This window comes from Zalophus californianus, chromosome 3 (assembly GCF_009762305.2).
Source record: "Zalophus californianus isolate mZalCal1 chromosome 3, mZalCal1.pri.v2, whole genome shotgun sequence".
NCBI lineage: Eukaryota > Metazoa > Chordata > Mammalia > Carnivora > Otariidae > Zalophus > Zalophus californianus.
In genome coordinates, this window is record NC_045597.1 from 55,277,024 (window position 1) to 55,421,202 (window position 144,179).

General features: G+C 39.9%; 2 protein-coding genes across 3 annotated transcripts; one reads left to right on the plus strand and one right to left on the minus strand.

Annotated features, from left to right (window-relative positions):
• Window positions 1–5,912: 5,912 nt before the first annotated feature.
• NUFIP1 (nuclear FMR1 interacting protein 1) lies at window positions 5,913–53,883 on the minus strand. Its single transcript, XM_027590568.2, has 10 exons — window positions 53,349–53,883; window positions 51,380–51,462; window positions 49,422–49,520; window positions 48,617–48,679; window positions 47,747–47,823; window positions 34,216–34,308; window positions 25,170–25,363; window positions 15,393–15,509; window positions 7,964–8,181; window positions 5,913–6,553 (listed from the first exon to the last, which is right to left on the minus strand). The coding sequence occupies exons 1-10, from the start codon at window positions 53,752–53,754 to the stop codon at window positions 6,437–6,439; spliced, it is 1,467 nt and encodes a 488-aa protein (XP_027446369.1). The 5' UTR covers window positions 53,755–53,883; the 3' UTR covers window positions 5,913–6,436.
• GPALPP1 (GPALPP motifs containing 1) lies at window positions 53,869–90,711 on the plus strand. 2 transcript variants are annotated; one of them, XM_027590569.2, is made up of 9 exons: window positions 53,873–54,061; window positions 64,966–65,098; window positions 65,891–65,989; window positions 68,503–68,611; window positions 75,394–75,528; window positions 75,947–76,111; window positions 80,601–80,699; window positions 89,121–89,339; window positions 90,117–90,711. In XM_027590569.2, the coding sequence occupies exons 1-8, from the start codon at window positions 53,947–53,949 to the stop codon at window positions 89,337–89,339; spliced, it is 1,074 nt and encodes a 357-aa protein (XP_027446370.1). In that variant the 5' UTR covers window positions 53,873–53,946; the 3' UTR covers window positions 90,117–90,711. The 2 variants fall into 2 exon arrangements, with proteins under 2 accessions (XP_027446371.1, XP_027446370.1); XM_027590570.2 differs by lacking the exon at window positions 90,117–90,711 and having other exon boundaries at window positions 53,869–54,061; window positions 75,397–75,528; window positions 89,121–90,026.
• Window positions 90,712–144,179: the final 53,468 nt, after the last annotated feature.

Sequence of the window (144,179 nt, forward strand, 5' to 3'; positions counted from 1 at the left end):
ATGGTGGTATTGCCCTTAAATAGTCAGATAAAGACAGCCGGAAACCACAATATGGAAACCCTCACTCAACCTATGAAAAGTTCTGAAGTGAAGACATTATAGGTTGTCCTGGGGGTGCACAAAGACACATTCCAGTCAACTGGTACAAGAGATCAACAGAAGACCCTGAAAGGGTTGCAAACCGTAGCCACAGGGCTTCATAGGGTGCACTGCACTGCGGGACACAGTCGAAGGCAACAGTGATCAAGAACGGAAATTTCAACTCAGGTATGTTCTGAGTACCTGTCTTCTCTATTACTCCACGTACTCACATTTACTGGTTCCCTCCTCTCCCAATTCTGAAATAATCGTCGTTTCCTATGCCACTCCCAAGAAGTCCCCAGCTATGCTAACAGGAGACTGTTCTGGAACAAGTCTGCCCTCCGAAGCTCCTGTTTCCACCATAGTCGAAGTAGTTTCTCCTCTCCCAGAGTGACCATTCAGTCCTTTTCAGCCTTGGTTATCAGGCAAATCGTTACTGGGCAAGGGAAGTCAATTGGGCAACTTTCAAATGCTTATTAAATATGTGGCAAAACCCCTGGCCCTGGCCTATTCCTTCAGCAGAGCTTTCCTATCTTCCTCTCCCTCACAACAGTAGCAGCGGTGAGCTCTACTGTGCTTGACACTGCCATTTTCACATTTAAAATGAAGATATGTAGTCCATTTCAGAATTTAAATGTCTACTTTTTCATGGAAAAGAGGAAGGTGACAATAGTAGTAAATACAATAAGCAAATTGAGGAAATTTTAAATCTGTCCAAAATATATTTTTCCAATCTGGCACTTGTGATATATAAACAAAGTACAAAATGAAATACACAGAATGATCTCAACTATGTTATCTTAATAAGTGACAGAAACTTCATTTGTCTGATTGGACAGTAGATGATCTTAAGGAATTATTAATTTTAAAGATATGGTGGGGATTTTTTAAGTCCTTACCTTCTAGAGATATATAATGAAATATATAGGAATAAAATAATAGGATGCCTGAGGGGCGCCTGGGTGGCTCAGTCGTTAAGCGTCTGCCTTCGGCTCAGGTCATGATCCCAGGGTCCTGGGATCGAGCCCCGCATCGGGCTCCCTGCTCAGCGGGGGGCCTGCTTCTCCCTCTTCCGCTCCCCCTGCTTGTGTTCCCTCTCTCGCTGTCTGTCAATAAATAAATAAAATCTTGAAAAAAAAATAGGATGCCTGGGCATTTGCTTCAAAATAATCTCAGGTGGGGTGGGGAGGGATAGGTGAGGTGTGGATGAAAATAAGACTGGCCACAGATGATAAAGTATTGAAGCTGCATGGCAGTTGGGAAGACGGGTGTCACTGCACTACTCTCTATACTTTTACATAGAGTTGACATTTTCCAAAATGAAATGCTTTTTAAAAAGCCATAAAAAGGAAACGGGGTGCTTGGGTGTCTCAGTTGGTTAAGCGTCTGAGACCCACGTTGGGCTCTCTGCTCAGCAGGGAGTCTTCTTCTCCCTCTCCCCCTGCTCCTGCTCTCCCTTTCTCTCTCTCTCTCAAATAAATAAAATCTTTAAAAAAGGAAAAGCCATAAAAAGGAGAAATTTTTTTAGAGGCTTACTCTAAAACTGAGGAATACGACAAATGAAGAAATTAAAAGTCTAGATTAAAACAGTGGACTACCCCTCTCCTTATGCTCCAAATTCCTTGAAATGATTTTTTTTTTAAAAGAACTGGAGATTTACAACAGGGAAGGAGTACAAAATAAAGGGTAATATTGGGGTGCCAGTGGTTTTGAGAACTCTTAAGTTCCTCACAGTGGTTCTTAAAATGTGGTCCTCTAGACAAACCTCATCAGCATTACCTGTAAACTTGTTAAAAATGGAAATTCACAGGCCACAGCCCAATCTCCTTATTTATAATCTTTAGGGGTAGGGTCCTGCAATCTGGATTTAACAAGCCCTTCTGGTGATTTCAATGTCCACTGAAGTTGGGGAACCACTGCAAAGCTGATCAGACCGACAAAAAAACAGTGGAGAGCCTCAGCCCCAACCAGCCCAGGAGACAACAATCAAAAAGGTAAAAGCAAACCCAAGGATACTCTGAATCAACAAGTGACAGAAAGGTGGGGGCCTCCAGCTCCAACTATCAAGTCCTAACCTTGCCCACCTCCAAAACCAAGTGGTTGGTGGGAGTGGGAGAGTTCTGCCCTGGAGAGAAGAGCTCTATCCTCAGAATCAAGCCCTCTCTGTATTTTGGCTAAGAGAGACACGGTGACTCTCCAGTGATGGGGGTGAGGATGGGACAAGAGCCTGGATCTCCTGCCCACTCCCCATCCATGTATTCTAAAAAGAATGAGTGAACAACCCCCCTTTTCTCAGTCAAAGTAAAAGTCTTTTAGAGACAAGAAGGCTTATACCAATGTAGGGAAAATCCACATCCACAATACCAATACATTAATCAAGTGAATCTCTTTCATGTATAAGAATGATCTTTTAGGGGCACCTGGGTGGCTCAGTCGTTAAGCGTCTGCCTTCGGCTCAGGTCATGATCCCAGGGTCCTGGGATCGAGCCCCGCATCGGGCTCCCTGCTCTGTAGGGAGCCTGCTTCTCCTTCTCCCTCACTTGTGCTCTCTAGCTCTCTCTCTATCTCTCCAATAAATTAAAAAAAAAACTTTAAAAAAAAATGATCCTTTAAAGACAACAAATAGTGGTAAAGATAATTAGTAAATTGAACAAATTAAAACAGTTGGCAATAGAGAACACAAGTAATTGAAGGAATAGAAAATAATGTGAAAATTCCAATTGATATCCCCAGAAATGTAAGGGTACCACATCTATGAATAAAGCAACTAGACCAAGAAAGCAATCTTGAATATTTAAAAACAAATTACTAAACTTAAAATGAAATATAAAAGCTCAAATACTAATGTAATGGACATGCCTGAAGAGGGAATCAGTGATCTGGACAATAACATCTGAAGAAGTCTTCCAGAATAGAGCAAAAAGACCAAGAAAAAATATAAATGTCCAGTGACAGAGGATCAAGGCAGGAGGTCCTACACTCAGTAAGAGTTCCAGAAAAATGAAACCAATAAAATGGAAAGTCTTTAAAGAAATCATTTTAGAAACTGCTCTTCATCCAAGAATGGTACAATTCTTCAGAGTGAAAGGACCATGGGGTATGACAAATGTACCACATACCTACACACACAATGGTAAAACCTTTAGGACTCAAAGCATAAAAAGAAAACCCAGAAGTTTTTCAATAAACGTGAAAAAACGGGGTTCTATCAATAAATAAAAAGAGAAGGTGAGAGAATCAGATTGGTGTCTGGTTTTTAAATCAGCAATACTGGATGCTAGCAAACCATCATGTTAGGGCTTCAAAATTCTGAAGGGAAAGGATTTTGAACCTAACACCCTAAACTCAATTAAAAAAAAAATTCAAGTGTTGGATTCAACTTGATGATTGATGATATGCTGCAGGAAACCAAAAAACTAACCTTGTAAGAAAAAGCAGTGAGAAGGAAACAGTAAAACTTATAGTTGTCTAAATAACTATGCATACTGTTAAAACACACACAAACACATACACCAAGATAACAGAGATTAATCTGAAACAAATCCCACAGGATTACACTAGAAGGAGACGCCCGAGTGGGTAAGTGCAAGAACGCTAACGGAGAAGAGTGGAAGATACAGCCACTGTATCTGCAAACTCAGAGAAAAGAATAACCACTAAAGGAAGAGCAATAGGTTTAATTCTTTCCAAAGCACTAGAAAGAAAAACTAAGAGAAAAAACAATACTCAATCATGCTGCTGAAATGCTGAAGTAAGATACAAAATAAGATGGCAGGGATGGTCCAAACATTTCAACAATTCCAATTAATATAAATGGATTAAATTCCCCAGACACTATTACACTGAACTCCCAAAAAGCTATTCTGACTACATTAACTGGGGGAAATAGGTCAATGCAGAGAGTACTGAGGACAAATGAGTATTTCGCAGTTATAAAAGGCACAACTCACCAAGAGTCATCATATAATGCTTTCTTTCACATTCAGAAATCAATTCATTATATGAACAGTAAGACAGGAATGCAGACTGTATGAACAATAACAAGCTAAATCTAAAAAACTTTGTATCCAAGATTAGGCACCCCTCCCCCCCAAAACACTCACAGAGTATTTACAAATATTGACCATGTATTCCATAAAGTAGAAACCACATGGGCTGTATTCTAGGTGCTTAAAAATTTTAAACACACTTGAAAAATTCCTGGGTTAAATAAAAAGGCAAATGAATCTGAAATTATCCACTTAGAAATAAAAAAATACATAAAATAAAAAATATAAAAAATATATATTTATATATAATTTATATTATATAATAATTATATTATTATATATTATATAATTCTAAAATATAAAATATATATAAATATATTTAAAAATATAAAATAAATAAAATAAAAATAGTCACCAGAGCTCAAGGTGTACTGCCAGACACATAGCCAAGGCAGTACTCAGAAGAGCATTTTCAGTCTTAAATACATTTATTAGAAAGCAAGAGAAATTGAAAATAAAACTTTTTGCACAACGCACTTTAAAGCAGTGATTGTGAACATTCCTGAAGTTACAGGGGTCTGTGAAAGCAACCTAGGAGTCTGAATTCCGTATTTAAAGTCTATGGAATTTGCATGCCAACCTATGATAAAACTATAGACTAAATCATATGTTAGAGTATCATCCCAGTTTTGTAATACTGGTTACTTCATCCTGATGAGATGAATTGGTGTAAGAGTCACAGCTATGAATAATATAAAAATTAAACTGAGTTCCTTAAAGTCAGGCAAGGCCTCATTCATTTTTATATTCTCAAACCATGCTTACTGGCAGCACATAAGTAGGCACTCAACAGTGTTATATAAACTGAATTAAGTAAGGTACTGGACAGATAATTTTCTAAAACATGGGATTCACTGGAGGAGGAGAATGAAACAGAATAAGAAGGTCTGTATGGTGGTTACAAAGTTGGGAAACACTGACCTAAATATGAATTTTGATCGCAGGTCTGTAATATCATAGTGTTACATGCCAGGTGCTCTAGGATTCTGGATAGGATCTTACAAACATATAGGAGCAAGAGGTCTTTCCTCAGGGCCGCCATCAGCTTTCTTGCCTTTTTCTTGCAGGCAAGATTCATGGGCTTCAATAATCACAATGTCAGATAAAGTCAATTTTTCAACTCCAAGAGACTGATTTTTAAAAACCCCATCAAAAGGGGAGGGCTCCAGCTCTAGCTAGCACAAGTGACTAGAACATAAGATCAAAATCTCTGGTATTAAAGGACTCAAAAAGATCTATTTATTTAAAACATTTAAAAAGGGTTCAATTAATATGCTCATAGGATGAATTTTAATTAAATCTTAAAACTGGTTTTAAGGTTTTATATTATTTCACAAACTACTGTTTTGGCTATAAATTAGATGGACTTCATCAAGTCCAAGTAACATGCTTTATATAGTTTTCAACAGAGAAATTAAAAAGGTCCAACTGCGAACCATACCACAAAGAAGCACTTTCAGTGAATCTAAACATACACAAAGGCCTATCTATATTAATATTCCAAACATTCAATATTTGAAATACTTATTTAGTGCCAATAGGTGAATTTCAAAATGTCCTTTGAAATAAACAGGGAAATTTTAAAATATAAATTTTTTAAATTTCAAGACCTTCTGAGTATATTAATTTGATATGGTTTATTTTTAAAATAATCCCAGGGCACCTGGGTGGCTCAGTCAGTTAAGCGGTTGCCTTCGGCTCAGGTCATGATCCCAGGGTTCTGGGATCGAGCCCCGCATCAGGCTTCCTGCTCAGCGAAGAGCCTGCTTTTCCCTCTCCCTCTGCCTGCCGCTCTGCTTACTTATGCTTACTCTCTGTTAAATAAATAAAAATCTTTAAATTAAAAAAAATAATAATAATCCCCCTTGCTACAGTTAAAGAATGATTCTTGCTCTCCTGCATTAGAAACAAAATGACTGTACTTCTCTCCCTAACCTACAGTTTTGCTCAGCTGAATGTAACATTTTTTTAAAACTTTTTTCTTTACTACTAAACCAGAATCTTCAATTCTTAACTGTCCCCAGAGCAGATTTCCTTACCTGACAACAATACATACAAATAAATATAAATAAAAAATAGAATTCTGCCAACAAATACTATGCACAACCCCAACAATACAGACACAGTCTTAAAAAATCAGTTATGTATTTATTTGCATAGATTCAAAAGGAAGAATAAAAAATCCAACATAATATCCCATGAAGTCTACAATTTAATTACTAATCCAGTTTTTTGTTTTTTAAAAAGGTTTCCTCCACTAACATTAGGATGGGACTATTTCACATGAGTGCTGAAACATCAAATACTTATACATCTTTAGTTTTTGGAGAATTAGTATTAAGTCCAAAAAAGTCCTTTTTGATGATGTACCGAACACACTGCAAAATCACATTTCTTTCATGTCGAATGTCTGGAGCTAAAAGCTAAAAAATAATAAATAAAAGGATTAGCTGGTAAATAAAATATATCCAAGAAACAGAATCTAAAATATTATGTGTCTTCTCCATACAAAGAACACAGAACAATAAAGATATATATACTTATATACTTATAATAATTTATAATAAATTTGTAATATAATACCTATTTAAATAGATACTATATTTAAATTATTTTGTTAAAAAAATAATGTAAGAACATTTCCTTTTAACTTATACCAAGACTATCTAGCTTTTTAAACAACACAAATGTTCACATTTGGGGTCCTCTCTAGGAGTATCTAACAAAGGACAGGAAATACAGGTTTAAAAGTCTGCAATTCTTTAATCTACAAATCATGTCAAAGAGGACCCTCCTAAACCCAAACCTACAAACAGTAAAGAAATTGATAAGCAGATATAATAAATGTAGTAATGATGAAACCAGCAGTAAAAAAATCTCAACATTCCTGGACTTTCACAACTTTTCATTTTTGTGCTTATTGTAATTGAAGGAAATCTAAAAATCCCTGGTATTTATAAGAAATACACAACCAAGGAATCATATGTGATTTGCCGAGAAGGATAAGATCAATTTATTTTCTGATGTCATCAGTGTAGTTTAGAAACATTACAAAGGAATGAACGTTCAGTGAAGAGATAATTTAATTTACCACTTACAAGGTAAGTATTTTAAAAATGCAATTTACTTTATATAAGCACTGAAATTCACAAAATAGAGAGTCCATTTCAGATCAGTTTAAACAAGAAGCAACTGTGTCTGCATGTAAGACCTCAAAGGTATAACCACAGAATACTAGCTATAGCATAAACATTTAGCTGACAGGGCAAAAACAACTTTCACACACATTGTCAACAGTTCTACAACTCTAGTAAAAATTTTGGACTATTTTCTATTACTTTTAGCATGAAAGAACTGGATCTTTGAACAGCCTCATGTCCATTACTCAGAATCAAAAGATGTGCTGCTTCCTCTTTTAAAATGTGAAGAAATAGATTTTTTAGCACATCACACTAAGAATAAAGCCAATAATGCACAAAATAAACACATAAAAACCTCTTTCTCCCTTCAGTCGGCCTTTGTATTTAGTTGTGATTTCAATGGAAACTTTAAAAACGTCAGTACACCTCCATACATATTTCCTTACCAGTTAAATCTATAGATTCTTTTATTTTCAGCAGTTTTGAAAAGTGTCACTATTCCACATTTACTGAACATCAGCTGTATTCCAAATGCAGCTTCAATATTAAGATACACAAATGAGTCTTCAAGGAGCAAATGTCTTTGGTAAACTTTAAAAACATGCATGTATGAACCCATGCAGAAACCCAGTGGCTCTATCTTCACCATCTGAGAAGAATACAAAGATTAGAATGTAAAGAAAAATCATTTACCATTTCCAGGAGATATGGATGGTGTGTCCTTGGTTCAAACAACGTTTGATAGTTGTGATAATCTTTTTTTCTCTTAGGGTTTGTCTTTTTAAAACTTTTCTTTTGGTTCTCATACTTTCTAGCAGTCACTTTAGCATTGGGACTTGGTCTCTTAGGAGTATTGCTATGAAGAACCTCATCCTCCACCAGAATGTCTGCTTCAGTCTTAATGGGAGCTTCTAAATGTAATGAGAAACAAATACAAAGATAACAACAAACAGCAGGTAAACTTCCAAAAATAACCAAAAAAGCCATAATACTCCCCCAAGCAGCCATAATACTGGCTATTTATTAATAAAAACTAGGCATTTTCAACATAGTATGATATTTTTCAAAGCGGAAATATAACTGCCAAGAACTGAAGAGATTACCACAAACAGTTACAGAAAGTGATCTCTATGAAGGAAATAATACCAGATGGAAACTCACAAAGGAATGAAGAGTGTCAGAAATAGTCAATATGTGGATAAATACAAGACACTTTTTCTGATTTGAAAAAGGTTTTAAAGATAACTGACGAGTCTAAGCAAAAATAATAACAATGTATGTGGGATTCATAACATCTGTAGGAAAACCTGGTAACAATAGCACAAAGGGAAGAGGAGAGTGTAAGTATATTGCTGTAAAATTCTTCAATTCTATACAAAGTGGTATAATATCACTGAAAGTAGACTGTGAAAAGCTGAAGCTGCATACTATAAACTCCAGATAGACCAACTCCTAAAAAGTAAAACAAAGAGGTTAAATGAATAAACCCATATTTGTATTGCCCCAATAGTAAGGCAGCATACATCCAAAGGCAGGAAAAGAAGGAAAACAGAACAAAAAGGTGACACAAAAAGAAACAAGCCATATCAATAATTACAATACATATAAATAGTTTAAACATCCCACTTAAAAGGGTGAGTGGTCAGACTGGGGCGGGGTGGTGGAGAACAACAAGACAACTACATACCAATTACATACTGACTACAAGAAACCAACTTTAAATTGTAGGCAGTTCTTGCTTTCACAAACAGAACTGAGATTAAATCTCAGTTACCAAGGAAGTACAAAGCAAGGGCTGCCTGTGACCAGGCACAGGTTAAAAGTAAAAGGAGGAAAGAAAATACCATGCATACACCAATCATAAAAAAGCTGGATTGGCTATATCAATATCAGACAAAGGAGACTTCAGAACAAGGACTATCACCAGGGACAAAGAAGGACAGTTCGAAACGATAAAGAAATCAATTCATCAAGAAAGCAAAACAGTAACACCTAATAACAGAGTTCCACCATACATTTAGCAAAAGCTCACAGAGCTGAAACAAGAAACAGACAAATCCATTATTAAGGTGGGAGACTTTTAACACTCTGCTCTCAGTAACTGAAGAACAATTAAATAGAAAATGAGCAGGGAAGGGCGCCTGGGTGGCTCCGTCGTTAAGCGTCTGTCTTAGGCTCAGGTCATGGTCCTAGGGTCCTGCTCTGCGGGAAGCCTGCTTCTCCCTCTCCCACTCCCCCTGCTTGTGTTCCCTCTCTCGCTGTGTCTCTGTCAAATAAATGAATAAAATCTTAAAAAAAAAAAAAAAAGAAAGAAAGAAAGAAAGAAAGGAAAGAGAGAGAGAGAGAGAGAGAGAGAGAAAGAAAGAAAGAAAGAAAGAAAGAAAGAAAGAAAGAAAGAAAGAAAGAAAGAAAGAAAGAAAAAGAAAGAAAGACAGACAGACAGACAATGAGCAGGGATATAGAAGACCTGAGTACCACTTACAACTCCAACTGACACTCAACCCAGTACACATTTCTGTCAAGTTCACATGAACATTCACTTGTGTTAGGCTATAAAACAAGTTTCAATAAACTGGAAAAACAAAAAACAAAAAGACCCTGAAAAGTGTAAAAAGTATGCTCTCTGACCATAACAGAATTAAAGCAAAATCATTAACAGAAAACTATCTAGAAAACCTCCAAATCTCTGGAAACTACACAATATGCATCTAAATAAGCCATGTGTTAAAGAACAAATCACAAGAGACATTAGAAAATATTTTTAAAACAATAAAAATGAAAACATAACATAAATTTGTAGGCAGCTAAGGCAATGCATGGAGGCAAATTTATAGCTTTGATTGCTTTTATTAGAAATGAAGAAAAAAGAAAAAAGTTTAAAATTAAAAAAAAAAGAAATGAAGAGAAGCCTAAAATTAATTATCTGAACTTCCACTACAGGAGGCAGAGAGTGAGAAGGGAAGAAATAACAGAGTGAAAATCAACGATTTAGAAACGGCCAACAAAAAAAAAAAAATCAATAAAGCCAGAAGTTGGTACACTCTGAAAAGATTAACAAAATAAACAGCTAGCAAGACTGATCAAGAAAAAAAGAAAAAAATACCATTTAATAATATGAGGAATCAAAGGACATTACTATAGATCCTACAGATATCACAAGAAAATATTGTGAGCAACCTTATGCCAATAAATTTAATAACTTAAGCAGCAATGTCCACAATAGCCAAACCGTGGAAAGAGCCAAGATGTCCATCAACAGATGAATGGATAAAGAAGATGTGGTATATATACACAATGGAATATTATGCAGCCATAAAAAGGAATGAGATCTTGCCACTTGCAATGACATGGATGGAACTGGAGGGTGTTATGCTGAGTGAAATAAGTCAATCAGAGAAAGACATGTATCATATGACCTCGCTGATATGAGGAATTTTTAACCTCAGGAAACAAACTGAGGGTTGCTGGAGTGGTGGGGGGTGGGAGGGATGGGGTGGCTGGGTGACAGACATTGGGGAGGGTATGTGCTATGGTGAGCGCTGTGAATTGTGCAAGACTGTTGAATCACAGATCAGTACTTCTGAAACAAATAATGCAATATATGTTAAGAAAAAAAAAAGAAGATAGCAGGAGGGGAAGAATGAAGGGAAGTAAGTCGGAGGGGGAGATGAACCATGAGAGACGATGGACTCTGAAAAACAAACTGAGGTTTCTAGAGGGGAGGGGGTTGGGGGGATGGGTTAGCCTGGTGATGGGTAGTAAAGAGGGCACATTCTGCGTGGAGCACTGGGTGTTATGCACAAACAATGAATCATGGAACACTACATCAAAAACTAATGATGTATGGTGATTAACATAATAAAAAATTTAAAAAAAATTTCACAACTTAGATGAAACAGATTTTTTTGAAAAACAAATTACCAAAGCTGAACAAGAAAAAACAGAAAATCTGAACAGTCCTACACCTATTAAGGAAATTTAATTCATAATTTAAAATCTACCTCCCCCCAAATGGCAGGTACAGATGACTCCACTATTGAATTCTACAAACAAGAAAAAATAGTAGCAATCCTACACAAACCCTTAAAAAATAGGAAGAGCAAACAGATCCCAACTCATACCCAATCCAGACAAAGCCATTACAAGAAAAGAAAAACGCAGATCAATAATCCTTCATGAACATAGAGGTAAAAATCTTTAATAAATTATTAGCAAATCAAATCCAGCAATGTATTAAAAAGGTAATACACCATGACTAAGTAGATTTTATTCCAAGAATACAAGATTGGTTTGATACTTGAAAATCAATGTATTTCACCATATTAACAGAATAAAGAAGAAAAACTATGATTAATTAAAAACGCACAGGTTTTAAGGATCCCCTCCTATCACCCCTAAAATGGTTATTCTGTATTTTTGACAAGCTGATGTGATATAAAGAGTTCTATTCTAGAAGTCTGGAGACTGGGTTCAATTGCCTGGACAAGAGTGTAGGAGTCTAATCATACCCCTCAAAACCTTTATGAGTCTAATCATAACCCAGGTGTTACATAGGACCAATGTGTTAAGTTTGAAGGGAAGTATAGAGTAAGTGTTAGAAGCACAAACCCTGGTCCCAAACTGTTAAGTTCAAGTTCTAGTTCCATCACATACTACTTGTGATCTTGGAGCAACCTACTTATCTCTGCCTAAATATTCTCATAAATAATGGCACCTGCTTCATGAGGTTATTGCAATAATTAGATGAGTAAAGCACATAAAATAGGGCCTGACACTGAATAAGCACTATATAAGAATTTGCTATGATGGGGGCACCTGGGTGGCTCAGTTGGTTAAGCATCCCACTCTTGATTTCAGCTCACGTCATGATCTTGGGGTTGTAAGACTGAGTCCCCAGGCTGGCCTCTGTGCTAAGCATGGAGTCTGCTTGAGATCCTCTCTCCCCCTCCACCCCACTCGAGTGCACATGAGCGTGCATGCTATCTCAAAAAAAAAAAAAAAAATTTTCTGTGATGACAGTGGTTTTGATGTGCCTTCAAAGTGATGGAAAAAAGAAAAACAAAAAAAAAAAGAAAAAGAGAAATGTAACTGTGTGAGAATGGAGCAAAGAATTCAAAGTGGTTTTTAGAGTCCAAAACTATGGGAATAATAACAAAAGGCAAAAAGAAAAACCAGGGTACTATTTTCTATTATTTCCTTCCCCTTCAAGTGTTAATCCTCCGGGTACCTGGGTGGCTCAGTTGGTTAAGCTGCCTTCGGCCCAGGTAGCAATCCTGGAGTCCCGGGATACAGCCCTGCGATGGGCTCCCTGCTCAGTGGGGAGTCTGCTTCACCCTCTGCCCCTCCCCCTGTAAATAAAATCTTAAAAAAAAAAAAAAAGTATTGATGTTCTAATCCAGAAATACAAAAGTCAAATGAATCAGAGCTTACATTGTCTATTTTCTGCTAAGGAATGAGGAACTGGAACTTTTTATATTTTTCTTGAGGCTCACAATATTTCCCAGCTTAAGTATCATATTTTAATGCAATATTTATCAAACCACTGAATTTTTTCAAACCTATAAATCACACTTTTTGGTTTGTGGCCTTTTAAAATGAGTTTTCAATTTGGAGGACCCCCAGTCATAGCCCAAACCAGTTTGAAAAAAACAATTTTGGAGAGCTACAAAACTATGCTTAACTTCTAACATTGCAAAACAAAAACAGAAAACTAACATGCAAAATCCGGAACAGATATCAAACTAATATTTGGAAATATTACTCATTGAAATTTTCTTTCCTATGTATACCTTAATGATTCTGATGTCCGCAGAGCCAAGCATAGCCTCTTGTTTTGCTTCAGTGTTTCTTGAGGGACCCCTTCCTTGTTTAAAACTCTTTCTGGAAAAGCACTAGTCATGTTTAAGATCCTCTATACACTTTTGTATTAATTCCTAAGTTGAGACAGATCGTAACTATGATGATACAATTGTTAAAATCTGTGAGGAATCAAACTGCTCCTCTCTATTTAGAATCCACTTAAATAAGCAGTCTTCTAGATGCTATTCATGGTTCAGAGAAAGCCCACTTTATTTCTTTGGTTTATTTCTTCCAAAGTCCCTATGTGTCAACAGCCTACCCTATAACCAGAATTTACAATGGCAGTTGGAAACTTGCTTGAGACCTGGATGGCTTAATAAAGCTGAATTCAAACTGCATACAATAATTTTTAAGCCTTAGGAATGTAAAGCAAGGGCTTTTTCCTTCAGGCAGAGCATTTTAGACAATTAGTAAAAAATTCATATAAGATAAAATTTATCTTTTAATAGATAATATCTTCTCTTACCTACAAGAAAAAGCTATGCATTTCTGTGCAGGAAGACAGCAAATGTAACACAGAGAACGACTATAATGAAAGGCAGGCAATACAGTTGGCTTTTTTTAGATTTTTAAGTCCCTAAACCTAGGCTTTACATCAGCTCTCCCACATACTAGCTTTGTAAACTTGTCTTCTTTAAGCTTAAGTTTCTACAAATGAAGTAGTGGGACCTCAAAGATGCCTCCCAGTTTCCTTTCTTCCTTCTAATTTAAAAATGGTGGCAGCCTCAAAATGAAGACATGAGGGACACCTGGGTGGCTCAGTTGGTTAAGTGTCTGCCTTTAGCTCAGGTCATGATCCCAGTGTCCTGGGATCAAGTCCCTCATGTGCTCCTTGCTCAGCAGGGAACCTGCTTTTCTGCCCGCCTGCCGCTCCCCCCCCCCCGCTTGTGTGCACGCAAATAAAGACATGAGAATGAAAGTATTAAATGTTTTATCTTAAGAGAGAGAAGAGAGCATTAGTATAGCTTGTTTTTATAAGATTCAGTACTAATCTGGTAATAGCTTTCATTGCTATCACCTGTCATAAATACAAGTGATAAGCAGGAAATGTAATATGTGTTTAAAGAATAACTCCATCTTCATATCAGTGTACTGGAAACAAGAGTAAAGAAATAAATACTGTTTTTCTTAAAATCAAAATAAAAACAAGAGGCAACCATCTGTTAAGAAATACTCCAATAAAACCAAAGTAGTTTATATTTCAAAATTCAAGTAGCTTTTAACCAGCTACCACAGTAAACCATGGTCCATTAAAAAAGAAGAAAAAAATCCCTATGTTACCGATACATCTAAACATTATCCTTCATATTAAATCCCAACTCTTTCTCCTTCGTACATCTTCCAACTATACAAACAGTGATTATCTCTAGCTTAATCAACATTAAAAGTGCCGCCATCTTCATCCAATTACACTCAAATCTTCCCTTCGTTCTACACACTCACTTGTAGGCCCTGTATTCTTACCTTCAATACAGCTCTTATTGTGATTACACATCTTGTCCAGAGACATAGACACATGAATTCTCTCCTGGCTGGTAAAGCCCAAATAAATTGACCGTGCAGAGCCAGGTTTCCACAACAGAAGAGCAAAGACTTATTCACTAAACGTATGCTGATTATCTCTATGAACCTTGGGTTTACAATTGCCACACTACAACGGATCAGTAACATACTCACAACTTTTAGGTGACCCTAAAAAAAGATTCTAGATTAAGCTGGTTTGTTGTCATCTTTAAAGGTTAGACACATATCCTGAACTGTACATCACTGGCTACTCAGAAAGAACCTTGAAAGGATTCCATTTCATCCAGTCTTTAAAACACACAGGCTGATTCGACACACGTAGAGGGTTACTGTGTTCTCCAAATGAGGTAATTTACGTAAATGTGTTCCATTAAAAAAAAACAACACTCTATAAACATGTAAGGAATTCTGTCATCCACTTTGTCACAAAGGACCTCTCTTCACCTGCCAAAGGTGCTATAAACATGTGAGACAAGGGCTCTTGAGAGTAGAAAAAAGACATTCACTTTCTTTTCTGTATCTTTTAGAATTTTGATTCCATTAATGGAATATTAGCTCTTCCCCTTCCTATTCTGTCATTATATTATTTATATTATTTTGCCTTTTTCTCCCACAACTGAGCAATACATTTCCTCATTTCTTAAGTTTTCCTTTATCCCATGCTAACATCAAATGAAAAATGTGAAGATTAAAGAATGTGCTTGACATATCTTGTCTAACGATTGAGGCTATGACTCACCTTCTGGCTCACTCTCTGACCCTGAGAGATTGCCATAGCTGCTCATTAGTGAGCACAGGGCTGGTGTCACTTCTTTGGGTATAACAGTACGTGGTGGTTTCTCCTCTTTATCAGACTCTGAAACAGAACAGGAAAGTAAAACAGTATACCAAACATATCCACCACCATAAAAAAGAAAGCTGTCAGCCCCCCCAACTCCTTCATATGTTAGTGAAAAGTCACTTTGGATCATTTCCTTAATCTTCCCCAAAAACAAAATTCAGGAAACCTGAACATTTTCCCTTGGTTTAAACCACCGTGGTCAGAGAAGCTACTTGCCCCAAAGAGAAGACAGAAGGCCAATGGAAGCTATAACACAGCTCAGTTACTTACCATGCTTCACAGGTTATGGAATTTGGGCCTTCTCTAAATTAATTATACAGTCTTAACTACTAATTAATTTATTCTACTTTATTTAGGCTATTATGCTATTAATTAATTTTATTAAGGTAGTAGAAAGGCCAGGGCCAGAAATTCATTTAACTTCACTGGATTAGGATGATTGACTATAAAAATTAGATTTAGGAATAAATAATATAAAAATATCTACCTTTTTTGTTTTTATTTTTTTTTATTTGAGAGAGAGAGAAAAAGAGAGAGATTAGGAGAACAAATGGGAGGAGGGGCAGAGGGAGGAGTAGACTCCCTGCGGAGCAGGGAACCTGACGTGGGGCTCCATCCCAGGGCCCTGGGACCATGACCTGAGCCGAAGGCAGACACTTAACTGACTGAGCCACCTAGGCGCCCTGCCTTTTTTTTTTTTTTTTTTTGGTTTTCAGTTTTATTTTCAGTAGGCAAAAAGGACAGGAGCTCTTACTGTTCTTGGGCAATTAATTTCACATTTCACTCATTTTGAATTAGTTTTAGAATACTTTGAAGACTACTACCATCATACAATTGTTGCTGTTGGATTTTTCTAAGGGTAACAGAAGGTATCAGCTATAAAATGCTGTCAACACTGCCTCTAATCAAGGACTTAAAGCTGTGCCTGAGAAAGAGACTTCACACATATATACACATACACACACACACACACACACACACACACACACACACACACACTTTTTTTAGAGAGAGACAGCACAAGCAACTGGGGGGTGGGGCACAGGGAGAGGGAGAGAATCTTAAGAAGGCTCCACGCTCAGCACGGAGCCTGACGCAGGGCTCGATCTGATGACCGAGATCATGACCTGAGCTGAAATCAAGTGTGGGACGCTTAACCAACTGAGCCACGCAGGTACCCTGAGACTTTATATTTTTAAGACAGCAAGTTGGCAGACTAGGAACCCCAAGAGGGAGAATCCAACCCTTTATGTAAGTAGAGAACATATGTAGCCTAATAGCAATGTTTAATGAACTCTGTGCTCCAAGGAGAGCAGGTCCTTAGAAGAACAAAATGAAATTATTTTAACTGCTAACTATACCTAGAATCTCAATTACTACAGTGACTTCATGTGGATTACCTTAAAGTCAGCAGTGTTTGATCAAATATATCACAAATACGTTTGTGAAAAATTAACCCAGTTAAGTGTGATTATGGCGTGCAGAAACATTTCATGATTAAAAAAAAATTGGGAGTATACAGCACTACAATTTTCAGAATATATGATGATTAGGTGTTTTGTTATTTATATGGTCTTTAAGAAATTTGATACATTTACCAATTAATTATCTTAATTTTATTTTGTGCAGATACAAAATACAGTTGAGGGCACAAATAATATTTAAACCATTCCATATATAAAGGTTTAGTCAAAGAGTTATGCTGAAATGAATTCACCCAAAGTTTTTATCATTTAGAACTTCTAAGAACTTAAGTAAACAAGCCAAGCCAGAGAATTTGGCAAGAATCAAAGAGCCTGCCAAAGGTAGTGTTTGATCAGAGCCCAGTTAGCCTGGTTGTAGCCTCAGGATACCACCTATTACATTTGTTTTTGGCAGCTCTAAAAATGTATTAAATCTAGTCTAAACAACCAATAAAAAATAAAACCTCACTGAAGAATGAAGACAGGAAGTAACCGGTCTATGTAATGTACCAGCTCAACCCACAACCAATATGAAACGTTTCAAGACAGCATTTAACATTCACCAAGTCAGTCCAGGGGAAAACAAAACAGGCCAGTAGGAATGGGGGTACTTCCATGTGAATATAGACCTACCACCTGCTGGTGGATGAAGTGAAATCCCCCCTCCTCCACCCATCCACGCTACCCAGCACCACGCCCTCTGAAAACTGCTCCTTGTCGATTTTAAGCTAACTTACTATCTTTTCTCATGAACTAAGGGGAAAGAAAAATAATGCAGTTCTACATAAAAATTACTAGTGGACTAAACAGAAATCTACAACAGTATTAATATGGAGACTGTTCATCTCACTGAACAATGATAAGCCAAACTATTATTTCCTTCGAAGACCCAAAGAGAGGTATTAAAAAGCATAATACAGTTGACTACAATGCTCTTTAAAAGTACAATCTTATTTAATCCTTTGGAGGCATCATTTTCACTATTCATTACAGATGATGAAACCAAAATTCAGAGAATCTGAGTTAACTTTAACTTCAGGCAACAAAATTATACAACAGTTGGACAAAGTTAATTCTGGGCTATCTGACTCCAAATCCCAATTCTTAACTAATGGGCTACAATCTCTCCTACAGATACATAAAGTCCTCATATTAAAATGAAGCCATCCTACCAAAATGTCTCTATGGTCAATAATAATGCCAATAAATGTCTTCTTCCAGTTATAGTTCCGTTTCTCTGTTGCCTGTTACAGCAAAACTCTGACTCCAAATCCCAATTCTTAACTAATGGGCTAGAATCTGTCCTACAGATACATAAAGTCCTTTTATTAAGATGAAGCCATCCTACCAAAATGTCTCTATGGTCAGTAATAATGATAATAAATGTCTTCTTCCAGCTATGGTTCCATTTCTCTGTTCCCTTTTATAGCCGAACTCTAAACAACTATCTGATGTACTGAGACGTAAACAAGTACAAGCTACAGGAGGGAAAGGGTTTGGCTTTGTTCAGTACTGTACCCTCCGAGCCTAGAACAGTACGTAAGTGCCGAACAAATATTTGAAGAACAAACCTTTGCATGAATGGGTAAAGACGAGTTCAAAAAGGCTAACTGGTACAGAACGATAGGACTAGGAAAAGATGAAGCCACAACACAAACCTAGTTCTGTCTGGATTTAAAGCTCATTTTTTTCTTTCTTTCTTTCCTTTAATAACATGATTCCATTTTTATTTTTAAAAATCCTACACATGTGATACGAAAAATATTAAAAGGATATACAACAAAATGTGAGCAGTGGCTATCTCTGTAATTTAAGTTTTTTAAATGATCTTCAGTTTTTTCTGTTTTTATAATCGGAACAAAATAGAAAAACATAGGAAAATAAACCCTGGAGGAAAGTATTTCCTCACAATTCAATTCAAGAAGTGGAGGGCAAGGCTTTCATAGACCTACATATCACCCCTTTTCCTGCCTTCCCTTTTTTAAAAACTTTATATTTGAAACAATTTTAGATTTATACAAATGTTGCAAAGATAGTACAGAGAACTTCCATATACCCTACCATCTAGCTTCCCCCTTACATAACCAGGACACATTAACATAGCTACCAAATTAACATTGGTATAATACTACTGAAACTACAGACTATATTGTGATTTCACTAGTTTTTCAACTAACACCCTTTTCTTGCTTCAGGATCCAATCCATCATATCACATTATACATTTACTCATCATGGTGCCTTATCTGTGTCTTCTCTAAATCTGTGACAATCTGTCAGTATGTCCTTGTCTTTAATGAATTTGACACTTTTGAAGACTACTGGTCAGTTATTGTAGAATGGCTCTTAGGCTAGTGTCTACCTGATATTTTTTGATGATTACACGGAAGCTATGGATTTAAGGTAGTGCCCTTCTCATCGCATCATACCAGGAGTCCATGACATCAACATGACTTATTACTAGTGATGTTAACCTTGAGCTCTTGGTAGTCGGCCTGGTTTCTTTGCTATAAAGTTACGGTTTTTCTCTTTCATTGTTTTTTTTTTTTAAATGATTCATTAAGTCTAGCCCACATTCAAGGGGAAGGGAATTAAGTTCCCCCCTCTTAGAGTAAGGAATATAAAAGAAATTTAGACATGTTAAAACTACCACAGTAACTAATTATTTAGGGGGAGATATTTTGAAACTACATAATACCCTGTTTTAAAGTTTTGTCACTAATTTTACCATTCATCAGTGGGTCTTACCTGAAACAATTATTACTGTGGTATTTTAATGGCGACTTTTTATTTCCTTCATGTCTTCTACATTTATTAATTAGAATTTTTCAAAAGATTTGTCCCTCCTTCCCCATTTCTTATTTATATCAGTATGGACTCATGGATATTTATTTTATTCTTTGGGTTATAATCTATTATTATTTATTTTGTGGCTCGAATTGTTCCAACTTTGGCTATTCGGGGCATTTTCCAGTTGGTCCCTATAACCTTCTGACATGCCCACAATCCTGATTGTTTTCTGAGCACTTTCTAACCTTCTGGCACTATTAAGATGCTCTAGGTTCACTTTGTATTTTCTCTGTCCCAGCTCTATAATCAATCATTTCTCCAAAAGGCCCTGGTCTCTTCAACTGGAGAATGGTAAAACCACAATCTGGATGCTTGGTGTACTCATTACCAGAACTGTCACAAAGTTCACTATCCTTGAATGTCTCCCCATGGGTAAGAGGAGTTCACACAAATGAACAATTGCTCCCATAGGTCGTTCTCCCTCAGTTACGTTTCAGGAATCTATGACATGTAATAACACTTTGAAAAGAGGTATCGTCCTTTTGGCCCTGTTAAAACACCCTCTACAGTGACTTTTCATCTGAAAAAAGGGGGGGGGGGGAGCCTGTTCCCAAAGTCCCTTGGATTTACTAGCAGTTTGAATATAGGCATTTTCAGCAGTTGGAAAGATTATGTTGAAGGCACTGTACTGGCTGACAAAGTAATACTGAACAAAATTCACTCACCTTTTAACAAAAACAGCCAAAACACCTCTCTAAACTAAAAATGCCAGTATAAAGATAGGAGCAATGAAGATGATAAAATCAAACTTTAAAATGATTATAAAATACCAGCTCAAATAATTTCTCTTACTGTTAAAACCCTAGCAATACTTCTCTTAGAGTAAATCTCACTTCTCTCTCTCATACATACACACCATGTGCCCTCTGAATATATATATATATATATACATAAAAATATATAAATCTAAAATTTATCACTGGATTATGAATTTCTTGAAGTCAGGGAGAAACATCTCTGAATTACAATGATGGACAAAGAGAATAAAGGACCTCAAGTAAATCCCTACTGGAATGAAAAAAGAAAAAAACCCTGCCCTTTGTAAGTCTTGCATAAGTATAAACACTAGTTGTAAAAGCTTCCCGTCTGGATTCTTTCTACAACTTACTTCTTTACTTGTCTCTCCCTCTTCATCCCCCTACTATTTCTTATTGCCTTTATGAAGTGAAACACAATTACATGCTCTAGCCCCAAAAAGATCTACAGGTAGATTAAGTACCCTAAAGAAAATGCAGTATGTTGAAAAAGTCACCCTAAAAAATGGAAACCTTGCTTTATGGTATCCAACTCTCAAAAACAAACATTAACAACGAGCACTCATGACAGCTGATGTGCTAGTTTATATTCTTATTTTAACATCTACCTTTTAAACACCAGAAGCCCACCTAGCTCAATGTCAGCGCATACATGATGTTCCCCCAGTGTTCTATGACAAGAGCTGTATTTATACTATAACAAATGACTAACAGATTGGATCTTTTTCATTTTGTGGATGCTGAGGCACTTCAGTCAGTGATGCTTGATGCACATTACTGACCAGCACCTCTTTCTAGCTCAGACAACACTTATTAAAACCACAGGTCAGGAAAGTCATAAAATATGTTGCAGATACATTTAAACAACAGCCACAAAATAAATATGGTGCTAACTAATGAAATACCAAAAAAAGATTTAAAACAACAACAACATCCTGAGGACACTAGTTAGCAGAACACAGAAGGAACTAAAAAAAAAAAAATACGGCGCCATTAAGGACATCTAGTGAAAATAGACCATATTCAAAACTGATAAATTGGGAGACTCCAAATGACAGGCTTTCCCTTTGAAACAATACTAATCCCCAGTTTAAAGCACCTATACAATTACTGAGCGTTCACACAGTACCAACTATCACAAAAAATACTGATTTTCTAAGGATGATCTGAAGTCTGTAAAGATCCTCAAGAACTGTTGTCTTGTTTAAAATGTGAATGCTGTTATCTAGATAAGGCTCCAAGCCAAAAAGAAAAAAAAGGGGGGAGGGGTAGAAAATGTAAGGCATCAGGAGATCTTCATTTTAAAAGTGAAATTAGTGATGAAAAGTATTAACTGCCACCTGAGAGCACGAACAGGGTCACATCACTGCAGTGCTGCCCCACCAATGACAAGCTGAATAATGAGCACAACTGATCTTAAGGTTGGCTCGCTCTGGCCCAGGGAGAAGGAAGCTGCCTCCAAACAAGTGTAAGACGGACAGATTAGAGAGTAGACATGCTGAGAATATTTGAGCGTGTGAAAAAATGGTCCACATAGTTTTTTGTAGCTATACCTGGAGTGAAAAGTTGAAGAACCAATGGTCTAAACATTGATTTGGAAAATGTAAATGTCCAGAAGAAATCCCAGGTAAAGGATAGCATAAATTTAAGTGAAATCTTTCCTACAAAATTTAGTTACCCTAACTTGATCATTGGTTGACTTTCTTAAAGAATAATATTATAAATTTATAACTTACTTGTAAGATTTTTATATTCAAGACTTACATAATCATCTTTGACCCTCAATATAGGTACATTCCTATCTTTGACCCTCAGTATAGGTAAAGGTTTCCACATTTATACCAAAACAAAATTACTTGAGGTCTCTCATACAATTGCACCTAGGAATCTGACTAAACGCTTTCCACCATGAGGATGAAAGATACTACTGTTTCTCACATCTAAAGCATCTCCTGAAGAACTAGATACAGACTTAAATAGAGCAAAATATATAATCATCTTTTTGTTGGTATTTCACCAGATTACCACATACTGAAATACTTCTTTAAAAATGAGAAAACAGGGGCGCCTGGGCAGCTCAGTCCTTAAGCGACTGCCTTCAGCTCAGGTCATGATCTCAGGGTCCTGGGATTGAGTCCCACATCGGGCTCCCTGCTCAGCGGGAAGCCTGTTTCTCCCTCTCCCACTCCCCCTGCTTGTGTTCCCTCTCTCACTGTGTCTCTCTCTGTCAAATAAATAGATAAAATCTTAAAAAATAAATAAATAAAAATAAAATAAAAATGAGAAAACAGGGGCGCCTGGGTGGTTCAGTCAATCATCTGCCTTCGGCTCAGGTCATGATCTCAGGGTCCTGGGATCGAATCCTGCAACAGACTCCCTGCTCAGCAGGGAGCCTGCGTCTCCCTCTCCCTCTGTGCTCTCCCTCTCTCCCCACCCCCTTCTCTCTCTAAGTAAATAAAATCTTAACAAAATAAAAATAAAAATGAGAAAACAGAGGGGGTCCTGGCTGGCTCAGCCCATAGAGCATGCAACTCTCAATCTCAGGTTCACGAGTTCAAGTCCCATGTTGGATGTAGAGATTACTTAAAAAGAAAAAAGAAAGAAAGAGAGAAAGAAAACAGAATTACCCATCTACCAAAGGCACTGACCTCTCAAGCTAACAGAATGAGACTATTCAACATTAGAGTCGCTTGAATGCTCATTCAGAGAATGGCATGAAGTGAAGAATTACATAATTTTCAGATTAGTAACTTACTAATTATAATAGTAGTCTTTGTATTTGTGTTTCAAGTATTTTAATGACATGAAAGTTTATATTTGGATACAGTTTTTATCATCAAGGTCACACATTGTAAATCTGAAGAAATGTGTGGGCTCTAACATCTTTTGAAGGAAAAAAATCAGTGCCCAAGAGTAAACTCAGCACTGGCCCCAAATGTCATCTGCCTTTTCCTTGCTATCAGCAAGGATAAAAAGATGCCTTTTCTAAACTCTCTTCCACATCTCAACTATCCTAGGCTCATACACTATTTTTTTTAGATAAATTCAGACTTCACATTTAGAAGAAGCAGAGTCTAGGGGTGCGGGTGCCTGGGTGGCTCAGCCGTTAAGCGTCTGCCTTCGGCTCAGGTCATGATCCCAGGGTCCTGGGATTGAGCCCCACATTGGGATCCCTGCTCCACGGGAAGCCTGCTTCTCCCTCTCCCACTCCCCCTGCTTGTGTTCCCTCTCTCGCAGTGTCTCTCTCTGTCAAATACATAAATAAAATCTTAAAAAAAAAAAAAAGAAGAAGAAGCCTTGTCTAGTGGAATTCGACTCTTAAATTCAAACTCTGGTACCGCTGCCAACTAACAGCTGGGCTAAGGTAAATTACTTACCCTGTGTTCCCCAGTTCTAAAATGCAAGTAGCAACAGCACATTTGCATTGTAAAAGGAAAAGAGTTAACATGTATAAAGCAGGTAGAGCACCTTAAGTACCTTACTCAATTAAGTGTCAGCTGGTGTTAAAATAATTACTATTATTCTAACTAAATTATATCTTATTATTCTTAGCCCAACACTCCCTATGCCAAGATCTTTTCCATCCTAATTCAGTCATTGAATTAGTTATCCCATTTCTTGCCACCCATAAGTTTAATTATTTGCCATGTGCTTATCACAGAAGTCATTGTCTTCCAAGCTAAACAGAGCCTACTAGCATCAGTTCACCACTAAAACTACTCCTTTGCAGAAGAGAAAACACATACAATAAGATAAAGATGGTAGAAATATTTACATCCACATTTTCATTTTTCAGAAGGGCAAATGGAGTCTCAGAGGCTGGATGGTATCTCTGTGTGGTTAGCAGCATTCTGGTCCTTTAGGTTTTCAACTTATTAAGCAAGAGTAAGGGAATTCAAAGCTAATATAAATATATTCTATGTGCTGAGGAAGAACAGTATCAAATACAATGAAATATTATTATTTACCTGAAGAGATCATATTTATGCTTAGCAGCATAAATAATACTGGCTTTCACTGAAATTACCCACCTCGTAGGTGGGGAAAAATTAACATAATTGAGCAAATTTGAATCTACAGCACCAATACATTCAAAACAATCTTTTTTTTTTTTTTTTAAGATTTATTTTAGAGAGAGAGTGAGAGCATGGGTTGAGGGGGAGTGGCAGAGGGAGAGAGAGAGAGAATCCCAAGCAGACTCCCCTCTGAATGCAGAGCCCAACACGGGGCCCCATCTCATGACCCTGAGATCATGACCTGAGCCAAAAATCAAGAGTCAGAGGTTTAACCAACTAAGTCACCCAGGGGCCCCCGTACAAAACAATCTTAACATTTCCAAGATTACACCATACTATGAAAATTACCCAATATCATCTTTCTTCCATATCCTGCCTGCCTCATGCACCCACTCCCCAAGATTCAGAAAAGATGTCCTGAAATGAGGGTTTTGACAAGACACTCCTACTAGGAATAAAAACAAAAGCATTGTTCTTTTTTTTCCTTTTTAACATATTTGCCATTAAATTCTCCACAAACAAAGCTGTGAAGAATCAACTTCAGCATCATGATCTATACACTTATAAACATGCTACTTTCCTTTTAACTTACCAGAATCAGTGTTTACCAAAACACCCAGAGGGTCTGCATTTGCCTCAGGTGGATCTTCAGGCTTCGAATCACGCAAGCAATTGCCAGATCTAATGGCTGCTTTCTGTCCAACACAGTCATTTTTCCACTTGTGATGCCTGCCAGGACTTCTGATCTTTGCCATCTGTGAATGTCTGGACATCCCCTTCATCTTGCTGGAGTGAGAAAAATGCAATTCTATATATAAAAGGCACTGACCTCTCAAGAAAAATCTAAAGAAGAGTACTGAATGCAAAAGAAACTTAGCTGCCATATCAATTATTTGTAGCCTAGTATATTAAAGAAATCAAAATAAATAAACTCAATGGCTTCCAAAGACAGGGAACTTTATGGTAGATCTTTAAAAGAATAATATACCACAATATACTATATCAATTCTGAGATGCATATTTCCTCCCATATTTTAACCCCTCTGAAAATGGTCTATGTTGTATGATCAACAGCAGGTCAATTTAACTGGCAGAATTCTTTTATTCTGATTTTAAAGTGTGTTAACTGTTATCTATTCATTCTCCAGGAGTCTTCAAGTTTCTGACGCATTTACAAATATATTGCCTTGTTTGATCTTCACGATAACTCTTTGAAAGTAGATTAGACAGGTACTATTCTCTTCACTTTACAGGATAAACTTAAAGATCATAAACAGCACAATTTCACAGCTACCTCAAATCAAGTGCCCTCTCAACAACTATAATTACTCCTCTTAGAAGGAAAACAAATGCTTGTATGAGCATATTCTAAGGTAAACTGTGTAGGAACAAATTTTCAAAAAAAGGTTCATTATAGATTCTCAATACACAACAATACAAGGCATCCTTTAGTAGGGCTGAGTTTTCACAAAAATACATGTTTTTCCTAACTTGTCATTTATTGGCAGAATTCTTTTTTTTTTCATTAATACTGGAGGCTACAGTTAGGAATACAGAAATTAGGAATCTGGGTTCAAATCCCAATTTTGCACTTACTAGCTGTGCCTCTTGGACAATATTGATATCCCTCCATCTGTTTTCTCCCTCATTTGTAGAAAGGGAATCATAGAGACATAGAGTTAATATAAAGTACCACAGTGAGCCCTTAATAAATGGTAGTTATTATCATAACACTTTCTAAATAATTTTCTAAACCAACATATTCGGTTAATATTTCTGCAATCCAAAGGTTCTTAATCCTTTTAGGGTCGCCATGATCCTTACAGAGTCTCGTTCCAAAAAATCATATATATACTACAATTTTTGCAGAAAACCATGGACCAATTTCCAATATGCAACCACAGAAGTCAGGCTTCGACAGTGTCATCACAGGCAAAACAGGTAGTTTCTGCCTCTGGCCCACCGGCCCCATGAGGATAATGAAGAGATGCCATGTTCCTTAGGCTCCCATTCACAGATGCCTTCTGGGTATCCTGCTCCTATAGCACCTGACCACAGATGGCTTTTAAATGATCATTTTAAGGTATTCACATTAGTGGGGTTAGAATGACTTTTTTTTTTAAGATTTTATTTCTTTTAAAGATTTAATTTTTTTATGAGAGAGAGAGAGACGGAACAAATGGGGGAGAGGTGAAGAGGGAGAGGAAGAAGTAGACTCCCTGCTGAGCAGGGAGTCCGATGTGGGACTCAATCCCAGAACCCTGGGATCATGACCTGAGCCAAAGGCGTATGCTTAACCGACTGAGCCACCCAGGTGCCCTAAGCTTTTATTTTTTCTAAGTAATCTCTACACTCAACATGGGGCTAGATACTCAAAAACCCAAGATCAAGTCTCATGCTCTACCAACTAAGCCAGCCAGATGCCCCTAGAATGACATTTACCTGCTCAGATCAATAAGACTTCCTAGAAAGTGGTATATCTGGTATTTGTACTACCCCTACCTTTGAGGAAGTAGTTCCTTTACACTGTTGATTGACAATCATTTAAAAGGAAAAGCTTATTTAATCAACATTTAAAAATACTTAGACAAGGTATAATGTAAGTAAAGATATACCTACACATGAAATAGAGAGATTAAGGAATAATTATAACTAAAAAGTTAATAGAGGAGAAGTAGAATATTAAAAATTATTCAATTAATCCAGGGCGCCTGGGTGGCTCAGTTGGTTAAAAATTATTCAATTAATCCAAAAGAAGGAAGTGGGGGGTGCCTGAGTGGCTCAGTCAGTTAAGTGTCCAACTCTTGATCTCCACTCAGGTCTTGATCTTAGGGTCGTGAGTTCAAGCCCCTTCTTGGGGCTGGGCATGGAGTCTACAACAACAAAAAACAAACAAACAAAAGGCAAGGAACAAACAATGAAGAACAAAAGGACATATTTAAAAAAAGCAAACAGGACAATGATAGACTGAAACCCAACTATATTAGTAATTACTTTAAATGTATTTAAAAGATAAAGATTGTTGGCCTAGATAATAAAAAATAAGATCAAATTATATATTCTTTAAGAAATAGACTTTTAAATATATGGATACAAAAATTTAAAAGGAAAGGCTTGAAAATGCTTTCCTTTCCCCACTGCACCATACTGCCACCAGCCGTAAGTCAGGAGACTGTTTACCAGAGGATCTTTTGTGGACTATATTCTTGGACAATGCTACACTACCTTCATCTCCTTCTTAGCTGTCTAGATCCTTTGGGTTTTCATATAAATTTTAAAGCTTATCAATACTAACTGCTTCCACCACCCTACAAAACAAAACTTGCTGGCATTTTGATTGGGATAAATTTGGAGAGAAAATCATACAGTGTCTTCTAGTCCATGAACATTATATATATCCTTCCATTTATTTAGGCCTTTATTTTTGAGCAACATTTTACAATTTTTAGTATAGAGGTCTTACAAGTCTTTCATTAGATGTATTCCTAGGTATTTGGTATTCTGATGCTATCATAAATAGTATCTCCTAAATTTTCACTTCCTAATTACTGTTAGCATGTAAAAATACAACTGATTTTTTAAAATATTGATTTTATATGTATTCAGCACCCTCGCTAAATTCACTTTATTAACTCTCATTATAGATTTGTTTGGATATTTTTTTACATATACAATCATGTCAACTTTTAACAACTGATATTACTTCTTCCTTTTCAAATTTTATATGTCCTATTTTCTTTTTTTTGGCTTTATTATACTGTCCCAGACCTCCATTATAATGTTGAATAAAAGTGGTAATAGTGGCCATCTCTGTCTTATTCTCAATCTCAGGGGGAAAACAATCAATATTTCACTACTAAGAATAATCTAGCTATAGGTTGTTTGTAGATATCTTTTATTAAATTAAGGGAATTATCTTTTATTCTTAGTATGTACAAAGTTTTTTTTCATAACTGGATATTGAATTTTATCAAAAAATTTGTTATTTATTAAGATAATCATATCATTTTACTCTATTTTGTTCATGTGATGAATAACATTTGATTTTCAAATACCAAACTAACCTTGCTCCTGAAATAAATTCCACTTGGTAATGATGTATATCCTTTTTTCCTACTTCCAGATTGATTTGCTAACATTTTAGCACTTTTGTGTCTCTGTTCAACAGGTATTTGCTTCTGATTTTCCTTTATTGTAATGTCAAGTTTTGTTATCTAGACTATACTGGACTCTTAAAATGAGGTGGAGGGGCGCCTGGGTGGCTCAGTCGGTCAAGCTCCCAAATCTTGATTTCAGCTCAGGTCACGATCTTGGGGTTGTGAGATTGAGCTCCGAGTCGGGCTCTGCACTGGGTGTGGAGCCTGCTTGAGATTCTCTCTCTCCCTCTGTCCCACCCCTCCCCCCTCTCGCTCTTTCTCCCTCAAAAGAAAAAATTTTAAAAATTTAAAATGAGTTGGAAAGTGTTCCCTTATTTTCTATTGGCTTTGGAAAAATTTTTGTAAGATTGACATTTGTTCTACAAATGTACAGAATTTTTTGTAAAAAGGTTTTCAATTACGGATTTAGTTTTGCTAGCAATATAAAACTATTCTGATTTTTGGAGTCAATTTTAGTAATTTGCATTTTAAATGTACTGCTTAAAATAAATTGTAAATAAATGCCTAATTTCTAAGCACTGGAGTTTTTTTAGCTATCTTTTTGTTATTGATTTTTAGTTATTTTATGTTGGTCAAAATAAAATTGTTTTCTATTGTTTCAATCCTTTGGAATTTATTGATAGTTGTTTTGTGATCTGCTTGATACAATGTATATTCTTTGTGTAAATAAAAAGTTGTTGGGAATATAAATATTCTAGATTAGACTGGTTGTATTCAAATCTTCTAAAATCCTATAGATCACTTTCTAATAAATACAGGGAAAGGTGTGTTAAAAATCTTCAACTCTGTGAATTTATCTAGTTCTCCTTTGAGGCAGTCAATAATTTTTGCTTTATGTATTTTAAAGTTATGTTATTAGCTGCATATAGATTTACAGCTTATTCTGTCTTTCTGTTGCTTCCTGTTCCTTTTAATATTATAAAATACCCATATGGGGGCGCCTGGGTGGCTCAGTCATTAAGCACCTGCCTTCGGCTCAAGTCATAATCCCAGGGTCCTGGAATAGAGCCCCGTGTCAGGCTTCCTGCTCAACAGGAAGCCTGCTTCTCCCTCTCCCACTCCCCCTGCTTGTGTTCCCTCTCTCGTTGTCTCTCTCTCTGTGAAATAAATAAATAAAATCTTAAATAAAATAAAAATCCATATGTATCGCCAGTAACACTTCTTTCTTTAACAGCTACTTTGTGTGATATTAATACCATTGTATCAGGTTACTTTTGGTTGGTGTTTGCGTGGTGTAGCAAAATTGGTGCTGGATTAACTACAATTCATATGGGGAGAGGAGAAGAACCTTAATCCCTATGCTGTATATAAAAATTAATTCAAGACACAAATGTGAATAGTAAAGAAATAAATCTAAAAGAAAACAGAAGAATAGCTTCACGACCTTGCTGTAAGCAAAGATTTCTTAAGCAGAACATAAACAGCACTGGTTATGAATTGGACTTCATGAAAACTAAGAACTTCTTTATCAAAAGACACCATCAGGGACCTCTGTTTATGGCCAAAATAAAGTAACAGGGACTAGATTTATTCTCCCACCTCAAACAACCAAAAATCTAGGCAAAACACAGAAACAACAGTTTTTAAGACGCTGGACATCAGATAATAAGAGCAGTGAATATGGGAAAATAAGAAATAAATGAGCAGTGAGCCCTATGACTACCCTATCTTACTGCCTTAGAAGGTTTCAGATCGCAGTGCAGCGAGAGAACCTGGCATCTGGCAGACTCCCTGAATTGAGAAAACAGAGTTAAGATCCTAGAGAAACCAAGATACCTAAAGGATCAAACTGTTTTTAAGTAATTTAGCTGTGTTCCTAGGAAAAAGTTCAAGAATATTTATTGACATATGAAAATACCCAACAAGATAAAGTTCCTAATGTCTAGTACCCAATAACAAATTACCAGGCATGCAAAAAAGGCAGGAAAATATGACCCATGGTAAAGAGAAAAATCAATCAAAATGAATCTAGAACTGAATATTAGCAAAAAAAGAGATTAAAAGCTATTATAACTATACTCCAAAATGGGGGCGCCTGGGTGGCTCAGTCGTTAAGTGTCTGCCTTCGGCTCAGGTCATGGTCCCAGGATCCTGGGATCGAGCCCCACATCGGGCTCCCTGCTCAGCTGGGAGCCTGCTTCTCCCTCTCCCTCTCCCACTCCCACTCCCCCTGCTTCTGTTCCCTCTCTCGTCTCGCTGTGTTTCTCTCTCTGTCAAATAATAAATAAAATCTTTAAAAAAAAAAAAACTATATTCCAAAATGTTCAAAAAATTCAAAGTAGAGACATGGAAGATATTTTTAAAAGATCCAAGCCAAACTTAAGATGAAAACCACAATGTCTGTGGTAAAAGATGCAAAATATACACCAAGAGATTAATGGAAGATTAGATACTGCCTAAGGAAAGATTAATGAACATAAAGGCATAGGAACAGAAACTATCCAAAATGAGACAAAGAGAAAAAAGAATTTTTAAAAGTGAAAAGAGCACCAGCAAGCTAAGGAACAACTTCAAGCAGCCTAATATGCATTTAAATGGAGTATCTGAAGGACAGAGATAGAAAAAAATATTTGAAGAAATAATGGTCAAAATTTTTCCAAAATTGATAAACTATAAACCCATAAACCAAGAATTTCAACAAATCCCAAGCACAAGAAACATGAAGAAAATAATACAAAGCCACATTATCAAATTGTTTAAACCAGCAATAAAGAAATATTAAAAGCAGCTAGCAAAAAAAAGCATTTTATATATAGGAACAAAATAATGATAACAGCAGATTTCTTTGGAAACAATGCAAGTGAAAAGACAACGGAGAAAATCCTTAAATTAAAAAAAAACAAAAAAACTAAAACTAAACAAAACAACCTGTTAAAGTAGAATTGCATATCCAGCAAAAATATCTTTCAAAAAGAAAGACAAAGACCTTTTTAGACCTCCAGCAGATCCTCAGTACAAGAAATGCCAAAGAAAAACTTTCCTTTTAGGCAAAAGGAAAATGCTATCAGATGGTGGATCAACACTAAAGAATGAAGTGTACCAGAAATGGTAACTGTAGGCATCTCAGCCTTCAGCCAGGCTAGATCAGCCATCAGCTAACCAACCCCCAGCTGTGACTGAGCCTTGTCAAGATCAGCAGATATGTCTAACTGAACCCCACATGACCCCAGATGTCTGAACAATTAGTACTTACTACTATATGGGGGGAAAAAAGGACACCCATTAAGAGAGTAAAAAGGCAAGTCAGAAACTGTGAGGATATATTTGCAATATATCTATCTACTCAAGAAAGGATTTGTGTCTAAGTAAATCACTCCTACAAATCAAGAAAAGCAACCCAATTAAAAACTGGTCAAAACTTGAACTGGCACTTCACAAGGAAATATCAAAATGGCTGATAAGCATATAAAAAGGTGTCCAACAGGGTGCCTGGGTGGCCCAGTTGGTTGAGCAACTGCCTTCGGCTCAGGTCATGATCCTGGAGTCCCGAGATCGAGTCCCGCATCGGGCTCCCTGCTCAGCAGGGAGTCTGCTTCTCCCTCTGACCCTCCCTCCTCTCATGCTCTATCTCATTCTCTCTCTCAAATAAATTAAAAAAATCTTTAAAAAAATTAAAAAATAAAAAGGTGTCCAACAGCATTAGTCAAGAGGGAAATGGGAGGACATGAGGAAAAGGTGTAACCAAGCATGAACCAAAGACAGAGCAATTATATGCACAATCAGTAGGAGCATAAACTGGTACAACCTTTATGGAAAATTGTTTGGCTTTATCTATTAGAACTAAATATATAGATGCCCAATGATTCAGCATATATATATGACCAGTGAAAACGAGTACTTATGTCCCCAAAAGACATGTAAAACAATGTCCAATGCAGCTTTATTCATAATAACCCAAACTGGAAACAACCCAAATGTCCAACAGTAGAATGGATATTCTCACAAACAAGTTCTACACAACAATAAGAATGAACAGTTTAGAGCTACACACAATATGGGTAAATACCACAAAACAATTCCAAATCATAGAAATCACACACCAAAGAATACATATAATTCTACTTATATATGGTTCCAAGAGCACGAAAGATAAATCTATTACAGAAATCAGAAAAGAGGTCATCTTTGTGGGGAGGCAATGAACTACGGAGAGCTTAAGAAAAATTTATGAGGTGAAGATGTTTTCAATATTATTACTCTGTGTGGAGGTTACATGGGTGTGTAGGTGTGTGTATGTGTATGAATTTGAATTGCACATTTGCGATTTGTATCTTTCATTTATATTAAAAATAAACTTCAGTAAAAAAATGGAAAAAATTCTGAAAAAAATTCTATGAAGGTGAGGGATTGGAGAAAATAGGGTGTCTCACACAATGCTGGTTGGAGAGTTAACTATGACAGACATTTGGCAATTAGCCATTAATATTACAAATACAAATATATATGGGGCACCGGATGGCTCAGTCAGTTAAGCTTCCGACTCTTGACTGCAGCTCAGGTCATGGTCTCAGGGTCGTGGGATCGAGCCTCAAGTCAGACTCCATGCTCAGTGGGGAGTGTGCTTGGGATTCTCTTCCTCTCCCCCTCCCTTTGCCCCTCCCCGCCATGCTCTCTCTCCCTAATAAATAAATAAATCTTAAAAAAAAAACAAAAAACAGGGGCGCCTGGGTGGCTCAGTCATTAAGTATCTGCCTTCGGCTCAGGGTCAAGCCCCGCATCGGGCTCCCTGCTCTGCGGGAAGCCTGCTTCTCCCTCTCCCACTCCCCCTGCTTGTGTTCCCTCTCTCGCTGTGTCTCTCTCTGTCAAATAAATAAATTAAAAAATCTTTATTTGAAAAAAATATATATATACATATTATCTTTTGACTCAGCAAATCCACTTCTCAGAATCCATCCTCAGGAATACTTGCATATGTGTAAAATGCATGTACAGGGCAATAATGGCAAATTTTTATTAGTAAAAGACTGGTAAATAAGTATCTGTCAATAGGAAATTGGGTTAAAAAAAAAAACAACAACAAACCAACCTTGTGGGACACCCTTAGGGTTCTACACATCCTTGAAGAATGAGAAGGCTAGTTATGCATTAATATCTCCAAGTATATCATTTGGCTAAAAAAAGCAAAATGCATTATAGTGTCAAAAAGGAAAAAAAAAGACTATTATCTTATGTGCTATATACAAATGAAGTATCTTTGGAAGGATAAAATGGATTGTCTCTGGGAAGGATAACTGTTTAGTTAGGAGACAAAGACAACAGATTTATTGTATCTTTTTGAAAACCACATGAATATAAGGTACTACTTATTTAAAAATATAATTTAAAGAAATTTTGAAGTAAAAAACATTATAAAAGCAAAGATTTCAGAATTAGGAGTGTAGAAATTTTAAGATTTTGTTTGGTACATGTTCTTGTTTATTATCTGTAAGAACACTCATTTGAAATAAGCACGGAGAATGCAAGCAATTTTAAGGAACTTACCCATACTGTGTCGTTGTCAAAACTGCTCCTCTCTTTTCCTTTTCAAGTTTTAACTTTTTCTTTCTTTCGATATTGGCCAGAGTTGGGTAGTTCCTAGGAAACAATATAAGTCAATTATAAAAGGGCTTTTAGAATACAAATTTAATTATGCAATCAAGCAATTACTGCATTTAGCAACTTTTGTTTAATTAATGACTAATACAATAAATCATTTTAAACCTTTAATACTTTCTAGAATTTTTTTAAGGGAAAACAAGTTGACTGTGCCAATACTATTCAAAATGTAGACCAGCTGTCAGTCCACAAACTTTGCTACCAGTCTATGAGTACGTAAGGAGTTTATAGAATTTGAATCAAATATCCTAAAATGTGCTCAAACTGAGATAGTTCATTTATTTGCCATATACCTGTAAATACTATTAAAAAAAAGTAAGTCTATGTAAATACTTCTGCAAATACATACTAGGTATACCTAAAGTTACCAAAATGAGGAAGAAAAAGTTCTCAAAAAAGGTAGTCTGGTAGAAGGATGAGAAAAGCACACAAATAACTATAACAAAGATCAAAACATAGTAAAAGTGCCCCAAAGAGTATAAAGATGAGGTGGGAAGAAAAGATCGTATCTAGCTGGAGAAATCCAGAAATCCAAAAAGAAAGATGAAAGAAGTTGATCTTACATGGTGTTAATAAACAGAAATTAGATGGAAAACCTTCAGGGTTCTAAGTAGAGCAAACAATGCAAACAAACCAAGGCCTCAGAAGGTGCGCAAGATATCCAGGGAATGTCAACTGGTTCGTTTTGTATCGTTACAAGCAATCAGACAGAAAGGGAGGCTAAGGCCGTTAAATAATGTGCCTTGAATACCAGATTAGAAATTTTATAGGGGTGCCTGGGTAGCTCAGTCATTAAGCATCTGCCTTCGGCTCAGGTCATGATCCCAGGGTCCTGGGATCGAGCCCCGCATAGGGCTCCCGGCTCAGTGGGAAGCCTGCTTCTCACTCTCCCTCTCCCCCTGCTTGTGTTCCCTCTCTCGCTGTGTCTGTCAAATAAATAAATAAAATCTTTAAAAAAAAAAAAAGAAATTTTATATTTAATTCAGTGACACTTGGGAGCCACTGAAAGTTATAAACAGGGAGAGATGTGTACAAGGCAGTGATTAAGATTAAATCTGACAACAGTGTGCAAGGTGAATTGCTCTGACAAAGCTTTCTTTGTTCCTTGGCACAGTTGTATGGAGATGCGAGCACCAAACTGGTGGTAAGGGGAAGAGATCCTAGGAATATGAAAGTACAAATGGAGGGGAAACACAGACAGCCCTCTACCACTCAGCTTGGCTAGTCATCAGAGTAAGTTTTAAGAAATACCAATAAATTGTGTTCTGCCATTGTTTCAAGACATTGTTTCCCCCCTCCCTTCTTTTTTTTTTTTCTTTTTTTAACATCTGCATCAATGACTTGAATAGCACAGACAATATGAAGCCTTTGGGTTGGCCACACTGGAAAATAAGCATGGAAACGACACTGAGTAAGTGGTGAAGTCATTAGAAAAAAAGGCAATGAATTTCAATGAGGACAGTGCAAAGCAATCTAGCCAAGATCTATCCAGCCAAGAAAAGTAAACTCCATAAATAAAAGATGATGAATGTACAAGCTATAAATAAACATAAGAGGAAAAGATCAAGGTCATAGGAGATAAAAATCTGACAGCCAGTCAGCACCATATGACTGGACTTTTGGAAAGCAAACATCATCTAAGGTTATGTGAATTGGAGTTTGGCCCATGTACAAGTGTGAAGTCTTCCTCTGGTAGTACTCGAAAGGGGTCAGAAACTCTCAGGGCACTGTGTTCAGTTTTGTGCTTCTAAACTGAAAAGGAATGTTAAGGAAAAATAAAACTTGGATGGGATTCAGAAGAGACTCAAAGATGATTAACAGGCTGAAAACTAAAACCTCTGAGGAAAGATGAAAGGAACTGGAACAATTTGTAGCCTCTAAAAGAGGAAGAGAAGTGACAGTAACTGCTCTAACAGAAAGGATGGTAGCCAGCTGGTCTCAATCTGAAGACAGAAATATGCAGAAGCAGAAATGGTGAGAAAATCAGTGATGACTTTCACAGGCCCCACGCTGTCTAGGCATATAACTCACAGCTACTCAATACCCTTCACATCTCTGAAATGCACTTATTCTTACTACTGGGGTCTCTTCAAAATTTTTCTTGAGTATTGCAGACCCTTAACATGTTGAGCCATATGCTGAATAGTAAAGATGTGGTACTACAGTGTACCACGTACAAGCGAGCAGATGCTACCTAAGTGCTTCCCAAAGGTAAAAAATGTCAATGTTTGTTATAGCAAGTGGATTTTACATGAGATCTGAGAAAGAATTCCTTAAATAAGATATCAAAGATGTTGTGCAATCTCCTTTGGTGGAAGTCTTTTAAAACAGCTCACTTTCTCTTTCTGGCAGATCAAAGTAACACTTCCTGAAAGGTAAGGGATCTTTCAATATCCCTTGCAAAGCTAGAAGATGGCATTTTTCAGGGCTTAAAATAAAACCCTCTTCCAAAATGTATACCATTCTTATTAACACAGAACCCAGAGACTAAAAACTAGGAAAAACAAAGGCACTAGAAAGCAAATGATCCAAAAAAAAAAAAAAAAAGGAAACCAGAAACACAAAACCTTGTTACACATAAAAAAAAAAAAATCAGAAAGCCCCCTCCAGCAACGATACTGAAATACAAAAATAAGGGAAAGTCTGGAGCTTTGATAAACAAAAAAATGAAATGCAGTTAAAGTTCCTAAAGTACACTTGAAATAAATCCAAAGACTGTTGAGAAAAAAATCACAAACTGTCTTACATTACACAATTACATACAGACGAAACTTAGTCCAGTGTCTCCTGTTAGAGAATGGGTATTATGAACTTATAAAGCCTGTGACAAGTGCTATTTCCACAGTTGGTTTCGCTGCTTTTACCTGCTAAAATCACTTTCTCCCTGTACTTCCATCTTTCCCCAATACTCCACGAGGAACTGGCCCTGAAACTGTATTATGTCTCTTCTTCTCCTCCTTCTTTCATGTCTTCCCTACTCTTTGCCCTCCCCTTGCCTAAGCCTTAAGTCTGCAGTGACAATCCTTAAGCACTACCATCAATAAATGGGCAAAACTGTGCCAACTCTGACCCGAGCACATATCATTTGGTTACATTATACTCTGACTCTCCCTCTCAAATCACCACCCACTTATTGACTTTTCCCCTAAGCCTATTCTCTATAAAAACACAATCCCTTGGGCGCCTGGGTGGCTCAGTTGGTTAAGCGACTGCCTTCGGCTCAGGTCATGATCCTGGAGTCCCAGGATCGAGTCCTACATGGGGCTCCCTGCTCAGCAGGGAGTCTGCTTCTCCCTCTGACCCTCTTCCCTCTTGTGCTATCTCTCATCCTCTCTCTCTCAAATAAATCTTTAAAAAAAATAAATAAAATAAAATAAAATCTTTAAAAAAAAAAGAATAAAAACACAATCCCTCTTTACTGGCATTGACCCACAACTGCTTCAAAACAAGCCATACCACTGTATTTTTATTTCAAACTCTTTCTGAACTTCAAAAAGACATAGCATTTTTTAGAAGCCAACCCCCTCTGTTGGAATTCTGAAAGAAATGGAGATACAGTTTAGAAGGATTTCCTCAGCACCACAGTAACCATTTAAATATAGATCACAAAACTACTCCACCTAGTGGACTCACAATCTATGTAAAGTATGTTTCGATGTTTCTAGCAAACTTCTACCAGTGTTTTCTATAATGCCCAATCATACAGCATTTGTACCTCACAGATCAGGAATTAAGAAAGAATCACTTCTGACAGGGTGAGGTGGGGTGAGGGGTGAGGGGTGGGTTGAAAGTTCTTATTAGAAAGCCTTAAAGTTTTTAATTAAACACAGTGGGCATCTCTGGGTTTGGCTAGATAAAGGAATAAGCAAAGATGTGCCTTCCTTAAAGGACAATATACCAAGTAAATCTTTGGCATTTTCTTCCAACTCTAAAATTCTTGCTATATTAAAGTCTTTTACAAGGTTTTCTAACATAACAATTACATAAAGATCTTATCTTTCCTGCATATTAAAGAATACAGTGCCTTCCTCAGGAAGAATGTGGCCCTCAAAAGAAAATTCAAGACATAACGACTATTCTGCCACATCAACATTAAATTTATTCTTTTCAGGCCTTCAAAGAACATTTTTTTAAATTCAGAACGATAGAAATTTAGAAAGTAAATATATTTTTATAATAAGTTTTTTTAAAAACTGCTAGTGGAGAGAATGTTAATGTATTCTTGAGAAATGTATCAAATGTGCCAAAAGAGAAATGTCTCCCATACTTTTATTAATAAAGTACATTTATAGAAATAATGTATGAGCATGTTACAGCAAAAGAACTTCAGAAACAAGATATGGAATAACCTCAGATGAATCAGCAAGTGCCAAGCGATAATTTCAGAACACTGTATTAACAAGTCCATATCACAGGTACCAATAAACTTCATCCCAGTCATCCTCACCCAATTTCCTCATTCTCTCTAAACATCTCTAAATTTCACAAATCCGTAATTTCATTTATTCACTTCAAAGGTTTTGCCCACTCCTCTTCCGAGACATTTCTGTCCACTATCACAGTGTACCTTCAGTCTACATTCTAGAAACTTGAACTACACTCTATCCTAGCCCCTGTGCCCTCACCTATCTTACATAAAAATCATCACCAATAAGCATATTAAACACTTGCCCAAGTTTATTCCTTATTCAAGACAGACCTGCTTCCAAATACCACTTAAGAGTTTTGAAAAACAGGGGCGCCTGGGGGGTTCAGTCGTTAAGCGTCTGCCTTCAGCCCAGGTCATGATCCCAGGTTCCTGGGATCGAGCCCGGCATCGGGCTCCCTGCTCCGCGGGAAGCCTGCTTCTCCCTCTCCCACTCCCCCTGCTTGTGTTCCCTCTCTCGCTGTGTCTCTCTCTGTCAAATATATAAATAAAATCTTTAAAAATAAATCTTCTAAAAGAGTTTTGAAATACAATGAGCTTTAAACTCTGCCGCCAAGCACTGAGGCAAACACTACTAACTGCCTGTTATCCCCCTTTTCCTTAACAATTTTGTTTGCGGATATTCCATCAACTCTGTTGTCACTAAAGGTGGTCAAGCAACCCCCTTGTAGCCAATGAGAGCTACGTGGAAGTCTCCTGGTTGGTTCTGAAAAATAAAGCTATTGTTGTCCCAATGAAAAGAGACAAATTCAGCTCTGTGTGCCTTTTGACTTTTTCTCATCAGCCTGCCTAGAATGAGGGCTTAATATTTGGATATGCAGGAACCTCCTGGTGGACATGAAGATGAAAGCCACCTACTAAGGAGCAACAAGCAAGAAAATGTGCCTGATACAGTAGCCCAAGACTTTTTTCTACCTGGGAAAAACAGCGCTCTTTGTGCTAAGCTAAGGTAGTAAGGTCGCTGTTCCATTTACTGAAACAGGACCCTGACTGACGCAAGCAGCACTGCACCCTAGCCGTCCTCTTTCATCAGAACGCTGATCACGCCCTACTAGGCATATCTTCATTTAAAAACTTGCCTCCTCAAAGCAGTTTCTTATGAAGTTAACCATATGCTTCTTATAAAGTTATACTTATTATATGACAAACAATCCCAGTCCCAGCTATTTACCCAAGTCAAAAAAAAGAAAGTATAAACAAAACAAAAACCTGTATATAATGTTTACAAAGGCTTCACTCATATTCGCCAAATACGGGTAACATCCCAAATGTCCCTCAACTGGGAAATAAATGAACAAACTGTGGTATATCCATACAAGGGAACAGGATAGGAACAGACTACTGCTACACGCAACAACATAAATGAATCTCGAATGCACTACAGCTAAGTCAAAGAGTCGGACTCAAAAAGCCACACACTATGATTCCATTTATATCGTGTTCTGCAAAGATACAAATATAGGAGCAGGAAAAATATCAGTGGTTATCAGGGGCTAGAGCTGGGGGTAGAAGTTGACCACAAAGGGCATGAGGGAATTTTGGGGGCTTAAAGGAACAGTCCTATGCCTTGATTGTGGCCGTGATTACACGACGATATACATCTGTCAGAACTACGTATTAAAAAAGATGAACTTCACTCTATGTATAACATACCTTAAAATAAACGGGGAGGATGGGTGGGCAGGCACTATACCTCCTACAAGAAGTCTTGCAAAACAAATTAGTAGCCCTGCCTTCCAAAGATTTCAAGTACCCCTCGACCAGACATTATTATCCCTACACGGTTAAAATTATTGCTTCAGTTGCCTGTGGTCTCATGACCATCTCACATATATTTATCTTATATCTCATATTAGGGTAAGAGTCTTAAAGGTAAGGCAATGTCTACTCCTATATGTTTTTGGTGACCTCAGCCATATATAATAAAATCCTTGCCTTTTCAAATACTCAATGTTTACCTCTAATTTTTAAGCTAAACGACTGTCAAGAAGTTAGCCAAAGGTATCCTAACATACATTAACATAAAGTATCCTAACAAACATATCATAATTTACATTAACATAATATAAATTCAAAGGTTACTAAGATTTCTCACTAACATTAGAAAATCAAACTAGCCTTCTACCAGAGCCTTTACACTTGCTACCTAAGCTGGTTTTTGTCTTCAAATATTAATATACCTTAAGTTTCTTTAGCCTGTGTAATTTTTTTCCTTTAAAGCACTTTTTATACAAAACCACAAGGGGGCATAGTTCATATTCACAGAGGGAAAGCTACTCTAGAAAACAATGCATTCAAACACAGATCAATTTGGTTTGTCTAGTGATGGTCTGTCCTATGTGGTGACAATTTAACGTTCAAAACCACAGCAGTTTAAGTATCATTAGCTATTATTACTAATTTCCAACCACAATTATTAATCGGATCAACACACTTTTACCCAATTTCTTTAAAAACAACAAAGGTAGGACGCCTGGGCGGCTCAGTCAGTTAAGCATCTGCCCTCGGCTCAGGTCATGATCCCAGGGTCCTGGGATCGAGTCCCGCATCAGGCTCCTTGCTCAGCAGGGAGCCTGCTTCTCCTTCTGCCTGCCGTTCCCCCTGCTTGGGCACACGCACGCTTGCTCTCTCTGACAAATAAATAAATAAATAAAATCTTAAAAAAGTAAAAACTAAAAACAACAAAGGTAAAAAAATTAAAAATTAAAATGACAAAGGTACAGTTTGAAACATGAATTAAAAACATAAGTCTTAGCAAGATATCTACAACCACTTACTTGGGTATACCAAAATAGAATTACACCCATAATAAAAACATTATCAAGCCACATTTACATATACCAACATTTACAACCATCCTTTAGATCTATGGCACCAGGGAATATAAACAGTCATATAAAAAATAATTCTTATATTTCTAAAGACTATAATTTAGTTTTCTTTTAAAGACACATATGCAAAGAAGTTCATTAACAGGATCATAAAGGACATCTATACCAAAGTGGCAGATGGAAAAGAACGACAAGATATTCCTCTAGCCAGATTGGGGGGAAAAAAAAAAACCCTCAAGCATCAGGATTTCAGCTGGTCTAAGGGGAAAACTCAAAGATGGAGAAGGTAAGACACTCTAGAAGCAAGAGCATGAGCAAAACTGAGGCTGAAAGGTCAAAACCCCTGTTTGGGATATGCTAAATAACGAGTCTGGCTAGGAGAAAGAGCTCTTATGAGCAAGTAATGTAGGAATAATCAGAAAAGACATGTTAAGCCCACATTACAGAATCCTGACTGCCAGTTTCAAGGAGCTTTGTCTTCACTGGCATTTTAGTTGGCGAAAACAAATACAATTAGTTTAACGACTTTATTTTTCTATTTTATTCTACAGTGACCTATATAACTAAGAAATACATGCCTGTTGAACATACAATTTTACACAAGTACAAAGAAAATAACATAACCTTCTCATCCGTCAAGTCAGCTCCTTAAGCGTGATAGCACTGCTGAGTATTCGCCTGCAGAGAACACTTCAACTGTGTGATTTTCTTGAACAGCACTTAGCAACTGAGCCAGAGCTGAGACTTTGCCAGGTAGGTGCAATGAAGGATAAAGGAATAAGGGAGCTGGGATACTGACCAGAGTAGCTGAAGTGAGTTAAACTGGGTAAGGAGAGGTGCCTGTGTGGCACAGTCGGTTGAGTGTCAGACTCTTGGTTTCGGCTCAGGTCATGAGCTTATGGGTCGTGAGATCAAGCCCCAACTGTGGCTCCACACTCAGTGGGGAGTCTGCTTGAATATTCTCTCCCTCTGCCCCTCCCCCAACCTGTGCACGCATGCACGTGTTTTCTCTAAAATAAATGAATCTTTTTTAAAAATAAATAAAGGGACGCCTGGGTGGCTCAGTCGGTTAAGCATCTGCCTTTGGCTCAGATCATACCCCAGTGCCCTGGGATCGGTTCCCGAATCAGGCTCCATGCCCAGCAGGAAGTCTGCTTATCCCTCTGCCTACCACTCCCCCTCCTTGTGCTCACTCTCTCTGTCTGATAAATAAATAAACAAACAAACAAACAAACTGGGTAGGGAGGTGAAGACAGAGGGGATGACAGAAGAAAGTAAAGGGGGTAAGGGATGGGAAGTCTCGACTAGTGCAAGACCACGTAGAGGTGACAGTGAGAACTGGATAGAATGGAAGTTATGATCAAAAAGGAGTATGCCCAAGGGCACCTGGCTGGCTCAGTCAGTAGAGCACATGACTCTTGATCAAGGTTGTGAGCTCAAGCCCCACAATGGGTGTAGAAATTACTTAAAAACAAAACAAAACAAAATTTTTTTTTAATTTATAGAAAGACGAGTATGCCTAGCTTTAGAATTTCCAGGGCAAAAATCCAGAGCATAAAATCCAGACTGTGATCATGAAAGTGAGTGGCTAAAATTGCATGGAGGTGAAGGAAATCTGAATATAAAAAGGCCCTAATGAACTATTTATTATAAGCTATGAGTCTCAAAAAGTCAGAGGAATTCAAAGTATACACGCTTCTGTTGGAGCATCTAGTATGCCAACAGCAGGTAGCAAAGGTAACTGCAACCCACTGCAACCCATCTTGTTACGAGTCACTGGGGAGGGTGTTAGAACTGCAGAGAGCTGTGTAGACAGATGGCAGGAAATTCAAAGAAGGGTGAAGGAGCAATCATCTGCGTCCACATCAAGTAGGCCCTACCTGTCACAAAATCAGTCACTTTTTTTGTTTTATTTCACCTTTCCACAGCAAACTACACTGCTACTACTAATCACATCTTCCTTCTTGAAATCCTCCCCTCTACTGGCTTTCATGACATGTCATATTCCTAGTTTTCTTCTACCTCTCCAGCTCTCACTTGGCAGTCTTACTGATTTTTACTCTGTTAGGCTGTCTTCTTTCACTCTATCCTCTCTTTCTGGGGGGAATGTCTTTATATTTATAACCTTATTATTTAAAAATATATATCTCCAGCCCAGTCTGGTCCAAGACTCAACGCCTATGCAACATCTTCAAATAAATATCTCAGAATCTCCTCATACTCAACAATGTCCAAAATCAATACATCCAAACCCTCTTCCAGGATTCACTATATAGAGGGGCTCACATCAGGAACCTGTAAGTTTCCTCAAAACCTTTCCTCCTCAACCTCTTAACATTCAATCTCCGAAGAGTGCCCATTTACCTCCCAGATGTTCTATATCCACCTAGTTCTTTCTGTCCGTATCCCTGCCATCTTCCAAGAACTTCTATCCTCTCTTACCCATACTCAAGTTCCTTGAACACGCCCATCCATCTAGATACCATCCCTGCCTCCCCTCATCTTTTCCTAGTAAGATCTGAGTTCAGCTCAACCTCCCTTTGCCAAGAAACACCGTACTCCTCCAGACTACATGCTGAGAAGCAGGGAAGGATTGTGAGAAAGTGAAATAGCTAGACTTGTAGAACAGAGTCATTGAAAGTGGTGACCATTGGGACACCCGGGTGGCTCAGTCAGTTAAGCGTCTGCCTTCAGCTTAGGTCATGATCCCAGGGTCCTGGGATTGAGTCCTGCATTGGGCTCCTTGCTCAACAGGGAGTCTGCTTCTCCCTCTGCCTGCCACTCCCCCTGCCTGTGCTCTCTCTCTCTCTGACAAATAAGTAAATAAAATCTTTAAAAAAAAAAAAAAGGAAGAAAGTGGTGACCATTATTAATAGTGGTCTAATTTTCTCAGAGTTCATGATTCAATTTATACAGCCACTAGAGATAAGAGAACCAAAGCTGGCAAATTAGAAACTCATCTCAGACCTTTCCTACTGACTTAAGTGAACTCAAAACTTGCAAGATTCAACAACTTAGTTAACTTCCTAACTGCTTTATAATCTATGCTGACTAGGAGCCATTGTCATCCTCTTCAAAAGAATTAAACATTTATAAAAAGGCCTGGCACCAATGAGCTGCACTAACTTCCAACTGATCAAAGTCAGGGCTAAGTAGCAAGGGGAACAGCCTACTGTTTTAGCACTTAGGTCACTTCCACCCCATCTAGCAGGATAAAATCTTCAACACCGTCAGCATCTGCTCTTCAAAAACTAAGTATCAAACAGGAAATGGAGTTAATTCTTCTTGTTTTATTATTTTTCTGTGTAAAATGATAAAAAGATATAACCTATTGATAAAAACAAACAAGCAAAGCAAAAAACAAAACAAAATAACCATATACTTAGGGAGTTGTGAGGAGAAAAAAATTGTATATATAAAGAAGCCAGCTAAATGGAGCAGGATGCTGCAATATGCCATGCTTCAGAATTCTTCACTAAGTCAAACCATGTCATGGTCCTAACTACTCTGACTTCTAAGTTTGACTATGCAATTGGCTAGGCTCCCTTCATGCTGAGACTGGGTCTTCCTACCCTGCACCATTTAACAGAAAGTCAATCCACAAATATTTATTCTCCACATACTAAATTCCAGGAACAGCCCAAAGTGCAGCAGAACCAAAGATGTCCAAGACTAGGGATAACTGATATAATGCAACAGATGCTACTGTGGTTGTATTCATAAACTACTTAGTCACAGATGATGTAGTAAATAGTGCCTTAGGGTAGGGTGGTCTGTGGACTGGCAGCCAATCCACATGCTGATGCCAGAATATAAACCAACTATGGTTACGAAGTAAAATATTTAATCAGCTGACATCTTTTCCTACCAAGATTTTCTCTCAGTAAAAAATGTATCAATTTACATTCTGATACAAGTTTCTCATCTTATTACAGACTAGCACCCTGGCAGCACTGAGATAAAATGAAGATTAAGAAGAGAGTGATAAATCAGGGGACATCTGAAACAGGTCTTTCAAGATAGTAAGATTCTGCCAAGGAGATAAAGAGAAAAAGGCATTCTAGTGTACTCTACCCCTGGTGGCCTAAACGCCTTCATTTGTTAGTCAAAGATGTGACTAAAATTCTATTAAATCCACCACGTCCATGCTGACTGGCTAGACTCCACTTGCTTAAAAATTAAATTCTTCTAATTGTCCCTTCACCCTCATCCATCTCTGCATTTTACAATATTCATAACTGATACTTATACACACATTGACTAAATTCTATTTGTTCTCAGTTGGTTCTAAATCTTTATGTTTATGCTGGCTTCCCATAGAATTACCTCTATAGTTTTAAAGGGCAGTCACTAACTTTTTCACCTAACAGTATAATACCTGCCACGACACTACATATGTAAATGGATCTAAACTAAAAATTTAAGATACCATGGATGGACCTAGAGGGAATGATGGTAAGTGGAATAAGTCAGAAAGAGAAAGACAAACACCACATGACCTCATTTATATGTGGAATCTGAAAAATAAAACAAATTAAATAATAAACGAAAAGCAGAGTCAAGCCTATAGATACAGAGAACAAACTCATGGTGGCTGGAGGGGCGGTGGGGGGGAGGGAGGGGCACAATGGGTGAAGGGGAGTGGGAGACACAGGCTTCCAGTTATGGAATGAGTGAGTCACTGGGGTAAAAGGTGCAGCATAGGAATGTAGTCAATGGTATTATAATAGTGTTGTATGGTGACAGACGGTAGCTACATTTGTGAGCACAGCATAACGCACAGACTTGTTGAATTACTACACTTTATACCTGAAATCAATATGACATTATGTGCCAACTATACTCAAATATTAAAAAAAAAACCAAAAACATGTATTTTAAGAGGTTTAAAAGTGAGACAGTGAGTGCTATATAAAAGCATTAAGATGCCCTGGGGTGTATTTCATTTATACATTTACTCACCTCACATTGTACCCACAGCACATATTAACAAACTAATAAAACATGCTATGTCACGTTTTATTGTTTGCTGGGCATCTGATCAAGCTTACCTTACTCACATACCCAAGACTTTGAGGATGATGACAGTGGTAATAATACCCATAATTTTACTAACATCCTCTTTTCATAACATCAACACGGTCTCAAATTATTCATTATAAATAAAAATGTTGAATTTAAAAATAAACTAAAAAATTAAGTTCAACAAAGCAAAAATTTGACCTGCCGGTCCAAAGAGTTTTAAGTATTTTTCTTGACCTCAGAAGATAACTATCCCCTTTCTCATCTCAGGCTCTCCTCATTTTTTAATTCCAGAAAAACATCTGACTTAAAAATGCATCTAACCATTCTAATAATTCTACCTAGTTTTGGCTTTAGGGTGAGCTGTCATATTCCTTTCTGAGAAGACAGTAAAAGAGTGTCCTCCTGGGAGTTTTCATGAGAATATTCTAGCTAGACCTCTATGAAACTTTCTTCCCTGATAAGCATAAAGCCACAAGTCACACTGTGGCTCAATTTTCTTAGCCATTACTCATAGGAAAGAATTCCTGGTCTTTTTTTAATTAAGGATAAACCCATGTATCATTGCTATACTTCCTCTACCTAGCATACTGCAGTCATTACAAACTTTTGTTGGGGGAAAAAAAAATCAAAAGAAAAACATAGCAAAGTATTATGTATTTTTTTAATAAGAGCACCCACTCATGATTACCTGAGCACTGAACATCTAACATAGCTGGCATGTAGTAGCTCCCCTCAAAGAGTAGAGTACGGTCCCATTATGACACCAGTTATTTACAAAGAGTTTGTATTAGGTCCTCTCAAAACTTATTCAATAATAACTTCATATAACATAGCTCACAGCCACATTCCCTAGTACCAACACTGTAAGGGAATTCAATGAATCAAAACTACCCTAGTAAAAATTGTATGCTTATTTTTAAAACATCAAATAACAATCTCAAATTCACTATATACCAACTCTGAAGAACAGCAAAATTAGTACTAGCCATTTTCAGAGGAATATTTGCAATGTTAAAAAACACCATATTTCCTTTTTCAAATTACTCATTAGGGCCAGAACAGGCATTATTTGGAAGTACTCAGCCTTGCCACAGTACAAGAAAGTTATTTCACTAGTTCTGAACTCTTGACTCACTTCCTTCTTTCTTCCCTCCATCTTGCAATCTCCTCTGGAGTGTCTAACTTGATCTTCTTCATACCAGGAGCATGCATCTAGGGAGAAAAAGCCTGCTGAACATCAGGAAGCATATTGTATGTGTTGGTCGTTTTGTTGTTGTTGTTGTTTTTTAACTTTTTGTTTTTTAAAGTAGGCTCCATGTCCACATGGGGCTTGAACTCACAACCCTGAGATCAAGTCACATGCTACACCAACTGAACCAGCCAGGCACCCTCATATTGTATGTTTCTGACTAAATTTCCAGTATCATGGGGGATAATGGAGACTCTGTACTCAACATTAAATTTACTAGCAGAGACAATTTTAAAACAAAGTAAGCAGGTTTTATCTATCCATTATTATGACTTCTCCTTTAAAGGAAAAAGAGTAATTTCTTGTTTGGATTAGTGCTGATAAAGAAAAAAGGAGTAACATAACTCTGGTTACAAAGTAGGTATGTCACCATTTCTCAACTGACATCAAATACCCAAATGAATGACCTACCAACCAAAACTGATTGAGGTAGCTAAAGAAATAATGAATACACAGAACGATTTGAAGCAGCACAGTGTAGTAAAACACATATAGAATGTGTGGTCAAGAAACTCAAGTGCAAGAGTCAGCACTAAGGCCCTGAGCAGTCATTTTTTTTTTTTAATCTATTAACTCTGGCCAGTATCTATCTACTTCACATAGTGGTTTGTGAGGATAAAATTGAATAATACAAAGTACAAAGTACTCCTTGAATGTTACTTATTATTAGGCTATGTAAATGAAGAGCTGTGAAGATAGCAAATCAATGAAATAAAAAGAGCATGAATTAAAAAAAAAACCCACACAAGAACTTACATTTCTCCAATGGAATTGGACAATTTTCTCATGGGCACTAAAAGAACAATCTACTTCAGGACACTGCAAGAGTTTAGAAAAAAAGACCATTCAATGTTTTCCATATTAAATTTACCCAACTACCACATATTCAGACATAATCTGGTTCAATTACATAGTTATCCAATCTACGTCGTGTTATCATCCCATACTTACGTCCATAGCAAAACAAACAGCACTCCAAAACAGGATTGTATTTAAAAAGGAATGACACCCTCAAAGCATATAGAACAGTAATATATATCAATTACTTCTCTACTTAGTAAATGCATGACATCAGCAACATTATAAAATTTTCCTAATTCCTAAAGTTGAAGGGGCATTCCTATTAATTGAAAAGAACCTTTCCAAATTAAGAACATTCTGATTAAAAATTTCTTAAAAGTACTTAATAAGGTCCAGACCATCCTTAGAGAGTGATGGGCCATGGCAAATTACGGTGTGGTTAAACGGTCAAGGGTAGCCTTGAAGGGGAAAAAACACACAAAGGGGCACAGAGGAGCTGGAGGCGAGGCCCAACACTTACAAAACAGAGGAGGTGCACACACACAGCTGTCAGACCCCCCTTCTTTGCTGCCATCTTGCCTCTTCCTGAAGCAGTGGGCTCCCCACCCTCAAACCGCACATCCCAGGGTCTCGGTCTCAATTTGTCAAGTAATCAAACAACTTTTCTATGAAAACTATAAACTTTTAAGGAAAAATGCTCAAATTTCTACCAAATATACCCATTTTTCTATAAATTTCAGGGCAACCAAGAAAAACCTACTTTCATATGTTCAGACATGTGTTTATCATACTTTTCTTGATTTTTAAAACCACGATCACAGGTATCACAAAAACAATGAAAAACTGGTTCCTTTCTTTTCTGCAAATAAAAACAGAAAGGCATTAGGCTTTTGATAAAAAATGTTTAATCAATAATAAAAATATTAACTATCCTTCCGGTGGTATGTACTTTGATTTTTCACATAACCCCTGTATGTGGGAGAAACTTCTGAATACATTTCTAATGAAGGGATAATTCTGTTTCTTTTATTTTATTTTTAGGAAATACATTAGGAAAAGCCAGGCATGATAAAGAAATTTTAAATCTGAGTAGAGCTAATATAATCTGTGAGTAGATTTCAAATTGGTAATCTAATTAAAAGTACAGCATATGTCAAAATGATCTAATAGTTAATATTCATGGTAAAAACAGCATTTCAACTTTTAGGAAAAACAAATATATCACATTTTTTTAAACCCCAAAAAGGAAAAAAAGAATCATTTAGTAAAGGTCAGTTATTTGTTCCAAATTTGCTATTTTTATGCTTAAACATAAAACAAAAAAAAATTACTACAATGATAAGAGTATATAGGAAATGGTCTCCCATTGTTTAATGTTGGGATTATGTTAACACATTATACATGCACAATATTTTCTTAGTATTAGCTACATAGTTGCCATGCCAAAATGAACGATACTAATTTCATGCTGTAGACTTTATTCAACTCATTCTAAAATAATGACATTACTTTTTTTTTAAGATTTTAAGTAATCTCTACACCCAGTGTGGGTCTCAAACTTACAACCCCAAGATCAAGAGTCACATGCTCTACCAACAGAGCCAGCCAGGCACCCTGACATTTATACACCTTAAAACAGACCAGATTGATAAGCTTCATCAGAATAAAAGAAGCCTGGGACGCCTGGGTGGCTCAGTGTCCAGGACTCTTGATCTCAGCTCAGGTCATGATCTCGGGGTCTTGAGATCACGCCCCGGTCTGCTCAATGCTCAGTGGGGAGTCGGCTTGAGATTCTCTCTCCCTCTGCCCCTTCCCCCTGTGCACACATGTGCGCAAGCTCTCTCTCTCTCTCTCTCTCTCTCTTTCTTTCTCCCTCTCTAAAGTAAATAAATAAATCTTTAAAAAAAAAAGAATAAAAGAAGCCTATTTTTAAGATTTGGTCTCTGAAGCATAACCAAGAGTTGATCCTGATTTAAAAAAAATAACTTTTTTCATAAAAATGATAAATATCCACTACTGAAAAGAAATGAAGCATTACAGTGAGTTAAGATAAATAATAAATAACAGTAATAATACAAACCCTGTCTGAACAATTTCAGACATTACTTCAGGCATAGAAGATAAACTAATTATAAACTATTTTAAATTAACATTAAATTTAATTTTAATTGAATTTAACACGAGAAAAACTACTGCAAATGCTTTTTTTAATCACAGAAATATCTGTCCCTAAAAAATCCATGTCATGAAGAAAAATTGTAAAAAAAAAAAAAAGGTTTGTGTCATTGTAATTTGTTCTTAACTCCATACTTTCAATTTTACAAGAGAAGAGTTTGGATTTCCATTCTTCTCCCTAAATTCCACCCTTCCTATCCCAATTCACTAATGTACATGTATATATATACATTTTTTTTTTTAGTTCACTAAGGTTTAATAACATTTACATTTACTAGTAATCGTAGTTCTCAATTATATTTATTCATGAAAATATACTGAAATGGATTGTTTTCTTTTTCTACAATTTCTCCATTTATTTCTCAAAAAGATTTTGCTTAAAGTTTTTACTTAAAGCTAAGATCCTTAAAGATCCTACTATAGCAAGGCCTCACTGTGTCAAAAATGGGTGCAAAACACTGAGACCATTGTAATAGAAACAAAAGGCATGAAACAGTGACATAGGGACCCAAGTGTCACATTCAAGAATATCTTTAAAAATACCTTTTTTTTCTGTTTTCTACTGGGAGGGAAGTTGACATCAGTGAACTTTGGATCATATTTTCGTGGAAAATAAGGATGTTTAACTAAAAAACAAAAAGAAATCCATAAATATTTCCAACTACACAATTTTTAAATTTTTATTTACCCTAGCATGTCACAAATACTTGAGTAAAAACTACCTCTTCTAAGAAGAAAAGTAGTTCAAACAAATTAACAAAGATTAAGACTATCTACCAAATGAATATATAATTGGTAAGATTACATGCCCATACATGCTTTAGGTGTCAAAGAAAGGAATGGCCACTCTAACCTGATGAAATTTCTTGTAGTTATTTCAAACATTAGAAATGTAAACAATAAAATCCCAATATAGTGCTTTCAGCATCAATTTTATCCCAGGAAAACAGAGCCTTGTGAAATATTACTGCCAGGACCCAACTCTGAAACCCTTATCTTTCACCTCGATTACTCTGACAGCCTCCCCCATTGTCTTCCAGTTCCTAAGCCCTCTCTTCCAACAGACCCTGCACACTGACACCACAAAAATAATCCTCCACTGGTCACAACCCTGCTGGAAAATCTACGAATGACTTCCCAGAGTCCTTTAATGAGAACCCGTTTTATTTTCTCATCCTACACTTCCCCCCATACCTCCACTTTACTTTGCTTCAGTCACACCAGAACAGTGCAATTCTCAGAACTCACCTTGTACTCACACCTCTTTGCCCTGTCTAAAAAGTATCTCTTCCTAAATCCTAAACATCTCCCAAGACACTTCTTCCAAAAGCTTTCCCCAACTTCCTCTAAACTCTGAAATCACCTTTCATATGCCTCCATCACCAGTCACGCTGCACTGATTTACACTTATGAGCCCATCTCATCTGACTTAGAACTGTCTTAGGCACATTCCTATTCCCAGCGTTTGGCACACAGTAAACACTGATTTGGATTAAAGTTAATGTAAATTAAATCTTATGCAGTTAGATAACGGTTTTAAGTTAACAATCTCGTGGCTTTAAATATGATCTGTATGCTGATGACACCCAAATTCACAGCTCCAGCCACAAATCTCCCCTGGAAAGTACAAACTAACAGCCTATTATTCAATATCTCTATTTCACACAAACTCAACTCCTGGTCTTCCTTCCAAATCTGTTCCACTCCCATCCTTTCTGCTTGTTTGGCAAAAAAATTTAAGTTATTCTTGTCTCACTTTTACCTCACACCTTATATCTGATCCTTCAGCAAATCGTGTTGGCCCTACCCTACCTTCAAAACAGATCTAGAATCCAACACTTCTCATCACCTCCTGAGCTCCATCTGGTCCAAGCCCCCAGTATCTCTCACTTGGATAACCTGCAAAAGCTTCTCAATTCGTTGCCCTTTAAGTCAATTCCCATCAGTAGCCACATTAATCCTTCTAAAATATAAATCAAATCATGTCACTCCCCCGCACTACACCTATCACAGCTGTAAAAAGTCAAAGTCCCATCATCTACAAGGCCCTAGCAGGTCTGCCCTCTTCCCCAATCTACAATTCAATTCCAGGCTCCTTCCTCTCTAGCCACACGGGCTTTGGTTCTGATCCATAGCTCCTGCCTCAAGGTCTTTGCACTTTCAGTTCATCCTGCTTGCATCCCTATTCACCACAGCTCTGATCCCTCACCTCCCTGAAGTCTTTGCTCGAATGTCACCTTGTTTATGACCACACTGACATTTAAAACTGCACTACCTATCATTCTTCTTTGCTTTGTTTCTCTCCGTGGCACTCATTGCCTTCTAATACACACTGCTTTATCCTAACTGCTGAACCGACTGAATAGGCGGGGAAAACACTACTGTGGGACAAATTGTGGACATTAATGAACAGACTCCAAGAGTGCAGGGCAGAATCAGAAGTAGAGAGAGGAAAAGGGGGAAGGTGGGAGAGGGAAAGTAAAGGGGTGGTAAGGAGAGGATAACAGCCTACCCGGAGCGTTCTGATGCCCAGGAAAAACACCAGGAGACTGTCTCCAGTACCATGATGTCGAAGCCTGGAAATTCCAGGAAGGCTGGCCGTTGAGGTGAGGCTGAGAATCAAGGGGGGACTGGGCGTCGAAGGGAGGCTGTGCCCCGGGAAGAATCTGGGCGTCGAAGGGAGGAGGCGCCTCGGGGAGAGCCTGGGCCTCCTGGGGGGGCTGCTCCTCTGAGGAAGGCTGTGACCCTGCTACGGGAGGCGACGACGAAGGCGGTGGTGGTGGCGGCGGCAGCATTGCCCAGAGCATCCAGTTGTCCCGCGGTGCGGCAGTGTCGCTCAGAGGCCCCAACGTGGGGGTCCCTTCGGATGCTGGAAACCACGCCGCAGAAGTCACGAAACCACCAGCCGGCTCAGCCATGCCTCCCGCCAGGTAGGGAACCTAGCATGCGAATGTGGAACAAACCTTAGGCGTCACTTCCGTTCTCGCGATTACACGACTCTGCCAACCACGGGCTTCTACGTCATTGGTAGGCGCCGGAAAAACTTCCTGCGTTTGCGACGGATCCCGGGCTGCCTTTTGGGGTAGACTTGACTGCGTGGTTAGAGTTGTATGCTTGACCCGTGTCCGCTACCGCGGATGGCGAGGGATCTGATCGGGCCGGCGCTGCCGCCCGGCTTCAAGGCCCGCGGGACAGCAGAGGACGAGGAGCGAGACCCCAGCCCTGGTAAGCGGCGGCGTGCACGCTGCCCGCCAGGCCCGGCCGCCCTTTCTCTGGCCCGGCCCCACTCTCTGAATAGAGGTCTAAGGCCTGAAAGGGCGGAGCAGTGGCAAGTGGGCGCGGCCGGCCCGAGCTAACTTTGCTTCTTTAGCTGTCACGGGGAGGTGAGGGGGCTGGTAATCATACAACGATGATGTATTCTCATTTAGCGCTGAATGGGCTGGACTCTGTGCTAAACGATCTAGCAACTGTATAAGGTAAAGATTATTTCCATGTTACAAACGCGAATACTGAGGCCCAGGCTGTTGCCCATATCACACAGCGGGTAAACGGTGGAGCCCGATTTAGAACACAGCCAAGTGCTCCTATCTCTGTGCCATATTGCTTTCTGACGTGTGATGCTCTTGGCTCTTGCAGAAGATGCTTTGCTCCCTAGCCCCCGACCTGCCTTCCTAGCCCCTCTTTCTCTCATTGTATACGACACACACAGCCCAGCTGCGCCATTCAATTCTCTAGGGTCTTTCTGGCCTCACTCCACTTCTTGACATACCCGACAAGCTCCTACTCCATTCTCCAAGGCCCAACTTAAATGTCAGTGAAGCGTTTCCAAACTCTCCCAAGAATTGTTACGCCTTCCTTTTTCCCCCACGGGGTTTTCTTCTACTTAATTACATATTTAATACATTTTTTTAAAAAAATAACCTGTGACATATCTGCCTCACCGTGACAGTATGATCTCCCCTTAACAGAGTGGGCACTTACCAAATAAATGCTTCCTATCTATCTCCCTCAATGTTTGCTCTAATTTGTAGACAGATTGACACCAAAGTTGAAAAGATTAAAGCTGGAAAACTAACCCTCCCATTTCTTTTTTTTTTTTTAAGATTTTATGTATTTATTTGAGAAAGAGTAGAGAGTGAGTGAGAGGGAGAGAGAGCACAAGCCCGGAGGAGAGGCAGAGGCAGAGGGAGAGGGAGAAGCAGACGCCCCGCTGAGCAGGGAGCCCGATGTAGGGCTGGATCCCAGGACCCTGAGATCACGACCCCAGCGGAAGGCAGACGCTTAAGGAACCGAGCCACCCAGGCGCCCCTAACCCTCCGATTTCTTAATCTAATTTTCATTCTTTAACTGGGGGGAAAGGGTGGCATGTTTCCACCTAGAGATTTTCTTCCAGATTTCCTTTCTGTTATAACGGCTAACAAGTCATATTTTTATTTTTAGCAAGGAAGGACCCGTTCAACTACAGTTGAAGAAAAGTGGGGTTAACCAGGTTTATTAGTTGGGTTTCTACGTGTATGTTGTTTTTTGGTTCACCATATTCCCTGATTTTAAACCAAGGCAGGATTTGCAGGTAAATAACCACTATCTCCCAAACAGGTACTTTTATTATGATTTACTTCCATCATTCTGCAGCATTTATTTCAGGTACTCCTTTCTCTGACCACTCTCTTATGTTTGTTTCTTTTGTGTATTCCTTCTCTACTCACCCCCACTCTCAGCACTTAACACTGTGTTAAGTATCCCCCCCCCCCCCCCCCCCCCCCCCCCCGTCTTGACCAAGTTTTCCTTCTTCCTGGAGCATAGAAGATCCATGATAGATATTTGTTGGCCACTTCTTCACCACGGACAACCTCTTGCACACATCATGTCATTTTTAACACATAAAATCCCCCCACTGTAATTCTGTTCCCCTCATAACCTCCTAGATGGCTGATCCTAAAACTGTTGCCAAAACATCTTGAGATACTTTTTATCTCATTCTTCTTCTGTCTGGTTTCTTAAAAAGTTTATCAGTACCAGTATCCTTGAAATACACTCGGTCGCACCTTAGACCTTCCCTTGATGCCATCTTCCAGTCACTACCTGCCTCCCCATCCCTCTTTCAGCCAAAGGGGAACTACTGTCTTGACTTATCATAGATTGGTTTTGTGTGCTGTATGTAAATGGAAAAATACAATATGAACTTTTTTGTAACTGGCTTTATATTTTGGCATAACATTATTTTGTGAGATTCATCATGTCGATGAATTATTGTGGGTGTTACTACAGATTGTTTATTGTCACTGCTGTTTAGCAGTCTATTATGTGAATGTTCTGCAGTTTCCTTACCCATTTTACTCTTGATGGACATTTGAGTAGTTCCCCTTTTTTGGCAGTTAATAAAGTCCTGCTGTGCATTATAGTACATGTCTTTTAGTGAACACATGTTGCATTCCTTTTGAAATTTTTGGATCATTGGATATGCATCTATTCAGCTTTAGTGGATACTGCCAAACAGATTCCAATGTAGTACCAGTTTACACGCCCACCAGCCTGGATGAGAATTCTCATGATTCTATGCTCTCACTTAGTTGTTTCTGTCTTTTTTAATCTGATGGGTTTAGCAGTATCTCATGGTAGTTTTAATTTGCAGTTCTCTGATAACAAATGAAGTTCACTACCTTTTCATATTTTTCTTGGAAATGCGGATGTGTGTCAGTCTTTTGTTCATTTTTCCACTGATTTGTCTGCCTTTCCTTAACTGAGCTATTGAGTTCTTTACATAGTTTTGACAAGGCATTTATCAGTTATGTGTGTTGCAGATATCTTCTCTAATTCTCTGGCTCCCCTTTTCATTCTCTCATCAGTATGTTTCGATGAACAGAAGGTTTTAATTTTAACATATTCTGATTTTTAAGATTTTTTTTTTCTTTTATGGTTAGAGCTTTTTGTACCCTAGTTAAGTAGTCTTTTCCTCCTCTAAGGTTACAGAGTTGTTCTTCATTTATCCTACAAGCGTTATTGTTTTAGCTTTCACATTTATATTTGCAGTTCATCTGGAATTGGTATTTGTGTATGGTGTGAGATAGGGGTGAAGATTTATTTTTTTCTTCACAGATATCCAATTGACCCATCACCCTCCCTTCTCCATGATACTGTAATGTCATCTTTATATATCATGTGGCCATATATGTGCATCTAGTTTTTTTCTTTTTCATTCTGATAAAATATACATAACATTTACCATGCTAACCATTTTTTTTTAAGATTTTATTTATTTGACAGAGAGAGACACAGTGAGAGAGGGAACACAAGCAGGGGGGTGGGAGAGGGAGAAACAGGCTTCCCACTGAGCAGGGAACCCGATGCAGGGCTCGATCCCAGGACCCTGGGACCATGATCTGAGCTGAAGGCAGATGCTTAACAACTGAGCCACCCAGGCGCCCCATGCTAACCATTTTTAAATGTATCATTCATCATTAAGTGCATTCACATTGTGCAACCATCACCACTATCCATTTCCAGAACACTTTCCCTCTTGCAAAACTGAAACTCTGTACCCATTAAACAGTGAGTCCCCGTTCCCACTTCCCCCAGCCCCCGGCAAACACCATTTTACTTTCTGTCTCCATGAATTTAACTACTCTAGGTCTCTCATACAAGTGGAATCATACAGGGGCACCTGGATGGCTCAGTCAGTTAAAAGTCTGCTTCGGCTCAGGTTATGATCCCTGGGGTCCTGGGATCGAGCCCCGCGTCGGGCTCCCTGCTCAGCTTGCCTTTACTCTCTGTCTCTCTCTCTCTCTCTCGTAAATAAATAAATAAAAATCTTAAAAAAAAAAATAAGTGGCATCATACAGTATCTGTCTTTTTGTGACTGGTTTATTTCACTTACCATAATGTCTTCGGGTTCATCAATGTTGTAGCATGCGCCAGAAACCCAGTCGGATATCTGCCCTGTGTCCCTCATACTCAGCTACGTCCCTGAAAGAGATCACTGATAGAATTCGGAGGAGGGAGTGAGCACACAGGTCTGAGATGGAACAAATTAACTTTATTCAAATACTCTAGAATACTGAATGCTGGGAAATGTCCCCTCAGATCATGTCATTAGAAAAACTGTAGGGGGAAATGTTTTCTCAAGACCAGGCCATATCCTCCAGATGCTGCTTTGTGGAAGCTACGTGGAGCCTTGGCTATTTTGACCCCAACTCCAGATTCCTCATGTGCAATGACCTTCACCTCCACTAATTTCAGCTATATTTGTAATCACACACTGGACTCCTCCATCTCTGAAGACTTAAATTCATATTTCATTCAGAGCAAGAATCCCTTACTCAGCCATCATTCTCATTCAGTTATTCCTGTTATACTTGTTTTTTTATTTTTGTTTTAAAACATCACTAAGCTATGCAGTCTCTCTCTGCCCTCTGTCCTTTTTGGGCTCTTCCATTTAATCACTTCTGCCCCTGCTTGACCTAGACTTCACGATCCATCACTTCATCCCGTCTCTTGTAGTATTTTCAACTGTCTTACCCATTCAGGATTCCGTTAAACCCATCTGGCAAAAACCCAGCTCTGGATGAATCCAAATATTGACATCTCATGAGCCTACCTCCAGCCTTCCAAATGCTGCTAGAAAAAGCCTCAGATCTCCACAGGCTAATGTTACTAAAAATTACAGTCCCCTCTCCAGTTGGGTTCTCAGCTCTGCCCAGCAATCCTCAGAGGCTTCCCCATGCAGCTCTTTCCTATTATCAACCATGGTTTTTTAAAAGCCTCTTTTCCTTTCTGAGACTGTCTCTCCCTCTACTTTGCTTAGGAATAAATGCCATCTTAAAAGATCTTCCTCAGTTTTCTGTCACTATGCCTAAAACTTTCCTGAATGTATGCCCTGCATTTTTGTCTTCCCTTTGATTACAGTAGAAAAGGTACACTACCTTCTTTTAAAGCTAAGCCTTCCATTTTTACTCTGAATCCCTTCCCTTATTTGTTCTCAGGGTTCTTTGCCTGTAGCATTTGACCAAAGCATTCCAGTCTTTCCCATCTTTATGAAAATTCTACTCTACATTCCCCTGTAGCTAGTACTCTTTCTCTCTGAATCCTCTCCATTTTCTCCTTACCCTCTGCATTGTAGCTTCTTAACCCACTACATTCTGGCTTCTGTTCTTGGCAGTCTGCTGAGGATGCTGTCACTAAATCCACTGTGAAAATAAATAAGGACCACCCACCACTTGTTTTTCAGCACGTTTTGCTAAAATCCAAAGCACTCTTTTTTAGTCCTGACCTTGCTTGACCCCACAGTAACATTTAACCCCATGGATCCCTCCTTTCTGTCCATTCTTGGTTCCAGCCCCCTGATCACATTTCAGTTTTTCTAAATGTGGTAGGCCTTATGCTTCCAGTTCTTTGGAGATGCTTTTGCCTCTGCCTGGACTGCCCTTCCTCCAGTCCTCACCAGCTAAGTCACTTGAATCCTTCAGCCCTACCCCAACCATCACTTTCTCTAGGAAACATTCTGTGACGTAACTGTCTATTCCCTACAAAAGACGGAGTTGGGTTCTCCTTACTGATATTTCCGTGCTTTTTTTTTTAAAGATTTTATTTATTTGACAGAGAAAGACACAGCAAGAGAGGGAACACAAGCAGGGGGAGTGGAAGAGGGAGAAGCAGGCTTCGCGCCAAGCAAGGAGCCCGATGCAGGGCCCGATCCCAGGATCCTGGGATCATGACCTGAGCCGAAGGCAGACGCTTAACGACTGAGCCACCCAGGCGCCCCTGATATTTCCGTGCTTAATCTTGTCACAGGATCAGCATTCTTTTCCTATAAAGGACCAGATAGTAAACATTTTAGGCTTTGCAGGTTAACAGGCAAAATCAAGATTAGCGTGAAAGTATGTATACAATAAGAGAGAAAACAAATTTTCATAAATTTTTGTTGAAATTCAAAACATAAAAAGGAGTACAATTTTATTGTATATAAGTCTACTAACGAGAAGAATGGGATTGCTTTTGGTGGGAATAACATTTCATTTAACTGGGGTTCTAAGTTAGTGTTCCCTATAATCAGAATCCATAGCTGATCTGTAATGAAGGTTGTTTCTTCAAGAGAAAGAACGTGTGTGTACATGGGGGTTGGGGTGGGGGAGCAGATGGAGAGGGAGAGAGAGAATCCCAAGCAGGCTTCAAGCCCGGTGCAGGCCCAACGCAGGGCTCAGTCTCATGACCCTACAATCGTGACCCAAGCAGAAATCAAGAGTTGGATGTTTAGTCAACTGAGCCACCCAGGTGCCCCTATAATGAGGTCTTATTTACCATACCGAATATATTTTTTTCTGTGCGTAATTTCGTGTTATAGATGTTACAAGGGGAAAATAATGAAATAAAAGGCGTAACCCCTATTCTCATGGAATTGATTACCTATTTGTAAAATTACCATTGCAGTGGGAGAGCTACCCTAATAATTATAATATAACATTATTGTTTTAGGACAGAGATGAACTAGTTCATTACAAGTGCCTAAAACAATTTTGAGACAATTTATAGGGTTCTAAAGAAGGATAACTATAAAAAAGTGAAGCCAGGTGTGTCCTTAATTTTATTAGAAAGTCTATAGTGTGGCTTATACCAACTTATTTTTCAATATTCTTTTTCCTTTTTAGGTCACTGTCTCTTAATATTCTGTTACTTCATTATGTAATAGTTATTTCCTTTGATACAACCCAAGTGGAATCTCACTCTTTTACATTATTTTTCCTGAGATCATTTTTAAGAAATAAGGCTTTGCATTCTTCTCGGATGAGTTTTTCTCTTCACCTATTTAACTATTTTCTTTTTTATATGACACACTGGTTTCTTTAAAAATTTAAGGCAGAAAACAAAACAAAACATAAAAATTTAAGGCAAATTTATCTGTTAGTTATAAAACCAAGGATAGCACATATTTAGACCATTTAGTCTTTTAATCATTTGAACTATATAAAAGAATAGTAAAATCTCTTTTTTTCTTTTTAAGATTTCATTTTTAAATAATCTCTACACCCAGTGTGGAGCTTGAACCTACAACCCTGAGATCAAGAGAGATGCTCTACGGACTGAGTCAGTCAGGCGCCCCATAAAATCTCTTCTTGATCCAAACCAATCCAAAATTAGCCAGTTAATGTCAAATTGACAAATTACATTGGTAACACTCTCATAAAAGAAAAGATGGAAGCAAAAGAAAAAAAAATCTTCTCTTTAACATGCAGAATGAAGAGGAAGACGTAAGAGACAATCACTATGAAAGGGAAATGTAATCCTCTAGTCTTCGTGGTCAAGCTGTGACGTCTAGAGTTTTGAAGAAGTGTATTTATGGAAGGTGGTAGCCTCCCCTTCTCGCTATAGTCTAAAAGGTATTTTCTCTAGGAATTAATATACATAAAGAGATAATTAGAAATTAGCGAACACATTATTCATTAAGGTTGCAAGTCAGATATGATCTCCATGTATAGTTGGGGAACACTCACATGCTAACTTCACTCATTCTTGAACAGGGGTTGGAAACACGATCTTATCCCTGAATTCTTAATATTTTCCCCTTTTTGCTGCTTGACTGTTATTTTCTAGGCATGCTATATTACTAGTTTAGTGTGTTCTAAAATTCCTACCTTTATTTAATGACATATAGAAGAATATTGGGAAAAAATGCATCAAATTTTTTAAGATAAAAGTTTGGATTAAGTCAATTTACTGTATATTGAGTATTTGTTCTATAAAAATACATCAAGAGGGGATAGGAAAAGAAGGTTCAGAAATTGACCAAATGTTCCAAAACTGGCCCTAACTTTTCCCCTGAGCTTTATACCAGTATACCCAAGTACCACTGGAAGTGCCACTGACATGTTTAGTGGTCATGTTAAACTTACAGTGTGAAAAGCAAACTCTCGGGGCACCTGACTGGCTCAGTCAGAAGAGTTGTGACTCTCGATGTTGCGGTCATGAGTTCAAATCCCATGTTGAGTGCAGAGATTACTTAAATAAATAATCTTAATAAAAAAAAAAGGCTTAAAAAAAAAAAAAGATGTGGAAAACAAACTCTTGACTCTTCCCCCAAACCTGCTTCCCTCTTAGTCTTCCCCATATTAGAGAATAGAGTTACCATCCTCCTAGCTAGCCAGTCAGGCCATAAACCTAAGACTCATCCTCAAGTTCTTCCCCCCGCCGCCCGTCACTTCTCTCATCCAGACCATTAGCAAATCCTCTTTGCCTTTCCTTCAAATTATGCTGGAAATCAAACCATTTCTTGCCAGCTTTCTAACTTGTCTCCCTTGCTCCCGATCTCCCAGTCTATTGTCCATAAGCAGACATGTTAAAAAAAAAAAAAGGTAATTCAGATTATCTCTCCAGACTTAAAACCTCTCAGTGACTGCCTGTTATTAAAATCCAAACTCCTTACCACATCTTATATTAGTATGTATCGAGTGCTTACTGTATGCCAGCTACTGTGTTAGATGCTTTGCATGTGTTAACTGACATGATCTTCACAACAGCCTAGTGAGATTGGAAATATTATTAACCTCATTTTACAGATCAAGAGTATAACACAGGATGGTTAAATAACATCCAGGGGCACCTCGGTGACTCAGTCGGTTGAGCAACTGGCTCTTGGTCAGCTCAGGTCATGATCTCAGGGTTGTGAGATCAAGTCCTGTGTCAGACTCCCACGTGGGTGGGGGGGGTGTCTGCTTGAGAGTCTCCCTCTCCCTGCTTGCACATGCTCTCGCTCTCAAATAAATAAATAAATCTTTAATAAATAAATAACATCCAAATCACACAGCTAGTTAGCAGCTAAGCTGGAATTCAAAGCCAAAGAGTGACTCCAGAGAATACAGTCTGGCCCCTTTAAACTATCCCAGCCTCATCTTGTCCTTTTACTGACTTGGCTTTAGCTACACAAGTCTTTTTGTCCTTCAAGCATATCAAGCTTGTTTTCTCCATAGGACTTTTGCACTCGCTATTTCTCCATCTAGAATGTTCTCTCCTCAGACAAGTTGGATGGCCACTGTCATCTCATCATTTAAGTCTCCATTCAGATGTTTTCTCTGAGAGGCCTTCCCTGACCTCTTTAAAATTACTTTCCCACATATTCACAGTCACTCTTTATATTTGTTTCCTTTTTATGTTGTTTTTGTAGAAGAGAAGTATTTACTCAGTAAGTATTTGTTGGATGGATGGATGTTGACTCTTTGTTGAATGTTGTCCAGTAATAGTGATTAAGGGTATAGGCTCTGAAATCAGACTCCTGGGTTCATATCCCAACTCCCTTGTTGAATTGTGTGAAGTTGGGAAAGTTGTTATCTGCCTCAGTTTCCTCATCTGAAAAATAAAAATACTACTACTTACCTTAGAATTAAATAAGTTAACGGTTAATGCATGGAGCCCAGAGCAGGGCTTTAATTCATGACCCTGAGATCAAGACCTGAGCTGAGATCAAGAATCAGACACTTAGGGACGCCTGGGCGGCTCAATCAGTTAAGCGTCTGCCTTCAGCTCAGGTCATGAGCTGCAAGGAGCCTGCTTCTCCCTCTGCCACTCCCCCTGTTTGTGTTCTCTCTCTCTCTCTCTGAAAAATAAATAAAATCTTAAAAAAAAAAAAAAAGAATCAGACACTTAACCAGCTGAGCCACCCAAGCACCCCTGCATGTGACTATCTTAAAACAGGATGTAGAAGGGGTGCCTGGCTGGCTCAGTCAGTGTAGCATATAACTCGTGATCTCAGGGTTGTGGGTTCAAGCCCTATGTTGGGTGTAGAGATTACTTTTTTTTAAAAGTGCATAGCATGTCACAACTCAAGACATGTTATTTCTCTTATACTTATTATTTTCAGGTTTTTGCTGTTATTAATAGCATATCAAGGAAGCTCTTTGGAAAATCATATTTTCATGCCCTACTCCAGCTGAATCAGAATCTCTGTGGAAAGGGCCCAGGAATCTTTTTTTTTTTAAAGATTTTGGCAATTGTGATAAACACCCAAGCTTGGGAACTGTGGCAGTAGAGTTTGAGCATCACTACTCAGGTTCTACATAGACATGTGTGACATCATGACATCATGCATTGGCATCATGCAGTAATTTATAATTTTGCTAAGTTGTAAAGTGAGAGTAAGTCATTGTGGTGAGTGGGTCCAGAAGACTCCCACCCCCCCCTCCCTGGCATCCCCATCCTGGTGTAGCTTCATTTTCTTCTCTGTGTCTCTACTAGTAAGCAGTAAAGCTTAGAGTGACTCTAATTTTTATTTCTGCTTGAAAAATCATCTCAAAAAGAAAACTGAGGGGCCCCCCGGGTGGCTCAGTCAGTTAAGCGTCTGCCTTCAGCTCAGGTCATGATTCCGTGGTTCTGGGATCAAGCCCCAAGTCAGGCTCCCTGTTCAGCAGGGGAATCTGCTTCTCCCTCTCCCGCTCCCTCTGCCCCTGCTTGTGCATGCTCTCTCTCTCTCACTCTCACTCTCTCTCACTCACTCTCAGACAAATAAACAAAATCTTAAAAAAAAAAATTATGGAGAGATTTTTATGGAGAGAAATTATGGAGAGAAATTGGAATTATGGAGAGAAAATTATGGAGAATTATGGTGATGCCAGGAAAGATACTTTTTAAAGTGGTGGTTCTTAATCAGAAACCAGAATGGATAGTTTTGATGATTGATACATTAGAGTATGGAATGGCAAATTTGTTGCTTGGTTAGCACCTAGCACATTAGAGTATGGAATGGCAAATTTGTTGCTTGGTTAGCACCCTGCCTTAAATATTGTCTAGCAAATGCTGTCTGTAAGAACAAAAACTCGTGAAACTATTTTGGCAGTTGCACCAACCAAAATGGCAACCAATGCAAAAATTGTAAGATGTCAGGGAAGTTATATGCCATTGTTATAGTTACAAGTTTGGGTATTAATTTTTTTGTGAATCTCATACTACATAAGACACGATTTCTGCCCTCCTGGAGTTGGAAAGACAAAACCAGCGCACACAAAACAGGAACAAATGAAATTCAAGTTCGTAATAAGTGATAGCCAGCGAGTGCTGTGAATTTCAGAAAAGAAAATATAAGATGTCAGCTAGGGGGTTCATTGAAACAGTTGTGGCTGGTTAGGACTTACACATGAAATTTTCTTTAGTTGCAGGACCAGCTCTGCCCCCTAATTATAAAAGCAGTAGCTCAGAGTCCTCAGACAGCGATGAGGACAGTAGTTCATTATACGAAGAAGAAAATCAAGAATCTGAAGAAGATGACACCGGTCCAGCGGCAAGGTCAGTCACTTAAATTAAATGATGAACCAAGCTTCAAACCTAGTATACATTGGCTGGAACAGAAGCTAGTCAGAGAACACCGTATCTGTATTTTTACAGCACAAAAAGAAATCCTTTCATATGGTATTGCCTCATGAACTATATTTTGAGAAAGAAATGTATTCTAGTAGCAGATAGCTGTGGAGATACCTAGGATTTCAATTAAATTCTTATAGAAAGGATTTTTCCCCAAGGGACTACTGAAGTGACTAAATATTCTAAATAAGCCATAGCATTTCTTTTAAAAATTATTTATGCAGTGGATGGTTTTTGCTTAAGTAAATGAATGATTTCCCTCTAACAATCTTATTTACTCTAGGTCCATGAAAATAAGAAGTAGAATCTTTGTTTAGTATTGGGGGACAAGATTTTTTTTGATGTATTTTAAAGATTATGAGACAGAAATAGCAACTTAAAACCCTTCCTGAATGAGATTAAAATCGAGAGTCATGAACTTTTTGCTCAAAAACTTTTCAGCATGTAGACTGAGGTTCAAAACCTCAGCAAGTGGAATCTTTAACACTGTAGAAGATATAGAAAACTGATAAAGTATTCCTCCTGTAGAGAATTAACCAAAAAATAAATTCCAGGAAAAGGTTAGTATAAGATCTACTGTGGTATCCATTTGTTCTTACTGGGCAAGATTAATTTATTGTTTCAGTATTTATACAACTAGTTGAAGTTAGTGCTTCCTTTAAAACTTAAAATTTCTCTATGAAAAAATTGCATAAAGTTGCGCTACTCTGTTTTTAGAAAACAGAGGAGAAATCAAGATGATGACGATGATGATGAAGGGTTTTTTGGACCAGCTCTTCCTCCTGGATTTAAAAAGCAGGATGATTCTCCTCCAAGGTAATAATGTGTGATAGTTTAAGCCTGTCTTTTTAAATATTTCGGTTAGTGTTTGTTAATTCACTGAAGAGTTGTCCGAAATTGTTGTTTAACTTAGAGATTTATATAACATTTGAAATGCATAGGGAAAAGTAGTTGTTTCCTATAACAAAAAATGATTATTTAATTGTAGTTTATAAAAAAACTTCCACATCTCTTAGTTGGTGCTCACAAGAGTGTGTTTTTTAAATTTTTTTATTATGTTAATCACCATACATTACATCATTAGTTCTTGATGTAGTGTTCCATGGTTCATTGTTTGTGCATAACACCCAGTGCTCCACGCAGAACGTGCCCTCTTTAATACCCATCACCAGGCTAACCCATGCCCCCACCCCCTCCCCTCTAGAACCCTCCGTTTGTTTTTCAGAGTCCATCATCTCTCATGGTTCGTCTCCCCCTCCGACTTACTCCCCCTCGTTCTTCCCCTCCTGCTATCTTCTTCTTTTTCTTTTTTCTTAACATATCTTGCATTATTTGTTTCAGAAGTACAGATCTGTGGTTCCACAGTCTTGCACAATTCACAGCGCTCAAAGAGCGTTTTATAGTAGACTGGAACATTATCCTTCTTCCGCCCCTTTTTTAAATACATAAGGTTGCACACATAGTGAATATCCTATCTGGCCTGGGACTGGAATCCTGGTATTTGACTTTAAAATCAGACGCTTTCTTAGTTATTTGGTGACAGAAGAAACAATTCCTGTATGCCACGTTAAACAATTTGACTAACTTCTCTGTACCTCAAATTTGCCATCTGAAAAATAGGATAACAACAAGTACCTTTCAAAACTGTTGTGATGATTGAGATTTCATATTTACATATACACGTGTGTGTGTGTGTCTCTTACGTGATGCCTGGCCCCAAGTAAGTATATAGTAAGTATTGATTCCTATCTTCTTCTCAGAATTATAAAATTTTTAAATGCTGGATATGAAGTTGCGCACCAAATTGTTTATACCAGAACACTATTACTAATACGCAAGAGCAAATAGAAAAGTACATTGTACTTTTTACATTCAAACTTTGTAATCACATTCGTCAGCTCCAATTTTCATATTACCTTGGTCCTTTTAGATTAATAGAGATAGACTCTCCACTGATTTTATATGGCCCCCAAGCCAAGCATAATCTTTAAAGGATCGTTTAAAGAACAAAGACAGTCATGCCTAAGAGCCCTATAGATGGCCCTCAAAGCCTAAAATGTCCTATTTGGCCTTTTACAGAAAATTTGCTGACCACTGGGGCATAACATTCCTTTCAAGAAAACACACTATTAGATGTACAGCAAATTCTTTCTTGAGAGTTATATTTTGGCTATAAAATGGCCAGGATCTGAACCCAGACCTGCTGATTCTGGGTAGTGTTTTTCTCTCTGCCAAGAAGCTTGTGTCTGAGGCTCTCGTTGAACACAGTGCAACCTGGAAAATTCAGCTTAGGACTTCAGTGCCATGCTGGTTGGTAATCCTGGCACAGTGACATCTCGGAAAAACACTGGTATGAAAGAAAGGATGGAGAAACTAAAAAGCACAAAAGAAAGGAGAAAATATCTTGTCTCTGTTATTTTTTTCCCCTGACGTAAGGCTTTCTCTTTTTAAGACCCAGATTTTAGGCACTTCTCCCATTTGGACTGATCTGTTTCCGCAGAAATATGGCAGTGGGGCAGCTTGAAAGAAAATGAACTTTGGCATCAAGGAGACCAGGGTTCATACTCTAGCTCAGCCACTTACTAGTTTGTGATGTCCTTGGGCGTGATTTTGCTCACCTAGAAGATGGAGTGACTTATACCAACCAGCGTTGTTTGAAGGAAACAGAAAGGTGCTCTGGTTGATATGTGGTTAGCACAGCACCTTTTCCCTTGTCTGGAGGTCTTGCGTGACTTACGTTCATTCTTGTAGACCTCCACATATTTATTAGATCATTAGCGAGGATGGTGTTTAGATTTTTATACTACCTTGGCACACGTAACCTATAAGTTGCCAACATCTGTTGTATGCATGTGCTGTTTACATTCTTAGAACTCAATTTCTACTTAAGGAGTTCTGACTATAATTAGATTGCCCCTGAAGAATGCGTCAATGGACAGTGACGATCAAAAGTGAAGGCCAAAGCACAAAATAGAAAAAGATCTTCACAGGCTTTAATTCTTAATAAGGACTTTTAAAAAATTGTTATTTTTCTTTAATGTAGTTATTTTAGGAAGTGGGTATACACCACTGCCACAGAGATTTGAGAATTACTGGTTTAGTTTCTTAGCATTGACTAACAAATAGAAAATAAAAATGAGAAAATTAGATTTTTTTTAAAGATACTACTAAGTGGGAAAATACTAGGTTATAAAATAAAAATAGTATGTTAAATAAAATTCTCATTTTCAACATTTGCTATTATTTGGCTTTATATTTGTGATCTTTTATTCTAAAAACTGCTTTTTTTAAAGTCAGGGAGAATGTTAAAGGTACATTTTATTTTTCAGGCCTATAATAGGTCCTGCACTACCACCTGGTTTTATTAAATCTACACAGAAAAGTGACAAAGGCAGAGATGATCCAGGACCACAAGTATCATCATATTTCAACTCTGAGGTTTGGAAATTTTTTGATTAAAGAATAAGATGTAGCAAACTCAAGATTTTACAGAGCAATAATTGTAACCATTTGGCTCAAATGTAACAAATATGCAATCCTATTCCCATTAATCTAGGATTGTAAAGGTAGATAGATGAAATCAAAAGCTTGTCCCAGAACCAAGGTGTTAGAAAAATAATAAGGCAGTTACATGGTGACAAAGGTGTTACCTAAAGGCCTTACCTTTAAAGGGAAGCTTTAAAGTGCTAGGAAATAGAACATGATGAAAAGTTTAAAGAATCATTGTGATTTGACCTGAAAAAGAGAAAGCCGAGGAATTTGTTGACAATGATCTTTGCCTTGAAATCAGCTCGTACCTATACAGCTCTGGTGTCTGTATATAACGAAGCTGGGAGTTAAGTGATTTTATGAAAAGACAGGTCAAATGATATGAGAGTCAAGTATAAAAGCTGTTTTCTTGTTAGAGGCCTAGTCCTTTTCCTTTTTTTTTTTTTAAGATTTTTATTTATTGAGAGAGAGAATGAGATAGAGAGAGCATGAGAGGGAGGAGGGCCAGAGGGAGAAGCAGACTCCCCACTGAGCTGGGAGCCCGATGCGGGACTCGATCCTAGGACTCCGGGATCATGACCTGAGCCAAAGGCCGTCGCTTAACCAACTGAGCCACCCAGGCGCCCCTAGAGGCCTAGTCCTTAACAATAGCTGAGAATTATAGAGTCGTTTATAACTTGTAATGCTTTTTCCCTGTCTATGGTTGGATATTATTTTTATCTTCTCTTCAACCGTATGCAATGGATATGATCTGCCACCTTACAGATGCTAAAAAAAAAAAAGAAAAAAAAAAACAAATTAGGTAACTTACCCAAGATCCTAAGATTGCAGTTTATACTTATCAAAGCCAAGGCTTAAACCCAGTTTTTTTTTTTTTTTTTTTTAAGATTTATCTTTAAGTAATCTCTACACTCAACTCAGGCTTGAATCCACAACCCCAAAATCAAGAGGCACTCGCTCTACCAACTGAACTAGCCAGGCACCCCTTAAATTCAGTTCTTAAGACTTTGGATCACCTGTTCAATCTATTATTCTACAGTAGCTTCCTGTACATTCATCTCTACTGAGAATTCAGCAGTTACACTGAGGTTGTTACTAAGGAAAATGTAACACAGTGGTTAAGATCATGAACTTCAGAGTCATTTATTCATTCCTTCAACAGATACTTATAGAGTACCTACAATGTATCAGGCACATAGTTACAGAAATGAGTCTGTCAGCAAATCCTGTTGTTCCTACCTTCAAAAGATATCCACAATCCAGCCATTTTTGCGACCACCCTGATCTAAATCAATATCATATTTCACCTGTTTTATTGGTCTTGATACTTTAGCCCTTGTTTTTCTGCTACCCCTTCTCAACACAGCGGCTAGAGTGGCCCGGATAAAATGAAGTCAGATCGTGTCACCCACACTCAGAGCCGTCGACTTGCTCCTCCTGTCTCTGCGTAAAAGCCGAAGCCCAGGGCGCCTGGCTGTCTCAGTCAGTAGAGCATGCAGTTCTTTATCTCAGGGCCATAAGTTTGAGCCCCACCTCGGGTGTAGGGATTACTTAAAAAAAAAAAAAAATGAAGGGCGCCTGGGTGGCTCAGTTGGTTAAGCGACTGCCTTCGGCTCAGGTCATGATCCTGGAGTCCTGGGATCGAGTCCCTCATCGGGCTCCCTGCTCAGCAGGGAGTCTTCTTCTCCCTCTGACCCTCCCCCCTCTCATGCTCTATCTCATTCTCTCTCTCAAATAAATAAATAAATAAATAATTTTTTTAAATGAAAAATAAAAAAAGCCCTTACAGGAGCCTCTACAATCTGGTCTCCTTTTAGCTCCCTGCTTTTCTCTCTTACTTTAATCTGACCACACTGTGCTCCTTGCTGTACCTCCTCACATATGCTGGGCAGGCTCCTACCCCTGAGTATTGATGCCTGTAATTCTCTCCAGAATGGTCTTCCCCTAGATATCTGTGTGGCTTGCCTCCCAGAACTTCCGTTTTGGCTGGAATGTCACCTTAATGAGGTCGTTTCTGACCTCCTAATTCAAAATTGCTAACTCCTCTTCCCCTCCTATCTCCTTCCCTCCTTTAATTTTCTCCAGAGCATCTATCACCACCTCAGATACCATTTATTTTACTGCTTCTTTTTGTTTATTGTTGACCTCTCCCCCTAGAATGTGAGTCCATTGAGGACAGAGATTTTTGTCTTCTCTCTATATTCAGAAGTGTTTGTTGAATGAATGAATAAGTTAGACATAGTCCCAGCTAATCACACCTGCAGTGTAGTGGAGAATACAGACATTAAACAAACATCCAACATTATGAGTGGTTCCAAAGGCAAGACAAAATATAGTGGAAGCATGACAGACAACTTTAAACTAATCTGAAGAAATGAGACAAAGTCTTTGAGAAAATGTCTAAAGATTGATGAGTTGGAGATATCTCAGCAAAGACGGCAGGAAAGATTGTTCCAGAAAGTACAGATAGCTTCTTTGAAGGCAAAAGAGTATGGGGAGGGAGAGTTGGGGTTTAAGAAGTCCAGTGTGGTTAGCGTGGAAAGAAGGAGAAGGCAAGAGCCACTGGAGCTTCGAATCCTGGGTGAGTTTAGTTTCATGTCAGTATCATGCCGGTTGTTATCCTTATCTTAGAGGGTTGTTGCAAGGATTAAGTCAGAACAGTAGGTCTTCAACTTATAGTAGCTCTTGTCATTATTCTTACCATCTTCACTACTGATGCCATGAGAGTATCTTTGAAAAATTTAGTCTAAGTATAAGGAATCCTGCTAGCAAGGTTGCTAAATACAAGAATAAATTCCCAGAGGAAGTACCCCCAGGCACATGGAAGACTGAGCTGGCAGGTCATGCTTGGGTCTCCCTGCCACAAACCCAAAGAAATGCTGGGGGGAAATAGCAACAAAGTTAATACGCAGCGAAGCTCAAAAGAAAGGGAAGTCTACAGGTGCTAGTGACATTGAGAGAATTCAAAGCTAGGGCAGGAAACACAGCAGAGGACTAGGGTGGTTTTAGGGAAGCCAGCCATAGCCCTAGAGTTGGGCTTGGGGAACAGAGCTGCAGCTTCGGCTGTGCAGGCAGAGGAGGGGGAATTGAGTCTCTGAATAAAACCCACAGCCTCAGAGTTCCACTCTGTCTGCAAGAAGAGTCCTGGAGAAATATAACCGCGGCCCATTGAAAGTGGGAAGGAAGTTTCATGCTCTCCATAACCTACTTTCAGATGATTCCCAATATGTCTGTCTGTCTGCCTCACACACAGAGGGGCAGGGGAATGGGGAAAGAAAGATAAATATGGTAAAATGTTAGCAGCTGATGAATTTGGGTGAGGATACATGGGTGTTAGTTGGGAACTACATTTTCCAAAAAGTTTGTTAAAAGTGTAGCATAATTCAGCATTATTCATGCTTGGAATTTTGTCCTAATTCACCTAGACAACAGATGGATAGTTTATATAATTCCCTGGTGGTATCTGTTCTGTATTTTCTACTTCTCTTGGCAGAAGGTGAGGGTAAGGGTGGACCAGGGCTCACCCCACTGTGTATCTGTTGTGCTTGGTAGTACTTTCGGTTTCGAATAATTGCTTTATCCTTTCCCTCTAACGAAACCTTTTTCAAAAAATACTTCTTTTTGTTGCATATTTTCCTTTTTCAAAGAGGGACTTCTCTTAGTCTCTCATTCACAACATATACCCCTAAATTAAGACATACACAATAATACTAATTGTTAGCATTTGTTGAGCAATTGCCATAAGCCTGACACTGCAAAGCACAACATAAACATGTATTTGCATGACTTAATTATATTCCCAGGCCACATAAACTGAATTTAATCGAAACAGCAATCCTGGGAAATGGTGTGTCAGTCAAAAAGCTTTTAGCAGCAAACAACAGAAAATCCCACTCAAAATGGAACTTTGTCTTAACCTACTTAGTTAGCAAATGGCCTGTTTATGTAATTGCCCGGGTGATATATAATCTATATTCCCAAAATAAGGAAAATGTCTTTCTTATGTAATAAAAGGTATAGAACTAGGGTCATGCTACATTGGTTGATTGAACAGCCTAAATGATATCCAGGCCTGCAGCTTTTTCGTCTTTTCTGTCATCTACAGTATGTTAATTCCTCTTAGGGTGACCCTTCGTTATAGCAGGAAGCCTGTCAAAGTTCTAAGATTCCCACGCACATGCCAATGTCCAGACAGAGGAGGGAATGATCCTACCCTGTGCCCCTTTTGTAGAGGAAGGAACACCTTTCCAGGTTTCCTGTAGGCCTCTCCTCGGGTTTCCTCCGCCAGAATTGGATCACATGCCCACGCCTTGGCTAGTCAGTTGGGCAAGAGGAATTCAACCAAATTGATTGGCTAAGAATTACCAACATTTTTCCCCAGGAGTTAAGAGAAGTCCCAGTTTCCTGAGAAAGGCATGGCTCCAAAGAGGATGAACAAAACATGGGTTCTCTTAAAAATAGAGTAGTTACTGTTTGGAGCTGTTATAATCCCGATCTAAAAAACAAAAAACCAGAACTCCTGGGTGGCTCAGTCAGTGAAGCAGCCAGCTCTTGATTTCAGCTCAGGCCATGATCTCAGGGTCCTGGAATCAAGCCCCGTGTAAGGCTCCATGCTCAGCGGGGAGTCTGCTTGAGGATTCTCTCTCTCCCTCTCCCTCTGCTCCCCCCCGTCTCTCTCTCTCTCTAAAATAAATAAATCTTAAAATATATAAATAAAAGACAAAAAACTAAGGCCTAAAAAGGCTAAATAGCACGTCCGAAGTCACATGCTAATACGAAAGCAAATTGAGGCCTTGAAACTAGTTCTAACTGCGGTCCACAGTATAAATCAGTAAGATATGTAATTTCTACTGTACTTCTGGATAAAATAGCTCACCTTTAAAAAAATTTTTAATTCGGGGCACCTGGGTGGCTCGGTCGTTAAGCGTCTGCCTTTGGCTCAGGTCATGATCTCAGAGTCCTGGGATCGAGTCCCCCATCGGACTCCCTGCTCAGTGGGGAGCCTGCCTCTGCCTCTCCCACTCCCCCTGCTTGTGTTTCCTCTCTTGCTGTTTCTCTTTCTGTCAAATGAATAAATAAAATCTTTAAAAAAAAAATTTAACTCAACCAGGACACCAAAATGATTAGATAGCTAGATTGGATTTGGATTGTGATCCCAGTTTTTCTTTTTCAGTTTAGTGTGTTGGGCCTGATTTTCATTTTGCTCCCTTAGTTTATAACTCCCAACACTCTACTTGATCTCTGTTTCTAAAAATTCCACTCATCATCCTACCAAGATGTGCAAGATATGCCGAATTCTATTTTTATAAAATCATCTCTTGTTAGATGGAAGTAAAAACAACATTTGCTTATCCCATCATCTTACACTTTAATACTATATTAATGTCATGCCTCTTATACTTGTAAAAGTTCATTGTATCTTTTATATTTCTTCATTTTATGTCACCAAGTATTATTTTGTAAGGGGTATGAATATGTTTAAGATAGTATCTTTGACATCAAAGAGCTTACCTTTGTAGAGGTGAGCTATAAACACTTAAGGTTAAACATTAACAGTTGAAATAAAAAAAAAAATAGGGGATTCTCTAGTGTAAGTAGAAAACATACTCTTAATCTTAGAATATTTTCATCTTAAATACCAGTTTTATAACCTTGAACAAGTTGTTTAACCTTTCTAAATATACTTCTCCAAACCTAGGTTTCCTAGAAAAGAAAATAGGAATAATTATGCCTTTTCACAGTTGTTATAAGGATCAAATGATGCATTGTATACCAAAGTCCATAGTTAAAGTGGGTGTATGTGTGTGTGTGAGTGATTTAGAGTAAGCCAAGAGATAACATGTAATTATCTAATTATTTGTACCAATAGCAATTGGGTTAAGGGTGCAGAGAAGAAACCACAGATAGTTACCACTGAGTAGCTTGTGGGGAAAATGTAAACAACACAAATGAACTTGATCCTGATAGTTTGAAAAAAGACGAGCAAGAAGCTGCTCGTCAGAGCTGGAGGACAGATGTCTTATTGTTGTTTATCTTAACCTGTCTCCTCCTTGAGAACAAGGACTGCTTGAAGCCCTAGAGTATATAGCATTTAACAGAGTCTTACATTTAAACCCTTTATTCAAATGATTGCTTGAGAACAAATTCAATTCACTTATTACAATACTGTTAGGTCTTTAGGATAAAGGGGGTGCTTTGGGAACGAAGTTAACTCATTTGGGCCAGTATTTGTGGACTGTTGCAAGCATTTGTATCTCCGTGCACTGTGCTGAGTCATGAAGGCTCATAGAGCTTCCAAGAACATCTTACTTGTGTATGTCTTATTCCAAAGAGCTTTTTCTGTACCAGGAATGAAAATGGTTTCAACTTTTGTCATCTCCAACCAACTAGTAATAATTACCTGGACTATTACATTGAGAGGAATTGTGAGGCCACATCTGTGTCCATCGGGAAGAAAACTGAAATAATTTAATGAGGTCTGCCATGGAAATGGGAGGGTGGAGACAATCCACATTACGTGTATTTGTCATAGGAAGTACGAGGAAGTACTGTGTACTTAAGGAAGGCGAAGAAAAAGTCCTCATTGCTCAGTGATTAGCCAGCAGTGCATTGTTTGCTTTTTTGTTTTAGTGTCTCTAGGTATTCAGCTTCAGAGAAATTTTAAGTAATTTAGTATCATTTTCTATAAGCTGTGGCTCTGTTCCTGGTTTAAAGGTAATGTCTTATTTCAGAAGGAAACCGACAGCAGTGAAGATGAGGACATTGTTGGACCAATGCCTGCAAAAGGACCAGTTAACTATAGCGTCACAACAGAGTTTGAAAAAAGGGCCCAGCGAATGAAAGAAAAACTGACCAAAGGAGACAATGTAAGTTTTAAAGAGACTATACTCTGAGAGCTAAGCTAAATGGATTAAAAATCTAAATTTTAAAAATAGACATGAAAGAAAATACATGCACGAATGTATATAAAGAAAATTTAGGAGCAAAGTAACCCAGAAGCTGGAAAAGGAAAAGACTGGCAGATTTGCCTATCTAAAAATTTCTGTATGGCAAAACATAACAGAGTGGAAAAAATAATAAATTAGATGAAGGTATTTGTAACATATATGACAAAGTATCAATCCTTTATATTGAATTCTTTCTCTTAAAGTGTATTTTTTAACCTTAAAGCCTCAACTGAGAAACATGGCCACTTACAGAGTATTTTACATACACACACACACACACACACTGTCCAGTCTACCTTTTTTCTTTTTTTTTTTTGGCTTTTTATTTCTCCTAAAGGATTCATCTAAACCAATGACAAGAGAATCATGGATGACTGAGCTTCCTCCAGAAATGAAAGACTTTGGTCTTGGGCCCAGAACTTTTAAGAGAAGAGCCGATGACAGATCTGGAGATCGATCAGTCTGGACAGACACCCCAGCGGACAGGGAGAGGCAAGCCAAGGTGAGAGGGTTTGTTTGTTCATGTATTTCTGCCCATGTCTGCTCTATTTTGAAAAGGGATAAAGCATAATTATTTCAGGGTACTACTTTTAAAATTATGATTCCAAAGGGAAAATACAGATTTCCCCCTGAAAGAAAATAATGAAAGTGACACCAATTGCTTAATATGTCCCAGTGAACTGTCTCATTTAAATCTCAAGAAAACCCAGAGACATGGACTTATTGACTTCATTTTCTAGAGGGAGAAACTAACTTTTATGAGGTCAACTTTTCTGGAATTAGAGGACTGGTAAGTAATGAACAATAATTCTATTCTAGACCTTTCTATAACAGCAGAGGAGGCCACAAAAGAGGAGATGTGGAAGTGAGCTGCACACTTTGGATGACTGGTGCTGGAGTGCCTGTCTACTCTTTCTTAACTGGTGTTTTATAAAAATAACGTATTGGCATTTTTATAATTAGCCTTTAAGATTGTTTCAAAAAAGACATTCCCTTGTTTACATGGATTTAATCATGCCTACATTTAGTTGTGCTTTTCTCTGTCCTTCTGTTCCTCATTATCGGTAAATAGATGTCTAGCCTACAGCCAGATATGCAGGGAGTCTTCTTCAGAGGACAATATCACAGAAAATGGAGCAAATGGAAATTAGACAACACAGTGATTTTAGGCCCTGTGTTTGAGTTCTTTAGATCCTTTTCAGTACAGAAAGTGTTTTGCTCAGTTTTATCGTGAACTCATAAAGGGATTATTAATACTCCTTAAACTTTATGCTATACTATATTAAGTATATAGTACCACAGACTTTATTTATGGCATAAACTATATAGTATCGGTATCAGCTATTCATTTTTGAGGTAGTCCCAGTAGTTTATTTTTTATTTTGTTTCCCTTACCTCAGGAGACATATCTAGAAGAAGTTGCTAAGGCCAATGTCAAAGAAGTTACTGCTTGTGTTCTCTTCTAGGATTTTTAGAGTTTCAGGCCTCACATTTAGGTCTTGAATCCAATTTTATTTTATTTTTGTGTGTGGTGTGAGAAAGTGGTCCAGTTTCATTCTTTTGCATGTTGTCCAGTTTTCCCAACACCATTTGTTGAAGAAACGTCCTTTTTCCCAGTGGGTATTCTTTTCCTGCTTTGTTGAAGATTAATTGACCATATACTTGTGGGTTCACTTCTAGGCTCTCTATTCTGTTCCATTGATTTATGTGTCTATTTTTGTGCCAGTACTGTACTGTTTTGATCATGACAGCTTTGTAATAGAGCTTCAAGTCCGGAATTGTGATGCCGCCAGCTTTTTCTGTTTGGAGGTTGCTTTGGCTATTTGGGGTCTTTTGTGGTTCCATGCAAATTTTAGGATTACTGGCTCTAGCTCTGAAAAATGCTGTTGGTATTTTGATGGGGTTGCATTAAATGTGTAGATTGCTTTGGGTAGTATGAACATTTTAACAATATTTGTTATTCCAGTCCATGAGCCTGGAATGTCTGTTTCTCTGTGTCATCTTGAATTTCTTTCATCAACCTTTTATAGTTTCCAGAGTACTTTAGTTAGGTTTATTACTAGGTATCTTACTGGTCTTGGTACATTTGTAAATGGGATTGATTCCTTAATTTCTCTTTCTCTTGCTTCATTATTGGTGTATACAAATGCAACAGATTCCTGTACATTGATTTTTGTTCTGTGTGACTTTACTGAATTCATTTATCAGTTCAGCAGTGTTTTGGTGAAGTCTTTTGGGTTTGCTATATAGAGTATCATGTCGTCTGCAAATAGTGGAAGTTTCACTTCTTCCTTGCCAATTTGGATGCCTTTTATTTCTTTTTGTTGTCTGGTTCCTATGGCTGGGACTTCCAGTACTATGTTAAATAAAAGTGGTGAGAGTAGACATCCCTGTAGTGTTCCTGACTTCAGAGGAAAAGCTCTCAGTTTTTCCCCATTTAGGATGATCTTAGCTATGGTTTTTTTCATATACGGCCTTTATTATGTTGAGGTTATGTTCCCTTTAAACCTACTTTTTTGAGGATTTTTACCATGAATGGATGTTGTACCTTGTCAAATGCTTTTTCTGCATCTATTGAAATGATCATATGGTTCTTATCCTTTCTTTTATTAATGTGATGTCTCACATTGATTAATTTGCAAATATTGAACCACCCTTGCAACCCAGGAATAAATCCCACTTGATCATAGTGAATGATTTTTTTAATGTATTGTTTGATTTGGTTTGCTAGTATTTTATTGAGAATTTCTACATCTATGTTCACCAGGGATATTGGCCTGTAGTTCTCACCTTTTTTTATTTTTTAACTTATTTTAAGTAGGCTTCATGCCCAGCGCAGAGCCCGGCGCAGGGCTTTGAACTCACAACCCTGATATCAAGACCTGAGCTGAGATCAAGTGTTGGATGTTTAACTGACTGAGCCACCCAGGCACCCCTGTAGTTCTCTTTTTTAGGGGTATCTTTATCTGGTTTTAGTATTAGGGTAATGCCGGCCTCATAGAATGAATTTGAAAGGTTTTTTTTTTCTATTTTTTTGAGAATAGGTCTTAACTCTTCTTTAAATGTTTGGTAGAATTCTCTGTGAAGCCATCTACCTGGTCCTGAACTTTTGTTTGTTGGGAGTTTCTGATTACTGATCGAATTTCTTTGCTGGTTATCAGTCTGTTCATCTTTTCTATTTCTTCCTGCTTCGGTTTTAGTATTTTATATGTTTCTAGGCATTTATCCATTTCTTCTAGATTGTCTAATTTGTTGGCATATAGTTTTTCATAATATTCTCTTATGATTGTATTTCTGGGGTGTTGGTTGTTATTTCTCCTCTCTCATGATTTTGTTTATTTGGGTCCTTTCTGTGTTCTTTTGTAAGTGTGGCTAGAGGTTTATTAATTTTATTAAATTTTTTTTTTTCTGAAGAACTAGCTCCTGGTTTCATCGATCTGTTCTACTATTTTTTAGTTTCTGTCATTTATTTCTACTCTAATCTTTACTATTCCTGCTAGCTTTAGGCTTCATTTTTTTGTTCTTTTTCTATCTCCTTTAGTTGTAAGATTAGGTTGTTTATTTGAGATTTTTCTTGCTTCTTGAGGTAGACCTGTATTGCTAGACACTTCCCTATGAGGACTGCTTTTGCTTCATTCCAAAGGTTTTGGACCATTGTGTTTTCATTTTCATTTATTTCCATGTATTTTTTTCCTTCTACTCATCTTTCTTTTTTAATATTTGACTTCCCAGCATAATCTCCCATGCTACTAAGTTCTCACATTCACTTAGCCAAAATGGCCTAAAAGAAGTAAGATTGCTCTTTAGAAAAAAATGGAAGTGTTCAATATAAATTGACTGACATCTATCATATCCTCACCTCCCAGTCTTGACTAGATTAACTCTTAATATAGGTTTTTATCTCTCTCTTACCATAACATCATTTTTTCCTTAAGATTTATAAATGAAAGCATCTGTTTTCTAGGAAAATTTTTATGAGAAAATAAGAGCTGAGCTATTCCTGTGTTTTTAACAGTACTTTATTAAATACAGCATTGTTTTGTACAATTTTTTTTTAAGTAGGCTCCACGCCCAATGTGGGGTTTGAACTCAACAACCCTGAGATTGAGAGTCACATGCTCTACCAGCTGAGCAAGCCAGGTGCCCGTTTTGTACATTATTAAGATAAAAATTGTAGATGACCTCCTTGGTTTTCTTAAGCAGATAACAACAGTTTAAAAATACGCTTTGAGATTTGTTGGAAATCTACCTCAGCACTTCATCTTGTGTATGCACTATTGTTAATTTTTTTTTTTAAGTTCAAATTCCAGTTGTTCATTGCGGGTATATTTTGTATATTAACCTTGTATCCTGCAGCCTTGCTATGGTGTACTTGCTTATTAGTTCCAGGAGTATTTTTGTAGATGCTTTGGAGTTTTCTATATAAACAATCATGTCATCTGTGAATAAAGATAGTTTTATTATTTCTTTTCCAGACTTTTTAAACCTTTTCTCTTTATTTTTTCCCTTAAAAGTGGTTTTACTAGTTTTAAAAACAGATAATGTAAGATTTCTTTTTTTTTTTATTTAAGATTTTGTTTTTAAGTAATCTCTGTACCCACTGTGGGGCTCGAACTTAAAACCCCAAAATCAAGAGTCACATGCTCTACTGACTGAACCAGCTAGCCGCCCCTGTAAGATTTCTTTTAAAGCCTAATTTTCTCTCCTACATTTCATCATTGTTTGTCAAACTCCTTTGTGAGTTCGATAAATAAGTGATTTCTTCCAGTTAGTTGATTGTATAGGTTTTTTTCTTGTTTTCAAGAAAATCATGAAGTAGAACACGAACTGATCCCTTATCATCTATATGTATATATATTCCTAGTGGGAAAAGATTCAACAATCTTAGTTTAGTCTTTTATTACTCAATATGAGTAGAAATAATAGTATTTCTTTTTTAGTTTTTCTTAACTATATGGTTCAGTAATGTGTTACCTATGTTCATTCTTCAGGAAACACAAGAAGCAAGAAAGTCATTCAATAAGAAGGATGAAGAACATATATTGTCAGGAAGGGAAAAGAGATTGGCTGAGCAGGTATCCTCATACAATGTAAGTAAGAATAAAATATATAAGCTTTTCTTTTTTTTTAACAGAGTGGTCATAAGTTTTGTTGTTGTTTTTTAAAAGATTTATTTATTTGAGGGCGCCTGGGTGGCTCAGTCGTTAAGCATCTGCCTTCGGCTCAGGTCATGATCCCAGGGTCCTGGGATCGGGTCCCACATCGGGCTCCCTCCTCGGCGGGAAGCCTGTTCTCCCTCTCCCACTCCCGCTGCTTGTGTTCCTGCTCTCGCTGTCTCTGTCTCTATCAAATAAATAAATAAAATCTTTAAAAAAAAATAAAAATAAAAGATTTATTTATCTGAGAGAGAGCATGCATGATGGGAGGGGCAGAGAGAGAGGGAGAGAGAGAATCCCAAGCAGACCCCGCACTGAGCGCGGAGCCCAACTTGGGGCTTGATCCCACAACCCTGAGATCACAACCTGAGCCAAAACCAAGAGTCAGATGCTTAACCGACTGTGCCACCCAGGGGCCCCTACGCTTTTTTTTTTTCCCTACAGTGTTCTTCCCATATTTTTTCTCTTTCTTTTATATGTCTTCCTTTTTACCTCAGTCTTTCTCTGTACATCTGCCCTGAGAAATAGTCCACTCTGTTGTGTTATATATATTTATATAAAATCCTTATTATAGGATTTTTTAATGTATTCATGTAATCTTTTCAGTTTTTATTTTATTTACTTCAGTCATATATTAGAAATTTAATTTTTTTTAAAGATTTGATTTATTTATCTGACAGAGAGATAGAGAGAACAAGTAGGCAGGCAGAGGGAGAACGAGAAGCAGGCTCCCTGCTGAGCAGGGAGCCCGATGCGGGACTCGATCCCAGGACCCTGGGATCATGACCCCAGCCGAAGGCAGCCGCTTAACCGACTGAGCCACCCAGACGCCCCTAGAAATTTAACTTGTAGAGATTAGTAACAGATGATCAGAAAGCAAGAGCCCTGGTCTTGCAGCCATGTGCCCCCCCCACCTCCGCCAAGCTGCCTGCACCACCCAGCCATGGTCAGTCCCACCGCATTCTCTGAAGTTGTGGTGGACGGGGAGCCCTCAGGCCGCATCACCTTCAAGCTGTTTGCAGATCAAGTTCCAAAGAGACTGCAGAGAACTTTCGTGCTCTGAGCGCTGGGGAGAAAGGATTTGGTGATAAAGGTGCCCGCTTTTGCAGGATCATTCCGGCACTTACGTGCCAGGCTGGGGACTTCACACACCGTACTGGCACTGGCGGCCGGTCCATCCATGAGAAATTTACGATGAGAATTTCGTCCTGAAGAACACGGGTCCTGGCATCTTGTCCATGGCAGAGGCTGGACCCCACACAAACACTTCCCAGGTTTTCATCGGCACTGCCCACGCTGAGTGGTTGGATGGCAGGCCAATGGTCTCAGGCAAGGTGAGAGAGGGCAGGAATTCTGTGCAAGCCGTGGAGCAGTTTGGGGCCAGGAACGGCAAGACCAGCAAGATCACTAAGATCCCTATTGCTGACTGTAGACAAATCTGATAAATTTGACTTATATTTTACCTTAACTACCAGACCATTCCTTCTGTAGCTCAGGAGAGCCCCCTTTCACTCAATCTGCTCGAAATATCCAACAATCTTTGTGCTCTCGCTGCAGTGCTATGGGTTCCATGTTTTCCTCTCTCCCCTTCCAAGTCCAGCTGGATTGCAGAGTTAAGTTTATGATTATGGCATAAAAACTAAACAAAAACAACAAAAGAAAGCAAGAGCCCCACTAACTCCTAGAGATCCTCAGTTCATATTTTAAATTATAAGCAGATTTGGAATGTTCAATATGAGGATTTAAATATGGGAGAAAAATGGTTTTTAAGATACAGTTTGATCTAAATTTATAAACAGTATTCATTTGACATTTTATTTCATTATATTCTCTTGCATTAAAAAAACAAAAACTGGTGAGTGGTCCAGCTAAATGTAAATCACTAAACCCTTTGGCCCCTGCAGTGTTCAAGTGTTTAAGGAAAATTACCTCTGTTCCCAGTGTATTAGTTAATGAAAAGTTCCATAAGCATTAAAAATATTTTTAGCATGATTATTTGGACATATGTAGACCAGTACACAAACAGTGAAGCATACATGAAACATTTTTTGAAACTGACCAAAACTCAACCCACAATGGAACATTTATGAAAACTGACCAGCTTTAGAGTCAAATCTCAACACAACTGAAAGAATTACTGTCATTAAAACCATGTTCCCTGACTATAAGGAATTTAAGTTAAATTCAGAATAATTTAAAAGCCTTGTACAACTGGAAGTTAGAAAAATTCAGAATTTAAATTTTGCATGAAAGACAACATGATAATGGACGTTAGAAAATACGTAGATGTGAATAACACAAAAATACCACATGTCAAAAATATGTGCAGTGCACTATCAGGTGATACTTAGAGGCAAAATTAGAGCCCTAGTGAGTTCTGTTAGAAAAGAATAGCTAAAGATCAATAAGCTGGGCCTTTTTCCAAATAGGCATTTCCTATAGTAAACATATATCTACCCCGTGACCCTAGAGTTTCATCCTTGGGCATCTATCTACTCAAGGCAAATGAAAACTTGTCCACACAAAGACTTGAATATGCTTTATTTTTAATGTTCTCAAAAAGACTTCTACAAGAAACTCTACCTCGGGATGCCTGGGTGGCTCAGTCAGTTGAGCGTCTGCCTTCAGCTCAGGTCATGATCCCGGGGTCCTGGGATCGAGTCCCACATCAGGCTCCCTGCTCTGCAGGAAGCCTGCTTCTCCCTCTCCCTCTGCCTGCCACTCCCCCTGCTTGTACTCTCTCTCTGTGTCTCTGACAAATAAATAAATAAAATCTTAAAAAAAAAAAAAAAGAAACTCTATCTGTGAAACTAATAATATACTATATGTTAATTAACTGAATTTAAATTAACAAAAAAGATTTGCACATTGAAAAAAAAAAGACTTCTGGGCGCCTGGGTGGCTCAGTTGGTTAAGCGACTGCCTTCAGCTCAGGTCATGATCCTGGAGTCCTGAGATCGAGTCCTGCATCGGGCTCCCTGCTCAGCGGGGAGCCTGCTTCTCCCTCTGGCCCTCCCCCCCTCATGTACTCTCTCTCTCATTCTCACTCTCGCAAAATAAATGGATAAATCTTTAAAAAAAAAGAAAAAGAAAAAAGACTTCTACAAGAATGTTCATAGAAGCTTTATTCATATTAGCAACATTCTGTGGACAGCTCAGATGTTAATCAATAAGAGAAAGAAAAACTGAATACAGTGAAATACTACTCACCAATAAAAAGGAACCAATTACAAATAAATGGAACAACTTGGATGAGTCTCGAAGTCATTACACTGAGTACAAGGAAGTATGTACAAGGAAATACTGCACCATTCCGTTTATGTGATGCTCTACATTAAGCAGAATGAGTCTGTGGTTGAAAAAAATCAGAATACTGGCTGTTGGAGGGGGGTGTGGGCATTGACCAGGAAGGGGCAAAGTGTTCTCAGTGATAGAAATGTTCCAGATTTTGATAAGATTTTGTATTGTAAAACTCAGTGAATGTAACACTTAAGATTTGTGCATTTCATTGTATGTTAATTTACCTTGAAGGAAAAAATTGTGAATAAATATTGAATTCGAGCTAATGAAATGAATGCTGAAGTACTTAGGGATATCTGTAATGATGTCTGCAGTTTACTTTAAGATGCATCAAAGGGCGCCTGGGTAGCGCAGTCGGTTAGGCATCCAACTCTTGATTTTGGCTCATGTCTGATCTCAGGGTCCTGAGATCTAGCCCCAAGTTGGGTTCTGTGCTGGGCTTAGAGCCTGTTTAAGATTCTCTCTCTGCCCCTCCCCCAGCTCCCTTTGCACACTCTGTCTCGCCCTCTCTATCTAAAATAAAATAAAATAAATTTTAAAAATATGCCGAAAAGATTAGAGTTATAATCTTGTGCTGAAATTTTATTCACAAGATTTACTTTTCAAAACAGTAATGGTCTTAAAAACCACCCTCTAACTCTTGGTTTGGATTAATCAAACACTCTTTAATTAAGACATTAAGACATGAAGACAAAAAAAACCCAAAGAACTAGACTCTTAGCATGAATTTTCAAAAGCAGCTAAAAAATTATCTCATTCTAAACAAATTGCCCTGGCTTTTATAAATTGTTATAAAACACACATTTTGTTAAATGATTAAATTTGGTAAATCAGAAATTGGTCATTTAGCAAATTGCTCTGTACATGAATTGTCCTCAGGGTGATTTTTAGTGAACTGTTTCTGGTTGTTTTCGTTATTTTTTTTATAGCTCCAGCATTGGTTTGGTCATGGGTGTCACAATGTGCAAGTTATGCTGAAACAGTATCCCTGAAGGTGCAGATAAAACAGTTCATTTATCATAACAAATTTGAGCACTTGAATTGTTTGAATTGATTGTAGTAGTCCAGTGGTTTAATGTATTCCTCTTTTTATTGATATTTAATTTACTAATATAGGGGATCAGTAAATTGAAACCTGCTATCTTTATTTCTCCATTTTTGTTTGCTTTTGTTACCTTTTGTACAGTACATTTGTTTGTAAGAGAGGGATGGGGGAGCAGAGGGAGAGGAAGAGCAAGTTGACTGGGGTCTTGATCTCACAACGCTGAAATCATGACCTGAGCTGAAATCAAGAGTCAGACACTTAACTGACTACACCACCCAGGCGCCCCCATCCTTTTGTGTAGTTTTGATCATCAGTATCAATCCTGTTCCTCAGTAGTAGCTCTAGGTGAAGTAGGGCCTCTACGGCTTCATTCTTTTTCACATCTTCATGCATCTCCTCTGTTCTCTGTTTTCTCTAGCACCTTCTTAGATCTTCACGCCTTTCCCCTTCCAATTCTTGATAGCCTGTCTACCTTCATCCGTATTACCCCATTAATGAGGTATTTTCTCATTCATGAGAAAGGGAGGGAGAATGTGGAGAAATGATGCTAAAAGATTAAGGTTTTCTCGTATGGCTTTCTTATATTTATACATTCATACATAATTCTGTTACATTATAGTTCCTCATCATCCAGTTAACCCTGCCCTTCATGTCCTTTGTGTTGCTTTCCCTCTCCTCTCTATTAATACCCAGTCATCAGAAAGAATGATCTACATAGCAGGTTCCACATCTGGTGGGTCACCTATCTGAGAACCTGGGTGATTTTTAAAAGCACGGGTTTCTGAGACTCACAGTTAGCAATTTAGATTGGCGAAATCTACGATGGGGCTCAGGAATCTGTATTTCTTTTCAGTCAGTCAGGAGTGGAGACCAGCAGTCTTCAGGTGTTTTTGCTTGGTAACCCCTAAAAGAAACCTTTATCCTTCACATCTAAAAATTTTTATTGTAAGTTTCAATAGTTACCAAAAATGTATTTTATAGGGCATTACTCTGTTAAATGTTTCAAATGGAATCCAAGTGCCATAGCAATTCAATATCAGTTATTATCCATTAAAAAATATACCTGAACAAGCACTTCTGTAACATTTGGAAATTTTATTTCATCTCTTTTTCTCCTTGAATTCATAATTTTCTTTCTCTTCTGCCACAGAATTTTATCATAATGAAAGTCTCTTACTCTTGAAAATCTTGTATGATTATATTGACAAGTATCTCTCCCTCTCCTTCTGCCCCTCCCCACCTCACGCTTGCTCGCTCTTTAAAATAAATAAATCTTTTTTTAAAAAAAAGAGAATTGGAGGGGCGCCTGGGTGGCTCAGTCATTGGGCATCTGCCTTCAGCTCAGGTCATGATCCCAGGGTCCTGGGATCAAGCCCCGCATCGGGCTCCCTGCTCTGCGGGAAGCCTGCTTCTCCCTCTGCCGCTGCCCCTGCCTGTGTTCCTTCTCTCGCTGTGTCTCTATCTGTCAAATAAATAAATAAAATCTTTAAAAAAAAAAAAGAATTGGAAAGCACTTGACATGCAAATAAATTTGTTTCTAAAAGATTTTACCAAGATTTATGAAATGAATGAGAGGGATTAGGAAAATGGAAGTAGTGGTAATTCAAATACGTACTTAACTAATACAGTATCTTTTTTTTTTAAGATTTTTTTTATTTTTTTATTTTTTTGCCAGAGAGAGAGTTTTGGGGAGAGAGAGAGAGAAGAGTAAAAAGCAGGGGGAATGGCAGGCAGAGGGAGAAGCAGGCTTCCCATGGAGCAGGGAGCCCGATGCGGGGCTCAATCCCAGGGCCCTGGGATAATGACCTGAGCTGAAGGCAGACCCTCAACCGACTGAGCCACCCAGGCATCCCAACATGATATCTTTTGTACATTCTGTTAAAACCCATAGCTCCAGATTGAGCTTATTCAGTTGATGGAGAATAACTACCACATAACCTAATTGATAAAGTCGGTTCTGGTTGTCAAATCAGCGAAGTAAGACTTACTTTCTGTCAGAAGATCTCGCTTTGTTTTTCCATTCAAATAGATGTGTTGATGATTATTCCAGTGACACTTCTGAATTCTAAAGTAGAGAGGTAGGCATGATAGTTTGTCTCTTGGATGAAATAGGATGCTACATTTTCAGTGTTTCTTACCAGTGCCTTCTTGTGTTGCTTTCACTAAGCTCTCTTTACTTCTTTGCTCTCAAACACATTCTTTAACAGGGTAGGGCCTGGAAGAGGTGTGGTTGCTAAGCAAAAACGACCCTTTCTTCCAGTGCCCTTCTATTCAGTCTGAGCACAGAACATTCGAACAAAAACCAAAACACCAATTTCTGAGGGATACCACACACTTAAGAGAAATATGTTTAAGACACAGAACAGGATGCCTGGGTGGCTCAGTCGGTTAAGCATCTGACTTGATTTCCACTCAGGTCACAATCTCTGGGTTGTGAGATAAAGCCCCGCTTCAGGCTCCCCAGTAAGTGGGGAAGCTACTTGAGATTCTCTCCCTCTGCTCAGGCTTGCTCTCCCTTTCTCTCTCTCTCTCAAATAAATAAATATATCTTCTTTTTAAAAAAAGATCCTCTGCCCCCCCACTCCTACTCTCTAAATAAATACATAAATAAAAGTCTTAAAAAAAAAAAGACACAGAAGAACACAAAGCCTCCCTGGGTTTATAGTACCTCAGAGGAAGTTTCCCCATGCCAGTATTTCACATTTTTGTTTGAAACCATGGAGACTTGGTCTCCTAGGCAGTATTCTTACAGTAAGAATCTGAGAGGCCTCTCCTTTGTGAAGTGGTAAAGGGCTATAATAAAAGGGGAGAGAGAGATCAAGATAACAAGATGCCTTATGGAGCAAATCAGTTTTAAGTGAGGGTACATGAAGAAGTTGAGCATTGTGGGTGGATAACCTTAAAATTATCCACGCCTCCATACCACATGGACCCCACTCTCTGTAGCCTGCAGGCCCACGTCTGCCCACCTCTGAAGGCTGCCGGTCTATACTGCCTAGAACCACTGATGCATTCCACTCCCTGCTCCTTTAACTCAGGGCCTTTCTTTCTTTCTTTCTTTCTTTCTTTCTTTCTTTTTCTTTCTTTCTTTTTTTTTTTTTTAAAGATCTCATTTATTTATTTGATAGAGAGACAGCAAGAGAGGGAACACAAGCAGGGGGAGTGGGAGAGGGAGAAGCAGGCTTCCCGCTGAGCAGGGAGCCCGACGCGGGACTCGATCCCAGGACCCTGGGATCATGACCCAAGCCGAAGGCAGACGCCCAAGGACTGAGCCACCCAGGCATCCCAGGGCCATTCATTCTTGTACTTGAATCAATACTGGAAGGTCTAGAATGACTCTCTAGTTGATGAAACCAATGGCCTTTGCTCAGACTTTATCCTACTAGGTACATTTGAAACCGTGAGCACCTGTCCCAACTAAGAAGAAAGAAAGTGAGGGATGTAGGAGAAAACAGAAAACTGAAAGGAACAAAAATCTCTTAGCTTATGGAATATGCCAGGATATCCTGAGCGGGCCTTGAATTTTGTCACTCCTGTGCCATTATTTTTTGGGTTTGCCCTTGTTTCTGCTTCAGCTTAGCCATGCCCTTTCCTTCCTATCCACCTGTTCAGGCTTCACAGACCAGCACATCCATGACACTTTACCCAGGCTCCTCGGTGACAATGTAATTGCTCTTCCTTCTCACCCATGTTCTTGGCTTGGACTCTAATTATGACACACCACACGTGGTTATTTCAAAGTTTATTTCCTCTCTGTCTTGCTTTTTTTTTATTACTATTATATAATAATGGTAGTTAGTAGATATCTTCATTTTGGTTGAATTGAATTTCCCTCTGATACAGATCTTCTTCATAGATCCTGTCTTGGATTTGGCAAAACCTGACAGGGTTTGTAAAAAGTCCTCCTTAAGGTTCATCATTACTGCTTAATCATTTTGCTTCACGATCATATTCTGTCCGTAATCTATACAAACAAAGATTTTCATTTCTACTCTCTTGCTTTCCCCAAGGAATCAAAAAGATCAGAATCTCTTATGGACATTCATCATAAAAAATTAAAGAATAAGGCTGCTGAAGAGAAAAATAAGCCCCAAGAAAGAATACCATTTGACCGTGATAAAGATCTCAAGGTTAATCGGTTTGACGAAGCTCAGAAAAAAGCTCTGATAAAGAAATCTAGAGAACTAAACACCAGATTTTCCCATGGCAAAGGCAGTATGTTTTTATAAGTAAGTATTTCATTGAGGTATACTTTCAAACTGATAAATTTGAACTTTTCTGAATGTTCTGTTATCCATAAATAATTGTGTGTAAAAATCTATTTCCTTTTATAATAAAGTAGATTATAAACCTGGAAATCTTTTTTGATAAGTCAACCATGTTTCTTTTGAATATTCAGCCCTTGTGGGATAAAAAATGTAGTTTTACCAGAAAAGTAGCTTTTGTCTTCAGGCACTGCTATTAACCAGGCATTGCCATTAAAGACACTAAAAGTAAAGTTTAGTTTATAAGAAATGGCAAAGGAAAGAGTGGTTTGAAGCTTGGGTAAATATGCATGCTTTTGTAAAGAACGGAGAAAGGAGATGTGTTTATAATCCCTGTGTTAAACAAGATCACAGTTAGGAAACGTTCATTGCTTTGAAAGCCTCTCTATAAATTAAGGTTCAAAATCATTATATCCTTCATCCACAGCTCAATCTGACAAGGGTTCATAAAGGTGAGTAAGGAATTACCTAAAAGCTAAGGTTGCTTCTTAAAATCTTTATCATTTTTAACTGTATGAAACCTACATCAATATTAAAATGTGGCTTTAAAGGAAAATACAGAGGCACCTGGTTGGCTCGGTCAGTGGAGCATGTGACTTTTGATCTCAGGGTTGTGAGTTCAAGCCCCACATTGGGTGTAGAGATTACTTAAAATCTAAAAAAATTAAAAATTAAAAAAAAAGGAAAATACAGTTAAAGTTAGAAATATTTTCCAACTTACTGAACTTTCTTATTCCTCAGGGGGATTTCCCTGTGCAATGAAGAAAAGTTGAAGAATACTCTTTTATCTATCTACCTTTATCCCTTTGTTTTGAATTCCTTAAGATTAGAGGTGACTTTAGTCTTAAAAACTTACCTTGTGCTGTACGTCCTATAAGTCCTGTGGGAACCTAAAGTCAGTATTTCTTATGTGGAATAGAGTTTTATGTGTTTTTGGCTTCTGAGGAAGTGTGGGCTTTTCTTCAAATAATTATTTTGAGGACCCATCTGTTCTTTAATTTCTGTGGTGTCTCACAAGTATCCTATAAGATCTGGTCAGGACTATCCACTGAATCTCCACCAGAGCTTAGACTTCCTCATCAAATATTACTCACCTGCCCTGGAGTAAGTGTGTCGGGTCCTTGTAGTCAGTCCATGAATTTGAAATTGTTTGGGTTTTCCCTCTGAACTGCAGCCTGTGAATACACATTTACAAATAGAGGACTCGGAGGTTTCATCTGTTTTGTTCACATTTTGCTTGTTTGGGCAAACAGGGCTTTTTATTTGTTGCTTGGGCTTTTGTTTTTGTTGGTTGGTTGGTTTTTAAGTCAGAAAGAAGGGCCGGGCGCCTGGGTGGCTCAGATGGTTAAGTGTCTGCCTTCGGCTCGGGTCATGATCCCAGGGTGCTGGGATCAAGTCCCGTATCAGGCTCCCTGCTCAGTGCAGAGCCTGCTTCTCCCTCTCCCTCTGCCATTCCCTCTGCTTGTGCTCTTCTATCTCTCTCTCTGTCAAATAAATAAAATCTTAAAAAAAAAAAAAAGAAAGAAAGAAGGGCCTCTGCATTATCTCATGTGCTAAGGAAAAACTATTTTGATTTTTCCAACTTTAATAAGTATTTCTAGGGGAGGCAATCTAAGGGACAAAATATGCCATGAAGGGGCGCCTGAGTGGCTCAGTCGTTAAACATCTGCCTTCGGCTCAGGTCATGATCCCAGGGTCCTGGGATCGAGTCCCGCATCGGGCTCCCTGCTCCGCAGGAAGCCTGTTTCTCCCTCTCCCACTCCCCCTGCTTGTGTTCCCTCTCTCGCTGTGTCTCTCTCTGTCAAGTAAATAAATAAAATCTTTAAAAAAAAAATACGCCATTAAGCATTAGCAGTGTGAAGTCTAAGACTTGGTCTCCATGGTCTCAGCCAAAGCTCTCTAAGTCTTTAAACTTTGCTTTGCAGTGATCTTATTTTACCCATTTATATTTAACAGATTTTAGCTAATTTATTGGGGACTGATCTTTTATATCAGTCATGAATAGTCTTTTAAAAAAATCAAGTTCATAATCTCTGAATACAAAAATATAAATGGCAACTCGAATCATAACCACCCTAATGAGAGTATGTAAGTTTGTAATGCTTGAGTTACTGTCTATTAAGATGTTAAATAGAACATTCTAAACAGTTAAAGCCTAAATTCAAATTCTCTACGTTATGTTTTCTTACAGAACCATCCTAACTGTTCACTAGTTCTATGTTGTAGTTTTGATAAAGCATGAGAGGTTTTGTTTTTTGTTTTCTGTGGGGAAAAAAAGAACACAAAACAAGAGACTAGGTGGAAAGTGTGAGGTTTTAATGGAAAAACCTTCGGACTCCTAGTTCATTTAGGCTTTATGACAATTGAGTGAACTGTTCAAATTATGGCACAAATTATTATTTGCTTTTATGATATCAGCATAAACAGTAGCCTACTCAAGGAGCATAGCTATTAAAAAGATGAATTATTCTCCTAAGCAAAATGAAAAAGCTTGTCTAAGCAAAATTGAACAGAACCACCATTTGCCTAAGATGTCATTTTTAATGAGCAATATTTTCTGAACACAAAACTTTGTGCAAAGCATCCATTGCTCTCATTTAATTTTGTTATAATTTTTCCCCGATGAAAGGAAAAAATGTTTTCAAAATTTCCTCACCCTTATATAAATTTCTAACATATATTTTTGAGAAACTTGGAATTTTTTAAAGTAAAAATGTCACCTTTCGTTACTTATTTTTGTTTTCTTCACCTTAAGGAGATAGGATATTTCCATATCACACATTTGTTGTTTTTCCCCTCGCCTTGAAGCATCTTTGTCCTCAGCAAAAGGGAGAAAAACCTCTTCTTTCTGCCTAATGCTTTCCGTGAGTTGCCGCCTTACTGCTTGCTTGGGTGTCATGCTCTTTCATGCCAGCCCAGGGCAGTTTGAATGAAATGTAAGGCCAGACCAGAGTTTTTTATGCCCCTCAGAGAGCCCACGCCCAGTATAACAGCATTGATAATAAAAGAAGAGAGTTGCTGTTTACGCAGAATGGAAAGGTGCCCATGTCTGCCCCTCCCCTCTTCCAAAGTGGTAAAAAAACCTACTTAAATCAAGTCTCCATCCATCTGGCAGAAAATTGGCATTGTTGACATCTTCTAATAAGAACTTTTTGATTTCCTATACGTCTTGGCTAAGTTTTATAGAACTGTGACCTCCTGTGAAACTTAAAAATGAAGAAGAAAAAAGAGCAACACTACGTTCAAAAGGTCAAGCAAATACTTTAACTTTCTTTTCTGTTGAAGGTAACATCTAAGTTCTTTGTACCTGAAATTACATGATTTTTGTCCACCTCTGTAAATCGTCATCTCAGATAGATTGAGTTACTTCCACAAAGTAACCACATTACTGATAAATAAATGGTGGCTTTAGAAGTGAGGGAATTGGGAGTGGGGACAGAAGGTGAGAGGTGATGGTTTCACCCAATCATTATCAGATAAATTAAAGCCTTCTATATTGGGCAAAATACTGTAAATTAAGCCCTGCTCTTAAAAAGAAAAAAAAAAAGCCATGGTCTTTCTAAGAGTTTTTAATCATATTTGGATATAGCAACCATTTGACATTTAATTTATCTCTTGAACTTTTAATAGTTCTTTGAATTAATGACTTTTTTTAGAAGTGAGGTTGAAATTGACATGGTACTGAAGCTTACATGCTCCAGAATAGATTAGTAGTTATTCTATAAATTATTTGGTCCCCAAACATGATGGCACTTTTTATTTCTTATATAGAATGGATAATGTTAATATTATTACTCAAGAAACATATGATCATGGCAGATATGTTGTTAAACTATCTACAGGAGTCCAGTCACGTCTCCTTTGTATTTCTTCCATGGTAATGATAAGTATTATTAGAAAAAACAATTTTCTGTTGAGTTATGTACCTAAGAGGAAGAATTAATGTGGTGGGAAGTGGTTAGAGATAATGCCAGTGTAACATCAGTGCCAAGTCGTCTATTTTTTCATGGTATTAATTTATTTTACTTTGGCTTTTGACATCATCATGAGATTTAAGTCTGCACTTACAGAGGCCATGCATTTTCTATTATAGGAGAGGTATATTTTTTTGCAGCTTAAAAAATTGTCTAACTGGGACTCTAGTTTGTAAAGTATTATAAAGAGCTATACACTGCCCCTTTGAACCTTTTCATTTTGAACTTTACAGGAAAAGACTGTTTTTAGAAAAGAATTCCTGATGTATAATTTCTTATGTATAAATAAAGTTTCATCTCTATCTGAGAAGTTGTGGTCTTTTATTTTTGTTCTGTTTTAATATAATTAACTCCTCTGAAGCAGGCAATATTGGCAAAGAGAATATTCCACAAAAATATATTCTGGCCAATCAGATCATTTTAGGAAGAAAACTCACTTGCCACGTTTTCATTATCCCAATATAACTACAATTAGTAACTCTTTCTTTAGACATGCAAGACAAATTGGAAATGCTCTTAAGAGCACCATGGCCCAAGAGGGACTGGAACTGGCTTATAACCAAGATTCCATTGTTCTATGTATCGTAAGGTTTTATAACGGTAGGTGTTTTCAGGGGTGTTTAATTATCAGCTTTTTTTTTTCCTTTCTCTACTTCCCAAATTCTTTCAGAAAGCATGTGTTCTTTTATAATTTGGGGTGGGGAGGTTATCCCCCCTTTTTATAAGGTCCTAATTTTTTATTATATAGGGTTGGTTGAGGACGAGAAACTTTTTAGGTAAAATGATAAGGAAAGTCTTTCTGAAGAGATGTGGAGGGATGGGGTGGCTGGGTGATAGACATTGGGGAGGGTATGTGCTATGGTAAGCGCCGTGAATTGTGTAAACTGATGAATCACAGACCTGTACCTCTGAAATGAATAATACATTATATGTTTAAAAAAGAAGAAGAAGATAGTAGGAAGGGAAAAATGAAGGGGGGGAATTCGGAGGGGAGACGAACCATGAGAGACTATGGACTCTGAAAAACAAACTGTGGGTTCTAGAGGGGAGGGGGGTGGGGGATGGGTTAGCCTGGTGATGGGTATTAAAGAGGGCACGTACTGCATGGAGCACTGGGTGTTAAACACAAACAATGAATCATGGGACACTACATCAAAAACTAATGATGTAGGGGCGCCTGGGTGGCTCAGTTGGTTAAGTGACTGCCTTCGGCTCAGGTCATGATCCTGGAGTCCCGGGATCGGGTCCCTCATCGGGCCCCCTGCTCGGGAGGGAGTCTGCTTCTCCCTCTGACCCTCCCCCCTCTCATGTGCTCTCTCTCTCTCTCTCTCTCTCTCTCTCTCATTCTTTCTCTCAAATAAATAAATAAAATCTTAAAAAAATTAAAAAAACTAATGATGGTCATTAACATAACATAATAAAATAAAATTAAAGAGAAAAAGATGCTAGCAGTGTGAACAGTGACTGACTACACATGCAAAGGCCTTGAAGCATTAGTTCTGAAGTGTTTGAAGAAATGCACCTGTGTGGGTGGTATATAAGAAATATGGGGGCTCAGCGTTGGTCCTTGCTACTAATGCTAGGAACCCCATATAAGGGCATCTGACCCAGTTTTAGAAGGTGAAAGGAAGCCTCCCAGAAGAGTATACTTTTTTTTTAAAGATTTTATTTATTTATTTGAGAGAGAGAGAGAGAGAAACAGCATGAGAGGGGAAAGGGTCAGAGGGAGAAGCAGGCTCCCCGCTGAGCCGGGAGCCCGACGTGGGACTCGATCCCAGGACTCCGGGATCACGACCCGAGCTGAAGGCAGTCGCTTAACCAACTGAGCCACCCAGGCGCCCCCAGAAGAGTATACCTTAGCCAAGTCATAAACATCACCCAGGAGTTAGCTAGATGGGTCCTAAACCAAAAATCTACCCTACTGGCCTTCTAGAATTTCCCAACCATGTCTGAATTCACCCTTTAGGCCCTTGCTCTGAAGACAGCATGTACTCCACTCATGTCATCAGCAGAAAATTAGCACATTGAACTTCTGTCCATACCTGTCACCAAAACTGATTATTTTAAGTAGAGCTGGGGATGGGAATCTTTGAGGTTAGAGTCAGGCAATCTCTGTTTTTAACAATTTCCCAGGTCATTCTTTATAAACTCAAGTTTGAGAATCACTGCATTTATTATCTACATAGTCGTTCTATGTTGCATAGCTACAGTCACTAGTACCAGCAATAACTTGCATTATGAAGAGTAGAGAAATTAAATTGTCATTTCTTGTTTTTTTTTTTTAAGATTTGATATTTATTTGACAGAGACACAGCGAGAGAGGGAACACAAGCAGGGGAAGTGGGAGAGGGAGAAGCAGGCTTCCTGCCGAGCAGGGAGCCCAATGCGGGGCTCGATCCCAGGACCCTGGGATCATGACCTGAGCCGAAGGCGGACGCTTAACCGACTGAGCCACCCAGGCGCCTGGATTGTCATTTCTGTTGGTGAATTGATGCATAAAAGTCTTTATTCTTCAAACATTTTTACCAGCCAGCTACTACAGGCTTCAACATTCTACTGTCAATGATAATTTGGTTTCATGAGACTGCCTTCTCTTAGGCTTCTTCTAAAATGGAAGAATCTTGGGGCGTGCCTGGGTGGTTCAGTCGGTTAAGGGTCTCCCTTCGGCTCAGGTCATGGTCCCAGTGTCCTGGGATCGAGTCCCCACATCAGGCTCTTGCTCGGCGGGAAGCCTGCTTCTCCCTCTCCCTCTGCCTGCCGCTCCCCCTGCTTGTTCTCTCTCTTTCTCTCTCTCTCTGACAAATAAGTAAATAAAATCTTTTTTAAAATAAAATAAAATGGAAGTCTTTAGGAGGAGTAGTTAGGTTATAAGATTCTTGTCCCTGGCTGTTGGGTCCCATGAGATCTGAATGCTGGAATTGCAGAACTGAATACCCTGGAATTGCAGAACCCTGAAAGGGCCAGGGGCACAATGGATGCTAATGATGAACTCCAGAGGTGGTCTCTGCCTTCTGACTTTTCCTTAGCAAAATTCATCAGTGTTACCGAAGTGCTTTGAGGTCTTAGATAACTGTGCCTTGACAGCTAAATTATCTTAACTAAAGAATTTGAAAGCAAATGAGTTTACTTTTAGATACCATTTTCTGCGTTTCCTAGCAAAAGAAAGATGACAGTAGATCAAAGAATGTCAAAAAGAAACAAAGGGGCATGATTGTGTTAAGGCTGAAAAATTTCAAGGACCCATGCTAGAATATTAAAAAGAACTGCAAAACTAAATTCAAGTCTCTCTGATAACCACTTTTCTACCGTCCAACCCTTCCATTTGGTTTCCTTAGGATGGAGTAATGTTGGCCAAACAGGTCATATGGTAAGGTAGTTAGTCCTGAAGTTTTCTCTTCATACAGTCAATGCTCTGAGATGGAAACGGATGTGCTTCTTTTATCACTCGTCACAAGAGCCGTCACTAACGCAGGGGTGTTACACTATGCTAATTAAGAGTAGAAACATTGGAAAGAACAGCCTGGGACAGAATCCAGGCCCTGCTTCTAGCTGTGTAGACTTGAGAAAGTTCCTTAACCTATTTTAGCCATAATTTGTCTTAAAATGAGAGTAATACTTCACAGGCTGGTATGAGGATTATGGAGATGACACATGTAAACAGTTAGCACAAAATCCAACAATAAATGATAGTTATCGTTGTAGACCCCTGGATGATAAACCCGCTCAGACTTTTGTAGACATATCCACTCATTTCTTAGAATCTCAGAAATTTATCAGGGCTCTTGGCAGCAAGTGATGATAAACCTAACTCAAACTGGGTTAAGCAAAATAAAGATGATTTATCCCCTCATGTAATGAAAAGTCCAGGAGGTAGCTCTGGTTTTAGGTACAACTGGATCTAAATGCTCAAATTATGCCATCAGGATTCTGTCCCTGTCTCTCAGCCTGGTTCCTTTGTGTGGACTTCATGGTTACATGGGCTTTCTAGTTGGTGGCAAACGTGGATAGCAGCACCTCTAACGCGACATCCTACCAGCATTGCTTCTTCCCATTAAATCCAGCCAAAGCCCAAGGACTAATGCTAATTGGCTCCAAGGACAAGCTTTGGTCATTTGTTCATCCCTGAATCAATCACGGCCAGGAAGAGACAGCATCCGGTATCCCAGGCTGGTTCACATCCCCTTCCTATGGAGCTAAAGCCTACCCAACCACACAGACTTCAAAGTTGGGAGGGTAGTTGCCTAAAAGAAAATGAAAGTGCTATATCTGGAAGCAAAACAACACATGCTACAAAGGCAAAACAGCTGATGCTTGCGTTAGCCCCCATTACAGTTTTCATTCCTACCAGTTTTCTAAAGGGAATACCAGTATTGTTTACCAAAATGGGATATCACCCGCCTGTCAGTTCTCCCCAGGTTATCACTATTATTACCTGCGCATTGTGAATCTCCTTGCCATTAGGTATCTTCTGGTCCAGGTCTCGGTGATGAGTCTGTGTGTGGGGAGGTGTGGGGAGGGAGCATGCATACACTGAAGTGCTTTACAGATAGATACCTGAGCCAGGTAAGGTTCCACCCAGTGAGACAGTCCTGCTTGTCTCCTATTTCTTGGCTTCCATCAAATCCTCTGACATCAAGAAGCACAATGTAGATGAGAAATGAAGGCATCACAGCATATTCACCACATTCTACTGCAATGTACAAATCACAATACAATCTGTCGCAATGTATGAATCACAGTACAATTCAAAATGATTTATTTAGCCTTTTTATAAACGAGACAAAAAGGGAAATGACAAATTATGAAAAATTGCCAGCTTCAACCCAGTCAATAGCACAGAAGTTTGCCTGACCTTGCCAATTAATCATGCATCTTGGATAGAAGGTGTTCAATGTCTGAGGCAGCTCTTGAGAGGGGAGAGCCAAAGTGGGGACCACAAACCCCCAAGTCATAAAACTAGGTGGCAGCAAGAAGAGAGATGGGAGAGTCTCAAATTCTCTCCTGAGCACCTGGAGGTTTAGGTCCGGAGAACTGCCAAGGGCAGTAGGCAGCATAGTAGCCTTCAAAAAGGTGTATCCACCCAGAGCGTCACAATGTGACTTGTTTGGAGTAAGGGTCTTTGCAGATGTAATTAAACTCAGGATCTCAAGATGAGATTATCCTGGATTGAGGGTGGGCCTTACATCCAACGACTGGTATCCTTACTAGAGAAAGTTCCTATTTGCCACAAGGCAAGGAACTTTACAAGCCACCAGAAGCCGGAAGAGGGGAGGAACGATTCTCCCCTGGAGCCTTCAGAGGAAGCGTGGCCTTGCTGACACACCTTGATTTCGGACTTGTGGCCCCCACAACTGTGAAAGATAAATTCTGTTGTTTAAGTTAACAAGTTGTGGCAGGTTTTTTTGCAGCAGCCCTCAAAAACTAATGACAAAATAGGAACTGAATTCGCCTTCGCTGCTTCAAGCTCAAGATGGCGGCCTCATGTTAGCAACTTCTAGCTGGCCATTGGCATTGACTAAGGGCACTGATGGGCCACTGATTCATCAGGTACTCCGCTGGTTTCTAGTCTCTGTGCCATAATGTTTCCTTAAAGGAAACTGGAGATATTTTTACCTAAAGAAGGGAATATATTCTAGGCAGGTAAAATCTTGGAAACAAAAAACAGTAAGTAAAAAGCCTGACAGGGAGTAAAGAGAAATGGATTTTTTTAAGTGTTGTCAAGTGGAAGAAGTTCTTTAATAGTTGTTTAAAATTAGCCATCAAATTTGTTGCCATAGTGCTGCCAGCCTCCTATACATTGCAATTAGATAATTTGTGAATGTATATTTCTAAAGATAATAAGTTGGGGGTTTGGGGGCACCTGGTTGGCTCAGTTTAAGTGTCTGCCTTTGGCTCAGGTTGTGATCCCAGGGTCCTGGGATCAAGTCCTGCACTGGGCTCCTTGCTCATCAGGGAGTCTGCTTCTCCTTCTGCCCCTCACCCTGCTCATGCTCTCTCTCTCAAATAAATAAAATATTAAAAAAAAATAAGGTGGGTTTTTTTTTCTTACATAGGTAACTATTTTTAGAAGAGCTTTGTTTGTACTGCCTCCTAAGCAATTGCACTTCAATGTGGACAGTAATCACATTAATTTAGGCATTAATAATACAATTTATACTTATTAGAGTATGAGCTTTGAATTCTTACTTATAATGCAGAAAAGGGTTCAGGAGTCATTTAGACCAATGCAGTGTGTAGCTATAGCCAAAATAATAATAATAAGAAGAAGAATCTTTTTAAAGCTAATAGATTATTACATAAGAGAGAAAAGAAATACAAGGAAAAAAAGTGGTGCTACATCTGGAAAACCTATGGTGTGTCCACCTAGAAAACTGTTTCTTGTTCTAATTTCTATACCTCAAGAAAAGACATAGCAGAGGAGGGATGCCTGGGTGGCTCAGTCGTTTACGCATCTACCTTCAACTCAGGTCATGATCTCAGAGTCCTGGGATCGAGTCCCACATTGGGCTCCTTGCTCAGTGGGGACCCTGCTTCTCTCTCTGGCTGCCGCTCCCCCTGCTTGTGTGCTCTCTCTCTCTCTCTCTCTGACAAATAAATAAATGTAAAAAAATGAAACCATAAAAGTACTGGAAGAAAATGTGAGAGAACTTAATTTCATAATCTCAGAATGGGCAAGGACTGTCAAAAGATAATATAACACCTAGAAGTCCTAAAACAAAGCAAGCGTTGATAAACTGGATGATATTAAAGAAAAATTCTGCATAGAAAGTCAAAAGACAAATGAATATTTGCAACTCACATCACAGACAAAAGTGTGATTTCCTTAGCATTTGAATAACTGATAAAAGTCAAAAAGAAACTCAACAACAACAAGGGGCACCTGGGTGGCTCACTTAAGCATCCAACTCTTGAGCTCAACCTCAGATCTTGATCTCAGGTTTGTGAGTTCAAGCCCTGCGTTGGGCTCTATGCTGGGTGTGGAGCCTACTTTAAAAAAAAAAAAAAAATTCAACAACAAAAAAGCCAAAAGATAAATGGGCAAAGAGTATGAGCACAATTCATAGAAGCAAAATAGTGTAAGATTAAATATATGAAGAGAATCTCAACCTTGCTTATAAAAAAGACATGCAAATTAAAACTACAATAAGAAATCACTTTTTAATTAATAGGTTAGGAAAAGTAAAAAATATTAAAACAGGGTGGTAGGAAATGTGTTCTTCACATTGTTAGAAGGACTGTACACTGGTGTGGCCTTTTTGGTGATTTGTGAATATTCATAAAAATTACATACAACAGAACAGTAATTCCACTGCTAGGAATTTAGCCTACAAGTATACTCGCACAAGTATAAAATGACATGTCATTTCAAATTGAGTATTGTTTGTAATAGCAAGAGATAAATGCCCATCATAGGGGACTGGCTATAAAGAAATTGCAACACTTTTAAAAGAATGAATCAGTTGTATATATCCTGATATGGAACCATCTTCAAGATATATTAAGTGAAGGGGCGCATGGATGGCTCAGTCAGTTAAGCATCTTACTCTTAATTTCGGCTCTGGTTGTGATCTCAATGGTGAGATTGAGTCCCGGGTTGAGCCCCCCCACACACTCTGTGGAGCCCCATGTGGAGCCCCACGCTCAGCGGGGTGTCTGCTTCTCTCCCTCTCCCTCTGTCCCTCCCCCTGTGCATGTGCATGCACATGCACTCTCTCTCTTTCTAAAATAAATAAATCTTTTAAAAAAAATGTTCTTTGAAAAAAAAGTTAAATCTCTAGGCAGACTGTTTTTTTTTTTTTTTAATTCCAAATCCCCCGTTTGCTAGACATCTCCACTTGATGCTCCATAGGACCTTCAAACATACGATCAAATAGAATTCATTATTTGCTTTAAATCGAAATACACTTGTAGAAGCAAAGACTATCTCTGGGAGAATACACAAGAAACCAAGAGCTGAGTCTGCTATGCTCTGACCTCCCCTAGATGCCCTCTTTCTGTGCACAGGCACCACCGTCAACAAAGTCACCCAATCCGGAGCGCGGGGGTCATTCTTGAACTTCGTTATGAACACCGCGCCATACTAACAATCCTTGTAATGCATACATTTGAGTATGTTGCCCCCCTACTTAACGTCTTTCAGTGACTCCGTAGCCTTCAGATTAAAGGGTCATCTCTGGGACGCCTGGGTGGCTCAGTCGGTTAAGCGTCTGCCTTCGGCTCAGGTCACGATCCCAGGATGCTGGGATCGAGTCCTGCATCGGGCTCCCTGCTCAGCGGGAAGCCTGCTTCTCCCTCTCCCACTCCCCCTGCTTGTGTTCCCTCTCTCGCTGTGTCTCTCTCTGTCAAATAAATAAAATCTTTAAAAAAAATTAAAAAAGGGTCATCTCTTCCGATTGCTGACAAAGCCTTCCCTGCTGCAGCTGGGGGGTGGTGCCTCTAGGCTCACACACGCACCCCACCTTCTGCGCCGTGCACGAGCTGGTCCTTCCAAGAGGTGCCTACCATCTCTGCCCGTAACTGTCAGCCAGTGGTGCTGTGTTGGATTCAGTCTGCTACTGACACCTTCTCGGGTGTTGCCACCAGCCCCGTCTCTACCTGCTTCTGACTGCCGAGGAGCAAGCACACGGACCCACATAAAGATGGGTATTACTGCGTAGTAGACTCCGCTTCGTTTTGATGACGGAATCCGCTCCTCGATGAAATCATTGTCTTTATTTCATCTTTCAACTTTGAGGGACAGGTTCTTTCTACTTTCGTAGCTGACACGGCTTCCCTGGCAGGTGGGTTCCTACCGCTGTCATTGTCCCATTTGCTCCTATGACTATTCGGAGCTGTTCACTTGCTCCGTCCCTTCCCCACACCTGGATTGTGAGCTCTGTGAAGGCAATACCCGCTTCTTTATGAGTACTATTTCTAGGGCCTAGCTGAAATGTAATGGATACCCAGGAAAGTTTGTGGGAGGGAAGGAGAGAAGGACGGATACATTAATGCATGGAGAAAGATGCGTTTTTGCTTCCTAAATGCTAGCAGTTAACACCTCGGTTTGGGATTTTTTTTCCTGGAGGGTGAGGTAGAACTGGAAACGTCGGAGATACCACAAGGAGGCGCTAGAATTCCACCGGGGCTCTCTCTGCCAAGAAAAGCCAGATCCAACAGAGTGTCTCGACCTGGGCTGGTGCCTGGTGGAGGCAAAATAGGCCAAGAGAGATGATTCGAAAGGACGACAGTGGGGGAAATTAATGCAAGGAGGCTACAGCACCGCTGTGGCAAAGAGATGGATGGCCCCCTAGAGGGACTCTAACATGAAAGAATTCCCTCCTCCTCACCTGGACAACATCCCCTCTGCCCTGGGGAGCCAGATCCAGACAACAATATAGTGCTCCCTGACCCCAGGTTTCCTCCTCTGCTAATTAAGCAAAATACTGAAGCTCGTAATATGGGGATATCTTTCTATTGCCACAATGGGTCCCCACGGAATCTTTCCTTCCTTGTTCAATGATTGATGACAACTGTCATGAATATTATTACCATCTCCGCCTTTCCTTCCCCAGAGGTCACTGAAACTTTCATCTCAGACCTTCGAACCCTGGATTTCTGTGTAGGCTGGTGAGAGAGGGGGAAAAAAATCTTTTGAAATTTCAAATACATATATCTAACTCCTGCAAGGGACTGGGAAATGTAACCATGGAAACCAGAGCATGCCTGTAACCATGGAGACCCATTTAAACCAGCTGGGCCATTACTGCCTAGAAGCTGGTGGGGCTCAGCTGTTAGGAGAGTTAATATGGTCGAGTGATTTCAATTGTTTAGGTGAGAATTTTACAGACATTTTAAGCAATTTCTAGGTACTACCAACACTTTAAAATGTTCGAGAGAAAGCCTTTTAATAGGACTTCCTCTGGTAGACTAATTTCTAAAGGATCCCCCAAATCTCTTCCCCACCCCCTTACCACCTACAGAGCCATCACTTAATCAGACATTCATTCTGTAAACACATCCTAATCACCGGGATGTGCTGGGCACTCTGCTGGATCCTGCCATATATGTTTTCCAGATAATACACATTATCTGTTCCATTAGCTTTAATGCTGAGCCAAGTCCTTGAATAAAGGTTCTATTTATCAAAAGGCTTCTTGGGATGGGTTAGTCTGGTGATGAGTATTAAAGAGGGCACATTCTGCGTGGAGCACTGGGTGTTATGCACAAACAATGAATCATGGAACACTACATCAAGAACTAATGATGTAATGTATGGTGATTAACATAACAATAAAATTTTTTTTAAAAAGGCTTCTTTACCAGAATCCATCAGAACTTGGCTTTGTGTTTCCAGTAAGTGACATGTGAAGTAGCCTTTTCTCATTTTGAAGGAAACTTCCCCTAGCCAATGTCCTAGAAGTGCTTCACAAACCCAGATCATTCTGTTTATCCCATGTGCTTTGTGCTTTCCCAGTGCGAGCTACCCGCAACCTCGGCTTCAAAAGCCTGGTGACAGCGGCGCCTGGGTGGCTCAGTTGGTTACGCGACTGCCTTCGGCTCAGGTCATGATCCTGGAGTCCCAGGATCGAGTCCCACATCGGGCTCCCTGCTCAGCAGGAAGTCTGCTTCTCCCTCTGACCCTTTCCCCTCTCATGCTCTCTCTCTATCTCATTCTCTCTCTCAAATAAATAAATAAAATCTTAAAAAAAAAAAAAAAGCCTGGTGACAGTCTGGTTTGTGAGCTGCTTTGTGGTGTATTTTGTACCCCATTATGGTTAAAAGATTGGGCGCTGGAGTCAAATCACTGGTCCCTGCTGCTGACCAGCACATGCCCCTAGGCAAGTCACTGGAATTCTCCAAACCTCAAGTTTCCTCTTCTATAAAAGGGAAACAAAGCCTATCCCTTTAGGTTGTTTGAGGATAACTTCACATGGGCACGGAGTCCACACGCATGTAGTCCATGGGCATGGACCCCCTCAAATGTCTCCTGTTCAATCCCTGCACTCGCCACACTAACCAACATCTTGCTCAGCACCTGTCCCAACAGCCTTCCTCAGGGCTTTTGAGGAAAGGATCAACTTTCCTCCCATCGGCCCCCCTCCCCCACGTCAGGTTCCCTGCTCCCGCAATGATTCCCTTTTTCCTGATCTTCAATCCTTCCTCTCCTTTGCACTTTCCTCTAAGCATGTCAGTAGCTCCAAGTCTCTCCCATCTTATTAAAATAAAAAAAAATGTGACTCTCTCTGCTTGTCATCCTCTCTCCTTTTCATAGCCAAAGACCTAGAGAGTTTTCTACCTTCACCTTCAGGCTTCCTGACTCAATGCTCTACTGCAACTGTTCTCCCTGTGGCCCCTCCAAATTCTAAAATAAATGACCTTGTGCCCTCCCTTCCTCCCTCCGCTCCCTTCCTTCCTTACTCCCACCTTCCTTTCTTCCTCCCAACACCCTTCACCTCCCCCCCTTCCTCCCTCTTCCTCTCTCTCTCTCCCTCTTCCTCTCTCTCCCTCTCCCTCTCTCCTTCTCCTTCCATCTCCACTCCTTCCTCCGTGTCTCTCCATCTGTACCTAAATAAATAAACGAATGAATAAACAAAACAAAAGAAAATAAATGACCTTGTTAAGGTACCCAGCCTGCTCCTCTTTGTAGCATTTAACTCCATTGATCGCGTTCTCCCCTGTAATACGTTCACCTTGGCATGACCTCCTGTTCTTCCCACTCTCTGGCTCCCCCTCCTCCATGTCCTCTGCTGGCTCCTCTCTCACTGCCTATTCCTTACATCTGGGTGTCCCTGGAGGTCCTTAACCTGTGTCTCCTCTCCCCAGGCACAGTCAGTGTTGTGTCTGTATGTTTAGCCACAACCTTCTTCCAAGTTTCAGAGCAGTAGATGAAAATGAAGATTAACCATTGTGACCTGAAGGGTCTGCAGGCTCCTTCTCCTCTTCAGTTCACCACTGCCCTCCACCCAGGAGCCCATCACCAAACCAGAAGTTCATCCTCCAGTCTTCGCCTCTCACCCACCTCACCAGGACCCCTTACACATGTATCTTAAATACCACTTCTTCCTGCTCCTCATCCCAGCCCCTCCACCACTGCCTTGGGCCAAGCCCTCATCCTTTTCTGCAATATTAAAATTACCTCCTTACCTTACGCCTCAACCGCTGTCAAGCACAATGATATCAACAAGGTCTTTCTAATATACATATCAATCCTTTGCCCAAAAGTCCTCAAAGATCCTCAATGCCAACATAAAGAAAACGAATTCCTTTGAATAACAAGAGAGAAGTCCCTTCATGACCTGACCCCTGCCTCTCCCCAGCCTTATCAGCTGCCTCTCTCTACCTCCCTAACCTCTGCCTCTCTAGCTCTGCAGGTGTAATACTGAACTCCAGATGTACTAATGGCCCCAAGCATTTCGCTCACACTTCTTTGCTCTACACCTTCCGTCCCTTCTTTCTAGAACTGCTGTCTCAACTTGTTCATTGCCGCCATCAACATCAGAAAGCACACACCAAATGCTGTCAATGAGTGAACAAAAAGAGTTGACCATCCAGCAGCAGGAGCCACAGGGATGTATTAATATAGAAACCCACATGTATAACCTAAACGCACCGGCGTACAGACATCACCAACACCAGGTGGCGGTTGTACTAGGTGCTTTGGAGGGTCTCTTCCAAATACCAACATTCTGTGAACAAAGGCATGAAACCAAGACATCCAGTCAAATCAACCACTGTATGAGTAGCTATTATATGCAAGCTCTTTCACTAAATGCTATAATAAATGGGTAGGAATAGACACTTACCAGTATTTAGATCAAAGATAAATGTAATTAAAGGCCATTTGGATGTGAGATTGGGGTGGTTAAAACGGGAAAGACAAAGGAGAACGCTCAATTTGTTCAGCTAACACTTGTAGGGCCCAGCTCTGCCAGGTTCTGTGTCAGCAGCTGAAACCATGTGCTCTCTGTCCTTCGTGTGTTCATGGCCCGGCAAGTCAGGCAGATAGACAACCATCAAATGCAAAAGGCAGGAGGGGAAACGGTGTGATTAATTCTGCCTGGAGAGAGAACACAGGATGGAGCGCAGACCTCAATAAATTTCCCAGTGGCATTTGGTATGGCTCTTGAAGGGCTAATGATTTTTTTTTTCAAGTGGGGAAGGGAAAGTTCCTCAGTGAGAGAACAGAACGAACAGAAGAAGCACATAGAGTTCGCAGCTGAGGCACCTTGGAAACCATTGATTTTCTCCCAGACGCGCACAGCAACAGCTGAGCAACTTGCTCGGAGCCCCATGGGCTCTTCCGGGGCTCAAGCGGGGTGATGTGTAGTCCTGTGCGGCTGGGGCACACGATGTTGGTTGGGAAGTGGGGAAATACAGCAGAGTCCCAAAAAGTGAACACACATTTCTTGGATATGCAGAAGGAAAAATAATTTTTAATTTAACCTATCACTGCTCTAGTCTTTCTTCTCTGCCCTACCCACACCTTTGCCAAGAATGGAAGTAACTAGACAGCTAATAGAGCAATTTCACAATCCGTGTAGGTAACATGTGTCTCTCAGATAGCTCACCTTGCCCTCTGTTTCTCTTCCCAAGAGAGTGCTGAGGATCATGGTTTTTTACAACCTCACGATGTCCAGAAAGCACTGGGGCCTTAAGCAGCTGTGACAGCCCTCTTTCCCTTTGGGTGCTGTCTACTATGCTGGCATTTGAGGCTGAACGTCTGTGGTTACTTTGGTCTAACTTAGCTGGACCCCGCCAGCCAGCAGCGCTGAGCCCTCACTGGGTCCCCCACAGTCTGAGGTCTGTGACTCCCCATCAACCCTCACTTGGGCGCTCTTCCCTGCACAGGACTTTGCTATAGAGCAACATCTTCACCACATCTTGAGTTCCTCAGCTGAACCCTACATTTTACCTGTGCCATACTAGAATCAAGGACACCTTTGGCTGTTAAACATCAGAGACTCCCTCTGCCTAACCACGATGGGATGGTTGCACCCAGGAGCAATTCAAAATACTTAAAAGCCCTTGAAGAGATATCTGCACTCCCATGTTCATAGCAGCATTTTTCACTCTAGCCAAGACGTGGAAGTGGCCCAAGTGTCCGTGGATGGATGGATGGATGAATGAATAAAGAAAATGTAACATATACATACAAGGGCATGTTATTCAGCCTTTAAAAGGAAGGAAATCCTGTCATGTGCTACACAATGAATGAACCTTTAGGGTATCATGCTAAGTGAAATAAGTCAAATGCAGAAGGACAAAAACTCTATGATTCTACTTATATGAGGTATCTAGAGTAGTCAGAATCATAGACACAGAAAGGGGCTACAGGGAGGGAGTGATAAGGAAAATCTGTGTCCTGAGAGGGCCAACTGAGCCAGTCCTTGCCCCGGGGCTCTTCCAGGTTCTTCTCCCTGCCCCGCTTCGCGCACGCGCCAAAAGTGCCAAGTGTGCGGAAGTAGAAGTGTATAAATTGCCCCCTTTGTGCTCGGGGCTCAGACCTTTGGAGACCACTCTCCTCTGAGCCCGCCGTCTAAATAAACCTCCTATCCTTCAAGATCTCCGTGTGCCACTTGGTTCTTCCGTGGGGCGATCCAGTCCAGATTCCATAACATTTGGTTCCCCGACCGGGAAACCCAACCGCGCTGGCCCATTGTTGCCACCGGTTTGGGGGCAATGGTGAGGCAGTGACGGAGCGCGGGATCTTAACAGAGAAGGTGCATCCTGCCTAACTTCGGCAGTCTTCCGCCCCAGTTGCCTCGGGCCGGCCCTGCTCCGCTGTTCCTGCCAGACTCGAGGAGACTTGGCAGGTGAGGACCTGGTCCCAACGTCTGATTCCGGTAAGGCCTGGGGCCCCAGGACCCAGACAGGCCCACCCCCATTGGGGTGGAAGGGGAGCCTGATCACCTCGCAGAGACCTGTTAGAGGTCTCACAGGTAGGGATTCCTGGGGAGGGAATGAAATAACTTCTGGAATGTGAATGTGTGAGTGAATGTGCAGTCCAACCTAGCTTGCTCAAGCGGACTGATTCTGTGACTCCATGGGCAGGCACCCTTAAGGTCCCTAGAAGCCTACGGAGTCTGAGTGGGCCCGTCTGTGATTCCGTGGTGAACGGCTTATGGTCTATGGTGGCATCGGTATAGTTTCCGATCGTAAGTCACGACACTGAGACCTCTACGGCTAAGCCTCCGGCCAGACAGGCATCTGATTGGTCTCACCTCAGGAAGCATCCCCCCCTTGGTTTGTCTCTGTGCCACCACACACGGGGACATCACCATGGGGTCAGGGCAGAGTAAACCTATGGTTCTAGAGACCATGATCAAAAATTTCAAGAAGGTCTGGCCAAATTGCCTAAGCCCGGTCATGTGTGAAATGCTTCAGAACACTTGATGGAGACAAAGCAGAGCAACCAAAATTGAGATCATGAGACAGGCCTGGGGGTCTGGAATTTGCGGAGGTCAGAGGACCTGGGGGTCAAGTCGGCCTTCTCTAACAAGGCAAGATCTCCAGCTGTTTAGGTCCTTTAGCTTCACAGAGCACATTTCCCTGTCGTCTCTGGGTGGTGGGAGGTTGGGGTGAGCATCCCCCAGGGATGGGACAGGTCTCAGGTAGGGAGAGGCAGGGGACACTGACTCTTCTGGAGAGGACTGGGGCAAGGAAGTCAGTGGAGGAACCCTACTAAAATGAAAACAGAGAAGTCACATCAAAAGCCAAGCTACTACACTGTTCAAAGGCAGATTCCAGTTGTCTGTCTGGGGTAGGGCTGACATTGGCGATTTAAACAAGATACCCCAGGCCATACAGATCCTGCTGGTCCATTGGCCACACTCTGAACAGCAAGGCTTAGACATTGTTTCCAAACATCCTTTATAAGAGTCACCTGGGGGCGCCTGGGTGGCTCAGATGGTTGGGCATCTGCCTTCGGCTCAGGTCATGATCCCAGGGTCCTGGGGTCGAGTCCCGCATTGGGCTCCCTGCTCCTTGGGAGCCTGCTTCTCCCTCTGCCTCTCTCTCTCTCTCTCTCTCTCTCTCTCTCTCTGTCTCTCATGGATAAATAAATAAAATCTTTAAAAAAAAAAAAGTCACCTGGGAGGACCTTGTTAAAAGGCAACTATTTGGGGGATGGGGTAGCCAGGTGATGGGTATTACGGAGGGCACGTGTTGTGATGAGCACTGGGTATAATACTATCCGGCCTATGCAAACCCACTGAATCAAAATGGGTGGGATGGGGGGAAATATCCCAGAAGCTGTGTGTTTAAAAAGCAACCCCCGGGGGCACCTAAGTGGCTCAGAAAAAAAACTGCCAGACTCGGGATACCGAGCCTCATGGAAGAAGGCACAAATCTGCCAACAACAGGGCTGATACCTCGGTTTCCTCCTCACCCAAGGGAAAAGAGAACTAGGGCTGGAGAGGAAAAGGGTCATCATCTCCCTGCCAGAGCCCCAGACAAAAAGGGGCCTGTGAGAATTCCTGGGGGCTACAGGATTCTGCCACATCTGGATCCCTGGGTTCTTGGCAATAGCAAGACCCCCTTATGATCTCTTAGTGGGACCAGATCAAGAACCCCATGCCTGGACTGAAAAGGAAAAAATAGCACTCGGGGTACTCACCCAGACTGTTGGACCCTGGCAATGGTCAGTTGCTTACGGGTCAAAGCAGCTGGACCCCGTGGCAGTGTGATGGCCACCATGCCTCAGGGCCCTGGCAGCCACAGTCCTACTCATCAAGGAGGTGGACAAACTTACCCTGGGGCAAGAACTTAACATCAAGGTCCCTCATGCAGTTGTGTCCCTCATGAATGCACAGGGACACCACTTCCTTTCCAACTCTCAGCTAGCACAATACCAAGGGCTGCTCTGCGAAAACCCGTGGGTCACCCTCGAAACAGTAAGGACATTAACCTTTCTCCCCACGGAAGCAGGGGAACCAGACCATGACTGCTCCGAGGTGACTGATGAAGTCTACGTGAGCCATCCAGATCTGTGGGATCAAGCCGTAAAGAATCCAGAGCTCACGCTCTTCAGTGACGGCAGCAGTTACCTACAAGAGCATGCCCGGAAAGTGGGTTATGTAGTAACCACAACCACTGAAGTTCTAGAAGCTAAGGCATTACCAGCTGGATGGTCAGCTCAAGTGGCTGAAGTATATGCCTTAGTCCAAGCCCTTACCCTCAGTGAAGTCAAGCGAGTCAACATCTATACTGACTCTCGGTATGCCTTCACTACTGTACATATACATGGAGACATCTGCAAGGAAAGGGGCCTCCTAACCGCAGCAGGAAAAGCTATCAAGAACAAGGAGGAGATACTGAGACTCCTTGAAGCTGTCTGGCTTCCAAAGGAAGTAGCAATCCTGCACTGGAAGGGACACCAGAAAGGAGATGACCCCATAGCATGGGGAAATTGTCTGGCAGATGAAGCAGCCAAGACTGCAGCCAGTGAGGACATGGACAGAGCCCCTTCCCTCACCATGGCCCTGACACCCCCAGAAGAAGTCCCTCTGCCCAGTTACACGAAAAAGGAAAAGGAATGGGCCGTAGCTGAGGGGGCCACCCAGACTGAAAAGGGATGGTGGATGATGCCAAATGGGTGCATCTTTGTTCCAACAGCAACTGCAGGGCATCTAGTCAAGGAACACCACCAACTCACTCATCTGGGAAAAACTGCATTAGAGGCCCTTCTCAAGAAGCACTACATCAGTCAGCTGCGAGCACTATGCCGAGCAACGAGTGAACGATGCATAACATGTGCTAAAAATAATGCTTGGTCTGCACCATGGCCCCCGCCAGGTGTCCAGAGGATGGGAGAAACCCTCTTCGAAGATCCAGAGGTAGACTTCACAGATGTGCAGCCTAGCAGGGAGTTCAAATATCTCTTAGTAATAGTATGCACATACTCTGGGTGGGTCAAAGCCTTCCTGACCAGGATGGAGCAAAGCCAGGAAGTAGCTAAAGTCCTCTTGCAGGAGATTGTGCCCCAGTTTGGCCTGCCATTAACAATCCATAGTGACAGTGGACCCGCATTTGTGGCAGACATTGTACAGGTCTTGACCAAATCTCTCAACATCACCTAGAGACTCCACACCGCTTACCGGCCCCAAAGTTCAGGGAAAGGGGTTTTCGGGAGCCTATGGAGTCAGGATGAACCCCGGCAAGTTGAGAACCCTATGTGAACTGGAATGGCCCACCTTTGATGTCGGGTGGCCTTCAGAAGGGACATTGGATGTCCCAACGATTCATTGAACATGGTGAGTCATAACAGGAGAACCAGGACACCCTGACCAGTTTCCGTATATTGACTCCTGTACGGAATTGCTCAGACCCTTCCCCCCTGGGTGCAATCTGCTTGCAATAGGCAGGGACAGGCCAGGGTCTTAATGACCTCATCCAAGTGACCTAAAGAAAATCAGCAAAAGCTCCAGTCTCCACAAATCCTGGCTGATGAGAGATGCGGGAACCGAGAGGCATGATGAAGATGGGATGGTCCAACCCAGCCATTCCATGATGTATTATCAGCCCTTCTCCACCACCGACCTCCTCAACTGGAAACATAACACCCGATCCTACTCTGAGAAACCACAGGCCATGGTAGACCTCATAGAATCCCTCTTCCAGACTCACCGGCCAACCTGGGAAGACTGCCAACAAAGTTACTCCGCACCCTGTTTAACACAGGGGAAAGGAGGAGAATAATGAAAGGTGCACAGCAGTACCTGGAAGAGCATGCACCAGCGGGAGTCATCGACCCTGCTCCCTGGGCTAATACAGCCACACCCGAAGAGCGCCCAGCATGGGACTTCACCACAACCGAGGGGCAGGCCCACATCCACCAGTACCAGGAGGCCCTCCTCCGGGGAATCCGGGCAGGAGCTAAGAAACCCATGAACATGACTAAAGTATCCTCGGTCACTCAACAACCAGGGGAGTCCCCCAGGGACTACTAGGAAAGACTATGGGAAGCCTACAGGATATACATTCCATTTGATCCCGAGGCACAGGAAAGCCAACAGATGGTAAACACCTCCTTTGTGGCTCAGGCCGCCCCAGACATCAGAAAAAAACTTCAGAAACTAGAGGGTTTTGCCGGGATGAGAACATTACCCAACTAATAGAGATTGCCAATAAGGTCTACATGAACAGGGAGGTCACAGCCAAACGGGAAGCCAACAAAAAGATGAAAAGGAAAGTCAGCTTCCTCACCGCCACCCTGAAAGAAAAGGACAACACAAAGACAGGGAGACCCCAACCACCGAAAGGGGGGAAGCCCAGAACCCCCTTGGCAAGGGATCAATGTGCCTACTATAAAGAGAAAGGGCATTGGAAAAACGAATGCCCGCCGCCATTAAATAAACCTCCTATCCTCCAAGATCTCCGGGTGCCGTTTGGTTCTTCCATCAGGCGATCCAGTCCAGGTTCCATAACAGGAGGAAAAGGGGAGTTTTGTTTAATAGATACGGAGTTTCATATTTGCAAAACTAGTAAGTTCTGGAGATCTGCCTTACAACAATGTGAGTATTTAATACTACTGAACTACACTAAAAAATGTTAAGATGCTAAATTTTATGCTACATGGGGTTTTTTGGTACCACAATTTAAAAAACCTAAAAAAAGTTAAATAAACCCAAAATATTTTAAAAGCCTGTAGAGCATAAACACAGCACAATCCACATGGACCCTGGTCCTTATAAACCCGATCAGACAACCAGAACAGGCTGTGAACCCCCAGAAGGGCTCGATTAGCGCAAACTGGCACAGGAGCACCCGCTAAGAGGGCCTCCATCCCCCCCAGCTTGCCTACATCCTGTCCCCTGTCCAAGCACATTTTTGCCCACTCTGTTCTTTTTTTTTTTTTTTTAAGATTTTATTTATTTATTTGACAGAGAGAGACACAGCGAGAGAGGGAACACAAGCAGGGGGAGTGGGAGAGGGAGAAGCAGGTTCCCCGCCGAGCAGGGAGCCCGATGCGGGGCTCGATCCCAGGACCATGGGACCATGACCTGAGCCGAAGGCAGATGCTTAACCGACTGAGCCACCCAGGCATCCCTGGTACTTTCTAGTTCTATAGTAGGTGCAGGCTGCGCTCAAATAGAGAAAAGGGCTTCAAAGCTTGTATGGCCGGTCTGGCTGGCATGCTCTAGACTTCCCTCACATCTTATTTTCCTACTACATAGTATTACTAGCCTGGCTGTCCTGGAAATTAGGGATAGGATTAGGCCAGACTTAGCAAATAAAAATACAAGATGCCCAGTTAAATTTGATTTTCAGATAAACAGCAAATAATTTCTTAGTGTAAGTATGTCCCATGCAATAATGAGAACATACTTATATTTTAAAAGTTTTCATTGTTTATCTGAAATTCAAATTTAACAGGGCATCCTCCATTTTATCTAGCAACCCTCCTTAGGCCTATCTTTTCTGTATGACACCACACTTTCCTATACTATACCAGGGCCTGGTTACTGAGTACACTAAAAATGCTAACGTGCAAAATCCATATTCAAGACAAGAGCATCATTGCCGAATCCTGGCTATAAATGCCCCAAATTGAACTTACCCAGTCTTTCTCTTTGCTTTCCTCCCATAACAGTTTCATCTCCTCCAAATCAGATATATGCCTAGAACCAACTAAGGGGAACATTATGTCTTGGGAAAGCGAAGAGAGAAGCACATTAATATTCTAAAAACAATTACCCAGGGGCGCCTGGGTGGCTCAGTCATTAAGCATCTGTCATCGGCTCAGGCCATGATCCTGGGGTGCTGGGATCGAGCCCCGCATCGGGCTCCCTGCTCCGCGGGAAGCCTGCTTCTCCCTCTCCCACTCCCCCTGCTTGTGTTCCCTCTCCTGCTGTGTTTCTCTCTGTCAAATAAATAAATAAAATCTTTAAAAAAAATAAAAAATAAAAACAATTACCCAGTAGCAACAAGGAAAAGTAGAGTAAGCAGTACAGAAAGATTTCATGAATTTTTTATACGGGGCCCTCTCGAATTCTAGGACCTCAAGTTTACTATGACTCACACTTAACAGGGCTTTAATAGCAGGTGAAACGATGAAGTAATGAAATGGATTTTCATGTGCTGTATATGGAAATGAGTTTCTGAGTCAACGATTACGGTAGCTCTCACCTCCCACATGGCAAGGTGGATCCATTACCCAACTGCCAATGTGTTCCTTTGATGTGAAAAGGCAAATGATTTTCAAAGCTACCACATTTCAATGTATTATAGAAAATTATAGGCCTATTTTGTAATGTTACTTAAAATCATAAATAACACAAACAAGGCACACTTCGCCGAATTCTTCTAAGGCAACACACACAAAGACTTTACTCATTTACTCAGGTCTTACGTAAGGAATAGTTCGACTTTCCCAAATCAATGTCAGCTTTCTCTGAGCTGTCAGCTACACCACACTGGGATAGTTCCAAGCCACAGAAAATAAATGGCGTCTTTGAGAGCTGATGTGCACGTTAGAATATATTTCACTAGCCAGCCTCGGGCCCTTGAGAAGAGACCTGATTTATGTATTTGCTTAAATTAAACCTCTTTTCAATTCCTCAAACATGCTCGTCCCTCCCATTTCCGGGCCTCTGTGCACACTGTTCCCTTCTAGAGCCCTCGTCCTTGCTTCATCTAGTTAACTCCCTCGGACCTCTGTTCAAAATCATTGCCTCAGGAAAAGGTCAATTCTCTGTCCTCCCCCTCCCCCCGAATGCATCAGATTCCTCTTTATACTTTCAGAGTTCACTCTCCCATTTTGTCACAGTTTATTAGGATACAGTTCTGAGAGTTTGGGGTAAACGTCTTATCTCCCTGCCTTCCTGAGTAATGAAAGTTTTAGCGGGACACAAACCAGCCAGAGAGCATATTTCCCAGCGTCCCTTGCAGCTAGGTGTGGCCATAGGACTAGCGCCGAGCCAATGGGAAGAGTTCACCTTCTGAGCGTAGCCTTTTGAAGGAAAGAGCACGCCTTCCCCTTTCTTTTTTCTTCCTCTAACAGGCTGGAAGGCAAATACAGTGGTGAATGGCCTTCGTCTTGGCAGGGATGAAGAAATGAAAAGAACTTGAGTCTCCATCACCATAGAGCCATCTTGTCCTTCTGCCATTAACCAAGCATTTCAGAGATGAAGGCCCAGAGCTGAAGAATGGCTCTGAACCTTTACCTGAGGAGGAAACAATTTAGCTTTTTCTACATAATTTTTAACTTAATTTTTTTCTATGCCACATATAATTTTACATAAATGCAAATCGTATATGCTTTTATTATTTTGGTACAATGTTTTTTCTTTTCTACTTGGTTTCCTCCTTCCTTTCGTCTCTTCCTACTCTCAGACACCAGACATTCCCACACCAGCCCACACACAAGCCGGATCACCAACCAACTGTGTGTTCTCCCAGATTTTCTCCTCCATGCTCACAAACTTGGGTATAGAGATTTGGAGGGCTTTTTATCTCTTTTTTTGCTTTACAGAAATGGGATCACATTATAAATGTTTTCTGCATTTTCTCTTCTCACTTAGCAGCACCTCATGAAAATCTCTCCAGCTCAACTGGTTTAGATTTAATTCAGTCTCTTTAATGCCTGAATAATAACTTATGGTGTTGTGTACTATAAATTATTCAGCCATGAGCTTTGTTTCCAGCTTTTTGTCACAAGTAATGCTATAATAGCATCCATGTACATGGGTCTTCTTGAACGAGTGGCTTTGTCTCTGTGGGATATTCCCAGGTTTAGGCTTTCAAAAGAGAGATGAATTTTTAATTTTAATAAATATTTTCAGTTGCAGTTGTTTGCTTCCCTAGAGCCAGCCTTCTCCCCCCTCCGCTCCCTACAGTTCTCCTCCTTCCTCACTTCCCGGTTATATCCTTCCTATCTTTTATTTTTCCTAATTAAAAAGTTGGCATGTTTATTTTAGGTCTAATCTAATAGTCTAAGATGTAAGCTATTTCTGCTAATCTATGAAAATACAATATATTATCTTAAGAATCATCATCATATCAAAAGGCTCAACAGGAAGAAGCCCTCTTCCGCAAGGGACTGAGTGATTAAGAATGTGGCCATACTCTCCTTCTGCCCCTCCCCCAACACCTCCTCTCTCTCTCTCTTTCAAATAAATAAATATTTATTTGAGAGAGACAGACACAGCGAGAGGGGGAGTGGGAGAGGGAGAAGCAGGCTTCCCGCTGAGCAGGGAGCCTGATGCGGGGCTCCATCCCAGGACCCTGGGATCATGACCTGAGCCAAAGGCAGACGCTTAACAACTGAGCCACCCAGGCGCCCCATAAATAGAATCTTTTTTTAAAAAAAAAGTGCCTGGGTGGCTCAGCCAGTTAAGGATCTGACTTCAGTTCGGGTCATGATCTAAGGTTCTGGGATCAAGCCCCACATAGGGCTCCAGCCCCACATAGGTCTCCTGCTCAGTGGGAAGTCCGCTTGTCCCTCTCTCTCTGCCCCTCTCCCCACTCATGCTCTCTCTCTCTCTCTCTCTCTCAAATAAATAAATAAAATCTTTTAAAAATTAAAAAACTGTGGCTAAACGTATGTAATGTGATACTTATTTTTCTTCTTTTTCTATATTTAATCAAGATATATGTTCACAAATGCCCAAGCACTATGGTAACTAAATACTGTCAGTTGCAAATTATGCAATATCCTGCCAGTGATTCTTAGGTAATTCATTATATGGGGTATTGCTTTCCTGAGGCATACCTTGCTCCCCAAATCCCACTCCCAGGACTATTTATTCATTCGGCAAATATTTATGCAGTTACTGCTACAATCTAGGCACTGTGCTGAATGATGGGCATAGAGCAGTAAATAAGATGGATGAGATCCCACTCTATACAGAGTTTCTCTTCTAGCTGAGGGGAAAGATATTAAACAACTAATTACACACGTGTTTGCATAATATTTTTTTAAGTTTTTATTTATTCATTTAGGCAGTCTCTACACCAAACACGGGGCTCAAACTCACAACCCCAAGATCAAGAGTCACATGCTCCTCCAACGGAGCCAGGCGGGTGCACCCCCTGGATAATATTTTTAATGTGATCAAATATATATAACATAAAAATTAGTTAAGCCACTATGTTGTGTTTCTTATTAAAGTTGCCTATATCCAATGAATGCAGATTTAAACATTTTTAAGTGTACAGTTCAGTGGCAGTAAGTACATCTACATGGTTGTGCAACCATCACCACCTTCCATCTCCATAACTCTTTTCACCTTGCAAAACTGTAACTCTGTACCCATTAACCACAAACTCCCCATTCTCCCCCAGCCCTTGGCAACCACCAATCTGCTTTTTGTCTCTATGTATTTGACGACACTCATGTAAGTGGATCACACAGTATGTCTTTTCATGACTGGCTTCTTTCACTTATCATAATGTTGTCAAGGTTCATCCATGTTGGAGCAAGGACAGAACTTCCTTTCTTTTTAAGGCTGGACAAATCTTATCATATGTGCAGACCATATTGTGTTTACCTAGTCATCAGTGGACACTTGGGTTGCTTCCACCTTTGAATATTTTTAAACTTTCTTTTAAAGAAGTTTAACTTCCACACTAGACTCAAATAAGCTTCCACACTAGACTGGTAAAGACAGGCAAATTATTTCTCCCACATAACTTTCACTATACATTCCCAGACAGAGTAAATATGTGTTTGAACTACTATTTTAAAAATATTAACCAAATAAACTCTCTTAAAAGAAAAAAAAATGATGCCTGGGTGGCTCAGGAGGTTAAGCATCTGCTTTCAGCTCAGGTCATGATCCCAGGCTCCTGGGATCCAGCCCCGCATCGGGCTCCCTGCTCAGCGGGGAGCCTGCTTCTCCCTCTGCCTGCCGCTCCCCCTGCTTGTGCTCACTCTCTCTGACAAATAAATAAAATCTTTAAAATAAAAATAAAATAAAATAAAAATATATTTATATTAACCAGTATTTTCCCTCTCTAGCTTTCCTTTCCTTGCTTTGTCCCTATTAAAATAGTGAAGCTGTGTTTATTGCTCCAGAGGAGGTGTGGCAAGGCAAAAAGTTTTTCCAAGGGTTTCTCTGGCTTCTGTTGTCCAGTGGCTAAGTATTTAAGGAAATAGAACCAGACTGGACTCTAAGTATCTTAACAAGACGACTTCATGGACAGATAACACTAAAGACAAAGTGATCATCCCCCAATACCTTCTTTTCCTCCTCTTCCTCCCTCCAACTATAGAAACCTAATCCTACATAACTAGAGAACACTTTGGGACCCCAAATATCATTTCTACCACCATGGTTGAAGGGGATCTTGAAGTATAAGTTAAGTTTCAATTCTTGCTCACCTAGGCTGTGGACTACGATCTTTACTTCTCTACACAGTGAATGATGTAACTACAATGGTGTTACATGTTGTCAAAGAAGGACTGATTCTATGAGAGCCTAGGACAGGAGCCTCATCTGGATGGTTGGGGGGCAGGCGGGGAAGGGGATGGCAGATGGCAGGCTAGGCTTCCTTAAATTTGAGCAGAGATCAAGGATGAACGTGAAGAAACTGCATGAAGGCAGTAGGCAGAAGTTGCATCTTCTCTTCAGTGCTGCTAGTCCACAACATTGTCATGTCCTCTTCCTGAAAAAACAATTCCCACCATTGATTTGTTACCAGGAAAACTTGTCCAGCACTCCCCCTTGCAGTAACCCTACTTTCCCAATTCTTATTAATATCGTTGAGGTGTCAGGGGCACCTGGATGGCTCAGTGGTTAAGCATCTGCCTTCGGCTCAGGTCATGATCCCAGGGTCCCATGACTGAGCCCCTGAGTCCGGCTCCCTGCTCAGCGGGGAGTCTGCTTCTCCCTCTGCCTCTACCCCTGCTACTTCTCTCTCTCTCTCCCTCACACTCTCTCACTCAAATAAATAAATAAAATCTTTTTTTTTTTAAATATATGCTGAGGTGTCCAAAACTCCATGTGGATGTTATCATTTTCCAGGAGTTTTATATTTAGAACTCTCTAGACATTTTAAGATGCCATCTCAATCTTTGCAGCTTATCTTCTGAACATCCGAGCATTCTTCATATAACACAGACATATCAGCTCACATGTGTTTTCCCTGGCAGTATTCATATTCCATCCTAACACTCTATCCCTTTTCATACAAAACCATCACGTTGAGAAGCAAATAAAGGAAAAATGTCTTCCCACATCATTAATTACTCCATTTTTAAGCAGACACAAACACGCTTCCTCCTTGGATTTGAAACAGCAACTATGGCTGCCAGCTGGGACTCCTGGGGCTTTAAGAGTGTTAATCACCAGACTAAAGCTTTGTTCTTTAAGACTAAATTAAAGGCACACTCAGATATTTTCCCCCTGGTTAGAAAAGGCACAAAATTTGGTGACTAATTTCTCATATACTCACCAGTGATTTTTTTTCCAGTTACTATAATTTTAGTAAATTTCTATTGAAATATAGCCAAATTATAATTTAACTGTTTAGTCTCAATCTATTTTCTAGCTCCAAACTCATATCCAATTATCTATTACATCTCCCCTTAAATATCTCATGGGCATCTAAAAGGAAAAAAAAACTTGTCTAGACTCAGGATTCTGACACCAAATGTGTGGGGTTTTTTCCACACCAAGAAATGTTTTTAAAAGACTTATTTATTTGAGAGAGAGAGAGACAGTGCATGCGAGAGAGCGGGGGGGGGGGGGTGGGCAGAGGGAGAGAGAATCCTGAAGCAGACTCCCCGCTGAGCAGGGAGCCTGAGGCGGGGCTCCATCCCAGGATCCTGAGATCATGACCTGAGCCGAAACCAATAGTTGGATGCTCAATCGACTGTGCCACCCAGGAGCCCCGTGCCACCTGTATTTCTGACAGAGGGATTCTCATGACCCTCTTCTCTGGTTTGATGACTTGCTAGAATGGCTCACAGAACTCAGAAACATTTCACTCACTATTACTGGTTTGTTATGGAGGGACACAAGTCAGGAACAGCCGCATGGAAGAGATGCACAGGACATGGTTTGGGGAGGAGTGTATGAGGGAGCTTCCGCGCCCTCTCTGGGTATGCCATCCTCTCAGCATCTCCATGTATTCGCCCACTCAGAAGCTCTCCAAATCCTGTTGTTTAGGGTTTTATGGGGGCTTCATTACATTGGCATGATTGATTAATTCATTGGCCATTGGTGATAAAGTCAATTTCCTTCTTCCGCGGGTGAGGGGAGATTTGAAAGTGCCAACCCTCTGGCAACCAGCCTCCATCCTCTAAGAGCCACCTCATTAGCATAAAACCAGGTGTGGTTGAAAGGGGCTTCTTATGAATAATAACCTCTCACCCTATCACTCAGGAAGTTACAAGGGTTTTAGAAGCTCTGTGCCAGGAACTGGGAGCAGACACCAAATGCATATTTCTTTTTACGTCACAACATCTCAAAGGAATCATATCCAAAACTGAAGATCCTTTTTTTCTGTTAATTTTTTTTTAAGTGGGCTCCTTGCCCAACGCGGGGCTTGAACTCATGACCCTGAGATCAAGAGTCACACACTCTACCGACTGAGCCAGCCAGGCACCCCCCAAAACTGAAAATTCTTGATCTTTCTCCCCAAATTAATATTGTCAATATCCACCCACCCACCCAATATCTTGCAGACTCTGGAGGCATTTATACATGCTGTCCTCCTCACCTAGAATGCTTCTCCCTACTCAATCCCTGATTGGCTTCTACCCAATTTTCAGACTTCTGCTTAAATGTCACTGTGTCCAAAGAGCTTTCCCTGACTCTCTCCCAGTCTAAATGACATTCTCTCCTGTTCCCTACACTTCTTGATAGTGTTTATCACAGTTTTTATTCATGTTTGATGATGATTTGTGTCCTGTCTGGCTCCCCAGCTAGTGTGAAGGTGTCAAGAAACTATGGTCCTTGTAGCCACAGACCTGTGTGCACAGGACCTGTGTGCGCCTCTGTCCTCCTGAGGCTGCTCCCCCTGCCGGGGATGAGAATTCTCACGTCCACAGCCTCTGCTCTCCCACGAAGGCTAGCCGAACAGTGGCCAAGGTTTACAAACATGGAATGTGGGGATGTGGGGGGCAAATTCAGAGAGCTAAAGAGGACCGAAAAACTTAAAGGAAAAAAAAAAGACCCATTTCCTTCAATAAGATAATGGTTAAGTAAACGATGACATATGCCTACAATCATAAACACAAATATAGTATGCTGTTAGTGTTAATGTTACGTTAAGTAAGTCATTCAAAAAAATATAATGCCATCCTAATTTTTAGTAATCAATATATGCATAGAAAAATGTCCACAAGGACATACGTATCATTATTAATAATGTTGATGTCTTGGGACTAAGGATGACTTTAATATTCTTTTTTAGGGTCTACAGTTTATAAAATTTTGACAACAATGCTCATTTTGTAATAAGAAAATTACTTCTAAAAATAAGAAGATGTACAAATAAAAAAAGAAAGAAAGAAAAAAACTCTGGTCCTGACTCTTCCTATGAGTGCCCAACAGAGTACTGCACAGTGACTGCCCTGTATTCATTGGAGAAATGAGCAAATTGTCTATATCTGTGTTTTTTAAAGTAAACCCCCCAGAAATTGTTCTCCTAGATGATAACATATGTTTCCTCAGAATGGTTGTGTGGTCAAATACGTTTGATAAATAACTGATTTAAAGGTAAGCAGGTTTCGGGGCTCCTGGGTGGCTCAGTTGGTTAAGCATCTACCTCCAGCTCAGGTCCTGATCTCTCGGGGTCTTGCGATTGAGCCCCACATTGGGCTCCCTGCTCAGACGGGAGTCTGCTTCTCCCTCTGCCCCTCCCCCAGCTCCTGCACGCTCTCTCTCTCTCTCTCTCTGCACTCTCTCTCTCCCAATAAATAAATAAAATCTTAAAAAAAAAAAGGTAAGCAGATTTCTGTACTGCAGGATTTCTCAGAGCCTACAATTTGCTATGCAATACTATGAATATAGTGCTTCAGAGGGGAAATGAATGTGAGGTTTCTCTAACAACTTAAATTGTAGAACCCATACTTCACAAACTGTCTTTCAAGATTAGTGTTTTCTGGACCATATCAGGGGAAATTCTAGCAAACAGTAATTTAACTTAATAAATATTCTTTTTTAAAAGTATACAACTCGCTCGTAAATGAAGGTTAAATTGCTAAGTTTGTGGTAATTTGTTACACAGCAATAGAAAACCACTACATGCATTTATTTTTTAAAATTCTTTTATTTTTTATTTTTTTTAAAGATTTTATTTATTTATTCATGAGAGACAGAGAGAGAGAGAGAGAGGCAGAGGGAGAAGCAGTCTCCCAAGGAGCAGGGAGCCCGATGCAGGACTCGATCCCAGGACCCTGGGATCATGACCTGAGCTGAAGGCAGATGCTTAACTGAATGAGCCACCCAGGAGCCCTACTATGTGCATTTAAAGGGAATAATAATAATACAAAAAAGCTTTCATGCCAGACATGCTACTGAATCACATGTGGAGCTGCATCTGTCTCTATGTCAAGATACTATATGTGCAGATAAAGGGCGTCTGAGCGGCTCTTGGTTTCCGCGCGGGTCATGATCTCAGGATCGTGATATCAAGCCCTGCATCAGGCTCTGAGCTCAGCTAGGAAGCTAGGAGTCTGCTTGGGATTCTCTCTTGCCCCGCTCACACACACACACACACACACACTCTCTCTCTCTCTCTCTCTCTCTCAAATAAATAAATAAATAATCTTTTTTTAAAAAAAGCTATTTGTATATGCAGATAATGTGGAAGATTCTGCAAGAGTCTGTATTGTTGCATAATAAAGAACTCAGGTTTTGAAATCTAAATAACCACATTTAAATCATGACTTCACCTCTTATAAGTTGTTTGATATTCCATAAATTAGATAACATCTGGGGATACTGTGAAAAGTAAATGAAATGTACACGTGTAGTAGAACGGCCAAAATCTGGAACATGGACAACACCAAACACTGGCAAGGATCTGCAGCAACAGGAACTCTCATTCATTGCTGATAGAAATGCAAAATGGTATACAGCCACTTTGGAAGACAGTTTGGTGGCTTCTTATAAAACTAATAAACGTATTTTTTACCATACAAATCCAACAGTTGCATTTCCTAGTATCTACGCAAAGCAGTTGAAAACTTATGTCCGCACAAAAACCTGTACATGGATGTTTATAGCAACTTTATTTATATTGCCAAGACTGTGAAGCAACCAAGACGTCCTTCAGTAGATGAATGGGCAAATAAATTGTGGTCTGCCCAGATAATGGAATACTGGTCAGCACTAAAAATAAATGAGCTATCAAGCCATGAAAAGACATAGAGGAACCTTAAATGTATATCACTCAGTGAAAGAAGCCAATCTGAAAAGGCTACATACTGTACCATCCCAACTATATGACACTCTGGAAAAGGCAAAATAGTGGAGACAGTAAAAAGATCAGTGGTGCCAGAGTTGAGAGTGAGGGGAGTGATGAATATACATCTGATGACATCAGAGCACAGAGGATTTTTCTGGCAATTAAAATACTCTGTACCTTATAATGATAGATATATGTCATTATACATTTGTCTAAACCCACAAAAAGCACAGTAGACTGAAGCAAGGTGGACATCTTCAGCTTCATCCTGATTCTTGGGGATACAGGTCTATTTTTGTCCTGCTGAGAAATGACAAAGAACATTAATATTTATTGGAGTAGTGGAAGAAGAAGAGTCCGTGGAAGTACCTGAACAAGAATAAACAGGTAGAGGAAAAGCAGTTAAAAAAAATTTTTTTAACTTTAGGAGGAGAGAGAATCTTAAAGAGGGAGTAATTACAGTGTCTAATGCTGCACACCTAATGTGGCCATTGCATTTAGAAATTGCAGCACTACTTTCAGTAAGAAGAAACCACAAGGAAATTAGAAAATACTCTGAGATGAATGAAAATGAAAACAAATTTGAACTCGCATATTTGCTGCGAGGAAAATTAATAGCTCTAAATGCCTTTTCGAAAGAAGAAACCTTATTGAGAAACTTATTAAGCTAAGCTTTCACCTTATAACATTGGAAAAAGAAAAGCAAATTAAACCTAACACAAGCAGGGAAAGGAAATTATCAGAAGTAGAACAAAAATTAATTAAATAGAGAAAAGAAAAACAATAGAGAAAATCAATCAACTCAGAAATTGGTTCTTTGAAAAGATCGACATAGTTGACAAATCTTTAGTGAGGCTGGCCAAGGGAAAAGAAAAGAGATTCAAAGTACTAGAATCAGAAACGAAAGGGGATAGTATGGAGCTCCTGCGTGGCTCAGTTGGTAGAGCATGAGCCTCTTGATCTCGGGGTCATGAGTTCAAGCCCCATGTTGGGCATAGAACTTACTTAAATAAATAAAAATAAAGACTGACATATTTAAAATTAAAGAAGAAGAAGAAGAAGAAAGAAGGGACTTGGGGCGCCTGGGTGGCTCAGTTGGTTAAACATCTGCTTTCAGCTCAGGTCATGATCCCAGGGTCCTAGGATTGAGTCCCATGTCAGGCTCTCTGCTCAGAGAGCAGCCTGCTTCTCCCTCTTCCTCTGCCTGCCACTCTGCCTACTTGTGCGCGCTCTCTCTCTCTGTCTAATAGATAAATAAAATCTTAAAAAAATAAATAAAATTTAAAAAAAAAGAAAGAGGGGACTTTTCTACTCACCCTCCAGAAATGAAGGATTGTAGGAGAATACTATGAGCAACTATTTTTCAACAAAGGAGATAACTGAGAAGAGATGGACAAACTCCTAGAAACACAGAAACTATCAAAACTGACTCAAGAAGAACTAACAGTGAGGCTAAAAGCCTGATGGGTGCCTGGGAGGTGAGGAAGGGCAGATGTGCATAGACTATTCTTTGAAGAAGTCTGGCTATGAAGGGAAAAAGAGAGATGTGGTTGCTAGTGGGGGTGTGGCCCACAGAGTTAGGGTTTCTTTTTCTTTTTCTTTTTCTTTTTTTCTGGTTCTGTTTTCAGGATGCAGAGACTTTTTTTTTTTTTTATGTTAAGTAGGCTCCACACCCAATGTGGGACTTGAACTCAAGACCCAGAGATCAAGAGTCACATGTTCTACTGACTGCGCTAGCCAGGCACCCTAGGACGCAAAAACTTGACCATTGTTGAACAATAAGGGACCAATGGAGATGAGACGTTGAGCACCTAAGAGGAGAAAGAGGAACAGGAGGTGGCAGGAGAGGGGATGGTATCCAGAAGAAGAAAGTCAGTGTCGTGTCTGCCCTCAGCCACAGGGACCACGGTATGGGAAAATAAATGGCCCCCTGGAAGGTCCACAGGGAGAGACAGGCTTCTGTTAAGGCAAGAAGATGCAGAGGGTACAGGCTGAGACTGTATTTTCAAATGAACAGATGCCTCAGAGCTCATAAAGAGAATGATTAAAACAGAGGCCGGTGGTAGGAGCAGGTGGAGGTACACTCGGGTCTGTCATCATAGAAGCCAAACAGAGCCAAACAGAGTTATATTACATTTCAACCCTGGGCAGAGTACTATTCTCCAAATCTTTCTCTTTCCCGGATACTCCAGACTAGGTGGAGTGACCTTCACCTACACACATACTACCCTGTGATACTTCTATTATAGAAGTTAATTGCATTGTATCATAATTGCATGTTTACTTGCTTATCTCCCCTCCTAGACCATGACAGTAATTAGTACAATCTTTACATAATAGTTTTTGTAGTTTCCTTTTCTTGCTTATGTTTTTAGACCTCTAAGTCAGTAATTATAAAGAACTTTTTTAAAAAATCTTTTATAATAGAAAATTTTAAATATATACAGAGGTATAGGGAATAGTATAATGACCCCCCTCATCATGCAGATTCAACAATTATCAGTTCATTACCATTCTTTCTTCATTTATGTTCCCACCCACTCCCCTACCCTGATTCTCTCTCTCTTAAAGATTTATTCATTTATTTGAGAGAGAGAGAGAGAGTATGCATGTGTTTTGTGCAAGTGAGGGGGGTGGTAGGGGGCAGATGGGAAGGAGCAGAGGGAAAGAATCTCAAGCAGACTCCCACTGAGTGCAGAGCCCAATGTGGGGCTTGATCTCACAACCCCAAAATCATGACCTGAGCCAAAATCAATAGTTGGACACTTAATCAACTGAGCCACCCATGCACCCCTCCTCTCCCCTGATTCTTTTGAAGCATATCAGAGACATCATAATCATAGTTCACCTAAAATGTTTTATTTTTTTTTTAAGATTTTATTTATTTGACAGAGAGAGAGAGAGCACAGCAGGAGGAGTGGCAGGCAGAAGGAGAAGGAGAAGCAGGCTCTCTGCTGACTGGGGAGTATGATGTGGGGCTTGATCCCAGGATCCTGGGATCATGACACAAGCTGAAGACAGACATTTAACAGACTGAGCCACACAGGCGCCCCTACCTAAAATGTTTTAGTGTATGTTTCTAAAAGCGAATTCTCTTTTAAAACAAACAAAAAAACCCCACATGTTATTATTATGTATTTAAAAATTAACAAGTTCTTAACATCATCAAATATCAAGTCAATGTTCAGATTTTCTCATCTGGCTCATAATAATGTGAATACTTTGTTTTTAATCACTGCAATTGGTTGATACAGCTTTTAAGTCTCTTTTTAATATAGAAATTCCCTGTCCCTGATACTCTATATAGAAAACCCAAAAGACTCCACCAAAAAATTGCTAAAACTATTACATGAATTGAGCAAAGTTGTAGGATATAAAATCAGTGTGCTGAAATCTGTTGCATTTCTATACACCAATAATGAAACAGTGGAAAAAGAAATCAAGGAAATGATCCCATTAGCAATTGCATCAAAAACAGTGAGATACCTAGGAATACACCTAACTAAAGAGGTAAAAGACCTGTACTCTGAAAACTATAGAACACTTATGAAAGAAATTGAAGAGGACATAAGAAATGGAAAGGCATTCAGGCCCATGGATGGGAAGAACAAACATTTAAAAAATGTCTGGGGGTGCCTGGGTGGCTCAGTCATGAAGCGTCTGCCTTTTGCTTGGGTCTTGATCCAAGGGTCCTGGGATGGAGCCCTGCATCGGGCTCTCTGCTCCAGGGGAAGCCTGCTTCTCCCTCTCCCTCTCCCCCCGCTCATGTTCCTTCTCTTGCTGTGTCTCTCTCTGTCAAATAAATAAATAAAATCTTTAAAAGAAATGTCTATACTACCCAAAGCAATCAACACATTTAATGCAATCCCTATCAAAATGCCACCAACATTTTTCAGAGATAGAACAAACAATCCTACAATTTGTATGGAACCGCAAGAGACCCCAAATAACCAAAGCAACTTTAAAATCGAAAAACAAAGCTGGAGGCACCACAATTCTGGACTTCAGGCTATCTTACAAAGCTGTAGTCATCAAGACAGTATGGGACTGGCACAAAAACAGACACATAGATCAAATGGAACAGAACAGAGAACTCAGAACTGGATCCACAACTCTATGGTCAACTAATCAACAAAGGAGGAAAAAGAATATCCAATGGAAAAAGAGAGTCTCTTCAATAAATGGTGTTGGGAAAACTGGACAGCCACATGCAGAAGAATGAAACTGGACCACTTTCTTACATCATACACAAAAATAAATTCAAAATGAATGAAAGACCTAAATGTGAGACAGAAAACCATCCTAGAAAATCCTAGAGAAGAACGCAGGCTGAAACCTCTTTGACCTCGGCTGGACCAACTTCTTACTAGACAAGTCGCCTAGACTAGATTAGAAGATATATTTGAGCAAATCATAGCTGAGAACTTCCCTAATCTGGGGAATGAAACAAACATTCGTGTCCTAGAGGCAGAGAGGACCCCTCCCAAGATCAAGGAAAACAAGCCAATGCCCCAGCATGTAATAGTAAAACTCGCAAATCTTAGAACCAAGGAAACCATCTTAAGGGCAGTTAAGGGGAAGAGATTCTTTATGTACAGAGGAACATCAGAATAATGTCAGACTCATCCACAGAGACCTGGCAAGTCAGAAAGGGCTGGCAAGACATATTCAGGATACTAAACGAGAAGAACATGCAGCCAAGAATACTTTATCTGGCAAGACTGAAGAATACTTTATCTGGCAAGACTGTCATTTAGAATGGATGGAGTGATGCAGAGCTTCCAAGACCGGCAGAAACTGAAAGAATATGTGACCACTAAGCCAGCCCTGCAAGAAATATTAAAGGGGGTTCTAAAAGGAGAAAGGCCCCAAGAGTGATATAGAACAGAAATTTACAGAGACAATCTATAGAAACAAGGTCTTCACAGGCAACATGATGACAATAAATTCATATCTTTCAATAATCACTCTCAACATGAACGGCCTAAATGCTCCCATAAAACGGCACGGGGTTGTAGATTGGATAAAAAGACAGGACCCACCCATATGCTGTCTACAAGAGACTCATTTTGAACCTGAAGATATATCCAGACTGAAAGTGAAGGGATGGAGATCTATCTTCCATGCCAACGGACCTCAAAAGAAAGCTGGGGTAGCAATTCCTATATCAAACAAATTAGATTTTAAGCTAAAAAACTGTCGTTAGAGACACAGAAGGACACTATATCATTCTTAAAGGGTCTATCCAACAAGATCTAACAGTTGTAAATACCTACGCCCCCAACATGGGAGCAGCCATCTACATAAGCCAACTGTTAACCAAAATAGTCATATTGATAACAAAATTTTAATTGTAGGAGACCTCAGTACTCCACTCTCAGCAATAGACAGATCACCTAAGCAGAAAATCAACAAAGAAACAAGAGCTTTGAATGATACACTGGACCAGATGGACCTCATAGATATATATAGAACATTACACCCTAAAACAACAGAATACTCATTCTTCTTGAGTGCACATGGAACTTTCTCCAGAATAGACCACATACTGGGTCACAAATCAGGTCTCAACCGATACCAAAAGATTGAGATTATTCCCTGCATATTCTCAAACCATAATGCTTTAAAACTGGAACTCAATCACAAGAAAAAATTTGGAAGAAATTCAAACACTTGGAAGCTAAAGACCACTCTGCTCAATAATGTTTGGGTCAACCAAGAAATCAAAGAAGAACTTAAACAATTCATGGAAACCAATGAGAATGAAAACACATCAGTCCAAAACCTATGGGATACTACAAAGGAGATCCTAAGGGGGAAGTACATAGCCATCCAAGCCTCACTCAAAAAAATAGAAAAATCGGGCGCCTGGGTGGCTCAGTTGGGCGCCTGGGTGGCTCAGTTGGGCGCCTGGGTGGCTCAGTTGGTTAAGTGACTGCCTTCGGCTCAGGTCATGATCCTAGAGTCCCCGGACTGAGTCCTGCATCGGGCTCCCTGCTCGGCAGGGAGTCTGCTTCTCCCTCTGACCCTCCCCCCTCTCATGTGCTTTCTCTCTCTCTCATTCTCTCTCTCTCTCTCAAATAAATAAATAAAATCTTTTAAAAAACAGAAAAATCCTGGGGCACCTGGGTGGCTCAGTCGTTGGGCGTCTGCATTTGGCTCAGGTCATGATCCCAGGGTCCTGGGATCGAACCCTGCATCAGGCTCCCTGCTCCGCGGGGGGCCTGCTTCTCCCTTTCCCACTCCCTCTGCTTGTGCTCCCCCTCTCGCTGTGTCTCTCTCTGTCAAATAAATAAATAAAATCTTTAAAAAAAAATAGAGGGGCGCCTGAGTGGCTCAGTCATTGGGCATCTGACTTCAGCTCTGGTCATGATCCCGGGGTCCTGGGATCAAGCCCTGCATCGGGCTCCCTGCTCAGCAGGAAGCCTGCTTCTCCCTCTCCCACTCCCCCTGCTTGTGTTCCCTCTCTCGCTGTGTCTCTCTCTGTCAAATAAATAAGTAAAATCTTAAAAATATATAAAAATAAAAATAAAATAGAAAAATCCCGAATTCACCAACTAAATTTACACCTTAAAGAACTAGAAAAAAAGCAACAAATGATGCCTAAGCCACGCATTAGAAGATAAATAATTAAGATTACAGCAGAGATCAATGAATTAGAAACCAGAAACACACTATATCAGATCAACAAAACTAGAAGCTCGTTCTTTGAAAGCATTAATAAGATCAATAAACCACTGTCCAGACTTATCCAAAAGAAAAGAGAAAGGACCCAAATTAATAAAATTATGAATGAAAGGGGAGAGATCATGGCTAACACCAAAGAAATAGAAACAATTACTAGAAATTATTACCTACAACTATATGCCAATAAATTAAGCAACCTGGAAGAAATGGATGGCTTCCTGGAAACCTATAAACTGCCAAGTCTGAAACAGGAAGAAATTGACAACCTGAATAGGCCAATAACCAGTAACAAGATTGAAGCAGTGATCAAAAGCCTCCCAAAAAACAAGAGTCCAGGGCCTGATGGATTCCCTGGGGAATTCTACCGAACTTTCAAAGAAGAAATAATACCTATTCTCCTGAAGCTGTTTCAAAAAATAGAAACAGAAGGAAAGCTTCCAGGCTCATTCTACGAGGCCAGCATTACCTTAATCCTCAAACCAGGCAAACACGCCATCAAAAAGGAGAATTTCAGACCGATATCCCTGATGAATATGGATTCCAAAATCCTCAACAAAATTCTAGCTAATAGGATCCAACAATACATTAAAAGGATCATCCACCACGACCAAGTGGGATTTATCCCTGAGATGCAAGTGTGGTTCAACATTCACAAATCAATCAATGTGATAGAACACTTTAATAAGAGGAGAGAGAAGAAACATACGGGCCTCTCAATTGATGCAGAAAAAAGCATTTCACAAAATACAGCATCCTTTCCTAATTAAAACTCTTCAGAGTATAGGGATAGAGGGAACATTCCTCAAGTTCATAAAATCCATCTATGAAAAACCCACAGTGAATATCCTCAATGGGGAAAAGATGAGAGACTTTCCCTTAAGATCAGGAACACGTCAAGGATGCCCACTCTTGCCACTATTGTTCAACATGGTACTAGAAGTCCTGGCAACAGCAATCAGACAACAAAAAGAAATAAAATGTATTCAAATTGGCAAAGAAGAAGTCAAACTCTCTCTTTTCGCAGACAACATGATACTTTATGTGGAAAATCCAAGTCTCCACCCCCAAATTACTAGAACTCATACAGCAATTCAGGAATGTGGCAGGATACAAAATCAATGCACAGAAATCAGTTGCTTTCTTATACACTAACAATGCAACTGTAGAAGGAGAAATTAGAGAAATGATTCTGTTTACACACCCCAAAAACCATAAGATACCTTGGAATAAACCTAACCAAAGAGGTAAAGGATCTATACTCTAGGAACTACGGAACTAAGAAGACACAAAAAGATGGAAAAACATTCCATGCTCATGAATCGGAAGAATAAACATTGTTAAAATGTCTATGCTACCCAGAGCAATCTATACCTTCAACGCCATCCTGATCAAAGTTCCAACGACATTTTTCAAAGTGCTGAAACAAACAATCCTAAAATTTGTATGGAATAAAAAAGATCCTGAATTGCCAAGGAAATGTTGAAAAAGAAAAACAAAGCTGGGGGCATCATGTTCCCAGATTTCAAGCTATATTACAAAGCAGTGATCACCAAGACAGCATGGTACTGGCACAAAAACGACATATAGATCAATGGAATAGAATAGAGAGCCCAGATATGGACCCTCAACTCTATGGTCAAATAATCTTCGACAAGGCAGGAAAAAATATGCAATGGAAAAAAGACAATCTCTTCAATAAATGGTGCTGGGAAAATTGGACAGCTATATACAGAAGAATGAAACTCGACCATTCTCTAACACCATACACAAAAATAAACTCAAAATGGATGAAAGACCTCAATGTGAGACAGGAATCCATCAAAATCCTACAGGAGAACTTAGGCAATAACCTCTTCAACATCGGCCACAGCAAATTCTTTCAAGATACATCTCCAGGGGCGCCTGGGTGGCTCAGTCATTAAGTGTCTGCCTTCAGCTCAGGTCATGATCCCAGGATCCTGGGATCGAGCCCCACATCGGGCTCCCTGCTCTGCAGGAAGCCTGCTTCTCCCTCTCCCACTCCCTCTGCTTGTGTTCCCTCTCTCATTGTGTCTCTCTCTGACAAAAAAAAAAAAAAAAGATACATCTCCAAAGGCTAGTGAAACAAAAGCAAAAATGAACTTTTGGGACTTCGTCAAGAAAAAAACTTCTGCACAGCAAAGGAAACAGTCCACAAAACAAAGAGGCAACCCACAGAATGGGAGAAGATATTTGCAAATGACGCTACAGACAAAGCACTGATTTCCAAGATCTGTAAAGAACTTCTCAAACTCAACACCCAAAAAACAAATAATCAAGTCAAAAAATGAGCAGAAGACATGAACAGACACTTCTCCAAAGAAGACATACAAATGACTAACAGACACATGAAAAAATGTTCATCATCATTAGCCATCAGGGAAATTCAAATCAAAACCACACTGAGATACTACCTTACAGCAGTTAGAATGGCAAAAATTGACAAGGCAAGAAACAACAAATGTTGGAGAGGTTGTGGAGAAAGGGGAACCCTCTTACACTGTTGGTGGGAATGCAAGTTGGTACAGCCACTTTGGAAAACAGTGTGGAGGTTCCTCAAAAAATTAAAAACAGAGCCACCCTATGACCCAGCAATTGCACTCCTGGGTGTTTACCCCAAAGACACAGATGTAGTGAAAAGAAGGGGCACATGCACCCCAGTGTTCATAGCAGCAATGTCCACAATAGCCAAACTGTGGAAGGAGCTGAGATGCCCTTCAACAGACAAATGGATAAAGAAGATGTGGTCCATATATACAATGGAATATTACTCAGCCATCAGAAAGGATGAATACCCAATTTTTACATCAACATGGATGGGACTGGAGGAGATCATGCTAAGTGAAATAAGTCAAGCAGAGAAAGTCAATTATCATATGGTTTCACTTATTTGTGGAACATAAGGAATAGTATGGAGGACATTAGGAGAAGGAAGGGAAAAGTGAAGGGGGGGGAATCGGAGGGAGAGACGAACCATGAGAGACTCTGGACTCTGAGAAAGAAACAGGGTTTTAGAGGGGAGGGGGTGGGGGGGATGGGTTAGCCTGGTGATGGGTATTAAAGAGGGCACATACTGCATGGAGCACTGGGTGTTATACGCAAACAATCGTGGATCACTACATCAAAAACTAATGATGTATGGTGACTAACATAACATAATAAAATTTAATTTAATTAAAAAAAGAAATACTGAAAAAAGAAAGAAAAAAGGGGGAAGCAACTTAAGTGTCTATCCATAGGAAAATGGATAAATAACTTGTGTAATAATCACACAATAGCCTGCTATTCAGCATGGGGTTGGAGGTAAGTAAGTGCGGGTGGAAGGATTGAAGATGAAAGAGAAAAGTAATTAAAACTATAACCAAACCAACACCAGTTCGCTCCTTGGTGAGTCACGGAAAAGGTACCAGGTGAGGTGTCGCACAAAGAAAACTTTATTTGCAGCAAATAAGGAGTCACAGCTTCCAATTAAAGTTTTCTTTGTGCGACACCTCACCTGGTGGTGTTTCTGTGACTCACCAACTCAGGTTGGTTCAGTAACAAATTTGGCGACTCAGGTGGGTGGGGGGATGGGGTAACCAGGTGATGGGCATTAAGGAAGGCACTTGATGTCATGAGCACTGGGTGTTATATGCACCTGATGAATCACTAAACTACCTCTGAAACTAAAACATACAAACAAAAACAAAACAAAACAAATTTGGTGACCCAGATGGGACTGCTGTCCTGAGGTTCTGCCCTCTGGTTCCCTGGTTTCCAACAGTCAGAGCGGCAGGCAGCAGAAGTTCGCTTGGGCTAAACCATCCAAGCTAGAAGGACCAGGGGCAGATTCCTCGGAGGGGACTCTCCCTTCTTGGTGCTTGTGACCACCGGCCTGCCATTCCGTCCTCACTTGAAATCCAGTGGCAAACTCAGATTACTTTTACTCAGAGGATGTCTGTTGGTATAAATTAGGCCAGGTCTGTGGCACGGCTTTTAGAGGTAAAACTAGAGTTGTCTCACAAAGTCTGCGCAAGACAGCCTAACAGATACTCTGGGTAAACAGGGCCTCTGGTAAACACCCTGGAGCACTGAACACTTGATTGGGGTCTAGCAGCTAGACATCCCCAGGTGACAAAAGATCACTGAACCCCGGCCATTCAGAGGGTTGCATGCTCCAGCCTGGTGAAACAGGAGTGATCTAACAGATGAGTTTAGGGTCTGGAAGACTGAAAGAAATCTCTGTCCCACCTAGTGGTTTGGTCTGTTTGTGGTTGGTTCCTGTTTAGATCTCCACCCGGGCTGTTTGGCTCTTGTGTACCTCCTCCTTCCCTTACAACCCTGGATGAAGGAGACAGCAGCTCTTTGGGTCCCTGGAAGCACATATTGGGAACAGGTAAGAGCTCTATTTAATTGGTTAAAAGACAAGCACTTACAAAAATTGGGCATTCTGGGTGCCTCGGTGGCTCAGTTGGTTAAGCCTCTGCCTTAGGCTCAGGTCATGATCCTGGGGTCCTGGGATCTAGTGGCATCAGGCTCCGGGTTCAGTGGGGAGTCTGCTTCTCCCTCGCTCCCTCCCCTCGCCCCTCTCCTTCCTCCTCCTCCCCTCCCCCTGCGCGTGCGTGCTCTCTCTCTCTCAAATAAATAAATAAAATCTTTTTTAAAAATTGGGCATACTAAAACTCAGAAAGATAAAAACTAACCCAAATGTTTTTCAGGTTCATGTGATCTAGGATAATCTTGGGTAAATTAAAATAGACATGTCTTTGGAGTTATCAATATCAAATATAATTGATAACCAACTTTTGATCTACCTCAATTTATTAGTTGAATTCATATTGTATCTGTTGCAATTTGTCAGCAAAAATGACTTAAAACAATGGTTGATTTTTGTCGGTCTCATGAAATTTTCATGGGTAATTGTTAAAGAACAAGTAGGTTGGGGGGCACCTGGCTGGCTCAGTCAGTAGACCATGTGACTCCTGATCTTGGGGTTTTGAGTTCAAGCCCTACCTTGGTGTAGAGATTACTCAAAAAAAAAAAATCTTAAAAAAGAAAAAAAAAGAACAAGTAGGTTGAATAGATAAGAAGGTTTGTAGGTAAAACTTATAAGTAGCTTTCAAAATCTTTGGTAACCTGAAACTTTGAAATTTTGCCAAGTTAAATGATACATTGGGTTGAATTCATCAGATATTTAAGTTTGGGATTTTTTTTTTAAATAAGATAAAATACTACAGCATTGGTTAGTGAATGTAGGTTACTTTTTGGCTTCTTATTGTAGAGAAACTGAGGATACTTGGGTCTGTTAGTAAATATGATTTATGCTTTATTGAAAGTTGTGCTATTAAGAAAACATGTTTCTGGAAATTGCAAGATATATTCAAAAAATTTGCCAATCTAAAGAATTCTAGTGTAATAGTTCACAATTGGTTAATACTTAGTTTTCACTACTTAGTTTCACTAGAAACTGAGGTTTCTAAAAGTAAAAATTCTGATCAATGTCACTGAGACTGCTAGAAATGCTAAGGAAAGCAACTCTGCAAGAAAAGATGTGTTTTTGGTAAGAAAGGTATAAGGAATGGGAATACATTTTGTTGAAGGAAAAAGAAAGTACTTTTGTCCTAAAATGAGACTGGTTATTTAGAGAGAAAAGGCTTAGAACAAAATCTGAATGAAAAAGAAACTTGTAGAATGTTTGTAAGGGGAAACTTGGGAAAAGAATTTTATGTGTGATCAGGACTAAGACTGAAATGAATGAATTTTAAAAGTACACTGGTATAAAGGGGCGCCTGGGTGGCTCAGTTGGTTGAGCGACTGCCTTCGGCTCAGGTCATGATCCTGGAGTCCCAGGATCGAGTCCCAGGATCGAGTCCCAGGATCGAGTCCCAGGATCGAGTCCCGCATCGGGCTCCCTGCTCAGCGGGGAGTCTGCTTCTCCCTCTGACCCTCCCCTGTCTCATGCTCTCTATATCATTCTCTCTCTCAATAAATAAAATCTTTAAAAAAAAAAAAGTACACTGGTATAAGATTGAAAATCTGCTTTCTCTCTCTGTTAAAAAGACAAAGTTTTCTTGGATTGTTGGTCAGCTCTTGATAAGATATTGTAAACAAAGTTTTAAAAACGTTCTTTATCTGCCGAGGGGCACCTTGGTGGCTCAGTCGGATTAGCATCAGACTCTTGATTTCGGCTTGGATGTTATCGCTGGGTCATGGGATTGAGCCCCTTCTGTCTCTCCCTCTTTCTCTACCCACCTCCCCCACACACACCCGCCAGGAGGCATGCGTGAGCTCTCTCTTTCTCTCTCTCTCACTGAAATAAATAAAATATTTTTAAATAAATTTTTTTTACCTGACCAAGAAAATCAGTTTTCATGCTTTGTCTTTATCAGGTCTTTGATTACTTAAAAAGGTAAAATTTCTTAATATTAAAGGAGCTAAGTTTTGCTAACAACTGTATAAACCTGGAGAATCTCTTTTGCCAACTTGGGTAAATAGATCATTAAATATTAAGTTTTATAATCATCTGTAATCCAATTTAGGCATGTGCTGAGATTGGGGCGCCTGAGTGGCTCAGTTGGTTAAATGTCTGCCTTTGGCTCACGTCATGATCCTGCATTGGTTACTGAATGTAGATTACTTTTTGGCTTCAAAAGTAATGTGGATCAAGCTCCGATGTGGATCAAGCCCCACATCGGGCTCCCTGCTCAGTGGGGAGTCTGCTTCTCTCTCTCCCTCTGCTGCTCTCTCTCTCTGTCAAATAAATAAGTAAAATCTTTAAAAATAAATAAAGAAATAAATAAAACCTTCTGAGATTTATAACAAAATTCCTAAGATACAAATTCTAAATTAAGTCTTTTTGACTAATTAGGCTTGTTCATATGGTATGTTAAATTAAATGGGAAGCATTGTCAAACAAATGATGGTAAACCTTCTTATATTATGTTGTTTGGGTAAATGCTATAACTGTTCTGGAAATTATACGAAATCCCCAAAGTTTTAATATGTCAAGTTGTCACTTGACATTGTAATTACTGAAATGTTCTATGTCATAGAAATAACTGAATTTCTTTGTCAACTACATTATAATGAACTCTCATCCATATCTGAGGGTTTTTTTTTTTTTGGTCATTTATAGTTATTGTTCTGATCTCTTACAAAATGTTTCATCTTCAAGGAGAGTCATAAAAAGGACTTTTTGACAAACACGTTTTTGATACCTTTAAGATCGTAAAACTAAGCTGAGTAAAAACATCTGAACTCATGGAAAAGCTGCATTCAAACAAACATGAATTAATAACATGGGACTGAATGAACTGAGGAAGATGATTATAGTTTTTGTGACTCTTGTTTGAAACATTGCTGGTTCTCTAATGTCTGCTTTTCCAACTTTAAAGAAACTTTCTTTTAAGATATCCATGATAGGGCACCAATGTCTGGCTCCATCGGTGGAGCATGTGACTCTTGATCTTGGGGTTGTGAGTTTGAACCCTACGTTAGGTGTAGAGATTACTTAAAAATAAAATCTTAAAAAAATAAAGATATCTGTGATGTACAAAAATATGATAAACTATTCCTTTGTGAACAAATTGAAGCATTTAACTTTTCTCCCTACCTAAGCCCTCCAGATTTCAGAAACTCTCATTGAGTATTCTTTCTTTAAGAATCTGTTCTGTTTGTAACAGGACACCATTGGAAACATTGGTTATTTTACCAATGCTTTGACTTGAATATCATATTTGAGAAAGACATGCATAGACTCAGATATGTACAAAGAGCCTTAAAGAATTAAGGTTGACTTTACAATCAGAGAAAAACAGGGTGCCTGGGTGGCTCAGTTGGTTGGGCGACTGCCTTCGGCTCAGGTCATGATCCTGGAGTCCTGGGATCGAGTCCCACATCGGGCTCCCTGCTCAGCGGGGAGTCTGCTTCTCCCTCTGACCCTATCCCCTCTCATGTGCTCGCTCTCTCTCTCATTCTCTCTCAAATAAATAAATAAAATCTTTAAAAAAAAAACAATCAGAGAAAAACATGTATCATATGACCTCACTGATACGAGGAATTCTTAATCTCAGGAAACAAACTGAGAGTTGCTGGAGTGGTGGGGGGTGGGAGGGAGGGGGTGGCTGGGTGATGGACATTGGGTAGGGTATGTGCTATGGTGAGCACTGTGAATTGTGTAAGACTTTTGAATCACACACCTTTACTTCTGAAACAAATAATACATTATATGTTAAAAAAAAAAAAAGAAGAAGATAGCAGGAGGGGAAGAATGAAGGGGGGGAAATCGGAGGGGGAGACGAACCATGAGAGACTATGGACTCTGAAAAACAAACTGAGGGTTCTAGAGGGGAGGGGGTGGGGGGATGGGTTAGCCTGGTGATGGGTATTAAAGAGGGCACATTCTGCGTGGAGCACTGGGTGTTATGCACAAACAATGAATCATGGGACACTACATCAAAAACTAATGATGTAATGTATGATGATTAACATAATAAAAAAAAGAAATAAAATAAAACCCCAAAACTAATGATGTAATGTATGATGATTAACATGATAAAAAAAAAGAAAAAAGAAAACCCATAGGAACACTAAAAAAAAAAAGAGTTAAAGTTGACTTTATGGACACAAAGGAGTCCTTTGGAAATGTTGGCCTGGTAGCTTGCTTACAAAGTTCCCAGCAGCCTTACCAGGTGAGTAAAGAATGTTACCTCCTGGCAGGTGCAAGAACCTCAGGATATTTTGGGGACCTCGAGAAGAGGAATTCGTCCACGTCTATAGATAGTGCAGGCAAATCTGATGGCAAGAATTTGGCTTAGCTTCTGGCCTCAAGAGGATATTGAATCTAGAAATTCCTTATGAAAAGTTCTAGTAAAGCAAGTTTTAAAAATCTATATGGTCAATCACTATTCTTGCTGAGCTTATGTACATAATCAGGCCAAGGCTGTTAAAACTGGATTTGTTTTACAAACAAATTAGTATTGATTTGGCCATCCTTGGTGGAAATGAGGGTGATTTTAGAGAAAAATTGTGTTTCAATAATATGTCTTTGTGGATGTTAGATTCTAGGTCCGATTGTCTTAGTATTTTTTCTTTGCCTATAAAACTGGCCTAGATCCTGAATTCTAGTTTCCTTGAATTTCTGACTATGACTCGCCAAACTAAGGTTTCCAATTTTCTTTCATTTTCTTGACTTGGAATCAATGAGAACTAACACTGCCCCTCCCCTTTCTTCCTGAAACCCTGCAAATTGAAGCTAGGTAACGTAAAACCCTACTTAGGAAGGCTCCAGCCTTAGCATTTCCTGATTTTGACAAGCTGTTTTATTTGTATGAACATGAAAGACAAGGAATAGCTGTAGTGGTGTTAACGCAAATGCTGGGGCCCTTAAGGAGAACGATAGCTTTTTTTTCTAAACAATTGGACACAGTGGCCAAGGGGAGCTGTAGCAGCTACAGGCCTCTTGATAAAAGAAGCAAAAAAACCCAAACAAACAAAAAAAACTATGAGCCAACCTATGCCTGTTTGGATCCCACAACAGGTTTCAAGGGTTTTCGGGAAACCTAGGGACATCTGTGGCTATCCCAAAACAAAATGTTACAACATCAGTCCGGGTTGATAGATACTCCCAGATACAGCTGCCGCTCTACTCCCCCAGTCATGAAGCACTTGATCAAATTTACTCTGGCAACAAAGATCTCCAGAGAGAACATCTGTCCAATGCAGAGGAAATCTGGTTGATGGACAGCAGCAGTTTTATGGGAAATGGTCTAAGAAGGGCAGAGTATGCAGTGATATTCCTAAATGCTTTCACGGAGGCTAAAAGACCAGCCCCAGGAATCTCAGCCCAAAAGACAGAAACAATTGCACTACCCAGGGCATTAGAACTGAGTGAAACAAGGTGGGAACTATTTATACCGATTCTACAAATGTCTTCTCTGTAATTCATGCCCATGGAGCAATATGGAGAGGAAAGGACTGCTAAATGGTGAGAACAGAGACATTAAACATGGCAAGGAAATCCACAGGCTGCTAGAAGCCATACACCTAAGCCTAAAGATGTGGCAGTGGGTCAGGTTACAAAACCAGGAGGGGGTTTGCACCATCGAATGAAACCTCAGGTGCTGTAATCTGCAGCTGAGTGAAATATAAGGTGAAAGGCAAGGATTTATTATGAGGCTGTAGTATTATTTCATGGACTGCAAGAAGAGCAATGTAATTAAGGCCAGCGAAGCTTCCAGGTGTCTTTCTCCATCTGTCATCTCTGCTTCTCCATGTGGGTTTGTTACCCTCTTCTCTCTCCAGGACGTATCTCCTCCGCAGCCTCTGCAACGTTCACAGGGAAGATGGCTGCCTCACAGTTGTTAAATTTTTAAGCTGCACTTCCAGACACATAATGAGGATGACCTAATTCTTCCTGGATCCCAATTAAAAATTTCCAGAAAAGAGAATTTTACAGGGTGTCAAGCACTAGCTCTAAAATCCTCTGATACAAATACAGCTGACAGAAGCCCACTCCTGTATCGACCAAGAAAGAAGTCACTGAAAATTTAATCAAACAGGCATTTATTGGGGCAGTTAGAACTGCAGTCCTGGAGACAAAGATTCAGGGAGAAACCGGACTCTGAGGAAGACAAAGAGGGGCAGGGTTATAAGGGCAAACATTCAGGAGTGCAGCTCTCATTTAAGTCCTCTGCCAAATACCCAATGAAACGAGCCAAACTGGGATTGATTGAGTTAGCATGCAAACGAGGGGTTGAAACTTGTCAAATCCGGTTGGCTCCTTTAAGAAGTGAAGAATGTTAAGGATTCAGGTGTCCTGGTGAGGAGGGAGTTAAACCCAGGCTGACAGCTGCCGAGGGCGCCAAGTTTATGGTTCCTCCAATGAGGAGGGGGCATAAATTCCTCCTGGTTTATGGCCTCTAGCCCTATTTTATTTTATTTAAAGATTTTATTTATTCATTTGAGGGAACAGAGGAAGAGGGAGAAGCAGGCTCCCCACTGAGCAGGGAGCCCAATGCAGGACTGGATCCCAGGACCCCGGGATCACGACCTGAGCCAAAGGCAGACGCTTGACCGACTGAGCCACCATGGTGTCCTCCTAACCCTATTTTATTTTATTTTTTTAATTTAATTTAATTTTATTATGTTATGTTAGTCACCATACATCATTAGTTTTTGATGTAGTGATCCAAGATTCGTTGTTTTCGTATAACACCCAGTGCTCCATGCAGTACGTGCCCTCCTTAATACCCATCACCAGGCTGACCCATTCCCTCCACCCCCCTCCCCTCTAGAGCCCTCAGTTTGTTTCTCGGAGTCCATAGTCTCTCATGGTTCATCTCTCCCTCCGATTCTCCCCCCCTTCGCTTTTCCCTTCCTTCTCCTAATGTCCTCCATACTATTCCTTATGTTCCACAAATAAGTGAAACCATATGATAATTGCCTCCTAACCCTCTTTTAAAAGAAACTCTCTTAGCAAGCTTGCTTCTCCATTTTAACATCTCCTGTTACACCTGAGACCTATGGATCAGGGTGGCAGTTCCCAAAAGAGGGGAATCCTTGTGAGCTAGGCAGGTATCTACTTGTAAATGACCAATGACATTCATGAACAGGTCAAAGGGCAGGGAGGTTGGCTCTGACTCCCAAAATCTGGGTTTCCAAGCAGAATCATTTTATCTACAGCCCCAACCAATTCATTAGTTGGAATGATCCAGAAACCTTTTCCAGGCAGAGTGGTAGGGCCGTTTCGACAGGGGAAGCATCATTAGAAACAAGGAGGCACTGAAATGGGCATCCTAAATGAGGACTGGCAGGGCCCCTATTGTGGCTGTTGCAGATTCATATCAAGATCCCAAATGGGGGAAGACAAGCAGGCAGAGCAGGTGGTGTTAGATTGTGAAAAGCTTTGTATGCCAGAGTTTTGAATTTTCTCTTGAAAATAGAGGGAGCTACTGAAAGTTCTAGAGCACAGGAGTGTCATGTGTCATCCACAGCTTAGAAAAATAAATGTGGAGGGCAAAGCATTAGCATTGCCCCCAATGCTAACCTCCTAAAAACAATTATGGTTGCTGATGGAAATTATTTCTCGAATTGATTCTGGTTTTCAAGTTCATGTATATGTATTGGCAGATATCTCCAGGATAAATCAGAGAAGTTGTTAAACAGTCATTGACCCAGGCCAGTAAATATGCAGTTTATTCACAGAATCCTCCTCCTCGCCACCTGCAGAACAGAAGGCAAAACACCGCACCTTCACCCTCAGCGTTGTTGGAGGACGTTATAAATAAAGATTGCATGGAGAGGTTCATTGTGTCCCCCAGGAAGCCAGTGTATTGTGAATTCCAGGCAGCTGGTTGATGGACCATGAGTAGGAGATGCTCTGAAAGTAAGCAATATGAACGAGCCATACTTTACACGAGATGTTCTAACTGTGCTGGACTTCTCTCTGAATGCCAGCATTTCATCCTAATCCATTTATGAAGGCAGCCTGTCCTCTCTATGCTGCTCCTCTTCCCACACTTCCGTATTTAACTGACATCTGGTTTCAATAAGGTTTCACAGCCCATTGACTTTTGACTGGCTGATCATGCTCCCAGAGGGAGAATACTACTTACGTAGGTATGAACTCTTCTTATAGTCCCTTTTTATCTCAACTAATATCACAACAATTCATGTGCAGTTGCTGAGGCAGAACTTGATTTAATTGTTGCATTCTAAGTAGCTGATGCATAGTCAAGTTTCATCCAAGGGAAAATAACCAGAGTGAAACCAACACACTGGTGGTTGGTGGATGAATATGGCAATTAAGACCCCTTTATACAGTTTGTCTCTTCTGCATGTGAGGCAGGAATGCATCTCTTCATTTCTCTTTCCCGGCTCCCTTATTTCCTCCTGTCATAGGCAGGAGGGCAGCTTATGGCCCCTTACATAGTGAAGAGAGTCAAGACATACAGATGTATTTTAAAAATAGAAGTAACAGCTTCCCTTCCCTCCTTACTGAGTTATTGTGAAGATCCAATGAGAAGTAGTTGAAATTCCTTTGTAAGCTGCAAAGGGCAAAATGGCTGCTGTCACAGCCTTGCCTAAAACCCTCCAATCTCTCCCTCAGGACCTCGGACTAAAGTCCAGAGTCTGTGCGTGGCTTGAAGATTCTTCCTGAGCGGGCTTACCTCTGCAGCCGACTCCTGTCTCTGAGCCACCTCCTGTTCTAGGCTTCACCCGGTTCACATCCCTCACTGGCTGTTCCCCACCGGCCTTTGCTCAGGGCTGCCCCCCCAACCCCGCTTGCACTCTTTCTTGCCTCATGAGGGCTTGCTGCTCCTCGCTTCAGCAACTTGGGCACCCCCCAAGGAAGCATTTCTCAACGGCTGCACCACTGACGTTTGGGGCTGAATAGTTTTGTTGGGAGGGGAGGGCGCTGTCTTCTTTTTTTTTTTTTTAAGATTTATTTTAGAGATAATTTTATTTTTTTAAAGATTTTATTTGAGGGCGTCTGGGTGGCTCAGTTGGTTAAGTGGCTGCCTTCGGCTCGGGTCATGATCCTGGAGTCCCGGGATTGAGTCCCGCATCGGGCTCCCTGCTCAGCGGGGAGTCGGCTTCTCCCTCTGACCCTCCCCCGCCTCATGTGCTCTCTTTCTCTCATTCTCTCTCTCTCTCAAATAAATAAATAAAATCTAAAAAATAGTAATAATAAAGATTTTATTTGAGATTAGTTATTTTAGAGAGAGCAAGCACAAGTGGAGGGGGCAGAGGGAGAAGGAAAGAGAATCTCAAGCAGACTGTGCACTGAGCATGGAACGTGGAGCCAGAA

What these genes read in the sequence shown, in the direction of transcription:
- NUFIP1 (XM_027590568.2), bottom strand. Translation starts at nt 53,754, where the DNA reads ATGGCTGAGCCGGCTGGTGGTTTCGTGACTTCTGCGGCGTGGTTTCCA. An exon ending in ACATGTCTGAACATATGAAA is followed by an intron (nt 48,680 to 49,421) that starts GTAGGTTTTTCT and finishes AAACTCTTGCAG; the next exon opens with TGTCCTGAAGTAGATTGTTC. An exon ending in TCCAATTCCATTGGAGAAAT is followed by an intron (nt 47,824 to 48,616) that starts GTAAGTTCTTGT and finishes TTTTCTCCCTAG; the next exon opens with ATGCATGCTCCTGGTATGAA.
- GPALPP1 (XM_027590569.2), top strand. Translation starts at nt 53,947, where the DNA reads ATGCTTGACCCGTGTCCGCTACCGCGGATGGCGAGGGATCTGATCGGG. An exon ending in CATCATATTTCAACTCTGAG is followed by an intron (nt 68,612 to 75,393) that starts GTTTGGAAATTT and finishes GTCTTATTTCAG; the next exon opens with AAGGAAACCGACAGCAGTGA. An exon ending in AACTGACCAAAGGAGACAAT is followed by an intron (nt 75,529 to 75,946) that starts GTAAGTTTTAAA and finishes TTTCTCCTAAAG; the next exon opens with GATTCATCTAAACCAATGAC.